The following is a 129,179-nucleotide window of genomic DNA, read 5'->3' on the forward strand; positions in this document are numbered from 1 at the left end:
GAGGCCAGGATCAGGAACCAGCAGAGAAGTCAGACGAAGCCAGGATCAGAACCAGAAGCAGCAGCAGTCTTAGAAGCATGTGCACACAGGAGGACCAAGCAAGGAACTGAAGTCACAGACCTCCTATATATGTGAGCCTGGTATACAGCTCCTCCCAGTGGGAAGGAGGAGCCGCAGGGTGGGAGGCTACAAGAGACCTAGAAACCAAGATGGCCGCCAGCACATGTCAAACGAAGGAGAGAGGTAAGACCATGACACGTGGTCCCTAGACAGAAATTACGCACACCCACCTCGTGCCAGGAGGGCCACGAGGCGAAGGCCCCCGTAAAACGGCGTCTGCCCCCTAAGTACCCCCTCCCAGCATGCACAGCGGGGAACCACTCCCACTGGGCTGCTGCCGAGAGGGGCCACCCAACACACTATGGTTCGCTTGTGTTCCAACATGGGCCTGAAGTGGTAACGCCACCTACAGGCAACAAGGGAAAACTTCTACTGAGCACAGCCATAGCCAGAACAGAGGCTAATTTAAATAGAATTAACAGAATCTGAGCCCAACTATTGGCTCAGACACCCCTAAATTTACAATAGCGCCCGACTCGTTGGGAGACCAGCGCTACATCTGCAACGTACTATCAACACCCGAAGAAGAAACAAACAAACAAAAGACAGGGCACTGCAAGAAGAGGCACAGGCGAGGGGGGATAAGACGGAGATCGGCGATATACACAGAGAAGAAAGAAATAAGCAGCAAATCATCAACCATCACCTCAGTAGTTAATTTAACGGATGAGGTTTTAACTGATTCTGAATTATCTCTGTTGTCACGGGGTCTATCTTTTTCACCCCTTTCATTTCGATATTTTTAATACCATTTTGGACACCAAGAGGTTTGTCAGGAATCTCTTGCTGCGTAAACATTTTCTACAGGTGTAGCGCCTGGGTACTTTATAGTACCGGTGCTAGTTAAATTTAGAGGGAGATCAGAGTGTAGTTAAACTCTGATCCAAATTGTTATGTGCAAAAGCAGGGTCTCTGTCTCAGCTTGGCTGTGCTGTAGGCTATTTTGTTGCACTGGGGAGGGTTTAACCTCGCTGTGCATGCTGGGGAGGGGTATTTATGGGGCAGACGCCATTGGTTCTGGGTCTTCTTCTTCGAGTGTGGCACCCACCTTTAGGGTGACCACATCACAGCGCCCCAGCGTTATGGCCTACCTGGCCGGGGCGTGCGTGCCACGCAGTGTTCCTGGTTCCGGGACCATGTTGGCCCGGAGCATCTGAACAGCGACGGGGACCCAGTGAGCGACTGGGTTCCCACCTTTGAAGATCCCAAGCTGTATTTGCTGTTCGGTGGAGAGTCTGTCTTAGGAGCGCCATTGAGAGACTGGAGGTCCAAAAGGGCTTTGACAAACCACCGGGGATCAAGGTAGCCGGACACTGAAGGATTGATCACCTGTCAGTGTTTTTTTTCCATGCTGAAAAACGACCGTGTGTACGCGGCATCATATCTCAAAGCAAGAGAAAGAGGCTTTACAGCAGTTAAAAGACAACAAAGGGTTAGTGATAAAGGAAGCAGACAAGGGAGGAGCAGTAGTGGTGATGACTAGGGAACAATATAGATCTAACATCCCCCAGGATCAGTGCCAGTTTCTGCAATAACAATCCCCAGCATTGTTGTCAGTAGAAACAATAATAACCCCCCACATCGGTGCAGATTTCTAGAATAAAACTTCAGCATCTGTACCAATGTACATCAAAATGACCCTTAGCACTGGTGTCAGTTTCAGTACTAAAAACTCCCAGCATTTGGTGTCATTTTCTGCAATAATTGCCCCCAGCATAGAAGGGAGGATATCAGGTTAGACACTTCCTAATGGCTCAGGCTCTAGGATAAGTAATGGATAATGGCCAACAGGCCCTCTTACCAGACCTGGTGAAACCGCAACAGTGATCCCTCTGGCTGGACGTTCACTCACTCTGGGTTGATTGAACCCAGCCACCGACTGTGGATTGAGCACCCGGGAGCTCTGCTTTCCATGTGTTGTATGGGTAGTAGCACTGACTTTTTTGTTAATATAACGCACTCCTGATCCCTGCATTCAGAGCGTAAACCGCACTCCTGACCCCTGCATTCTGAGTGCAAAGCACTCCTGAACCTGCATTCTGAGCATAAAACACACTTCTGATCCCTGTATTCTGAGCATAAAACACACTTCTGATCCCTGCATTCAGAGCATAAAACACACTTCTGATCCCTGCATTCTGAGCATAAAACACACTTCTGATCCCTGTATTCTGAGCGCAACGCACTTCTGATCCCTGCATTCTGAGCTTAAACCGCACTCCTGTTCCCTGCATTCTAAATGCAAAGCATTCCTGATCCCTGCATTCTGAGCATAAAACACACTTCTGATCCCTGCATTCTGAGCACAACGCACTCCTGTTCCCTGCATTCTGACCGTAAACCGCACTCCTGTTCCCTGCATTCTGAGTGCAAAGCACTCATGATCCCTGCATTCTGAGCATAAAATGCACTCCTGATCCCAGCATTCTGAGCGTAAAACGCACTCCTGATCCCAGCATTCTGAGCATAAAACACACTTCTGATCCCTGTATTCTGAGCGCAACGCACTCCTGATCCCAGCATTCTGAGCGTAAATCGCACTCCTGTTCCCTGCATTCGGAGTGCAAAGCATTCCTGATCCCTGCATTCTGAGCATAAAACATACTTCTGATGCCTGCATTCTGAGCGTAAAACGCACTCCTGATCCCAGCATTCTGAGCGTAAAACGCACTCCTGATCCCAGCATTCTGAGATTATTGCACTCTTAAGCCTGCATTCTGAAAGTAATACTCTCCTTTAGCCTGCATTCTGAGCGCAACGCAGTCATGATCACTGCATTCTGAGCGTAATGCACTGGTGAACACTGCATTCTCTGAATAATACACGCACAAAAATTGCACTCTTGTCATTACTTATTTTAATTTTATCTCTCAGTAAAAATATTTTATAAAAAAAAAAAAAGAAGTCAGGCTTACTGTCTTTTTTGGTGGGGGGCTGATCTTTGACTTCATTAGTGTTGTTCAAGTAGATCTCCATCTCTCGAAGGTTGCCTACCCCTGCTATAGGTAACAGTCAGTAGTCCAAGGGAGGGGGCAAGCACGACACTCCACACCTGGGAGTTATGCACCGTACACACCATCACTTTATGTGATGAAAAAAAAAAAACATTTTCTGTGAAGTAAAAAATTACGTTTTTGAAACTTCAATTTTCAAAGACGAAGATGCCTACACACCATCGTTTTTCTCACAATGTTCTAGCAAAGCGAGGTTACGTTCCACCACGTTTTTCCATTGAAGCTCGCTTCATAAGTAGCTTCTGGGCATGCGCGGGTGTAAAAACGTCTTTTTAAACAACGTTTTTTGCTACACACGGTCAATTTCTGTGAAGTAAAAAACGATGTTTTGAAAAACGACACATAAACTTGAAGCATGCTTCAATTTTTTTGGTCGTATTTTAGAAGACATAAAACAACGTTTTCCCCCACACACGGTCAATTAAAGTGACGTTTTTAAAAACGTCATTTTTTTTCATCACATAAAGAGATGGTGTGTACGGGGCATAAGCCTTGCTTTACTCGCCCAAAATTTGCGTTCAAAGTGAGTTTTTTTTACGCTAAAAAACGCAAAACGCTGGAAAACGCTCTAAACGCTCAAAAACGCAGGCGCCAGCGTTTTTTTATCCATTGAAACAAAAAAAAGAAAAGCTACACTGAAAAACGCGGATTAAAGCTATTGCAAAAACGCTAAAAAAAAACTTTGAAAGGCTCCCTGCAAAGCTACTGGCGTTTTTTTACTAGCTTTTATCAGCTTCAGTGTGCATGAAGCCTAAAAAGTGAGAAATCTACCCCTCCCCCACATAACACATCCTGGTAATATACAATGACCTGTGGATCACCTCATATTATGATAAACATAACATAACATAACATATGATAAACATGTCCAAGCTAGATATGTAAATAACCTGTCACTCAAAGCAAGGAGAGAGGAATGGACTTTGTATTTTATCTGGAAGTCTGTTAATTTCCACTGAACGATAAAAGAGGATTGCTCAGAGCTGGATTAACTCTGTGTGGCAAGACTGGGCACAGATGATAGGAAATCTTATCCTCTACATCGTGACTTCAAAAAAATAAATATATTTTTTTTGGGTTTACATCCACTTTAAGAGGTGGCTACAGCCACACAAACAAACCGCTCACGCACAATGTATGGACCAGAGAACCTGTGTAAGTGAGCCCTTAATTTTTTTAATCATCTTTTACAATTTTTTAAAACTTTATTTTTTATTTTTTTAATAATTAAAAATAATTATATATATATATATATATATATAGATAGAGATATATATATATATATATATATAACATTGCTGTTGATAGGCTTGAGTGAAATATCAGGCAGTGCTATCAGTGGGAGCCCGAGCACACAGGGGGACAAACAGCAGGAAAGATAGACATGGGCAGAACAGGGAGGGGGATTGCTGTGTCGGGGGGTTGCAATTCCAGAACGATGCCCCGTGTCTCTTCATGCAGCAGCTGAAAGCCAGCGGGAGGGAGAGGGGGAGAAACCAGCTTTCAGCTCCTGCAGTGAGACACATAGGGCATCGTTCTTGTAATTCCCCCCTGCCCCACCGCATCAATCACCCTCCCTGTCATGCCCCGGTCCCGCTTGTGTGCCCAGGCCCCATACAGGAGGACCAGTGGTACCCCCTTATTGGCAGCCCTGCTTGGTAATTATTGTAACAGGGACAAAAAGTGAGGGAAAATCCCACAATTGTGGTGGTTGTAAAAGCAAAAGGATGACACCTGTTCCTATGATATCACTGTAAGATCGGAATGTCACTCACTTTGGGGAGATTTCCTGCTGCAGAAGTAAATAGAATATTCCCAGCAGGGCATACATGGCAATAATTTATATAAAAATGAAACTTTATTTAAAAAAAACGTTAAAACTTTATCTCTTCCCTACTATATTACAATCTACTACAACATATTTGTATCCTCATTTCATCTTCTTTTCATATATATTTAAATACTAATAAATATGTATCAATACTATTATTTAAATCATGTATTATAATATATAAATATATAAAAAAAAAGGAAATAAAATCTTACCTTAAAATGAACCCGTTGCCCCAAACACACACACACAAATGTCATAGCCCAAACAAATAATTTGCTTGGCGATTTTACAAAGTTAATAAAATGTAATCATTTGTCAGTCCAATGTACGCGACTTCCTCCTACCTTGTGCTGTCAGATTGGATGAAGTTCTCTGTCTGGAGGCAGAACTTCAAAGTTTATTTATTTTATTAACAGCTTCATGGGGGAGTTTCACGGATTAAAATTCTAACTCCCTGTAATAAAAATATTTGTACAGAGCGCTCCCATCTTCCTATGAAGAGCGCAGATTATTTTTAGTATGCAGTGTTTTTTCTGTGATAAGCGTTAGGAATTTTTTTTTTTATTTTGCAGACTTGTTACTTATGATATGAAAAAGAAGGGCTAATTCAAAATGGAGACATAGGGCCAGATTCACATAGAATTGCCCTGGCGCAGCGTATCAGAGATACGCTACGCCGCCGTATCTTACCTGGCTGTAAGTCGAATCCAGGAAGATTTTGCGCCGTAAGTTACGGCGCCGTAGTGTATCTCTCCTGTGTATGATCGCTCCACTCCTGCACAGGTGAAAAGGGATCACAGACTGACATGATGAGTTCACGTTGTCTGTTATATATGTGTGCATGTCCAGGTGCCCCAAATGAAAGTGATTGCTGCTGGCTGTTGTAACCGCCCCGATGCTCTTTTCTTATTTTCTTATTTTATTACCCTCACTCTGGCATCCTTCACACTCTCACTTGCCCTCACTTGCTCTCACACACCTGCTTTCACACACACCAACACATCACAACTCACCTTAACCACTTAACCCCCGGACCATGTTGCTGGTCAAAGACCAGAGCACTTTTTGCGATTCGGGACTGCGCCGCTTTAACTGACAATTGCGCGGTCGTGCGACGTGGCTCCCAAACAAAATTGGCTTTTTTTCCCACAAATAGAGCTTTCTTTTGGTGGTATTTTATCACCTCTGCGGTTTTTATTTTTTGCGCTATAAACAAAAATAGAGCGACAATTTTGAAAAAAAATAATATTTTTTACTTTTTGCTGTAATAAATATCCCCCAAAAATATATAAAAAAAACATTTTTTTCCCTCAGTTTAGGCCGATACGTATTCTTCTACCTATTTTTCATAAAAAAAAACGCAATAAGCGTTTATTGATTGGTTTGCGCAAAAGTTATAGCGTTTACAAAATAGGGGGTATTTTTATGGCATTTTTATTAATATATTTTTTTTACTAGTAATGGCGGCGATCAGCGATTTTTTTTCAGTACTGCGACATTATGGCGGACACTTCGGACACTTTTGACACATTTTTGGGACCATTGGCATTTTTATAGCGATCAGTGCTATAAAAATGCATATAGCGTATAGCTAGGGGCTCTCGCCCCGAAAGAGCCGACCTGGCGTCGTATAATGACGGTGGCTGGTCGGCTAGTAGTTAATGATTTTACCAACCAATTTTAATTTTTTAATCTTAGATTCTTTCCTACCTATGCATACAAATTATTGCCTAGCATTACTCACTCCTATATATGTTAACCCTTTGCCCGCTTGATATCCCCCTGTTTATCAGTGACAGATCAGGGATTCAGTGCATGCCCAGTGCCCCAAATGATTTAAATGATAATATCTAACACTTGATTTGACAATTTATCAATACATATTTACACTTTTTAATAGGTGCTTTCTATGGCTGTCGCTCTGATGGGTCTCCCTCCCCCCGTCCGGCCCGGACCCCATTGGACCCTCCCCTTGTGCTTGTGGGCCCCTGCAGGCCGTCTGGTTTGGCGCCTTGGCGGCACCGTTTGGGGGTCTCCTTGTGAAAATGTCCATCCAGGGGTCCTGTGGATTTAAGTCAACTCTGGTCTAGACACAATTAAGTTTACACGCTGTGAGTGGGTAACCATATACTAATATATTCATTTTCTGTTACGGTAGCACCTCAACTTCCTCCGAAGAAGACCCCAATATGGGTTGAAACGCGTCAGGATTTACGTGACTTGCATGTTAACCATTCATGTTAATTGATGTCATGTATTTTGGTGCATACTCTTTGTGTAAACGTTTTTTAGTGTATACTATACCAGAGCTTATTTTTACAATTAATTAAACTTTTTTACTTTTTACATATGTGCATTTCATTTAACCCTTTACCTGTTTTCTGCCTAAAAACCCCATTGGGGAGCCTTTCCATTTACTTTAACCACTTAAGGACCACCGCATGTATATGTACGTCCACAATATGGCACGTACAGGCACATGGGCGTATAGGTACGTCCTCGCCTATTAGCGGGTGGGGGGTCCGATCGGGACCCCCCCCGCTACATGCGGTGGTCGGGTCCGCTCGGGGAGCGATCCGGGACCACGGCGCGGCTATTTGTTTATAGCCGCTCCGTCGCGATCGCTCCCCGGAGCTGAAGAACGAGGAGAGCCGTGTGTAAACACGGCTTCCCCGTCCTTCACTATGGCGGCGCATCGATCGCATCATTCCCTTTATAGGGAAGACACGATCGATGACGTCATTCCTACAGCCACACCCCCAAACAGTTGTAAACACATACTAGGTGCACCCTAACTCCTACAGCGCCACCTGTGGTTAACTCCCAAACTGCAACTGTCATTTTCACAATAAAGAATGCAATTTAAATGCATTTTTTGCTGTGAAAATGACAATGGTCCCAAAAATGTGTCAAAATTGTCCGAAGTGTCCGCCATAATGTCGCAGTCACGAAAAAAATTGCTGATCGCCGCCATTAGTAGTAAAAAAAAAATAAAAAAATAAAATGCAATAAAACTATCCCCTATTTTGTAAACACTATAAATTTTGCGCAAACCAATCGATAAACGCTTATTGCGATTTTTTTTACTAAAAATAGGTAGAAGAATACGTATCGGCCTAAACTGAGGAAAAAAAATGTTTTTATATATGTTTTTGGGGGATATTTATTACAGCAAAAAGTAAAAAATATTGCTTTTTTTTCAAAATTGTCGCTCTATTTTTGTTTATAGCGCAAAAACTAAAAACCGCAGATGTGATCAAATACCACCAAAAGAAAGCTCTATTTGTGGGGAAAAAAGGACGCCAATTTTGTTTGGGAGCCACGTCGCACGACCGCGCAATTGTCTGTTAAAGCGACGCAGTCCCGAACTGTAAAAACACCTTGGGTCTTTAGGCTGCATATTGGTCCGGGGCTTAAGTGGATAATATTTAGGGGTGAGCAGCACTTTCCCTACCCCCTTCGTGTCCTTTTTCATTTTCATAGGATATTGTGTTAACCTGTAGATAAATAAAAGAACCATAGGCGTGCGCACATAGGGTGTAAGGTGTGCCTGGGCACACCCTAATCACCCTGTACTATGCAGATTCCCCCTGCTGTCTGGCTGCAGAGAAAGGGACTGGGGAATCTCTGTCCTCAGTCCCTTACGCTGTCTCAAAAGTTAGAAATCAGGGGTCTGTTTAGACCACTGATATTTCACCAAAGCCCCCAAACAGGGCTCCTAAAAAAATAAAAAATAATAATAATAATAAAAATAAAATTGTAACAAAAAATAATAATAATACAAATAAAGATAAACTACTGACACTGATCTCTGCCCTGCTGACAAAGCCCTACTGACTTGCCCACTGCCATATATGGTATATTACACACGCATGTGTGCTTTAGCTTTGGTGTGCACACCCTAATGCAATAGGCTGCGCACACCTATGAAAAGAACCAAAACTTTGCTTAAGTGAAAGTATAGAATTATTAATAAAGATGACAGAGACTAGGACAGGGACTAAAGGGATTCCCTTCCCTGGAAAAAAAAAAAAAAAACACAACAAACATGTTATACTTACCTCCACTGTGCAGCTCGTTTTGCACAGAGTGGCCCCCAAACCTGGTCTTCTGGGGTCCCTCGGTGGCTGTCTCGGCTCCCCCCTGCAAGGACTCAACACCTTCATGCGAGCGAGCTCGCATGGTGTGGAGTTATTGTGGGCGTGCTCCCCATGATACAACGACGGCCATAGCCGCCGACCGTATCACTCGGCCCCGCCCCCCGGCGTGCAGCATCATTGGATGTGATTGACAGCAGCGCCAGCCAATGGCTGCGCTGCTTTCAATCCATCCAATGTAGCCAATCAATGGCCAGGCTGAACGGCGAAGAGGATGTCGGGGCGAGCGCGGGAAATTCAAAGGGTCAGGTAAGTATAACGGGGCTGGGGGGGCTAGGGGGGCCAGTATTGACGGATGTTTTTTCACCTTAATGCATAGAATGCATTAAGGTGAAAAAACTTTTACCTTTACAACCCCATTAAACAGTAATATAATTGTGATGCTACCCCATAGGAGCCAATTCCCCCATCTAGTTGCTGTCCTGTCCCAGCTATTCACAGCGCTGGTCTCTGCCCATATGGCAGCGGCGGCAGCACATTGGAACCCAGTGCTAGTAACTTTATGGGGCTGATGTACAGGAGGGCCAGCACAATTTGTTGTTAGAAATGGGCTGGGCATATTCAAAATTCCACATGCCAGAGCCTGCCAGGCAGCCCACACTGCACAGCGCTAATCACAGGCAGTGAGACATTTCCCGGTCCGCAGCTGCACAGATCAGGAAATGCCTCACTGGCTGCGATTAGCACTGTGGAGTGTCGGCTTCCTGGCGGGAATCGGGCATGTGGGATTTCAAACACACCCGAGCCCATCTCTATTGGTTGTAGACAGTTGAGCTCCCTGCAGGTTGCTTAGCAGCAGTGGACCTTTCTCTGACATGCTGATCGGGATGCAATCCAGGTGATGCTCCCAGTCAAATCCTAGTGTTAAATATCAGAGATTTTATTGATCAAAGCCCACACTTTACAGGCATAGAGCCCACATGGCTGCTGAACATACAGTTGATTATATATATGTGGTTGTACTCTTGATGCTAATAAATACTGTGTTTATTAGATCTGACTGGGAGCATCACCTGGATCACATCCCGATCAGCATGTCAACAGAGAAGGATATACAGCATTACTGCTGCTAGGTGACCACCCCTGTTCTTTCTGACACCCCTGCTCTCCACATCCTTCTCCAGCCACCATCCCAGTGCTCTCCACTCCCTCCCAGTGCTCTCCACCCCTGTTCTTTCTGCCCCCCTGCTCTCCAGCTCTCCACATCCTTCTCCAGCCACCATCCCGGTGCTCTCCACTCCCCCCCAGTGCTCTCCACCCCTGTTATTTCTCCCCCCAGTGCTCTCCAGCTCTCCCAATCACTCTCCAGCCCCCACCCCTGTGTTCTCCACCCCCCACAGTGCTCTCCACACCTGTTCTTTCTGGCCCCCGGTGCTCTCAAGCTCCACCCATCGCTCTCCTGCCCCCCCAGTGCTCTCCGCCCCATGCTCTCCACCCCTGTTTTTTTTTTTGCTTCCCCCAGTGCTCTCCTCACCCACCACACTCTCCAGCCCCCCCCAGTTCTCTCCACACCTGTTCTTTCTGCCCCCCTGCTCTCCAACTCTCCCCATCCTTCTACAGCCACCATCCCAGTGCTCTCCACTCCACCCCAGTGCTCTCCACCCCTGTTCTTTCCCTTCTCAGTGCTCTCCAGCTCTCCCAATTACTCTCCAGCCCCCACCCCTGTGATCTCCACTCCCCCCAGTGCTCTCTGGCCCCCCACAGTGCTCTCCAGCACTGTTCTCCCCACCCCTGTTCTTTCTGCCGCCCCCGGTGCTCTCAAGCTCCACCTATCGCTCTCCAGCCTCCCAGTGCTTTCTGCCCCCATGCTCTCCACCCCTGTTTTTTTTTGCTCCCCCTCCGGTGCTCTCAAGCTCCCCCCAGCACACTCTGCTCCCCACCCCTGTACTCTCCACTCCCTCCTGCACATTGCCCACAGCCATGTACTCTCCAACCCTATCAGTACTCTCCACACCCCCTACATTTTGCCCACAGCCATGTGCTCTCCAACCCCCGCCTGTGCTCTCCGCCCCCCCATAGTGCTCTCCAGCCCCCGTGCTCTCCACCCCTGTTCTTTCTGCCCCCCTGCTCTCCAGCTCTCCCCATCATTCTCCAGCAACCATCCCAGTGCTCTCCACTCCCCCGAGTGTTCTCCACTCCCCCCCCCCCCCCAGTACTCTCCAACCCCGTTTTTTGTCTCCCCCAGTGATCTCCAGCTCTCCCTATCACTCTCCAGATCCTTTCCCTGTGCTTTCCACTCCTCCCAGTGCTCTCTGCCCCCACAGTGCTCTTCAGCCCCCCGTGCTACCCACCCCGGTTCTTTCTGGCCCCCTGGTGCTCTCAAGCTCCACCCATCACTCTCCAGCCCTCCCCCCAGTGCTCTCCCCCTCCGTGCTCCGTGTGACCAGTGGTGGCCAGTGTTGCCAACCTACCAGATTGAAATTTACTGGCACGACACCCGAAATTTACTGGCGCCGCCACGTTTTTACTGGCATTTCACAAAAGTTACTAATCTACATTTTTAGGTGCTATTATCTCATGTAGGAGAAATGTAGACATTGAAAAAATGGAAAAACAAATAAATGGAAAACAAATAGTGAAAAAATATAAGTAAAAGTAGTTCCTAATGGATATAGTCCAACCGTGTGGTCAGTAAATTAAGGTGACCAGATTTTTTAAATTAAATCCTAGTAATGGCGGCAATCAGTGACTCATAGCTGGACTGCGATATTGCGATGGACAAATCGGACAATAATGCCTCGTACTCACGGTCGGACTTTTGACCGTGCAAAAATCTGCCGTGAGTCCGTCGGAAAGAAAGTGAACAGGTTCTCTATCTTAGGTCCGTCGGACTTCCGACAAAAAAAGTCTAATGGAGGCTACACACGGCCAGATTTTCTGAGGAAAAAAAGCCTTCCTGAAGTTTTTTCTCGGAAAGTCAGACCTTGTGTACGAGACATAAGTGACACTTTGTGGGAACCACTGACACTAATACAGCGATTAGTGCTAAAAATATGCACTGTCACTGTACTAATGACACTGGCTGGAAAGGGGATAACATCTAGGGAAATCGAGGGGTTAAATGTGTGCCTAACAAAGATGTTCTTACTGTGGGGGAGGTGCTTCACTAAGTGCATACTAATAGCTAGATTCATAAAGAGTTAGGCAGGCGTATCAGTAGATACGCCGACCTAACACGGAATCTGCGCCGACCTAAGTTTAAGTGTATTCTCAAACTGAGATACACTTAAACCTATCTAAGATACGACGGCTTGCGCCGTCCTATCTTAGGGTGCAATATTTAGGCTGGCCGCTAGGTGGCGCTCCCATTGCGTTTGGCGTAGAATATGTAAATCACTAGATACGCCTATTCACGAAAGTACGTCCGCCCGTCGCAGTAAAGATACGCCGTTTCCGTAAGAGATAGGCCGCCTAAAGATAAACATGCCCCCTAGGTGGCGTAGCCAATGTTAAGTATGGCCGTCGTTCCCGCGTCGAAATTATTTTTTTTTACGTCGTTTGCGTAAGTCATCCGTGAATAGGGCTGGACGTAATTTACGTCCACGTCTAAACCAATACGTCCTTGCGGCGTACTTTGCCGCAATGCACACTGGGATATGTACACGGACGGGGCATGCGCCGTTCGTAAAAAACGGCAATCACGTCGGGTCACAGTTAATCTGCATAAAACACGCCCCCCACATCCTCATTTGAATTTGGCGCGCTTACGCCGGCCTATTCACACTACGCCGCCGTAACTTAGCAGGCAAGTACTTTGTGAATACAGTACTTTACGTTACGCTACGCCGCCGCAAAGATGCGGCGGGATACTTGAATCTAGCTAAAAGTGCACACTAAGGGAAGGCATAGGTAATTGAGGCCACGGCTTTGCGGCCTTCTGCAGACCTATGCTTCCTTCTGTGATCTGGCACCATCTTGTGGTGGCCGTTGGTATGACAAGACAACCAGCAATGCTAATGGAGCTTCCCCTGTTTGTTTTCACTGCCATCTCCTTCCCTCTAATTAGAACCCCCAAACATTATATATATTTTTTATACTAATACCCTAGAGAATAAAATGGTGGTCGTTGCAATACTTTCTGTCACACCGTATTTGCGCAGCGGTCTTGCAAGCACACTTTTTTGAGAAAAAAAAAAAAATTCTTTAATTAAAAAACGAGACAACAGTAAAGTTAGCCCAATTTTTTTTATATTGTGAAAGATAATGTTACGCCGAGTAAATTGATACCCAACATGTCACGCTTCAAAATTACGTCCGCTCGTGGAATGGCGACAAACTTTTACCCTTTAAAATCTCCATAGGCAACGTTTAAAAAATTCTACAGGTTGCATGTTTTGAGTTACAGAGGAGGTCTAGGGCTAGAATTATTGCTTTCGCTCTACCATTCTCAGCGATACCTCACATGTGTGGTTTGAACACCGCTTTCATATGCGGGCGCTACTCACGTATGCGTTCGCTTCTGCACGCGAGCTGGCTCCTAGATTCCAAGCAAATTTGTCAAGCCCTGCAGTAAGGACACAAGTGCAACATATATCCTGGGATGTGGTAGCTAGGATCTGAAGCCAAGTGGCCAAACGCAAGGCTTTCCAGAAAGAGTTGACCATCGAATACAGATAGGTCAAGAACAGAAAACCCCTCATAGTGTAATCCATACAAACGTTATTTAGTAAAAAAAAAAACTTACACTCACATGTCCTTTGTTAAAAAATTCCTGGAGGATGCACTTGTCACTACTGTGTCCTGCTTCTCCCCCTCCCAGCCCCGCCGCTACCATCTCAGCTGCTGATTTTTCTGGGTCCCACTGCATTAGGTGGCCACTGATGATGTAACTCCTGGGCCTGTTGACAGGAGTTACATTGTCCCCAACACCTGACCCAGTCCCATCATCTTACAACAACAGCACATGAGCCGTACAGTGGATTCAGAAAAAAAATAAATGCTAAGGGAAAGATAAGATATGGAGAAAATGTTTTCCAGCGTTGACTCATGGAGTAACTATTAGGAATGTACTGCACACTTGTCAGACAGAGACCAATGATAGGGAAAACTATTTAACCACTTAAGCCCCGAAACCATTTGGCTGGCCAAAGACCAGAGGACTTTTTGCGATTCGGCACTGCGTCACTTTAACTGACAATTGCGCAGTCGTGGACGTGGCTCCCAAACAAAATTGACGTCTCCCCCCCCCCCCCCACAAATAGAGCTTTCTTTTGGTGGTATTTGATCACCTCTGCGTTTTTTATCTTTTGCGCTATAAACAGAAATAGAGCGACAATTTTGAAAAAAATTCTATATTTTTTACTTTTTGCTGTAATAAATATTCCTCAAAAATCTATAAAAAACGACATTTTTCCACAGTTTAGGCCGATATGTATTCTTCTACATAAGCAATTAGCGTATATTCATTGGTTTTGCGCAAAAGTAGCCTCTACAAAATAGGGGAAGTTTTATGGCATTTTTATTATGATTTTTTTTCTACTTGTTATGGTGATGATCTGCGATCTTTATCGCGACTGCAACATTATGGCGGACACTTTTGGCGCTATTTTGGGACCATTTACATTTATACAGCGATCGGTGCTATAAATAGGCACTGATTACTGTATAAATGTGACTGGCAGTGAAAGGGTTAACCACTAGGGGGCTAGGAAGGGGTTAAGTGTGTCCTAGGGAGTGATTCTAACTGTTAAGGGGCTAGGCTACGAGTGACATGTCACTGATCGCTGAGAGGGAGCAGACGATCAGTGACAGTGTCACTAGGCAGAACGGGGAGATGCTTGTTTACATTTGCCTCTCCCCGTTCTGCAGCTCTGTGACCCGATTGCGGGACACCGGCAGACATCGAGTCTGTGGTTCCTGCGGGCATGGTCACGGTAGCTCGCGGCAGGGGCGCACGTGTGATGACGGGGCAAGTGCCACTGGGGGTGCGCGCGCTGCGGGAATTTTAAAGTGACGTAAATATGCGTTACTCTTCCCAGCCGTGCCATTCTGCTGACGTATGTGTGCAGGAGCGTCGTTAACCGGTTAAGTTGGCCATACATGGAGTTAACTGCAACTGGTTCCTAGTGAACCAGCCAAAATTCAATCAGTGGGTGTCCACGTTAGCGCCTCTACCACGACATCACTCGATTGAAAAACCAAAGAATCAGACTTAAGGGTCCTTAAATTCTCCTGCTCAGACTATATACTATATACAGTGCTAATATACAACATACAGTATATACTATACTGTTAGCATTGTATTTATCAATACTGTACAGAGAACACTGAGACACTTAGGTCAGTCTTTGGACCAGAGGAGCTTACACTCTAATTTTAGTTTTGGATGGCATTTTTATTTTTTTTATAGAATATTTTATTGCTGTCTGTGTCCCCACTGGGGAGATTCCTCCTTTTGTCCTTGTGACCATTATCAATGAGACAAACAAGTGAGGGAAAAATCCAAACATTTGGAGCCTTCATCAGAGCAAAAGCTGAGGGAAATACCGCCAATGAAAACACCACTTCTTATGACGGCATTCTCCGATGGTAAATCAGCAAATTTTGTAGGGCTGTGGAAATTAAAGATTAATTCCTCTATTAATTGTTAATTTTTAAAATTCTTTTGATTGGTACTAGTGGTGCAACGGATTGTAAATGATCCGTGATCCGAACGGGTCACAATGTGCAGATCGGCACACCACGTGAGCTCTGCTGCTGTCTCGGCCATAGGAAAGGCCGTGGCTTCGACCTAGCTCCCGGAGTTGCGGCCATCTTGGTCCACCCGGCGGCGGCCTAGGTGAGCCTAGAGCCGCACGCTGACGTCATCACCCGGCCTCAACCGCTCGTGTTAGACCGGCTTCTTTGGTAAGACTAAGCAAGCACTAATCTTCCTATACAGTGGGGGAGATGTCTGTGGATTACAGTGGGGAGTTGTCTGTGGATATTACAGTGGGGGAGATGTCTGTGGATATTACAGTGGGGGAAATGTCTGTGGATATTACAGTGGGGGAAATGTCTGTGGATATTACAGTGGGGGAAATGTCTGTGGATATTACAGTGGGGGAAATGTCTGTGGATATTACAGTGGGGGAGATGTCTGTGGATATTACAGTGGGGAGATGTCTGTGGATATTACAGTGTGGAGATGTCTGTGGATATTACAGTGGGGAGATGTTTTTGGATATTACAGTGGGGAGATGTCTTTGGATATTACAGTGGGGGAGATGTATGTGGATATTACAGTGTGGGAGATGTCTGTGGATTACAGTGGGGGAGGTGTCTGTGGATATTACAGTGGGGGGAGATGTCTGTGGATATTACAGTGGGGGGAGATGTCTGTGGATATTACAGTGGGGGAGATGTCTGTGGATATTACAGTGGGGGAGATGTCTGTGGATATTACAGTGGGGGAGGTATCTGTGGATATTACAGTGGGGGAGGTATCTGTGGATATTACAGTGGGGGAGGTATCTGTGGATATTACAGTGGGGGATATGTATGTGGATATTACAGTGGGGGAGATGTCTTTGGATATTACAGTGGGGGAGATGTATGTGGATATTACAGTGGGGGATATGTATGTGGATATTACAGTGGGGAGATGTCTGTGGATATTACAGTGGGTGAGATGTCTGTGGATGTTACAGTGGGGGAGATGTCTGTGGATGTTACAGTGGGGGAGATGTCTGTGGATATTACAGTGAGGGAGAAGTCTGTGGATATTACAGTGGGGGAGATGTCTGTGGATATTACAGTGGGGGAGATGTCTGTGGATATTACAGTGGGGGAGATGTCTGTGGATATTACAGTGGGGGAGATGTCTGTGGATATTACAGTGGGGGAGATGTCTGTGGATATTACAGTGGGGGAAGATGTCTATGGATATTACAGTGGGGGGAGATGTCTGTGGATATTACAGTGGGGGTGATGTCTGTGGATATTACAATGGGGGAGATGTCTGTGGATATTACAGTGGGGGAAGATGTCTATGGATATTACAGTGGGGGGAGATGTCTGTGGATATTACAGTGGGGGTGATGTCTGTGGATATTACAATGGGGGAGATGTCTGTGGATATTACAATGGGGAGTTGTCTGTGGATATTACAGTGGGGGAGATGTCTGTGGATATTACAGTGGGGGAAATGTCTGTGGATATTACAGTGGGGGAAATGTCTGTGGATATTACAGTGGGGGAGATGTCTGTGGATATTACAGTGGGGGAGTTGTCTGTGGATATTACAGTGGGGAGATGTCTGTGGATATTACAGTGTGGAGATGTCTGTGGATATTACAGTGGGGAGATGTCTTTGGATATTACAGTGGGGGAGATGTATGTGGATATTACAGTGGGAAGATGTCTGTGGATATTACAGTGTGGGAGATGTCTGTGGATTACAGTGGGGGAGGTGTCTGTGGATATTACAGTGGGGGGAGATGTCTGTGGATATTACAGTGGGGGGAGATGTCTGTGGATATTACAGTGGGGGAGATGTCTGTGGATATTACAGTGGGGGAGATGTCTGTGGATATTACAGTGGGGGAGGTATCTGTGGATATTACAGTGGGGGAGGTATCTGTGGATATTACAGTGGGGGAGGTATCTGTGGATATTACAGTGGGGGATATGTATGTGGATATTACAGTGGGGGAGATGTCTTTGGATATTACAGTGGGGGAGATGTATGTGGATATTACAGTGGGGGATATGTATGTGGATATTACAGTGGAGAGATGTCTGTGGATATTACAGTGGGTGAGATGTCTGTGGATGTTACAGTGGGTGAGATGTCTGTGGATGTTACAGTGGGGGAGATGTCTGTGGATGTTACAGTGGGGGAGATGTCTGTGGATATTACAGTGAGGGAGAAGTCTGTGGATATTACAGTGGGGGAGATGTCTGTGGATATTACAATGGGGGAGATGTCTGTGGATATTACAGTGGGGGAGATGTCTGTGGATATTACAGTGGGGGAGATGTCTGTGGATATTACAGTGGGGGAGATGTCTGTGGATATTACAGTGGGGGAAGATGTCTATGGATATTACAGTGGGGGGAGATGTCTGTGGATATTACAGTGGGGGTGAAAATGTATGCATTATAATTAATCAAAATTAGTCGATTTAACCACTTGCTTACTGGGCACATAAACCCCCTTCGTTCCCAGGCGAAATCTCAGCGTCCGGCACTGCGTCGCTTTAACTGACAATTGCGCGGTCGTGCGACGTGGCTCCCAAACAAAATTGGCGTCCTTTTTTCCCCACAAATAGAGCTTTCTTTTGGTGGTATTTGATCACCTCTGCGGTTTTTATTTTTTGCGCTATAAACAAAAAAAGAGCAACAATTTAAAAAAAATATATATTTTTTTTACTTGTTGCTATAATAAATATCCCAATTTTTTTTAAAAAAACTATTTTTTTTCTCAGTTAAGGCCGATACGTATTTTTCAACGTATTTTTGTAAAAAAAAAAAAAAAAAATCGCAATAAGCGACTGGTTTGCGCAAAAGTTATAGCGCCTACAAAATGGGGAACAGAATTATGATTTTTTTTTTTTACTAGTAATGGCGGCGATCTGCGATTTTTATTGGGACTGGGATATTGCGGCGGACGTATCGGACACTTTTGACACAAATTTGGCGCCATTCACATTTATACAGCGATCAGTGCTATAAAAATGCACGAATTACTGTATAAATGTGACTGGCAGTGAAGGGGTTAACACTAGGGGGTGAGGAAGGGGTTAACTGTGTAGCCTGGGTGTGTTATAACTGTGTGGGGGGAGGGGGGTGACTGGGGGAGGGGACCGATGCTGTGTCTCTATGTACAAGGGACACAGATCGGTCTCCTCTCCTCTGACAGCACGTGGAGCTCTGTGTTTACACACAGAGCTCCACGTCCCTGCTGTCACCTGCCGTGTCACCGACGATCGCGTGTACCCGGCGGACATCGCGGCCGCCAGGTACACGCATCGGGTCTTCGGCGATGCGTCGGGACAGTTTTTACCCGCCGCGCGCCACCCAGTGGCGCGCGCGGGTAATGCACATAAAAGGCCGTTTTTAAACGGCAACTTGGCACTTGAGAGCCGCGCTGCGGACGTATTTCGTCTATAGCGTGGATCTCAAGTGGTTAAAGAAAATCGATTAATTGAATGCAACATTTTTAATCAGTAACAGCCCTATAATTTTGTAGAGATCTCTTTTCATTTTCTGTTGCGTATATAGAGCATCAAGTGGAGGTGAAGCTCCCCAGAGGGACACAGATTGCAAAAAACAACTTAATAGGGCTTTTTTATTTTTACTCAAAAATCATTTAAAAAAAGCTTTGGTTTTCCACACACTTCGAACCTTCCTCACTTTATCAAGTTTTTAGATATATTCTAATGCTGCATACAGACGGTCATTTTTTGTGATGGAAAAAAAATGAAGTTTGAAGTGATGAAAAAAAACGACATTTTTGAAACTTCATTTTCAAAAACGATGTAGCATACACACCATCGTTTTGAAAAATGATGAACAAAGTGACGGCACTCTAAAGGGGAAGTTCTATTCGCCTTGAGGCTGCTTTTAGCTGGTTACTTGTTAGTAAAAGACGTTTCGTGCTTTTTTGTCTGTTACAGCGTGATGAATGTGCTTACTCCATTACGAATGGTAGTTTTACCTCCCGTCTCAAAACTTGCTTCTGGGCATGTGCGGGTTTAAAACGTCATTTTTGCCCACACACGATCATTTTTTATGACACAAAAAATGACATTTTCAAAAATGACATAAAAAATTCGAGCATGTTCAAATTTTTTTTTTGTCATTTTTCAGAAGACATAAAATGACATTTTGCCCACACACGATCATTTTAAATGACATTTTTAAAAATGTCATTTTATTTCATCACAAAAAATGACCGTCTGTACGCGGCATAAGCCACAGGTGGCAAACACAAGGCCCGCGGGCAGAATCCAACCCAGAGGGGACCTGTGGCAGAGGTATCTTTCGAGGCTCATTGAGAGGGGTCTGTGGCAGAGACTTCATCCTACAATTGTCCGAGTGATACTCCCGCTGCCTGGTCAGTGAGAGAGGCCTGTCCGGGTACACTAAACCCACTCAGGCAGGCGTGGTGCAGAGAAGTGTTACGTTTGGGAGCAGGACTGTTTCCTATCATGCCTATGCCTATGTATGACATTTGGTGTTTACAAGTTAAAATCCATATTTTTGGCTAGAAAAAGAATAAAATGGCGATTGTTGCAATATTTTATGTCATACGGTATTTGTGCGGCGGTGTTTTAAACACAACTTTTTGGGAAAAATTTACTTTCATGAATTTTAAAAAAATGAAAAAGTTAAATTAGCCCAATTTTTTTGCATAATGTGAAAGATGATGTTATGCCGAGTAAATAGATACCAAGCATGACACGCTTTATAATTGCACGCACTCGTGGAATGGCGACAAACTACGGTAACTAAAAATCTCCATAGGCGACGCTTTAAACTTTTTTTACGGTTACCAGGTTAGAGTTACAGAGTAGGCCTAGTGCTATAATTATTGCTCTCGCTCTTACGATCGTGGCGATACCTCACATGTGTTATTTGAACACCGTTTTCATATGCGGCCGCGACTTCCGTATGTGCTTTCTTTGCTGCGCAAGCTCGCGGGGAGGGGGGCGCTTTAAAAAATTTTTTTTTTGTTTTCTTATTTATTTTTTCTAATATTAAATTTTTTTTTTTTTTTTTTTTACATTTTGATCACTTTTATTGCTGTCACAAGGAATGTAAACATCCCTTGTGACAGCAATAGGTGGTGACAGGTACTCTTTATGGAGGGATCGGGGGTCTAATAAAAGACCCCCGAGCCCTCCTTTGCACTTCAAAGTATTCAGATCGCCGAAAACGGCGATTCTGAATACTGTGTACTTTTTTAAATCCGGCGCCATTGGCATCTGAGAAACCTGGAAGTGACGTCATGACGCCGCTTCCGTGGTTTCAATGCGGACACTGAATCAAAGCCGTTTACGGCTTTGTTTCAGAGCTCGCCGAAACGCTGGAGGCGCCGGATCGTGAATCGGGTCTCCCGGTAGGACGGGAGGCCCAGGTGAGAGCGGAGAGAGGCGGCGGGAGGGGGAGATGTCCCCTCCCGCTCCTCCGGCATAACAACCGAGCGGCTTTTAGCCGCATCGGTTGTTATGTTTGGAAATCCGATCGCCCGCTCTAAACAACGGTACCGGGATGATGCCTGCGGCTGCAGGCATCATCCCGGTATAACCCCTGAAAGCCGAGGACGCATATATGCGATCCGTCGGCGTGAAAGGGTTAAGCCTGAATCTGCTGTTCTCCCTTCTTCTTCAGCTTTACTTTCCTCACCACAAGTTTACTGTTTTTACCCGGCTGGGTAATAAAGAGCACAGCAAAGAGCACCTGTCTGGACATTCCTTAACTTCTACTTCATGCAATACGCATCATTCACCCCTAGGAATTTCGGAGGAGCCACGAGGTAACACGCCGCCCAAAAATCCAGCAGCTCCACTGGGGGTAATGCTACATTTATAAATAATTATATAGATATATCGACATATAGAGATATTATATATATATATATATATACAGTGAGGAAAATAAGTATTTGAACACCCTGCTATTTTGCAAGTTCTCCCACTTGGAAATCATGGAGGGGTCTGAAATTGTCATCGTAGGTGCATGTCCACTGTGAGAGACATAATCAAAATGTTTTTTTCCAGAAATCACAATTTATGATTTTTTAACTATTTATTTGTATGATACAGCTGCAAATAAGTATTTGAACACCTGTCTATCAGCTAGAATTCTGACCCTCAAAGACCTGTTATGGCCCGTACACACGATCCGAATATCGTATGACGGATCGTACGACTTTTTTCGCTTAATAGTCGCAAGTAAAATAAAATAGGTTATTAAAGTCCCGAAAATTCTCGTACGACCGAAAAAAATAATCGGAAGTGATGTCATGTGTTGTAATGAATTTGTATTGTATTGTCGGACGACAACTGTACTGACTAAACGAAAATCGTACGATCTTACATCGTACGAGGAAAATTTTCGTGCATGTCCGATCGAAAAATATCGGATGAACGGTCGTGATCGGCTCTCGAAAGTAGTGTACACACGATCCGAAAATCGTACGATTCTTCATCGGACGATCGTTTTCGTCCGATATTCGGATCGTGTGTACGGGCCATAAGTCTGCCTTTAAAATGTCCACCTCCACTCCATTTATTATCCTAAATTAGATGCACCTGTTTGAGGTCATTAGCTGCATAAAGACACCTGTCCACCCCATACAATCAGTAAGAATCAAACTACTAACATGGCCAAGACCAAAGAGCTGTCCAAAGACACTAGAGACAAAATTGTACACCTCCACAAGGCTGGAAAGGGCTACTGGGAAATTGCCAAGCAGCTTGGTGAAAAAAGGTCCACTGTTGGAGCAATCATTAGAAAATGGAAGAAGCTAAACATGACTGTCAATCTCCCTCGGACTGGGGCTCCATGCAAAATCTCACCTCGTGGGGTCTCAATGATCCTAAGAAAGGTGAGAAATCAGCCCAGGACTACACGGGAGGAGCTGGTCAATGACCTGAAAAGAGCTGGGACCACGGTTTCCAAGGTTACTGTTGGTAATACACTAAGACGTCATGGTTTGAAATCATGCATGGCACGGAAGGTTCCCCTGCTTAAACCAGCACATGTCAAGGCCCGTCTTAAGTTTGCCAATGACCATTTGGATGATCCAGAGGAGTCATGGGAGAAAGTCATGTGGTCAGATGAGACCAAAATAGAACTTTTTGGTCATAATTCCACTAACCGTGTTTGGAGGAAGAAGAATGATGAGTACCATCCCAAGAACACCATCCCTACTGTGAAGCATGGGTGTGGTAGCATCATGCTTTGGGGGTGTTTTTCTGCACATGGGACAGGGTGACTGCACTGTATTAAGGAGAGGATGACCGGGGCCATGTATTGCGAGATTTTGGGCAACAACCTCCTTCCCTCAGTTAGAGCTTTGAAGATGGGTCGAGGCTGGGTCTTCCAACATGACAATGACCCGAAGCACACAGCCAGGATAACCAAGGAGTGGCTCTGTAAGAAGCATATCAAGGGGGCGTGGCCAGGCAGCTGATGTAACCGGACGCACTTTCAGCTCGCTCCGCCGAATCTCCTGACATCCATCCTTACCATCACCCGTCCTGCCTGGTTTTAGAGCCCGATCGCTGCAGAACAGAGCCCTGATCACCCCGGTGCCCTCCGTTCCTAGATCCGAGGAGGATGTCGGCGAATAGGAAGCAAACTACGGCCCGGACCGCAGACAGCATGGCGATCCAAGATGGCGCGCAGGCCCCCCGCACAGCCAGAGAAAAGCACAGGGATGGAGCGGAGAGGCTCTTCTCCAGAGTACTGGCTACAGATCCCGGCGCTTACCCAGAGAGGCAGAACGAGATGTCCGGGGGTACATCCGATGCGGACGATACTGTCCCCCTGGAGGATGGCGGAGGCCCGGAATTCACATGGAGTGACGTGAGTACACCTAATGGTAACCCCACTAGGCCGCAGTCTCTCCCCAGTCCTGCTTCTGATAGTGAGCCCTCACTCAGAGACATTTTTGCAGCTATTAACACATGCAATACATCCCTAACTGCCCTGACTGCTGACATCAAAGGGGTTAAGGCTGAGATAACATTTCTGAGGCAAGATGCACAAAAATTGAGGGAAAGAACCTCTGCTGTAGAAGGCAGGATAAGCTCCATAGAGGATGACATGGCCCCCATGCAAAGGGATCTCTCATACAACAACCATCTCCTTACTCAGCATTCATCCCGTTTAGAGGAATTAGAGAACAGAATGAGAAGGAATAACGTGAGGCTGGTGGGTCTGCCTGAAAGAGCTGAAGGAAAGAACCCTGTCGAGTTTATTGAAAATTGGCTGGTGACTGCTTTTGGCAAAGAGGCTTTCACTCCATTATTCTCAGTTGAGAGAGCACATAGAGTGCCTTCCCGGCCTCTGCCACCGGGGGCCCCTCCAAGACCCTTTCTGTTCAAACTGCTCCATTATAAAGATAGGGATGCTATACTACGCAATGCCAGGCTCAAACCTGAAGCCATGAAGATAGATAATGCAAAAATCTCCTGTTTCCCTGACTTCTCTGCTGAGTTACAAAAGCAACGTGCAAAGTTTATAGACATTAAACGCCGTCTCAGGGCTCTGGACATAAAGTATGCTATGCTATATCCCTCCAAACTAAGGGTAGAAGCGCTGGGCTCCGTTCACTTCTTTGACCTTCCGTCTTCAGCCGCACAATGGCTGGACAGAGAGGAACGCTCACTCCGTGATGGTCGTATCCAACGCCGCGCTCAACAGGATGGGTAATACACCGATTCAATTGCCACTGATAACTACCTGTTTGCTCCTATTCCAAGGCGGAGAAGCTGCTGATGCTTAATCCACACTCCACTAATTGGGCTATTCGTTTTAGCTGTTGAGAAGTTTGAACGCTTTGGTGCACTTCCACTGTTGCCCCCATGTGGATCTGGCTTAGGCCCCACCTCGCCTACGGGCACATAAGTTTGGCCATGTTGGCCTATGGTTATATGACTTTGTTCTCCCTTCTACTATCTTTTCACCTACTGGACACCCTTGCTGTGGGACCATCTCTACCCGTCATGTTCCGATCACGCCCTGAATTTGTCCTCTCTCTTGTGACTACCTCAAGTACCTATTATATGATGTCCTCTGCCTTATTCCTGCTACCACTGTCGCACGTATCGCATGCACTGTCCGGGTCCATGTTCTCCTTGCCGGTCTGCACTACTGCCCTGCTACTCAGCACTGTAGTACTATCATTCCCATACATGTTTTACCTGTTCCTATACTACAATGGCTGCACTGACTAGATTTATGTCCTGGAATGTAAGGGGATTAAACAACCCGGTTAAACGCCTGGCCGTGCTTCGCACGATCAGGCGGATAGCTGCTGATATTATTTGTCTGCAGGAGACTCACCTCCCCCCGACCTCCACGCCCCAATTTGCGGTAAGGCAATTTAGCCACCAATTTCATTCCACCTTCTCAGTGTACTCGAGGGGGGTGAGTATCCTGGTCAAGCAGGGCACGCAGTTTACTGCCCTGAAAACGCAAATTGATCCGGATGGAAGGTATATTTTTATCTTATGTTGTATACACGGTACTAAATGCATTTTGGCTGGAATGTATATTCCCCCTCCCTTTTCATCTAGCATATTGAAGATATTGACTGACTTCATGGCCCGCTTTACGGGTATACCTGTATTAGTGATCGGGGATTTTAATAATTGTCTAGATACTGCTAGGGATAGGATGTCTGCACAGGGAGGGGTAGGGGGGCAGGGAGGGAGTGGGCCTACTCCGTTTGCCCGTTTACTGGCGGAAATGGGTCTCACAGATGTTTGGAGGGTCTATAATCCAGAGGCCAAAGTTTACTCCTGCCAGTCTGCCTCTATTGGATGTCTATCCAGAATTGACCTAGGTTTGGGGAATGATCTGCTTTTACCAATGTTGGAGTCTTCCCAATATCACCCCAGACAGGTCTCGGACCATTCCCCACTTTCGATAGACATCAGGTGTGGGGCCCGCAGGGGTAACACCCTCTGGAAGCTCAACCCCTTTTGGCTATCACTTATCCCAGATCCTGACCCTATCCCGGAACTCCTCACAAATTTTCTTGAACGAAACTTGAACACTGCAGCATTGGACGTGGTATGGGACACGACCAAAGCATTCCTAAGAGGCCAATTTATTAGGGAAATCTCCAAGGTTAAAACGTCTACAAAGCAATGGGAAATGTCAGTGTTGGAGGAGGTGCGATCCTCTGAAGCCAAGTATATTGCAGACCCCACAGACGATAATAGAAGATCGTGGTTAGCGACTCAAACCTTACTTAAAGACCTGTCCATGCAGTTAGCTGAAAATAAACGTTTTTTCCTACAACAGAGTCACTTTGAAGAGGGTGAAAACACAGGCCATATGTTAGCATTACTTGCTAGATCACAACAGTCATCATCTTACATTGCGTCGATCACGAATCACGCGGGGATCCCTTGCCACTCAACTAAAGAAGTTATAGAGGCCTTTAAACTTTTTTTTCAGGATGTCTATTCCTCCAAAGTTAACCCCACTCGGGACGAAATCCATTCGTTCCTGGACAAATACCCCATTCCGTCTTTGTCTGCCTCGGATGTTACTCTACTTAATGCCCCTCTGACTGAGGAGGAATTACTAGAAGCACTGGCACACTCGAAAAACGGCCGAGCTCCAGGGGCGGACGGGTTACCATCTGAGGTATACAAAAGATATGCTACCCAACTCCTCCCTGCCCTACTCAAGGTCTATAACCATGCACTTGACACAGGTTTCCTCCCCCCATCCATGAATGAAGCCCTTGTGGTGGTTCTGCTGAAGCCCGGTAAGGAACCCTTGTCACCGGACTCCTATAGGCCAATTTCGCTTCTGACATGCGATGTCAAGCTGTTGGCCAGGGCTCTGGCTAGCAGGTTGGCGAAATGTATACAAAAGGTGATTCACAGGGATCAGTCTGGGTTTATTCCAACGAGGTCTACCTCACAGAATCTGCGCAGACTCTTCCTGAACTTACAAATCCCCCCAGACAATGTGGGTAACAGGGCGGTTCTATCGTTGGACGCCGCCAAGGCGTTCGACAGCGTAGAATGGCCCTATCTTTGGGAAGTCCTGACTCGGTTTGGGGTGGGCCCCACATTTTTGAAGTGGGTTCAGCTCCTGTATAGCTCCCCGACGGCGAGAATGCGCGTCAATGGGGAAGTATCAGAACCCTTTCATCTCGCTAGGGGCACTCGGCAGGGGTGCCCTTTGTCGCCCCTGCTGTTTGCCCTGGCTCTCGAACCATTGGCCATACATATCAGGCACATGCAGGACATAGCGGGGTTTCAGAGAGGGCCTAGGAAAGATGTGGTTTCCCTTTACGCTGATGACACTCTGATATACCTGGGAGACACAGGCAGCTCTTTATAAAATGTCATGAACCTAATTGCTGGCTTCGGTCAGCTCTCGGGTTTCACTATAAATTGGAACAAATCTGTTCTTATGCCCTTAGATCCCCTGCCGGGTCCATTGCCTGAGTGCGCAAGGGACATTGCTGTGGTGGATGAATTTCGATATTTGGGCATACAAGTCACGCCATTCCCGCTTAACTACCTAGACAAAAATCTGTCCCCATTGCTACAGAAACTCCGCCTAAAATGTTCAGCCTGGAGGAAGTTACCACTATCCGTGACTGGTAGGGTCAACCTCATTAAGATGGTATGGGCGCCTCAGCTCCTATACATCTTTCACAATTCTCCAATTTGGATCACTCATAGATGGTTTACTCGGATAGACTCTCAGTTTAGGGAATTAATTTGGGGGGGTAAATCACCTCGTATTAGCCTACACTCACTGCAGCTCACAAAAGACCAGGGGGGTTTAGCAGTCCCACACTCTAGATTCTATTTTATAGCCTCGCAACTCCAACATCTTGGTAACTGGGGAGTGGTAGATAGCTCTGACCCGATTAGGTCATTGATGGTCCCAGTGGATTCGGCTCTCCCGGCTCTGGTGTATCTGGAGGCTGGTCTTACCCAGTTCCCTGATACTCTTCCCACAATAGGCCTATTGAACAAACTATGGAAATATGTGAGAAGTATTTTTAAACTTAAATCAATCTGCCAGTTCACTCCAATCTGGAGAAATAAATACCTGGGGGAACTCTTTATTCTGAAGGGCTTCGGCTCATGGGAGATGCTTGGGATACATTACGTCACCCAGTTGTTCTCTGGTACTGTCTTTAAAACTTTTGCTGCCATGAAAGAGGACTTTGGCTTACATAACACTCAATTCTATCAATATCTACAGTTGAGACACGCAGTACAGTGCGAGAGTAGACTCTCCCCGTTAGTTGTGACAGCACACCCGTTGATGAGAGATGTGCTCTCCACGGAGGATAGAAATGGCATGATTTCACGGGTCTATGCAAGGCTACTTCAACATACACATGATGCCAGTAAACTTCCTTGTAGACGTGGGTGGGAGCGTGACTTGGGACCTATAGATGGGGAAACCTGGGAGTTGTGTCTGACATCTGCCCCCTTAGTCTCAGTCTCTGCTTCCCAGAGACTGTCACACTTATATCTACTACACAGGGTGTACAGGACCCCGGCTAGGCTACACAAGTGGGGCTTTAGAGACACCCCCTTGTGCCCAAAATGCACTGCACAAAATGGAGATCTGCTGCACATGATGTGGAAGTGCCCCAAACTGTTTCGGTATTGGAAATTTGTTCTGGATACTATAGCTCAGGTGTTTCAGATACCAGTTCTTACTGACCCAATGGTCTGCCTCCTTGGTGCCTTGGAACTACCTGACCTGTCACCAAATGGCCATACTGCAGTGCTACGACTGCTTTATCTTGCCCGCAAGGAGATTGCTAAACTATGGATCACCCCTAGGGTACCAACGGGTGCACAATGGATGAAACAGGTTAACAGTATTTTAATACGTGAGAAACTAACATATCAACACCGGGGTGCCTTAAAAAAGTTTTACTCTATGTGGCAGCCATGGCTGGATGTACCGGGACTGGGTCCCTTGCAGTTGGTGAGAGACAGATTGCTACAGGGATAGAGTAGCTTGCTCTAGTGAATGGGAATGTGATGGTGCTGCGGGTGGGGAGAGAGAGAGGAACATGCTACATCATTTATTGGAGAACCTAAAAAGGCACGGGGAATATGATAGAGGTCCACAGCTTTTTCTTTCTTTCTTTCTTTTTCTTTCTTTTTCTCTCTTTTTCTTTTCTTCTTCTTCTCTTTTCTTTTCCTCCTTCTCTTTTATTTACCCTCCTCCCTTTCCTTCCAACTTTAGTTTGTTTCACTTTCTTTTACCTCCTGAGATTGCAGTCGGATGCATCTGCACACAGTCAGATTACGCTTCCCAGGGTGATGCTACATATGACATGCAGTACTGTAAAGTATAACATTTTCTCATGACTGTACTGTTTATGGATATGTTGGAAATAGGATTATATCCTGATTCTTCCCTGTACACTGCAAATAATGTTGATCTGTCTGTGTACAATTATATGATTGTATTCCTATTTGTATACAATAAACTTGCTTTTTGATTCAAAAAAAAAAAAAAGAAGCATATCAAGGTTCTGGCGTGGCCTAGCCAGTCTCCAGACCTAAACCCAATAGAGAATCTTTGGAGGGAGCTCAAACTCCGTGTTTCTCAGCGACAGCCCAGAAACCTGACTGATCTAGAGAAGATCTGTGTGGAGGAGTGGGCCAAAATCCCTCCTCCAGTGTGTGCAAACCTGGTGAAAAACTACAAGAAACGTTTGACCTCTGTAATTGCAAACAAAGGCTACTGTACCAAATATTAACATTGATTTTCTCAGGTGTTCAAATACTTATTTGCAGCTGTATCATACAAATAAATAGTTAAAAAAAATCATACATTGTGATTTCTGGATTTTTTTTTTGATTATGTCTCTCACAGTGGACATGCACCTACGATAACAATTTCAGACCCCTCCATGATTTCCAAGTGGGAGAACTTGCAAAATAGCAGGGTGTTCAAATACTTATTTTCATCACTGTATATGTGTATGACAGATAGATAGATATCTCCAAAATAATGTATTGCTCTTTGGAATGTAACAGTCTAAAATTTTCCAGGGCAATATATCAAGCTTGAATCTCTTACCGTGTGCTGTCAGATATGGACGAAGTTCTCTGTCTTGAGGCAGAACTTGTACAATGCTAATAACTTTGAAGCGTACTCATTTAGAAAAGAAAAAAAGTTTAGGGAGGGGTTTCAGAAACCACACTACTGCTGTATGCTAAACTGACTGTCCAAGTTATAACTTGTCTTGCGACTCGCTCTGCAGCGCCCTGAATATATTCAACGTTTTTTCATGATAACAAGAGTTTGGATGTCTTAGTGCCAATTTACACTGGGGGGAGGGGGGGGGCTTCAAAGTCACCCCACTCTGAAGATGCCCCACGCAGCGCGACCTCAGCGCGACCTCAGCGTAGCTTGCAAACGACTTCTTTTAATAGAAGTCAATGCAAGCAGCTCCGAAGTCGCCCCCCAAGTAGTACAGGAACCTTTTCCTAAGTCGGAGAGACTTGAGTCGCTCCCATTAGAACTGTTCCACTGCACCGCATGGAGCGCGACTTGCCAGGCAACCAAAGTCGCCTGACAGGTCGCCCCAGTGTGAACCGGCACTTATCGTTTTTTAGCAAACAAATTTAATTTTTTTTTTCAAAGAATAAGAATCCAAAAAAATAAATGCAAAGAGCCTGTGAAGGCAACACGAGTAGGTAACGATGCCTTCACAAGTTATGGTGGATGAATTCATTAACATTGAGGCCGGGTTCACACTGTCGCACCATGTGGCGCACAGCAGGGGTCTGGTGCGTGCTGGTTCACCGGTTCAGGTCCGATTTCAGCCCGAATTTTGGGCTGAACCTGAAACCTAACCTAAAACACACCAAAAAAGGCACACATTTTTCCGGCACACCGCACCGGACCCGCTGCGGAGATATGTGAACCGGCTCCATAGAGAGCCAGTCACATTCTCCTGCTATGTGAATTGAATGCGGGGAAACGCGCATTCAATTCCCATAGGTGTGAACCTAGCCTGAGCGAAATAGTGAGCAGTACTCAGCTAACCGATGAATTCAAACGTTTTAACAGAAACTTTTTAGTACTGGGCGTGATCATTTTTCAATTACACTAACATATAATTTTTCAGAAATAGCTTTCGGGGATATCCCCTTCTTCAAGGTCCGAGAAGTACTAAATTCACAAAGGTTTCAGCAGAATTATTATTACCAAAAGTATTGGGACGCCTGCCTTTCCACCACATGAACTAGAAGCTTGGCTGATGCACTTGTTGAGATATATATATATATATATATATATATATATATATATATTACAGTATATATACACACACACACTATATTACCAAAAGTATTGGGACGCCTGCCTTTCCATGCACCTGTTGATATACATATATATTTTTTAATAGGTGTAATCGGTCCAGACGCCGTAAGCAGTGGCGGAACTTTCAGGGTCGCTGCAGTCGCCGTTGCGACTGGGCCCTGCCGTTCTGCTGCTGTGGGGGGGCCCCCAAGACCCGGCATCTCCCCCTGCATCTCCAACTTTCAGTTTGGGATGCAGTGCGGGGAGTGGGAGGCAGCTATCAGCAGCTGTATGGTGCTCGCGGCATCTCCCTGGGGCTTGTATTTCTCCTTCAGCATGTATACAGTGGAGGGGGAGGGGCCTCTGACCCGGGCAGCTACAAGTTTCACACTTCAGTCTTAATTGCTCGGGTCAAAGGGCCCCTCCCCCCTCCACTGTACAGACTGAGGAAGAGAATTCCAAGCCCCAGGGAGATCCCCCTGGCAATGGATATCATAGAGCTGCAGATCGCTGCCTCCCACCTCCCCCTGTGCTGGGGGTTGGAGGTGCACAGCCAGCCAGGTACAGGGGAACCTCTGGGGGGGGGGGGGGGGTTTAAGTCTGGAAACCCTGATGTATGGGGGGCCCTCTGATGTATGGGGGGGTGGGCTTTCTGTGAACCCTGATGTATGTGGGGGTACTCTGGGAAACCTGATGTATGGGGCGGGGGGCTCTCTGAGAACCCTGATGTATGGGAGGCTCTCTGAGGACGCTGGTGTATGGGGGGGGGGGCTCAGTCTGGGGATTCTGATGTATGGGGGGGCTCTCTGTGAACCCTGATGTATGGGGGGGTGCTCTCTGTGAACCCTGATGTATGGGAGGCTCTCTGGGGACTATGATGTATGGGGGGGCTCTCGGTGAACCCTGATGTATGGAGGATGCTCTCTGTGAACCCTGATTATGGGAGTCTCTCTGGGGACTCTGATGTATGGGGGGGGGGGCTCTCTGTGAACCCTGATGTATGGGAGGCTCTCTGGGGACCCTGATGTATGGGGGGGCTCTCTGTGAACCCTGATGTATGGGGGGCTCTCTGGGGACTCTGATGTATGGGGGGCTCTCTGTGAACTCTGATGCATGGGGGGGCTCTCTGGGGACCCTGATGTATGGGAGGCTCTCTGAGGACGCTGGTGTATGAGGGGGTACTCTGGGAAACCTGATGTATGGGGCGGGGGGCTCTCTGAGAACCCTGATGTATGGGAGGCTCTCTAAGGACGCTGGTGTATGGGGGGGGGCTCACTCTGGGGATTCTGATGTATGGGGGGGCTCTCTGTGAACCCTGATGTATGGGGGGGGGGTGCTCTCTGTGAACCCTGATGTATGGGAGGCTCTCTGGGGACTATGATGTATGGGGGGGCTCTCGGTGAACCCTGATGTATGGAGGATGCTCTCTGTGAACCCTGATTATGGGAGTCTCTCTGGGGACTCTGATGTATGGGGGGGGGCTCTCTGTGAACCCTGATGTATGGGAGGCTCTCTGGGGACCCTGATGTATGGGGGGGCTCTCTGTGAACCCTGATGTATGGGGGGCTCTCTGGGGACTCTGATGTATGGGGGGCTCTCTGTGAACTCTGATGCATGGGGGGGCTCTCTGGGGACCCTGATGTATGGGAGGCTCTCTGAGGACGCTGGTGTATGAGGGGGGGGGCTCACTCTGGGGATTCTGATGTATGGGGGGGCTCTCTGTGAACCCTGATGTATGGGGGGGTGCTCTCTGTGAACCCTGATGTATGCGAGGCTCTCTGGGGACTATGATGTATGGGGGGCTCTCGGTGAACCCTGATGTATGGAGGATGCTCTCTGTGAACCCTGATTATGGGAGTCTCTCTGGGGACTCTGATGTATGGGGGGGGGGGCTCTCTGTGAACCCTGATGTATGGGGAGTGCTCTCTGTGAACCCTGATGTATGCAACGCTCTCTGGGGACCCTGATGTATGGGGGGCTCTCTGGGGACCCTGATGTATGGGGGGCTCTCTGGGGACCCTGATGTATGGGGGGCTCTCTGGGGACCCTGATGTATGGGGGGCTCTCTGGGGACTCTGATGTATGGGGGGCTCTCTGGGGACCCTGATTATGGGGGGCTCTCTGGGGACTCTGATGTGTGGGGGGTGCTCTCTGTGAACCCTGATGTATGGGAGGCTCTCTGGGGACCCTGATGTATGGGGGGCTCTCTGTGAACCCTGATGTATGGGGGTGCTCTCTGGGGACTCTGATGCATGGGGGGGGCTCTCTGTGAACCCTTATGTATGGCGGGGGGGCTCTCTGTGAACCCTGATGTATGGGGGGGCTCTCTGGGGACCCTGATGTATGGGGGGCTCTCTGGGGACCCTGATGTATGGGGGGCTCTCTGGGGACCCTGATGTATGGGGGGCTCTCTGGGGACCCTGATGTATGGGGGGCTCTCTGGGGACCCTGATGTAAGGGGGGCTCTCTGGGGACCCTGATGTAAGTGGAGGAGGCTCTTTGGGGACCCTGATGTATGGGGGCTCTCTGGGGACCCTGATGTAAGGGGGGCTCTCTGGGGACCCTGATGTAAGTGGAGGAGGCTCTTTGGGGACCCTGATGTATGGGGGGGAGACTCTGGGGACCCTGATGTATGTATGGGGGGGGCCTCTCTGGGGACCCTGATGTAAGGGAGGGCTCTCTGGGGACCCTGATGTAAGGGAGGGCTCTCTGGGGACCCTGGTGTAAGTGGGGGAGGCTCTTTGGGCACCCTTATGTAAGGAATTGACTCTTTGGGGACTCTGATGTAAGGTGGGGCTCTCTGGGGACCCTGATGTATGGGGGGCTTTCTGGGGACCCTGATGTAAGGGGGGCTTTCTGGGGACCCTGATGTAAGGGGGGCTCTCTGGGGACCCTGATGTAAGTGGAGGAGGCACTTTGGGGACCCTGATGTATGGGGGGGGGGGAGACTCTGGGGACCCTGATGTAAGGGGGGCTCTCTGGGGACCCTGATGTAAGTGGAGGAGGCACTTTGGGGACCCTGATGTATGGGGGGGGAGACTCTGGGGACCCTGATGTATGGGGGGAGCCTCTCTGGGGACCCTGATGTAAGGGAGGGCTCTCTGGGGACCCTGATGTAAGTGGGGGAGGCTCTTTGGGCACCCTTATGTAAGAAATTTGGCTCTTTGGGGACTCTGATGCAAGGTGGGGCTCTCTGGGGACCCTGATGCAAGGAGGATCTGCACTCAGTTATGTAACGATATATACACACACACATGTATATTGTATACATGTGTATACCCACCCAAGCGTATGACTTTCTTTACTTGCTTGCTACACGGCTATGGGCTCTAGCCCGAGATCTTTTGTTGACCTAGCAATGCCCTTGGGGGGGGGGGGGGGGGGCCCTTCATTGTTTCTTGCACCGGGGCCCTGAAGATTCTAGTTACGCCTCTGGCCGTAAGTTATTTCTTCTGGGGCTTCCAGAAAGGAGCTTGCTGTGAAGATAACCTGTGTGCTACACACCATGAAGAGGTGAGAGAGCTGCGAAGGGAAAGGGGGGAGGGGTAGAGAGAGAGAGTCTGTGGATGGGATGTGCCGAGGCAAGATAATCTGTGGATGGGTTGTGCAGAGGCGAGATAATCTTTGGAAGGCTGTGCAGAGGCGAGATAGTCTTGGGAGCATGAAATTGTCCAAAATGTCTTGGTATTCTGGTGCCTTAAAGCAGTGGTTCACCCTAAAAACAATTTCCTAACATTACATTGAGCTCACTCTCGACATTGACAGTATGCCGATTTTATTTAATTTTTTTTGCTGTACATACCTCGTATAGCTATTTTCTTACCCGGTGTCCGGGTAGTGAATCCCGCGGGAGTCGTTAGTTCCTATGCAGCAGTTAGTGATTGACGTGATGACAAAAACTACCCCCCCCCCCGGTCACATAAGGAGCGTCACAAGTTGCCGAAAGAAGCCGAACGTCGGTGCGCAGGCGCCGTATAGCGCCGGCGTTCGGCTTCTTTCGGCAACTCGTGACGCTCCTTATGCGATGGGTGGAGGGGGGAAGTTTTTGTCATCACGTCAATCACTAACTGCTGCGTAGGAACGCCCACTCCCGCGGGATTCACTACCCGGAAGCTGGGTAAGAAAATAGCTATTACGAGGTATGTACACAAAAAAAAAAAATCGGCATACTGTCAATGTCGAGAGTGAGCTCAATGTAATGTTAGAAAATTGTTTTTAGGGTGAACCCCCGCTTTAAGAGTTCCCTTTACTGGAACTAAGGGGCCAAGCCCAACCCCTGAAAAACAACCCCACACTATAATCCCCCCTCCACCAAATGATTTGGACCGACCTACATTCAAACGTGAGCAGAGTGTATTCCTTGCGATTTTAAAGCATTTTTTTCTAGGAGTTTTGGAGCAAATATTAAGCTTTAGGACTAAGCAAGGGGAGGAGAGCAATTCTATAGAGAGAAGTACTTCTTCAGACATGAAAACACTCGTTACAAAAAATGCACATCTACAGGTGCCCTTTTTAAAATCTCCGGGACCAAAAACACCTGGAAAAAGTTAATGTACTTTCTTGAGAATGGGGCCACTAAGTGTACAAGTCTGAACAAGCAAAATCACAAAGAATGAAATTGTGCATGTTGAACTCACGGGGACTGCTATAGGTGAAAAACAAAATATCAATCTGTTGCGCTGCTATGATAAAATCTTGCATATAAAATGTGGAAAAATATTAAATAATACCACACTAATACAAACTAGTGAAACCACTGTGATAAATATATACACAAAATAGTAATGATACACATAAATGGGAATCACTCCCAGAGTAGTGACTGGCAATCCTGTTCGGCAGTGAAACTGAATTCCCAGTGCTGCACATAATTAAAGTCCAGTGATGTGAAACACACAACAACTGCTGCAATCAAACAAAACTCTTCCACTTGAGTGCCGATTTTATACTCCACACAATGTGATCCTATCCATGGGAGTGAATTCCTCAAAGCGATATTATTCTTCATCACAAAAAAACTTAAAAGTATGTGAAATCTTATTGATTATTGAATCTCCAATCACAGTGCTGCAAATCCATACTCTTCTCCAGTGCACCGCCATGCAGTGAATATAGGGTGGACTCGTACCTGTTTCATAGACCTGTACACAAGGCCTAGGAACGCTTTCATTCCCAACTTCATGGTGGTCAGGTGTCAGGGAGCCAGCTCTGCCATTCTCCGAATGCCGCACATGCGCAGTAGAGGCGCGCTCTGGCGCGTACCCGTGCGGGAAAGGCGCGCGCACGCACGCGTGGTCTGGCGGCGCGCGCACGGGCGCGCACCCCCCTGGAACCGATCAGAGGCCTGACCGGCCTATTTAAACCAGCTACTGTCTCATGACGGGTTGCTGGTTTGTCTTCAGCTTGTGCTTGGACTCTCTGCCACCGTACCTGAATCACCGACCCGGACTTCCGCACGACTCTGCTCTCCCTCCGAACCTGACCTTGGCTTTTGTTCCTGGATACGCTGTCTTCTCCAACCCCTGACCTCTGGCTCGTCTTTGGACTCGTTGCTCTCTCCTGCCCTTAAACCTTGGCTTGCACCCCGGACCTGCTTCCTGTCTCACCCCCAGTATCTTGCTCAGTACTACCAAAGCCGCCTGCTATGCACCTGCTTAGTGTTACCAAAGCTACCTGCTCTACAACCTGCTCTGTGCTACCAAGGCTGCCTGCTCTACCATCCATCACCAGCAGGGGCCCCCGGCGCAGCCTTCAGCCCAGCACCTACTACACGTCCAGTACCATGCTGGTGCCGGTGCCTCCTGGTGCCTTCCTCCCCTGTCTCAACTCCAGGGGACAGAGTGTGCCGGGTCGCAACGGTGAGCCGCCCTCAACATCTCGGCCATGGTGAGTACGCAGTCTGACATCAGGTGTATAAGCCAGGGATGATCAAAGGTTTCTGTGGACAGAACTCAACACCACTGATGACCCCTGATGAAGTCAAGGGACGATGCGCGTGGGGAGGAGCCAGGTAATGTCACGGACTGGAACGAGGAGTAGCGGCAAGTGCAGTTCTGACACACGCTGGATGTTTTTATCTGGATGCATTGTAACAAGATATTACCCTGTGAGTGTTATTTTAAAGTGTGAATAAAGTGACTGACATTTCGAACATGCGTTCGACTCGAACATTGCCTGTTCGCCCGATTGCCAAATAGCGAACAATTTGGGGTGTTTGCGGCAAATTCGAAAAGCCGTGGAACACCCTTTAAAAGTCTATGTGAGAAATCAAAAGTGCTAATTTTAAAGGTTATTGTCATAAAAAGTGTTTGGGGACCTGGGTTCTGCCCCAGGGGACATGTATCAATGCAAAAAAAAAGTTTTAAAAACTGACGTTTTTTTGTGGACAGTTTTTAATAATGCTTAAAGTGAACCAATAAAAGTAAAATATTCCTTTAAATTTCGAACCTTGGGGGTGTCTATAGTATGCCTGTAAAGTAGCGCATGTTTCTCGTGCTTACAAAAGTCCCTGCACAAAATGACATTTCTAAAGGGAAAAAAAGTCATTCAAAACTACTCGCGGCTATAATGAATTGCCGGGTCCCAGCAATACAGATAAAAGTCATTGAAAAAAACAGCATGGGTTCTCCCCTTAGTCCATTACCAGGCCCTTTTTTTAAAAAGTGTGCGTTCCCCCCCAAAAATCCATACCAGACCCTTATGTGAGCAACCTGGCAGGCTGCAGGAAAAGAGGGGGGGGGACGAGAGACCCCCCTCCTGAACTGTACCAGGCCACATGCCCTCAACATGGGGAGGATGTCCCCATGTTGATGGGGACACTTGCAGAGTGCTAGAGCGGGTGGGAACTTCTATGTTCAGTGTCACAGGAGGGCCACTGGAAAGTCCCTATTGAGGGATCCACAAGCGCCGTGTGTTAGCCACAGCTGGAGCCTCGATAAGCCTCATGGAGACATTGGCTGTTTGTGGTGTTAAACTCTGTCCACAAAAACCCTTTAGAATATTACAGCCTACGCTAGTGAGGAGCAGAGGGAGAGAAGACAGCTGAGGTTTATCTTAAAGCGAATGTCCTTTGAGCATCCCTGGAGGGCTTATACACCTGGCCACCCTGAAGTTGGGGATAAAAGCATTCCTAGACCTATTGTACAGGTCTATGAAACAAGTACTCACAGACTGCTTGTAGGCAGGTGCCTACATGGAGGATTGTTGTAGCTAGAGAACATGGGCTCTCCTGGCATGGGAAGGGTTAAGCTTCGGGTCCACCAGTTGCCCAGGCTTTTTGGGTTCTACCCTCCACTTTGTCAGACAATAAATTAGGGGGAAGGCTGGCTTGGGGATGAGCAGGACCACATAAAAAGAGAAGAAGGTCCAGTCTAGAGGAAGATGTAACCTGGAGCCATTCTTTTTTTTTTTTTTTTTATTTCAATAGTTTTTTATTGATATTTTTCAATCAAACAAAATAATGCATTACAATAGCATATAGTACACAATGCATCGTAACAGTAGGAGACAAAGTAATACTCATTATCTAACATACAGATATGTGTTGGCTAAGCAATATAATACTACCAATCATCATAAGAAAAATTGTAGAGTATTTTTTGTAGAATATTTTCTCAATAGTATCAAGTCAATAAGAGATCAAATCACAATATCAAAGGAAAAAGAAAGAAATACATTAGCAAACAAATAAAATAAAGGAACTAGCTTTCCCGAACACCCCATATGGGAATCATAGTGTTCGAGAGCTATCTCCTCTCATATTTCCTATCTGAATAGTAAACAACGTGTCGGAGGAAATAAGGTAAACAGAATTATGTCCTGTTTTTGAACCAGACGTTCCAGAGGTCCCATTGGATTGAGTATTTATGAAGAGAGCCCAAGGATGACGCTAAAATCCTTTCATAGGAATTATGTAAATCCAAGAGGTCAATAGCGTCATCAGGGGAAGGCATATCGGGATCTTTCCACTTTCTTGTAATCGACAATCTAGCTGCCAAGAGTAGATGGGTTATCGTTCTACGAAGATTAAATGAAATCCTGTCTATTCCTAATGATAAAATAGCCAATGCTGGATCAGGAGCCACTCGTGTTTGAGTCAGGTCAGATATTATATTGAAGATTCCTGCCCAATAGACTGTGAGCTTTGGACAACTCCATAATATATGGAATATGTCTCCTCTGACTGAAGTTGGGCAACGTCTCCAGCAAGCTGCAGGGGTTTGGAGGTCAAATTTAGACACTATTACCGGAGTAAGGTACCAACGCAAAGTGATTTTGATAGATAACTCCCACAAGGAGGTGCAAGGAGTGGCAGATTGATTGGCCTTACAGGCCAAGCGCCATTGGTCCTTCGTGAAAGAGCATTTAAGATCTTTTTCCCAAAGAAGATGGGAGGCAGATTTATTAAAAACTCGTTTTTGTTGCATTAATTGATAAAATAAAGAAATGCCCTTATTTTGTCGTATTGGCAAAGAAAAATAGGTCCAAGCTGAAGCATTAACTTGTTTGGAAATATTGCCAAGTTTATATAGACAATGCATTAATTGAGTATATTGAAACTTGTTGGTGTGAGGGAGGTCATATTCCGATTGGATAGAAGAAAAGGTCTTGATGTATCCATTCGAATAAAAGTCGTCTAGATACCTAATACCTTTCTGGTTCCAAAAGGAAATCGGCATCCTGTTAGTAACAAAGTATAATGTTTGGATGGGAATTCTTACTTCGACTCCGGGCCCTGCTAGACCAGTGGAGCTTATAAATTTTTGCCAAGTTCGTATGGATGCAAGCATCGTAGGAGGTAAGTGTATTGGGGTCTTAACACCCAATAGAGAACCAAACAACCAGAGGTTGGTAGAACCATACGTTAAGTAACTAGCCTCTATCAGCCCCCATTGAGTAGTAGGAGTATGATAGAACCACTCCTTCAGTTGGGACAAGATAGAGGAATGATAATAGTCCTGGAAATCAATATATCCAGTTCCACCGCTCATTCTATGTTTAATTAACCTATCATGAGTACACCTGGATTTCTTCCCATTCCAGACAAATTTAGACAAGAGAGATTGCATGGACTTAAAAAACATAACAGGAACAGGAATGGGCAAAGTCCTGAAAAAATATAAAACTTGTGGAAGATGTACCATTTTGAAGGCTGATAATCTACCCCACCAAGAAAATTCGAATTTTCTCAAAATCTGAAGGTCAGTTTGTAGTTTACTTCTAAGGGCAAGGTAGTTGTGTTCATATAATTTTTCGGTGGTCCTTGTGAGATGAACACCCAAATATGGGATGGTGGAATCCGCCCAAACATAGGGGAATTGATGTTGCAACACATTTTTATTAACAGCATCAACTCCAATGTCTAAGATGAGTGACTTCAAGGCATTAGCCTTGTAAAATGAAACCTCGCCAAACCAGGATAGAAGCTTTTGGATTTCGGGTAAGGAGGAGAATGGATTAGTTATCATTAAGATGACATCATCCGCAAACAAGCTTATTTTATGTACTTGATTGCCAATATTAATTCCTGAAATTTTAGAATTAGTTCTAACATGTTCTGCCAGGGGTTCAATCAGCATGTTGAAAATTAGGGGAGAAAGTGCACACCCCTGTCGAGTTCCGTTGGAAATATCAAAAGGTTTAGATAAAAGACCTGAGGTAAAGACTCTGGCTGTAGGAGTAGTATACAGAGCCAGTATTGCTTCAAGGATAGGCCCAGCAAATCCAAATTTCCGAAGAGTCAAGTTCAAGTAGTCCCAATTAACCCTGTCGAACGCCTTCTCTGCATCCAGAGAAAGAAGCAGAGAAGGCGTTCCCATCAGTCCCACATTGTGAATCACATTCACCATTCTCCTAGTAGCACCTGAAGCCTGGCGGCCTCTCATAAAACCCGCTTGGTCAGTGTGGATTAGGTCTGGGAGAATTTGATTCAATCTGCTGGCTATCAACTTGGCATATATTTTCAAATCAACGTTAAGTAAGGAGATTGGCCTAAAATTAGAAGGAGAGTTGGGTTCTTTACCAGGTTTGGGTAGAGTAACTATAATGGCCGACAACATTTCTCTTGGAAAAGCGGAGGTAGAAATCGAGTGGTTGTACAGTGTTTTTAAGTGAGGGGAAACTAAATCCTTAAATAACTTGAAATATTCCCCAGTATACCCATCAGGGCCCGGAGACTTAGAGGAAGGCAGACAATCAATGGTTTTACTGATTTCATTTATAGTGATAGGGGCATTCAATTGCTCAAGATGTTCAGCAGATAATTTAGGTAAAGTGATTTGATCGAGGAAAGACCCAATCTCCTCACTAGTTGGTTGATGGGTGCTAGCATCCAATTTGAGATTATACAAATTATCATAATAAATGCCAAAGGCATCGGCAATGGATTGTGGATTGATGAGCTTTTCACCAGAAGTCGGGTGATAAAGGTAGGGGATTTTAGTTTTAAGTCTAAGACCTCTGATGCGAGTAGCGATTAGCTTCCCTGACTTATTATTAGCAGTGTAGGAGGTTGCTTTAAGTTTCCTCAAATTAAGTTCATAGGATTCAAGTAGTAAGGACCGTAATTCGTGTCTCAGCTCAAATAGTTGGGACCGAAGGTGAGGCGACGGAGTAGATTTATTTCTGAAATCAACCTCCTCTATCTTTTTGGATAATTCATCGAGTTTCTTAGTTCTTAATTTCTTAACTCGCGATCCAAGTTGAATGAAGAAACCTCGCATATAACATTTGTGGGCATTCCACAGTACCGCCGGGTCGGACACCGAATCTACGTTGTTGGAGAAAAATTCCGTCAATTTTTGTTTAAGAAATTCCTCGTGAGTAGGGTTTTGGAGTAGATAATTATTAACACGCCACAGGTACGAGTGCTGTTTAGAATTCTTATTAGCTATTTTAATACTGATTGGTGCGTGGTCCGACCAGGTGATAGAGTGGATGCGAGAGTCAATAACATTCTGTAGTAGCCATTTGTCAGAAATGAACATGTCAATTCTGGAATAAGTGTTGTGACGCGAGGAGAGAAACGTATAGTCCCTCTCCTCCGCATGACAACACCTCCATATGTCAAAAAGATCATTCTCTCTAAAAAAGGTGGATAGAGGGGAAGAAATCCTCTTGGGACCGGAAGAAACATCCATAGTGACATCTGGAACAATATTAAAATCCCCACATAACAGCAGATGACCTTCCTGTACTTTTCGAACCTTCTCAAGCACAGATCTATGAAACTTCAATTGACCGTGGTTCGGGGCATACAAGTTTGCAATAGTATACAAAACATTGTCTAATTTACAAACTAATATAACAAACCTTCCATTCGGATCAGTAGTGCAGGATATTAACTGAAAAGAAATAGTGTCACGGATGGCAATCCAGACACCCCTTTGTTTTCTAGAAAAGTCAGCCTTAAAAACATAGGGAAAGGATCTATTGTTACATTGGGGGGTCGCCCCTTGAGCAAAGTGCGTTTCCTGCACGCAAAGTACATCGCATTTGTGGGAGATAGCAGTTCTCCAAAGCGAAGAACGTTTTGCTGGGTGGTTCAGTCCCTTCACATTAAGTGAAAGAAAATTGATAGACATTGTGAATAGCGTGTAGAAGCTGCTGGAATGTGCCGATGAAGTTCAAATTTTGGGAGTAGTGTGCAGAAAATAACTACCTAGTACACTATATACTAGAATGATAAGGGGAAAAGAAAAATAAAAACACAAAAACACAGGGCAAAACAAAACAAACAAACAAAAAGAAAAGGCACACAAATATAATAAAAAATAGGTATCAGTGAGTTGCTCAATCAGAACAGGACCAAGGAAGTAGGATATTCAAGGCAAGATATGCTTAAACAGAAATATATCCTACAAACTTGGATAGAGCAATACCAGAACAAAAGTGTCAAATGCAACTAATGTCGGGTGTTATTAGTAAACCGACACTATAACAGGGTAATGTTCAAACAGCAAAGGATGTAAAGACTGGCATCCAGGGAACATTGTTGCAGTGAAAAATAACATCAACAAATACTTCTTCAATGTATTACTTTGCAGCAGGGATGTGATGAGCTGTGTTGCTTCCTTTACCAAGATGTATACCGTCCATAGCCCGTCTTTCCTCATCAGATAGTTCAGGGAGAATGCCCCACGAGTGCAGCAAGCGAAGTCCATCCAGAGGCTTGGATATGATGATGGTTTTCCCGTTAGATGTTATCAGCAATGTAGCAGGATGTCTCCACTTATATGGGATCTTATGGTTGTTTAAAGCTTTTGTGACAGTTTTCAGCTGCCTTCTCATATTGAGAGTATATTTTGACAAATCAGCGTACATATGAACCTCCTTATAAGGAGCAGGGAGTTCAGGTTGGGATCGAGCTCTGGTCAGCAATTTCTCTTTAGTAGGGAAAAAATGTATTTTCATGAGAACATCTCGTGGGACGGATGCGTCCAGGTGTTTTGGTTTAGGAATGCGGTGTATACGGTCAATCATTCTTTCTATTGGGGATATGTCCGGTAACAAGGCCATTATCATGTCTCCTGCATACTTTTGTAGATCTGCCTGAGCAATAGATTCAGGGACTCCCCTCAGTTTAATGTTTTCCCTCCTAGAGCGATCTTCCAAATCCGTGATTTTAGCACGCATCCAATCTGCATCATCCATTTGATCTCTATATGCATTAACCAAATTGTTCACAGTTTTTGATTGTTTCTCAATCTTATTTTCTACATGGAGGACCCTCTCTCCCAAACCTTTCATTTCAGTAGAAAAGTTATTGAGCATAGCAGATATATTCACCATAAGTGACGATTGAAGGGATAAAAGCATATCCTTCATGGTAGTATCAAGGACCGGTTGGCCTGAGGTAGGATAACAGGCTATTGATGATGCCACTTTAAGGCCTACCTGGTCCTGGCTTGATGATGTCGCAGGAATTACAGGGGATTGCTCTGAATGGTCATATTTCATCCGCGTTTTAGCCAGGCTTTTAGAGGATGGACTATGAGGGGGAGACACCTCCGGGTTAAATACATGAGAGTCTGGATCCCAGTTGTCCTGTATCTCATCAGGGAGATCAGTATAATAGGAGGATGGCATTACCTCAGATCCGTGGGGGCCATTTTGAAACTGATCCTCTGCTGCAGCTGACATATCAGACATGTCAGTCAGCTTTCTAAAGCGAGTTTCTTTAATCCGCTTGCGTGACTGCATCGAGTGTGGTCTCCCCTCACAGAATATCAGTCTCAGGCGATTCACAGAGCGATATTTTGATGGATTGGCCGAGAAATCCCCAGATGCCAGTCAGAGCTGTTAGCTCAGGCATCCATCACGATGCATGCAAGCCACGCCCCTCACCTGGAGCCATTCTTGACAACCACCCGATCAGCGTTATTCAGAACAGTTCAAAAATGATCGTAAAGACTCAGAAATATGCTATTCCCGAGTCTTTCTGAGGTTTGCTGAGGTCAGCCGAGCTGTCCTTGGGCCTTTTCGTTTGTTCCCGAGGCTTTCCGGCGTCACACCACCTCTGGCCGCATGCGGTATTGCATGACAAATTATTTTCATTTCCATTGACTTCAATGGGGAAACTCGCTTAGATATGCGAGTACTTTGGATTACGAGCATTCTCCTGGAACGGATTATACTCGTAATCATAGGTTCCACTGTATATGGCATATCTAGAATCGGGGCGGAAATGCACACACAGAGTTTAGGAGCAATGTTGCCAACCTTGCAAAGTGAAATTTACTGACAGGATGCCAAAAATTTACTGACAGCACCATTTTTTTACTGACACAAATGACGAAATGTATTGACAATTTTTTAAAGCGGGAGTTCACCGAAATGTTTTTTTTAACATTAGATTGAGGCTAATTTTACTAAGCAGAATCGGGTGTTTTTTTTTAAATCAATGCAGTACTTACCGTTTTAGAGATCGATGTTCTCCGTGGCTTCCGGGTATGAGATACGTTACGCCGCCGCAGATCTAGGTGAATCTGGCCCAATGTGTTTAAGGCATAATAAAAGTAAAAAAATAAACATATTTCTCCATTTACATGAAGGTCAGGTTATTATGACCCCGCAGTTTTGTCACCTGTGTCCAACTGGAGAGATTTCAGGTCCAATGCCAAATAGCCACCAACACAGAAAGTGAGAGAAAATCTCAGGTAGCCACCAAGATCAATAAAATAAAGATTCCCTTAATTTCTGTTCTCGATTTCATTATAATGGTAAACTGGGCAAATAGAGGGCGAATCTCCCCATCTGGGGCACAGAGGCATCAATAAGCAAGTGATATTGCAGTTACCAAACAGATATATAATTAAAAAAAATATTAAAAACCTTGCAGCAGTGTTCAGTGGGACAGGTGTCCCTATGTGCATCTCACCACCTGTTCCACTAATGCCCTGTACACACGAATGGAATTTCCGGTGGAATAAAATGCGATTGAATGTTCCGTCGGAATTCCGTTCAAGCTGTCTTGCATACACACTGTCAGACCAAATTCCGACCGTCCAAAACGCAGTGACGTAAAACACTACGACGAGCCGAGAAAAATGCGTCGACTTGATTCTGAGCATGCATGTTTTTTTCTCCATCAGAGTTCCACACAGACGATCGGAATTTTCGAAAAATCAAACATGTTCTATTTCTAAACTCCGATGGAAAAAAGTCAGATGGGGCCCACGCATCAGAACATCCAGTGAAAAAATTCCGTCTGACCTTTTTCTTCGGAAATTCCGATCGTGTGTACAAGGCATAAGAGTGGTCGTAACCAATATTTTCATAAATCAAACTGTAATGTTAAAAAGAAAAAAAATAATGTTTTTCTGCGTTATGCAGTAGGCTACAAAGATGAAATGTGTGTGCTGTAGATAAACACCAACCGTTAGATGAGCTGGCTGTCTAATTTGATGGCGGTGGTGGTGTCTGTAGAGCCATACAGCTGGTTTCTCAAAACACTGTAGTTCTTTCTAGTGAAAAGACAAAACCATTAATCAGATTTCTGTGACCTCAGTCCCCAGACTTCCAGTCCCCACCCCACCCAAGTTTCCTTCAGCACATAAACAAAGTAGACATTCACAAAACATTAAATTATCTCAAAATAGAAAAAGGCACCAACCCTGTGTGAATACATGTAACAGCTGCCCCGTTAAGCGGGAATCACACTAATAAATAAAAATAAAGTATAAAGTATAAAGTAGGCACTAAATACATCCTAAAATAGGCACGTGCTACGTAATAAAGATTACATCCACTGTAAAGCCTCGTACACACGATCGGATTTCAAACAAACTTTTCCTTGGATTTTTGTCCGAAGGGAGTCGGCCGGGCACACCCTCGGACTTTTCTGCAAACTTTCCTAAAACTTTCCCAACATCACGTGGTTTTTCTGCTCTTTACCGCCACCCTTTGGTCAACTTCTGCTATTGTTGGGTGATGTTAACATTGGTTCTGGGCCTGCGTATTTGCACTTTGTACAAAAGTCCAATGGCTTGCTGTACACACGATAGGACTTTGCACCATTGGACTTTTGTTGCCGAAAAGTTTGTCCGTTTGCAGAGCGAACTTTTGTCCGATGAAAACCGAAAAAGTTTGTCCGATGGAGCGTACACACGGTCGGATTTTTTGGAAAACTTGCTCATTTTGAAGTTTGTTGGGAAAAAGTCTGACCGTGTGTATGGGCCTTATAGTCACTATTGTGCAATAACAAAAACAAAAAAAAGCAAAACAAAATGCACAAAAAAATTGCACGCAAAAAAAAAAAAAAGAAAAATGCTGTGAAAAAAACTTTTTCGTTAAATGCCAGTGTGCTATCAGTGATAACCTAATACATAGACATTCAAAATGAAAATAGTGGGATAATTCCTACGAAGATGCTGTGAAATTTTTTTCAATTATTAATACCAGTGATAAGTGCATATATATATATATATATATATATATATATATATATATATATATATATATATATATATATATATATATATATATATATATATATATAATATATATATATTTTTTTATTATTATTATTAAAGGGCCCAGAGGTCCCCAGGGCCCCATGTGGCAAGCCCCCTTTTTTTTTTTTTTATAAATGTTTATTTATTTTTTTGTTTATATATTTATTTTTATTAAAGGGCCCAGAGGTCCCCAGGGCCCTGGATGGCACCCCCCCCCCTTTTTTTTTATAAATGTTTATTTTTTTTATATATATTTTTTATTAAAGGGCCCAGAGGTTTATTTTTTTTATTTTTATTAAAGGGCCCAGAGGTCCCGGATGGCAACCCCCTTTTTTTGTGATTTCTTATATATATATATATATATTATATATATATATATTTATATTTAAACCTACATTTATATATATATATATATATATATATATATATATATATATATTTTTTTTTATTATTATTATTAAAGGGCCCATAGGTCCCCAGGGCCCTTTTTTAAAAAGGGGGGTTGCCCTTTTTAAAAAATATATATATAAAGTTTTTATATATTTTTTTTATTTCTTTTTTTCTTTTAATTAAAGGGCCCAGAGGTCCCCAGGGCCCCGGATGGCTACCCCCCTTTTTTATATATATTTTTCTTAATTTCTTCTTTTTTTTTTTTAAAGGGCCCCCCTGCTTCTTAATTCGCAGAAGCCCCCCCCCCCCCCCGGTTCTCTGCTCCAGGGGGTCCATACCTGAAGCTGCAGTACAGCATCATTTCATAATGTGTCATGTCATTTGTATGAGCCATACATGCTGCGCTTTGCTGGTAAATGGCAGGAGAGGAGAAGGAAATGTGCCTGTGCGCAGCAGGTGAAGTTGGAGCAATGTGGACTGGGTGGGGGTAAGTTGCTGGGAAAAGACATGCTACCAGGAATTAACCCTTTCATGACTAAGCCTATTTCTGACATTTGGTGTTTACAAGTTAAAATCCATATTTTTTGCTAGAAAATTACTTAGAACCCACAAACATTATATATATATTTTTTAGCAGAGAATCTAGAGATTCTAGAGAATAAAATGGCGATTGTTGCAATATTTTATGTCACACGGTATTTGTGCAGCGGTGTTTTAAACGCAACTTTTTGGGAAAAATACACTTTCATGAATTAAAAAAAATTGAAAATATAAAGTTAGCCCAATTTTTTTTGTATAATGTGAAAGATGATGTTACACCGAGTAAATAGATACATAACATGTCATGCTTTATAATTGCACGCACTCGTGGAATGGCAACAAACTACGGTACCTAAAAATCTTCATAGGCACCTCTTTAAATTTTTTTTATGGTTACCAGGTTAGAGTTACAGAGGAGGTCTACAGCTAGAATTATTGCTCTCGCTCTGACAATCGCGACAATACCTCACATGTGTGGTTTGAACACCATTTACATATGCAGGCGCAATTTCCGTATGCATTTTCTTTGCTGCGCAAGATCGCGGGGACGAGGACGCTTTAAAAAAAAAAATTCTTATTTATTTTATTTATTTGTATAATATAAAATTGTGTTTTTAAACAGGCCCAGTAGCTGTTTTCTGACTCTGGGATTCAACATCGCATACGACCACCATTTAAAAAGGGGGAGTTCAGCGGCCCACACAGTTCGTTGTCTGCTAAAAAAAATTTGTTTTTACTGAACCATAATTATTTTTTGTACTATATATCATGTTTTTATGATGTCCTATTATTAAAATATTTTAAATTATAATTTGCTATTAGTGTATTGTCATTTAAGCACCGTTACAATCCCACTTCCTCCTCGTATCAATATCTGAGTTAATCATATTGGCGACACAGATTCTCCATAGGTGTGATAGTTGTAAGGTCACCTTTACATGATAGGGTCTGCATATAATGGTATATTTGAGTGTATCTAAAGAGCTCTGAGTCCGGTAAGTGGTATTTTTCTATCAACGTTCTTTTGGATAGCATTCCCTTTTTATTGCAGAGGTCTTCGATCCGCAACAACCCCTTGTTGGACCCCCATTCGAAAGCAGGGAGTGAGGCCCGGTGTGAAATTCCCATTTCGTAAGACAGGGGCTAATGGATTGTGGGGCAATTTTTGGGTCCTAGCCAGTCTATCTCAAATATCTAAGGATAAGGAGAGGGACGGGCACAAAATGTTCATCCTTTCCTTCTTCGGCACCCACATAATATGCAAGATTGGTTTGGGGTAACAGGAACAAGATTCCATCGCCATCCACAATGTCTGAGGTTGTTGGGAGTGCAATTTGGTGAGTTGGGTCAATTGGGCCGCATAAAAATATTTTTGCAGGTCAGAAAGCCCTAGACCTCCCTTCTGTTTTGGTGTGAACAGTGTGCGCCTCTTCATCAATAAGTATTCCATCAAACATTTTCAAAGACTCCACGTTTCCCCTCCATATAGAAAAACTATCATCAATAAAGAGCCACTAGGTGGCGCAATGTGTTTTAAATAATTCAATCAGAAAAATCTATCTTTGTTCAAAATCATTCATAAAACTTTTTTTTTTGCGATTTTTTAGTTATTTTTTGAAATATTTTTAGCAATTTTCCTACAACATAGATTAATATTTGAATTTATTTTGTTAATTTTTTTAGATGATTAAGATGACAAGTAGAAATAAATTAGATCCAAATGTTTCTATCAGTAGTGGATTTAACCTGTGGAGGTATAATTTAGAGTAATAATGGTATTGTGGGACTCATCTGTGAGGTCACACCCTGTGGTGTTGGTATATAAGTTTGCTGTTTTTAGTAGATTGTTGCACAGAGCCTGATGAAAGAGCATGGTATGCTCGTAACTGTACAGTAGCCTTGCATTACTACACATTTTCTGTTATTTGAAGAAACAACCAGTAAATTAATCGCATTGAAGTTTGTGTCCCCCTCATCTTTTTTTAATATATATATATATATATACACATATATATAAAATATAGTAACACTGCCATCTAGTGGAGAGAGTGCTAATCTCTCCATTTAGATGCATTTGTGCTATTATGATTGTAACAATACAATACAAAAATATCTAATATATTATACAGTATGCTCTACAATATCATTTAAATTGTATAAAATATATATGATAAAATACATGTGTGTGTGTTTGTGTGTATATATATATATATACATATACATATACACAGTATCTCACAAAAGTGAGTACACTCCTCACATTTTTGTAAATATTTTATTCTATCTTTTCACGTGACAACACTGAAGAAATGATACTTTGCTACAATGTAAAGTAGGGAGTGTACAGCTTGTATAAGACCCGGTTCACACTGGGGCAACTCGTCAGGCGACGCAGCCGCCTGACAAGTCGCGTCCCATTCTAGTGAATAGAACCGTTCTAATAGGAGCGACGCAAGGGGGCGACTCGGGGCGACCTGCATTCACTTCTATACAGAAGTCATTTTTCAAGTCGCCATAGATGTCGTCTTCATGTCGCCTGGCCGAGTCGCCCCCAAAGTCGTGCCGCCCCTGTGTGAACCGGCTCTAACAGTGTACATTTGCTGTCCTCTCAAAATAACTCAACACACAACCATTAACCACTTGCCAAGCGCCTCACGACAATATACGTCGGCAGAATGACACGGGCAGCCAGAGTAACGTATGTATACGTTACCCCCCCCCCATGCCCGAGGCGGTCGGCTTCATTCCAGGAGCGGTCCATCTTGAAGGGGAAGGCCAATGATTCATGGCATGCCCCTCATGATCACTCCTGACGAATGAGATGCTTCCTCTGCCTGTGAAAGTGTAAACACAGGCAGAGAAAGTGATGTCAGCTCACCATGTGCTTTATTTTCGTTCTTTTCATGTGACAACACTGAAGAAATGACACTTTGCTACAATGTAAAGTAGTGAGTGTACAGCTTGTATAACCGTGTAAATTTGCTATCCCCTCAAAACAACTCAACAAACAACCATTAATGTCTAAACCACTGGCAACAAAAGTGAGTCCAACTTGAGCCCATTTAGCCACCCCCCTTGTGACTCGTTAGTGTTACAAAGTCTCGGGTGTGAATGGGGAGCAGGTGTGTTAAATTTTGATGTTATCGCTCTCCCTTTCTCATACTGGTCACTGAAAGTTCAACGTGGCACCTCATGGCAAAGAACTCTTTAAAGTGGAGGTTCACCCAAAAAGTACATTTTTAACATTAGATTCATGCTCATTTTGTCAAGGAGAATCGGGTCGTTTTTTTAAAATCGAAGCTGTACTTACCTTTTTAGAGAGCGATCTTCTCCGCCGCTTCCGGGTATGGTCTTCGGGACTGGGCGTTCCTATTTGATTGACAGTCTTCCGACAGGCTTCTGACGGTCACATACATCGCGTCACGATTTTCCGAAAGTAGCTGATAGATGCGAAAAAAAAATACCCGATTCCCCTTGACAAAATGAGCATGGATCTAAGGTTAAAAAATTTTTTTCGGGTAAACTCCCGCTTTAAGGATCTGAAAAAAATAAATAAAAATTCTACATAAAGATGGCCTAGGCAATAAGAAGATTGCCAAGACCCTGAAACTGAGCTGCAGCACGGTGGCCAAGACCATACAGTGGATTAACAGGACAGGTTCCACTCAGAGTGCTGCCAGCATTGCTGCAGAGGTTAAAGGGGTGGGGGGGGGGGGGTCAGCTTGTCAGTGCTCAGACCATACGCAGAAAACTGCATCAAATTGGTCTGCAAGGATGTCATCCTAGAAGGAAGCCTCTTCTAAAGATCACGTACAAGAAAGCCTGCAAACAATTTGCAGAGGACAAGCAGACTAAGGACATGGATTACTGGAACCTGTGGTCTGATGAGACCAAGATAAACTCATTTGGTTCAGATGGTGTCAAGCGTGTGTGGCGACAACCAGGTGAAGAGTACAAAGACAGGTGTGTCTTGTCTACAGTCAAGCATGGTGGTGAGAGAGTTGTGGTCTGGGGCGGCATGAATGCTGCCGGCACTGGGGAGCTACAGTTCATTGAGGGAACCATGAATGCCAACATGTACTGTGACATACTGAAGCAGAGCATGATACTCTTCCTTCAGAGACTGGGCTACAGGCATGGGCGTCCGCTCCATAGGGCAAGGGGGGGCAATTGACCCCCCCTGGAAAATCGAGAAGGTGTTGAAGAGTTTTGCGGCCACGGGCTGTCTGAGCAGTCCTGGGTTGGATGTCCCACAGGCACAGCGAGCAGAGTGAAGCTGCCTCCCCTTCAGTGTTTATGTGTACACAGGGGGAGGGAACCTGCTGTGCCTGTGCTGCGCTGATGGCTGATCTGAGGTACTGAATGGGATGGGGGAGGGGGGTTTGTGCTGAAGGGGGGGGGTCTGTACTGAAGGGCGGTATGTGCTGAAGGGGGGGTCTGTGCTTAAAAGGGGTCCATCTGTGCTGAATAGAGGGGTCTGTGCAGAATGGGGGGGTCTGTGCTTAAAGGGGTCCATCTGTGCTGAATGGAGTGGTCTGTGCGGAATGGTGGGCTCTGTGCTGAAGGGGGGTCCATCTGTGCTGAATGGAGGGGTCTGTGCTGAAGGGGGGTCCATCTGTGCTGAATGGAGGGGTCTGTGCTGAATGGAGGGGTCTGTGCTGAAGGGGGGTCCATCTGTGCTGAATGGAGGGGGTCTGTGCAGAATAGGGGGTCTGTGCTGAAGGGGGGGTCTGTGCTGAAGAGGGGGTCCATCTGTGCTGAAGGGGGGTGTGTTCATTCTCTAGGCTATATTTATATGGGAATGGAGTGAAGCTGAATTATCTCAAAAGCTATTTCACACTGCCAGCTGGCCGCGTTATCGGTAAAGTGGCTCTTTACCATCGTTTTAGCTGCGACTGTGTATTGCGCCCCTCCCTGAAAAAATTTCAGCGGGCGCGCCCATGGCTACAGGGCAGTATTCCAACATGATAACGACCCCAAACACACCTCCAAGATGACCACTGCCTTGCTAAAGAAGCTGAGGGTAAAGGTGATGGACTGGCCAAGCATGTCTCCAGACCTAAACCCTATTGAGCATCTGTGGGACATCCTCAAACAGAAGGTGGAGGAGCACAAGGTCTTTAACATTCACCAGCTCCGTGATGTCGAGGACTCCAGTGGCAACCTGTGAAGCTCTGGTGAACTCCATGCCCAAGAGGGTTTGGGCAGTGCTTGAAAACAATGGTGGCCACACAAAATATTGACACTTTGGACCCAATTTGGACATTTTCACTTAGGGGTGTACTCACTTTTGTTGTCAATGATTTAGACATTAATGGTTGTGTGTTGAGTTATTTTGAGGGGACAGAAAAGTACACTGTTATACAAGCTGTACACTCACCACTTAACATTGTAGCAAAGTGTCATTTCTTCAGTGTTGTCACATGAAAAGATATAATAAAACATTTACAAAGATGGGAGGGGTGTACTCAATTTTGTGAGATACCGTATGTATATATAAATAAGTGGGACGCAGATGATCGTTAAAGACACTATATGAACCAAATGTTATATTAATTTAATAGATCAAAAACATTGCATAAATGATAACAAAAAAATACCTAAAATCATATTATGAAATAGATGGTGTATAGATGTATATTTTCATAACTTTAAAACATTTTCAAATTTTATCATAGTCATGATTGTGGATAAATATATTTTATAAAGAAAGATGACTAATCAATATGTAAAATAAATTATAATTGTAAATGTAAATTAATAGTGTAAATGGATCAATTGGAAAAAAAAGGGATATAAAATTAGAAAAATTGATGTGAATATATATATATATATATATATATATATATATATATATATATATATGCATATAACTACATATAGCCACATGTGAATACACACGTATGTACATACGTACATACATACAAACTAGACAGAGTAATAATGCTGGAGGGACAGACCAACCTTATTGGGGTCAAGTGACTATTGTCTAAGTCATCAATTTAATTATTACTTAAGATGAAAAATAAAAAGAGAGATTATATTTATTGTATAATTTGTAACGATATAAAATAATTCAGCTGTGTAACTGAGGACAGGGCTATGAATTCTGCTAACAGGGGAACAGGTAGAATAATGAAAGAATAGGAGCAGTCTATATGTCATAGTTACATAGTAGGTGAGGTTGAAAAAAGACACAAGTCCATCAAGTCCAACCTATGTGTGTGATTAGATGTCAGTGTTGCATTGTATATCCCTGTATGTTGCGGTCGTTCAGATGCTTATCTAATAGTTTTTTTAAACTATTGATGCCCCCTGCTGAAACCACCGCCTGTGGAAGGAAATTCCAAATTTTTGGTAAAGAACCCTCTATGCAGTTTAGGGTTAAACCTCTTTTCTTCTAATTTTGGTGAGTGGCCACGTGTCTTATTAACCACTTCCCTACCGAGTCATAGTAAAATGACGTTGGCGGGAACCTTTCGTCCTTCAGAGTGGACGTCATATGACATCCTTGCATTCCAGGCCGCTAGGGGGCGCGCGCGCCCCCGCCGCATTGCACGGGACCCTGTGCGCGTGCCCAGTGGCTGCGATGTCCGCCAGGCACTCGCGATTGCCCGCAATCACGGCAGGACCATGGATCTGTGTGTGTAAACACAGATCCACATCCTGTCAGCGGTGAGGAGACTGATGTGTGTTTCCAGTACAGAGGAACACACTTCGATCTCCTCCCCTTGTGAGTCCCCCTCCCCCTAACAGTTAGAACACACTTTAGGGAACATATTTAACCCCTTCAGCGCTCCCCTAGTGTTAACCCCTTTCCTGCCAGTCACATTTACACAGTAATCAGTGCAGTTTTATAGCACTAATCACTGTGTAAATGTGAATAGTCCCAAAAATGTGTCAAAAGTGTCCGATATGTCCACCGCAATGTCACAGTCACAATAAAAATCGCAGATCGCCACCATTACTAGTAAAACAAATAAAAAATTACACAGTTGTATTCCCTATTTTGTAGACACTAGAACTTTTGCGCAAACCGATCAAATACGCTTATTGCGATTTTTTTTTTAACAAAAATATGTAGAAGAATACGTATCGGTCTAAACTGAGGATTTTTTTTTTTTAAATATGATATTTATTGAATTAATGTTATTAAATTAAAAGATATTGGGCCAGATTCATCAATAGATACGCCAGCGGATCTCCTGATACGCCAGCGGATCTCCTGATCCGCCGTCGTATCTTTGAGACCCGACGGTCGGATCTGTGAGATCCCACGTTCGGAGCTATGCGACTGATTCATAAGAATCAGTTCCGCATAGATCTCCCTTAGATCCGACTGGTGTAAGTGACTTACACCAGTCGAATCTTAGGCTGTAATCTCCCGCCGGCCGCTAGGTGTCGTCACTTTTTTTTACACGTTGCATATGCAAATGAGGAGAACCGCCGATTCACGTCTGTACGCCCGCCCGTCGCTCTTCTTCAACGTCGTTTGCGTTCGGCTTTTTCCGGCGGATAGCTACACCTGCTAATATGAGGGGTAGCTAATGTTAAGTATGGCCGACGTTCCCGCGCCGATTTTTTAATTTTTTACGTCGTTTGCGTAAGTCGATCGGGAACCCCGATGGCCGCAATTGACGTACCCGCCGCTAACAATGACGTCCTAGCGACGTCATTTGGAGCATGCGCACTGGGCTTTTTCGCCGGCGGCGCATGCGCAGTTAAATCGGCGCGGGAACGCGCCTGATTTAAATTGTACACTCCCCCTAGCCACGGAATTTGCATTCCGCCACGGGGAGTTACGATCCAACGGTGCAATTTGTGAGGTAAGTGCTTTATGAATCATGCACTAGCCTTGCTAAATTGCACCGGCGGATCGTAAACCAGGTAGATCTAGCGGATCTAAAGATCCACTGAGCTACATGAATCCGGCCCATTGTGTTTTTTTCAAAATTGTCGATCTTCTTTTGTTTATAGCGCAAAAAAATACAAACCACAGAGGTGATCAAATACCACCAAAAGAAAGCTCTATTTGTGGGAAAAAAAGGGCGTCATTTTTGTTTGGGAGCCACGTCGCACGACCGCACAATTGTCATTCAAAGTGCGACAGCCCTGAAAACTAAAAATTGGTCTGGGCAGGAAGGGGTGAAAATGCCCTTAAACTCCCTTCCACAAAAAAGGTTTGTCCCTATTGTGGGGTCACCAGTACGGTATTTGTAAATTGAAATCATACAGTATCTCCTCTCAAGCATCTCTTCTCCAGAGAGAATAAGTTCAGTGCTCGCAACCTTTATTCATAACTAATATCCTCCAGTCCCTTTATTAGCTTTGTTGCCCTTCTTTATACTCTCCCTATTTCCAGTACATACTTCCTGAGCCCTGGTGCCCAGAACTGGACAGAATACTCCAGGTGCGGCCGGACCAAAGTCTTGTAGAGCGGAACAATTATTGTTAGATCTCTGGAATTAATCCCCTTTTTAATGCATGCCCCCTAGATCACCCCCTAGTGAGTAGATTGCATTCATATTTTCGCCACCCAAATGCATTATTTAATTTTTCTACATTAAACCTCATTTGCCATGTAGTTGCCCACTCCATTCATTTGTTCAGATCTTCTTGCAAGGTTTCTACATCCCGTGGAGAAGATATTGCCCTGATTAGCTTAATGTCATCTGCAAATACAGAGATTGAACTGTTTACCCCATCCTCCAGGTCATTTATGAACAAATTAAACAGGATTGGTCCAAGCACAGAACCCTGAAGCCACCCCACTTCCCACCACTGACCATTCTGAGTTTTCCCCCTTTATCACCACCCGCTGAACTCGCCCTTGTAGCCAGTTTTAAATCCATGTACTCACCCTTTGGTCCATGCCAACGGACCAAATGCTTTTGCGAAATCTAGATACACCACATCTACAGGCCTTCCTTTTTTTTTTTTTTTTCACTTCAGACTTAACCATTTACCGGAGGAAGGTAGCGAGACTTTCCCGCCATTCATTTGCCCAACAAGTCTCCTTCTGGTTTCGCATCATATGTGGGAGTTTTTTTTTTTCCTCCTTTTTTTTTCTCCTTTCCCCTTTCTTTCCCCTTTTTTTTCTTTTTCCTTTTTTTTTTTAAACACTTTAACACTTTAGTACCTTCATACCCTTCCACCTCCCCTTCCCTCCCCACCCCCTGTACCTCCAGTTACCTTTCTGTATCTTATATTCAATCTTATTTTCTATCTTGTTGTTTTCTTAAATTGTTTCCCGCCCTGAAAATCTAAATTATCTTACAAAATCATACCCTAAGCCCTATGCACCCATTAACTCCGCAAATACCATGGAATGTTTGAACTCTGACCACTTCGACCATGTCATTTCATATTCCTCTAAGCCATCTATGTCACTTAGCCTTAAGTATTCTAAATTTTGAATGGAGTTTATTTTGTTGCACCATTCTTTAATGGGGGGACTTTCCTTGTCTTGCCAGTGACTGGCTATCAGACTTTTAGCAGCTGTTAAAAGATGGGGTAAAAGACTTTTTTGATATTGTTTCATAGGTAATCTGATCCTTTGGTGCAAACATCCCCATGGATCATCTGGAATCTCTATATCTGTTACTTTGGTGATTGTCTAATCCTTCTCCAGAACCACTTAATTTTTGGACATTGCCACCATATATGCGCCAAATCTCCGATCTGTCTACATCCTCGCCAGCACAATTCTGAGGCTTCTTTCTTATATTTATGAGCCTTGTCTGGGGTGATATACCATCGCGTCAGGCATTTGTAATTTAGTTCGATTATTTTACTATTAGCTGACGAGGTATGCACTCTTCTCCATATTTGTTTTAATTCAAGGAGACTCAAAGAGGATCCCAATTCTTCCTCCCATTTTTTGATATATGGTGGAATGTCCAAATGACCCACTTCTATTAGACATTTATACATTTTTGAAATAACTCCTTTCCCTGAATCCCCCTGACTAATTCTCTCCAGGGGGCGTAGGTTTTCCCCAGATCTATGTGGCTGTGGTAGAGACCCAAAAAAATGTTTTAACTGGCCATACCGCCATTCGTTTATCTATATTACCTCCCCTCTGTCCTTTAATTCCTCATAGGTACCTAATTTGTCTTGCGTCATGACATCCTTCAGCTGAGCATTTTTTTTCTTAATCCATTTCCCAGAAATTTTCTCTAACCCTGGTGCAAAATATTTTGAGTCATTTAATGGCATAAATGGTGAATTAAAATCCCATTTTTCCCTCTTGTGAACTCTGTCCCAAGTTTTGATAGCGTGCCGTGTAATGCTATGTGATTGTTTATCTAACTCCCTATATTTATCTGGGATCCATATAATACTCCCTAAACGAGCCTTGCTCATATGGTATTCCATGCTTACCCACCTTTTTTGCTTAGTGTCCCTAATCCAGTCTATCACTCTTGTGAGAATTACTGCTTCATAATAACTTCTAATATCTGGTGCTCCCCATCCCCCTTGTGTCTTATTTTTTTTTAAAGTTGCCCAACTGATACGCGCTTTTTTACCCTGCCATACAAATTTTAATAAAATCGTTTGTAGGGTCTTAAAGTACTTCTGAGGTAGAGCGGTCGGTAACATCTGTATCTTATACATGATTTTGGGCAGGATTACCATCTTAAAGATATTCATTCTCCCCCCCCAGGATATCTGACCTGCAGAGAGTCTACTAAGTTCTGTTTTAATATCATCCAGTAAAGGTACGAAATTTTCTTTATAGATCCTGTCTCTTGACATAGCTATTTTTACCCCTAGATATTTTATTTCCCTTTTCCCCCACACAAATGGAAACTCCTTTTGATAGGTATTTTGGTCGTTCTTAGCTATATTGATAGAAAGAGTTTCAGATTTAGTTGGATTCATTTTAAAATTAGAAAGCTCTCCATATTGTTTCATTTGTTTTAATAAATTTGATAACGTTGTTCTTGGGCATGTTAGGTAGAACAGGATGTCATCCGCGTATGCCGCGAGTTTGTGTTCCTCCCTTCCTACTTCTATGCCCTTTATATCAGAGTTCTTCCTTATTCTCCTCAGAAGTGGTTCTAATGCTAGGACAAACAAAAGGGGGGATAGGGGACAACCCTGTCTTGTGCCGTTGTAAAGTTCAAACGCCCCTGAGAGAGTCCCGTTAATTTTTACCCTGGCAACGGGTTTATTATACAGTACTTTGATCCAGTTTAACATTTTTGGCCCTATTCCTATTCTCTCTAGTGTCTTGTATATGAAGCCCCAGGCCACTCTATCAAACGCTTTTTCCGCGTCTACTGATAAGAGTAGGCCTGGGGCTCCACCGTCACTAGTCACTAATCTGAATGGCTAACAACGTTCTTATCCCATTATCTCTCCCCTCCCGTCCTGGTACGAAACCCACCTGGTCGGGGTGGATCAGGTCCTTCATTATACCCTTCATTCTCTCTGCTAAGATTTTGGAGAAGATCTTGGTGTCACAATTCAATAAAGAAATTGGTCTATAATTCGCGCATAATGTGCTATCCTTCCCCTCTTTCAAAATTAAGGTGATAGTAGCTTCAATAGCTTCTTTACTCATGTCCCACTTCTCACCTAAGCCATTAAAATACGAGCACATTTTTGGGGCCAGAATATCGATAAACTTTTTATAATATAGCACCGTTAAGCCATCCGGTCCTGGGCTCTTACCGTTTGGCGCGTTTTTGATTATTTCTCTGATTTCCCTTTCTGAGATCGGAGCTTCAAGCTTATTGAGATTGTCTTCAGATATTTCCTCCCACTCTATTTCCTTTAAAAATTCATATGTTTTTTTCCCTTTTAAACTTTGCTCATCCTTAGTTTCCTGTTTGAATAAAGTTTTTCGTAGTATTCCTTGAAACTCTCCACTATTTCACTAGATTTGTGCACTACTTCCCCCCGACTTGTTTGTATTTTCTCAATAAAGTTAAGATTTTTTTTCTTTTTTAATAATTTTGCAAGATGTTTCCCTGGTTTATTATCCCATAGGTACCTCTCTTTCTTTACTTGATTAAATGTACTTCTAGTTTCTTGTTCTATTTCCTCTCTTAACTCTTCTCTCTTAAAATTTAATTTTAGCAAAGTTTCTTTATTTCTATCTTGTTTGAGTTGCTGTTCTAATTTATAAATTTCTTTTGTGAGAGTTAATCTGTTCTCATTGTTTTTTCTTTTTTTCCCGCCCCGATCTTAATTAATACTCCGCGCACAAATGCCTTATGGGTATCCCAGACTGTAGCCTCTGAGACATCCTCTGTCAAATTTATTTAAAAAAATTCCTCCAGTTCCCTTCTTACAGGCCTTCCTTTATCTAGATGGTGCATGCTGTAATATAATGTAAAACACTTGTCCATATAAGTCCTTTGAGCTGTTGCTCAACAATGCCTATAAGCATTATTTAGAGCATAATACACCTTCCATTACACAAAAATAAAAATTTGACCAATCTGCCCGCCTTATTACAAAGTTTCATACATATTCAAAGAGAATGGAAATAATTTTTAAAAAACACTGGCCCCTACTACTTGAGGACCTCCACCTCAAATCCATTCTACCTGACATCCCCAGAATTACAGAATTACAGAAGAGCGGCTCTATGATCCCCTTGAAAGGCATGTTTCAATGCAAGAAACCTCTATGCAAAACGTGTGCCTTTATAAAGCACGGTAAAAAGCAATTTACCACAAAAGAAAAAGCATACACCCTAGGGGAATTTTTTAACTGTGGTTCAGATTTTGTGGTTTATGGTCTTACTTGTCCTTGTCACCTCCTATATGTGGGACGTACTATATGACCCCTTCGGCAAAGATTCAGCGAACATAGAAGAAAAATAGAGGTAGGCAGGAACAAGCATAGTGTCCCCCACCATTTTTTTGAATACCATCAGAAGTCCACTGATGGCCTGGAAGTCTGGGTTATCAAACAGATCCCTGATACTTTTTCAGAAGCAGAGAGATTACAAAAATTGTGTGAAAGAGAAACGTATTGGATTTATTCATTGGATACTCTCAATCCTGGAGGTATCAACGAGGATCTTGAAATATCCACCATATTGTAAATTTTTCTAATTATGTTTCTTCCGACCGCTACTCATTCCCACTCTCTCTCAAAAAATACTCCCCTCCCTTCTCTCCCCCCCGCCAGGTGCTGCTCCATGTGTCTGTTTGACACCTGCTCATATTCATTTGGGTTGGGTAATTTTTTGATACAGTAAGTATATTTCCAACACATATCATATCCTTATTTTTCATAATAAAATATCCTTTTCGTTTGTCCTTTCATTTTCCCCTCCCCCTACCATGACTCAGTCTTTCCCCCACCTTCCCCTTTCCACTAACCTCCCTAATAACTCTTCCCTTTCTCTTTACCCCCTCCTTTTTTCAACCCTTTTCACCCCCCACTTTTTTTCTCCCCCTCCCCTCTTTTCTCTTCTTTCTTCCCTTTTCTTCTTTTTTTCCCCCTTTCCATCCTCATACATTGATAGATGTCCTTAAGTATGTGCACACATAATTGTTCTCCCCAGTTTCTCTAAGGATAGCTGTGATCTACAGGCCCCCTGGTCCAGTATCATCCTTTCTTGATGCCTTCTCTGCCTGGCTACCCTACCTTCTCTCTTCTGAAATACCCACAATCATTATTGGGGACTTCAACATCCCTACATCCCTCTTGCCTACTTACTATGGGCCCTGGCTTTTGAAAGAGAAGATCATTCTCTAATTATGGACGGCCACATGATGAATGCTAAGAGCGAGGCCAGGATTGATTCTCTGAATAAGGACAATAAAGCTTCCCTTCTGGTGTTGGTGGAAATGTATATTCTTGCACAGGCTAATGATCAGAGGGAATATGATGGCCCTCCTGCAGACTGAGTTGGAGAAACTTCTTTTGGGACAGAAATATTTATCAATAATATCCCCCAAGAAATGTATGAAGATAAATTAATTCCACTGTATCACACTGCTGGAACGTTGTTTGTCTTCTGATAACTTGTCTAGTGAACAGATTACACAAGTTTGTATCTCTCCCACTGTGTGCCTCCTAGGTGTGCATTCCCATTGGTAATTGAGTCACCTATTGTTTCTGTCGGTCTGCTAATTTCTTGGAGATGTGAATAATATTGTGACCACTTTACCTTGTTATAGAACCATTGTGGGATGTTATGTGTTTATGCTTATGTAATGTGTATCCAGGGTTGTGGGCATCGTACTATCTAGTGGCTAGTTGTTAATTAGTTCATGTTAATTCGACCACTGTCAGCTATTAGTTGCTAGAGGTGGATTAGCAATCCGGTTTATGTTGGCTGTTTCTTAGCAATGTTAAATATATTCCTGTATATAGTTTCCTTTGCATGTGATAATGTAATTAGGCTTGTCTGATCTGGCAATAATGTAATTAGGCTCACCTTATCTGGTGTGCTATATATTCTGTGTGGTTTTACAATAAAGTTGGTTCCAATACCAGAAACTAATGTGTCTAGATTCGTTGGTGCAATATAGGTGCAATATTCAGCTATAATACCTGGTTCCTGGGTCCAGACTGGAACAAGCTATATTTTGACAGAGGCACCCAAGCTGGGTACTGGACAGTTCCATCACAATATATCAAGCGCTCCTTAACACCAAATAGCACTTATTACAAAAAAATTTAGTATTATCAAATCACACAGTAGTGTATATATCTTGCAATAAACAGATCTGAATCGCGAAAGACAGTCCCATAAACAATCCAGGTTTAATAAATGTCAATAAACTTTAAAGATAGTCCCATACACAGTCCAATTTTTAATAAGTGTCCATAAACAACCACCAAGATTAATGTGCCATAAAGCACAATATATATTAAAAAAAAATCCTCCCACACTGTCTGAAATCTTCCACCATTCAACACCATCTCATCACAGATTTGTTTTTAGGGGTGTATAATAATAATCAATGTGTCCGTATGCAATTACAGTGTCCCCTACATCAGGGCTATTTGCTCCTGAAACAACACACAGTATTTAAACCCCATCTTCTATAATGAGATCAGATCAATCAGAACACAGGCATTAGTTCATATACTGGACTTTTTGCTTGTTCGGTAGGAGCCAAATGTCATTAAGAGTACCCTTTTTTTGGGGGGGGGGGGGGGTTTGAGGGGAACCCATGCATTTTTTCATCACAAAGGAGGAGAGGAAAGTCCTCCCCTCAATGAAAGAGTATACATCCTACATGAAAATGGGTGTAGAGTACACTCCTCACATTTTTGTAAATATTTTATTATATCTTTTCATGTGTAAGAAATTACACTTTGCTACAATGTAAAGTAGTGAGCGTACAGCTTGTATAACAGTGTAAATTTGCTGTCCCCTCAAAGTAACTCAACACACAGCCATTAGGCCAAGGTTCACACTATTGCAAATTAGACTCAGGATCCCCGCAATTTTTCCCCCACTCTATCCAAAACTACCAAAAAATGCTTTGGATTTCATAAACTTTAAAGTGTAAGTTCGCCTTCACAGAAAATGTATAAGGTGACCTTATAGTGCACCACCTCCCCATCCTGCCCAGCCCTGCTTTACCAGATTGCCATGATCCAAGGCTGGCAGACCCCAAAAAGTTGCTTCACGTGTCCTTCACCCCTGTGGCTTCAAGTGGTAGTAAACTGCCAGCTTTTTAATAGAAAAAAAACCTGCAAGGAAAAGTTATAATGTGCTAGTATGCATCACATACTAGCACATTATGTGAAACTTAGCTTAAAACAAAGCCCTCCAGCGGCGACCTGCACAGATCTCCAAAGGAACGGAACGGGTATGCTGTTCCTTCGGAGTGCATGCACTGGTGATGTCACCGGTGACTTCACAAATAAATATCTCCTAAACGGTGCACGTTTAGGAGATAGTTACTGTAGCTATAGGTAAGTCTTATTATAGGCTTACCTATAAATAAAAATCAGCCATGGGAGTTTAGTCTTTGCATTAGTGTTAAAGGGGTTCTAAAGGCAGACGTTTTATGCATTAAGATAAAAAACCTTTTGTGTACAGTTAATACTTACCTGAGCCCATCTTGATCCAGCGATGTTGCACAAGAGCCTTGGCTGTCCAGGACTCTCCCTCCTGATTGGCTGTGACACAGCAGTGGGTGCCATTGGCTCGGGCTGCTGTCAATCAAAGTCAGTGAGCCAATGAGGAGAGAGAAAGAGGGTGGGGCCGAGCCATGGCTCCGTGTCTGAATGGACACACAAAGCAGCGGCTTGGCTCGTGCCCCCATGAGCAGGAGGGAGGGGAGGGGCCAGGAGCACCAGCAAGGGACCTAATAAGAGGAGGATCTGGGCTGCTCTGTGCAAAACCATTGCACAGAGTAGGTAAGTATAACATGTTTGTTATTTTTAAACAAGAAACAAAAAAACAAGACTTTAATATCATTTTAAGTGTAGTTTTGAGCCAAAGATAGGCTTATGCAAAGGTTTTATGTTCACTTACCTACAGCATTAAAGCCCTAAACCAAAGACTATCATAGGAGAAATTCATTTTTTATTTTTTATTTCTCAGTTTCATTTTTAGTATTTACATTTCAAGTTTTGTTGAATAGTAACCAGCGCCCTTCTCCATCTCTTTCTGCTATTTTTATTACCTCAGTCAACAATACTAACAATACTATAAACTAAATATAAAGACAGTCCATAGGTTGACCTCTGATGAAGTCACGTGTCGTGACGTAATGCATAAGGTTAGACGTGACCGGAAGTGACGTGACACCCTGACCGTCCACCGGAAGTGCCGCTGTTTGGCGTTTTATTCGTTTTTTCAATGTAAGCACATTTTTACCTTTATTACATTTTAAGTGCTTGCATACTTCACCATGAGAGCTTTTTATTTCTACATTTGCTCTTGATACACCTTGTGGCTATCCTGTGGAGTCGACTTCGCTGCGCCTGGAACGATACTGGTATTGGATACAGAGAACGCCCCTCGACTCTATCTCAGCACTGGGAAGATTCCGTGCAACACGAGTTACCCACTGTTTGGATCCTGTTCCAGTTTTGGGAGGATTTCGTTGATACGCATGACCTAGTGTCTGGAGGTAAGCGCTCTGTGAGCCCAGGCTAAGCAAAGAGTTATCAAGATTGTCCACATTGATGCCCGAAGTGCAGAAGTTTTGTTTATCACTGGCACACCAGATTGATTTATCCAAATTTTGATTTATATATTTGGACTTTTATTTTTGGATTTATTATCAGTTTTGGGTTATTTCACCCATTTTGAATTCACTGCATATCTTTATTGATTGTTATCAGTCCCCTATGGACTGTCTTTATATTCACTTTTAGTTTTGCGCTCATAATTTTTTATTCAGACCTTTATTTGTTGTTAGCACATTTTAGATTTGAGCAGCATTTTGTTTTTCACTGGTCACTTTTAATTTTCACTGTTGGCTAGCGCTTTAGTCACCCACTTGTTTATAATACTATAAACTAGCAGATATATGTTAAAAACATATATATTTGGTCCTGGACGACATTTTCTGGAGGATGAACGTTATTTGTATTGTACGCTGTGGTCATGTCCCAAGCATCAATCACACCAACATGAAGATCCCTGAAAATGTCCTTCACTATAAGATACTGAATATATCCATGGAAGTCGCTGAATCTCTCGGCATCTAAGCTTGTCTCTCTGGTGTTCTCTGTTTTAATAATAACCTTGACGTCAGGACTCCGTAAGAAGAGACGTTCCAATGCCTTGCGCACATTAATTACTCTTCTGATGAAGAGATGGATGGGGAAAGGTCTGAAGTTTTGTCCCAGACAGATAACGATGACATAGTGTGGACCTCCATGCAGCTGGTCTATTTGCTCACTTACGTAGTGGTCGTCTTTTACAAAGTAAGATTGATTCACTGCAACAACTGGATGGCTGTGCTTTTTCCACTGTAGCCTGATGTTCCTCTGCAGATCGACTGATAACGCCATTGACTCCAATCCTGTTCGGTGCAGATCAAAATGTTTCAGTCCTGGTTTAAAAAACAAAAACAAAAAATGCCATGGATTAAACTGTGACTGAACTGGACCGTATCCAAAACAGTGAATATTGAAGCACAGGTTGATTATTTTTTGTCAGGTTTACTCATTAAAGCATATAAATATAAATAATAGAGCCGGCAACTCCAAACATTCTTGTTGCTTCTTTGATACATAAAAAAGTGAGAAAAACATACAGGGGCTCACGCGTTTCGTCTTACAAGCCTTGATCACAGCACTTTACTCATTAACCAGTTCCCGACCCCCGCATGTACATATACGTCCACAATATGGCACGTACAGGCACATGGGCGTACACGTACGTCCTTGCCTATTGCGGAGGTCGGGTCCGCTCGGGGAGCGATCCGGGACCACGGCGCGGCTATTTGTTTATAGCCGCTCCGTCGCGATCGCTCCCCGGAGCTGAAGATCGGGGAGAGCCGTATGTAAACACGGCTTCCCCGTCCTTCACTATGGCGGCGCATCGATCGCGTCATTCCCTTTATAGGGAAGACACGATCGATGACGTCATTCCTACAGCCACACCCCCCTACAGTTGTAAACACATACTAGGTGCACCCTAACTCCTACAGCGCCCCCTGTGGTTAACTCCCAAACTGCAACTGTCATTTTCACAATAAAGAATGCAATTTAAATGCATTTTTTGCTGTGAAAATGACAATGGTCCCAAAAATGTGTCAAAATTGTCCGAAGTGTCCGCCATAATGTCGCAGTCACGAAAAAAATTGCTGATCGCCGCCATTAGTAGTAAAAAAAAAATTAATAAAAATGCATTAAAACTATCCCCTATTTTGTAAACACTATAAATTTTGCGCAAACCAATCGATAAACGCTTATTGCGATTTTTTTTACTAAAAATAGGTAGAAGAATACGTATCGGCCTAAACTGAGGAAAAAAAATGTTTTTATATATGTTTTTGGGGGATATTTATTACAGCAAAAAGTAAAAAATATTGCATTTTTTTCAAAATTGTCGCTCTATTTTTGTTTATAGCGCAAAAACTAAAAACCGCAGATGTGATCAAATACCACCAAAAGAAAGCTCTATTTGTGGGGGGAAGAAGGACGCCAATTTTGTTTGGGAGCCACGTCGCACGACCGCGCAATTGTCAGTTAAAGCGACGCAGTGCCGAATCGCAAAACCTGGCCTGGTCTATTAGCTGCATTTTGGTCCGGGGCTTAAGTGGTTAAAGGAGTTTCATGGATTTTCACCTTAATGCATTTTATGGTTAAGAGGAAAAACCTTCCGGTCTTGTAGCTGCTCCCCAGAGCCCTCCTTTTTCTTACCTGAACCAGCCGCTGTTTCAGGTCCTCTTTGGACAAATTAATAGCAGCAGAAGCCATTGGCTCCTGCTGCTGTCAATCAAATATAGTGATGCGGGAGGCTGGGGGTGGGGGCAAGTTCTGCTGTCTGTGTCAATGGACGCAGCAGCAGAACTCGGGAGCGTGCCCGCATGCAAAGTGGCTCTCTGTGGGGGCGCTCGATGAAGAGGAGGGGCAAGGAGCACCGCTGAGGGACCCCAGAAAAAAAAAGGATCGGGACGATCTGTGCAAAAACATGTTTGTTATTTAAAACAAAGCAAAAAAATAAAAAAAACTTTACAAACCCTTTAGGAGGGTACACAAAGCAATGGTGATATAAGAAAACTCAGCTACAGTAAGCAGAAGATTTTTAGTTAGTGAAGTCAGGTCAATCAAAGATCAATTTTGACTACTCTGCTTTTTAAAGTGACATTTTTTATAAGTGTATATTTTGAGTAGCTTTATGAAATAACATTTTATTATTACCTTTAAATGTTTTTTCTAAATAAAGATACCATTGATGTACAGTAGAGTCACCTATGAGATATACAATTTTGTTTTTAAAACAGGTGTACATTTGTTCATGGAGTGTGAAATTGGCGAGGCGACAGAACGCAGGTCTCCATTTATTCTGTAACACAAATCCGCTGGGAAATGGAGGCACCATCCCAATCTTGCATTGTTCTAGAGACGTAGGAGGCAGTTCTGTGACAATGAAAAAGTAATAGTAAACAGTAACAGTAATAAATATTAGTGACCTGTCTTACCTTTAAAACATTTTTTTTTTAAAGGTATAGGCCCATATTCTGAGTAAATTTCCGCCAGCTACGCTTAAGGCACTTACACTCCGCTGTCCCAACTTACAGGAGCAGGTGTTGTATTCCCCAACCACTTGCTCCATAAGTTGGGACAGCGGAGTGTAAGTGTCCCGGCGTAGCCTGGCGGATCTCCAAGGGGGCGGCTTCTATTCAAATGAAGCGCGCCCCCGATGCGAAAGAACTGGGCATGCGCCGGGCTTCAAAAAGCCCAGTGCGCATGCTCCAGTTCTCGGCGGAAAACGTCAATGACGCCGACGTGTGCGTCATTGATGTAAAGTCGTATTCAAGAACGACTTACGTAAACGACGCACCCGACGAAAAAACACGACGGGGACCCGACGCCATCCGTAACATGGCCTACGCGAGACTTGCGGAAACTTACCCCTCATATAGCAGGAGTAAGTTTCCGCTTACGCAAACGACGTTAGCGACGGTTACGCGACGCGAACTCGTTCGGGAATCGGCGTAGAAGGATCATTTGCATACGCAAATGACTCCTTCACTTAAATGCCATCTAGCGGCGGCCGGCGTCATTGCATTTAAGATCCGCCAGTGTAAGTGACTTACAGATGGCGGATCTTAAGTGTATCTATGCAAAAATGATTCTAAGAATCAGGAGCATAGATACACGGGACAAAAAAGGGAGTTACGATGGAGTATCCTGAGTTACTCCATCGTAACTTCACTGAGAATATGGGCCTTAGTGTACAAATAAAAAACAAAAGTATAATAAATAAGAAATTATATATTTTTGAAGCGCCCTGTCCCTCAGAGCTCATGCACAGAAGTGAACACATATGTAAGTTGTGCCCACAAATGTAAACGGGGTTCAAACCACACATGTGAGGTTTTGCTACAATCAAGCGACAGCAATAATTCTAGCACTAGACCACCTCCTGTAATTTTATACAGGTAACCTGTAAAAATGTTTAAAACGTTGCCTAATGGAGATTTTTCAGTACCATAGTTTGTCGCCATTCCAAGAGAATGTGCAATTTTGAAGCATGACATGTTAGGTATCTATTTACTCAGCATGACATCATCTTTCACATTATACAAAAAATTGGGCTAACTTTACTGTTTTTTTTATTCATAAAAGTGTATTTTTTCCCCAAAAAATATGTTTGAAACACTGCTGCGCAAAAACAATGTAAAATAAAATATTGAAATATATATAATGTTTGGGGTTCTAATTCATTTTCTAGCAAAAAATACTTATTTAATCTTGTAATCAATTGTCAGAAAAAGGCTTGGTCCAGAAGTGTTTTTTAACCTCCCTGGCGGTATGATTCTTTCAGAAAAAAGGTGCTGAAAGCGGTACCATTATTTGCAAGGAAATTTGGTGTTTTATACTGTAGGTCTGTAATTTTTAGAAATAACTCACTTAAATCTGACCAAACCAGAGTCTAATAGGCATCCCGGGTATGACATTTTTTTAAAAACAAAATGATAAATTATAATATAAGTAAATAATTATAAATAATTATAACAAATAATAATATAATTATAATAAAAATTATTCAATAATGTAATCAAATCAAAATCACTGAAATTTGCTCAGTTGCAGAATTGTTGCTGTCATTTTTTTTTTTTTTATGACGAATTTCCCCACAAATCGCTATCGCACAATTCTGCAAGTGATTATAATTTATTATCGCTGGTTTTTAGCTGCTCTAAAACTATTTTTGACGTAAAGGGACACTTTTGGTTGCTATGGACAATCTACAGTTTTCAGGCAGAAAGAACAGTTTTTATTATATAAAAGAACATGTAGGGCACTGGGCAGACCACTAGGGACAAGGGGGGTGTGTATTTTTTACATACAGTACTGTAATCTATAAGATTACAGTATACTGTATGTAACGTGTTTGTTTAAGTTTTTGAATTTGGCGCCGTTCTCCGCTCCCGTGCGTCGTAACGTCGCAGGGAACGGAGATCGGCGGCACAGGAGGACGCTGTGTGAATCGAGCGAGGTCCCGCTCGCTCACACAGCGCGGTGGCATCGCTGGATCCAGGGACAAGGTAAGTAAACACTACCTGTGGATCCAGCGAGGCGAGCCCGAGTCTGACTTGGGGTTACCGCTCGCAGCATGAAAATCTAACCCCGAGTCAGACTCGGGAATACCGCCAGGCAGGTTAAAGCGGGGGTTCACCCTAAAAACCATTGTGCTCTTTTTGTTTCTGAGTTTTTTGGATGGACAAATCAGCATCTCTCTGTCTCCATCTTATGGTCAAAAGGAGAAATTGCATTACAAAATGCCTGCTACAAAAGAATTACAGATGTTTATGTTTCCCTTTGAACACCTCCAAAATGGCCTCTCCCTGTTGAACCATAACTTTAAAAATGTTCTTTTCCTTTAGTACATGTCCTCTAGTTCCGTTCACAGCCCCATGCCCCAAGGTTCTGATCATAGGCGTGAGCACAGGGTGTGCCAGATGTGCCTGGGCACACCCTAATCAGCCCATGTGCATTAGCATCATCCAGGGATGGCACCAGGTGGGAGGTAGGGGGTTCCAGTGGTCAGTGTAAATACCCCCATTATATTAAAGGCTAAGTTCAACCGTAGGAACACGTTACACCCGTATTTAGGGTATAATGTAATATAATCCCAATCTACTGTCTCCCACCTCCAGAGCCTCCTCCCTGTGACAGCAGGTGGCGTTCATGTGTTTTTGAGCTTTGAGGTGCACAACCTAATGAAATAGGCCTCACACACCTATGGTTCCGATTTCAAATTCAATGCCATTCTCCAAACATCCGCTTAACCAAATGCAGCTCATTCCTAGTCCTTTGGAACCAAATGCAATTAATAAAAAGGTAATTTCAAATTATATGTAAAAAACTGAGGGATTACTTGCCTGTACAAGAATACACATCAATGGATTCAAAGTTTTTGTGGATTTCAATAGCAATATTTTCCCTGGAAAAAAAGATTATTATTGTACTTTATTGGAATTCACCACAATTCAGAGGAATGTATTTTTCCTTTGTGTAATATACAAGATAGTAGTATTACTTTTTTCTACATAAGAACATTTTGTTGAACCAGCACATGTAATTTTTTTTTTAAATTTAAAGTGGAGGTTCGCCCTCAAAAAAATTTCTGACATCACACGGAGTCGCGCCATCCTACCGACAGAATGCCGGTGTTTTTTTTTTTTTTCTCAGCACATACCTCTTAATCCCGAACGTCGGTGCGGCTCTATACGGTGCCTGCGCACCGACGTTCGGGTTCTGTCGGCAACCTGTGACATGCAGTATGCGCCGTTCGGAAGCCTGTCAATCACAGGCAGTTACATAGTTACATAGTTAGTCAGGTTGAAAAAAGACACAAGTCCATCCAGTTCAACCACAAAAAACAAAATAAAAAAACACAGTAAAATCCTATACACCCAACTTCATACCCACAGTTGATCCAGAGGAAGGCAAAAAACCCCAGCGGAGCATGATCCAATTTGCTACAGCAGGGGAAAAAATTCCTTCCTGATCCCCCGAGAGGCAATCGGATTTACCCTGGATCAACTTTACCTACAAATCTTAGTACTCAGTTATATTCTGTACATTTAGGAAAGAATCCAGACCTTTCTTAAAGCAATCTACTGATCTGGCCAGAACCACCTCTGGAGGGAGTCTGTTCCACATTTTCACAGCTCTTACTGTGAAAAAACCTTTCCGTATTTGGAGGTGAAATCTCTTTTCCTCTAGACGTAAAGAGTGCCCCCTTGTCCTCAGTGATGACCGTAAAGTGAATAACTCAACACCAAGTTCACTGTATGGACCTCTTATATATTTGTACATGTTGATCATATCCCCCCTTATTCTCCTCTTCTCAAGAGTGAATAAATCTAGTTCCTCTAATCTTTCCTCATAGCTGAGCTCCTCCATGCCTCTTATCAGTTTGGTTGCTCTTCTCTGCACTTTCTCCAGTTCTCCTATATCCTTTTTGAGAACTGGTGCCCAAAACTGAACTGCATATTCCAGATGAGGTCTTACTAATGATTTGTACAGGGGCAAAATTATATCTCTGTCTCTGGAGTCCATACCTCTCTTAATACAAGAAAGGACTTTGCTCGCTTTGGAAACCGCAGCTTGGCATTGCATGCCATTATTGAGCTTATGATCAACTAAAACCCCCAGATCTTTCTCCACTACAGACCCCCCCAGTTGTACTCCCCCTAGTATGTATGATGCATGCATATTCTTAGCCCCCAAGTGCATAACTTTACATTTATCTACATTAAACCTCATCTGCCACTTAGTCGCCCAATCAGACAGAGCATTGAGGTCGGCTTGTAAGTTGGAGACATCCTGTAAGGACGTTATTCCACTGCATAGCTTGGTGTCATCTGCAAAGACAGAAATGTTACTTTTGATCTCAGACCCAATATCATTTATAAATATATTGAAAAGTAAGGGTCCCAGCACTGAACCTTGGGGTACACCACTGATAACATTGGACCATTCAGAGTAAGAATCATTAACCACGACTCTCTGAATTCTGGCTTTCAGCCAGTTTTCTATCCATTTACAAACTGATATATCCAATCCTGTAGACCTTACCTTACACATGAGCTGTGTGTGCGGAACTGTATCGAACGCTTTTGTAAAATCCAAATATATCACGTCCACAGCCACGCCTCTGTCCAGGGTTTTACTTACCTCTTCATAAAAGGAAATCAGGTTTGTCTGACAACTTCTGTCTTTCATGAATCCATGTTGTCTGCTGCTTAAATAGTTTTTTTCCTGCAAGAACTCATCCATGTGGTCTTTTATTAAACGTTCCAGTATCTTCCCAACTATAGAAGTTAAACTAACAGGTCTATAGTTACTTGGTAAAGACTTTGTTCCCTTTTTAAATATGGGCACCACATTGGCCCTGCGCCAATCCAGTGGTACTATTCCTGTCTTTAATGAGTCCCTAAATATTAGATACAGTGGCTTTGAAATGACAGAGCTCAACTCACCTAGGATCCGTGGGTGGATGCCATCAGGTCCAGGTGCTTTATCCACCTTTATTCTGTCTAAATATTTCTGGACCATATCACTTTTGAGCCATTGTGGATTTGGGGCTGTGTCACTCCCACCCCCATTTTGGACATGAGCTCCCCCATGCTCCATTGTATACACAGAGCTGAAGAAAACATTTAATAAATTTGCCTTCTCTTTGTCCCCAGTCACCCACTCTAGATTATTTTGTAAGGGGCCTACATGCTCAGACTTCACCTTTTTACTATTAATATATTTAAAGAATTTTTTGGGGTTTGTCCTACTATCTTTTGCAATCTGTCGTTCGTTTTGAATTTTTGCATCCTTGATTTCCTTTTTGCATATCCTGTTATATTCTTTGTAACATTTAAACAACACTAGTGTTCCTTCATTTTTATATTTTTTAAAAGCTACTTTCTTATTGTTTATAGCTTTTTTAACTTTGACCGTGAGCCACATAGGTTTTATTTTTAGCCTTTTAAACTTATTGCCCATGGGAACATACTTTGCAGTGAGGTTCCACACAGTCTTTTTGAAGAATTACCATTTCTGTTCTGTGTTCATATGTGCCAATAGTCCCTCCCAGTCCAAGTCCTGGAGAGCAGCCCTCATCCTTGGAAAATTTGCTCTCTTAAAATTTAGTGTTTTAATATTGTATGTATTTCTTGCTTATAGTTAACATTAAATGAAATCATGTTATGATCACTGCTACCCAGGTGTTCCTTTATCTGAACATTAGTAATAAGCTCTGCATGGTTTGAAATTATCAGGTCCAACAGGGCATCATTCCTAGTTGGGGCCTCAATAAACTGCACCATAAAATTGTCCTGCAATAGGTTTTTAAATTTTTGTCCTTTAACTGTCCCAGAAGTGCCATTAATCCAGTCAATTTCTGGGTAGTTAAAATCCCCCATTATTATCACCGTCCCAGACCTTGCAGCCCTTTCCATCTGTGCAAGGAGCTGAGTCTCCACCTCCTCATTAACATTGGGTGGTTTATAACAAACTCCAATGATTAATTTTGAACTACGCACATCTGTATGCAGTTCCACCCATAATGCTTCAGCCTCATCACACGCTCCATCAACCAGGTTCTCTTTCACGCTTGCTTTGAGGTCACTTCTCACATAGAGACAGACCCCTCCACCTTTCCTTTTTACCCTGTCTTTCCGAAAGAGAGCATAGCCAGGAATATTAATAGCCCAGTCATGTGAGGATTGAAGCCAAGTTTCAGCAATACCGATTACATCATAGCTCTCCTCATGCATCAGAGCTTCCAGCTCACCTGTTTTGCTTGGCAGACTTCTGGCATTGGTGAACAAACACTTAAATGTATTGTTACATTTTTCTCTGGTGTTTTTCATATAATTTATAGTAGTACAAATGGCACTATTATTTCCAATGGCTGTTTGCAACATGGGAACTTTCTTGTCACCTGCCATAACCCTCCCCCCATCTATCCCCATTCCACTCTCCATTAATGTCTGACCACTAACTGACCTGTCTGCTCGATGTAATTCTAATTCACCCTCCCCCCTCAATCCTAGTTTAAATACTCCTCCAGCATTCCCATAAACCTCTCCCCCAGCACAGCAGACCCCCTTCCATTCAAGTGCAAACCGTCTTTAGCATATAGGCTGCACCCCAATGAAAAGTCAGCCCAGTGCTCTAGAAACCCAAATCCCTCCTTCCTACACCAGGTCTTTAGCCATGCATTCAGCTCTCTAATCTCCCCCTGCCTTTCCTGTGTTGCGCATGGCACAGGCAATATTTCAGAGAATATCACCTTGGAGGTCCTTCCCTTCATCTTGCAGCCTAGTTCTTTAAATTGATTCTTAAGGAGCCTCCACCTTCCATGTATACTGTCATTGGTTCCAACGTGGACCAAGACAGCTGGGTCATGCCCAGCCCCTCCCAGTAATTTATCCACCCGGTCCACCACATGCCGAACCCTGGCACCAGGGAGACAGCAAACCATTCGGTTGAAGCGATCCTGGCGACAAATTATTCTATCAGTCCTTCTGATTATAGAATCCCCTATTACCACCAACTGTCTAGGCCTACCTGCACTCCCCTCCCCACCTCTACTAGATGGGTTGCTCTCCCGGCTGTTAGGGGTAGCAGTAACATCTAGGGCTGCCACCTCTGTGTTTGCCACCTCCACATCATCACCCAACTTGGCAAATTTGTTTTGATGCACAAATACAGGACTGGCCTTCCCTTTCTTCACGCCCCTTCCACTCCCTCTAACTGCATTAACCCATCTCCCTATCTGATAATCCTGACTTTCCCCTCCACCCTCCACATCAACCTTACTGACCACTTGCTCAGTGAGCAGAGGACCCCTTTCAAGGTTGTCATTTCTACCCAGTGTTGCAACTTGCTCCTCCAGATCTCTAATACGAGCTTCCAGAAGGGCAACCTGCTCACATCTGTCACAGCGGTATCCATCTTGGAGCTGTTGCACCAATTTTGCATACATGTGACACACTGTGCACTGAGCAAAACCTTCAACCCTGCTAGCACTCATTTCCCAGTTACAATATAATTACTTGTATGAAGATTAAGATAATACTTACAGTTTTAGAAGACTCCTGTCTTAACTCTTGTTTTAAACTCCTGGTTTTTAACTCTCCACTTGTAATCAAAAATTCCACTTCTGATCAGAAATTCCACACCAGATCTTAGCAAGGAGCCAGCTCTTATGGAGTTTTTACAGACACTTATATACTCACCTGTTAACAATTAAACACTCCCCTGTTAACAATTAAACACTCCCCTAAATTAGCAGGGGAACGCCCACTCCCGCGGGATTGCCGTGAGGTGAAAATCGGAATTAAGAGGTATGTGCTGAGAAAAAAAAAACACTGGCATTCTGTCGGTAGGATGGCGCGACTCCGTGTGATGTCAGATTTTTTTTTTAAAGGGTGAACCTCCACTTTAAGTACCCAGGATGTCTAGGACAAGAGCTGGTGACAACCTGCCCTTCCCGATTCATTTGCCTACCACTTTAATGCCTGGTACACAGGGCCTTTTTTCTCAGAAAATACATGCAGGAACTTGACCACAACTTCCCAAACGACCCCACACCCTCCAAACCGCACCAAATAGTGGGTGTGGTCAAATTTTAATAACAGTGGGAAGATCTTAATGCACTCCTGGTATTTAGTGCCCCTTTAGGTACCAAATGCAGAGTTGGGGGGGGGGGGTTTACACATAGGCCCAGATTCTCGTAGAGCGGCATAAATGTAAGCGGGCGTAGCGTACCGTAGTTACGCTACGCCGCCGCAACTTAGAGAGGCAAGTGCTGTATTCACAAAGCACTTGCGTCCAAAGTTACATCAGCGTAGCGGAAATGTGCTGGCGTAATCGCGCCTAAATCAAATGAGAAACAGGGGGTTGTGTTTTATGTTAACTATTCATGACGCTTTTTCCGCGGCGATGGCGCGGCCACGTCACCGCGGATGTTTTCCGCTGGGATTTTGATCTGATGGTGTGTACAAGCCATCAGATCAAAATCCGGAGGAGAAATGTCCGATGGAATTGGTCCAGCGGACCGTTTCCATCGGATATCCTCTCGTGTGTACAGGGCCTAAGAGGTAGTCAGGAAATTAGATGTGTAATTTATGCTCCAGAACGCCTGAAGGTGCTCCCAGCATGTTGGGCCTCTGTATGTGGCCACGCTGTGTAAAAGTCTCACACATGTGGTATCGTCATACTCGGGAGTAATAGCAGAATGTGTTTTGGGGTGTAATTTGTGGTATGCATATGCTGTGTGTGAGAAATAACCTGCTAATATGAACATTTTGTGGAAAAAAAAAATACTTTATTTTGCAAAGAATTGTGGGAAAAATTACAACTTTCACCATGCCTCTTTCTAAATACCTTGGAATGTCTACTTTCCAAAAAGGGGTCATTTGGGGGGTATTTGTACTGTCCTGGCATGTTAGGGTCTCAAGAAAGAGAGATATGGCCAGATTCAGGTAGGAGATACGACGGCGTATCTCCAGATACGCCGTCGTATCTCTGAGTGTGTGGCATCGTATCTATGCGCCTGATTCATAGAATCAGTTACGCATAGATTTGACTAAGATCCGACCAGCGTAAGTCTCTTACGCCGTCGTATCTAAGTTGCAATTTTACGCTGGCCGCTACGTGGCGCTTCCGTATATTTACGCGTCGAATATGCAAATTAGGTAGATACGCCGATTCAGAAACGTACGTTTGCCCGGCGCATTTTTTTACGTCGTTTACGTTAGGCTTTTTCCGGCGTATAGTTACCCCTGCTATAGGAGGCGCAGCCAATGTTAAGTATGGAAGTTGGGACCGCGTTGAATTTTTCACGTTTTAATTTTTTTGCGTAAGTCGTCCATGAATGGGGCTGGGCGTAAGTTACGTTCACGGCAAAATCAATGAGTCTTTGCGGCGTCATTTGGAGCATGAGCACTGGGATACTTTCACGGACGGCGCATGCGCCGTTCGGAAAAAGCGGCATTTACGTTGGGGCACAATACATTTACATAAAACACGCCCACATCTTCCACATTTGAATTCGGCCTATTTACAGTACGCCACCGTAACTTTCGGAGCAAGTGCTTTGTGAATACTGCACTTGCCTGTCAAAGTTACAGAGGCGTAGCGTAAATAGGATACGCTACGCCCGCACACAAATACGCGCTCCCTACCAGAATCTGGCCCATAGACTGTCAGTACTTCAGGTATGATCAATTTTCAGAGATTGGCACCATAGCTTGTGGACTCTATAACTTTCACAAAGACCAAATAATATACACCGATTTGGGCTATTTTTACCGAAGAAATGTAGCAGTATAAATTTTGGCCAAAATGTATGAAGAAAAATGACTAATTTGCATAATTTTATAACAGAAACTAAGAAAAATGCTTTTTGTTTTACATAATTCTCATAGCCGGATTCAGAGAGACTTACGACGGCGTATCAGTAGATACGCCGTCGTAAGTCCGAATGCGTGCCGTCGTATCTTTGCGCGCATTCTTAAAATGAGATACGCCTCACTGTTGCTAAGATACGACCGACGTAAGTCTCCTACGCCGTCGTATCTTATGTGCATATTTACGCTGGCCGGCGCCGCTAGGGGCGTGTACGTGGATTTACGCATCGAATATGTAAATGAGCAAGATACGCCGATTCACGAACGTACGTACGCCCGTCGCAGTAAGCTACGCCGTTTACGTAAGACATACGCCGGCGTCCGTATTTTACGTTGTTTGCGTAAGCGTACGTGAATGGGGCTGGGCGTAGGTTACGTTCACGTCAAAAGCATTGAGCCGACGTCGTTACGTAGGGAGTATTTGCGACGTGATTCTGAGCATGCGCCGTACGAACGCCCCTCATTTACATGGGGTCACGGTTAATTTAAATGTAGCCCGCCCACTACATGCCTACTTTGAATTTGGCGGGGTTACGCTGGGCCATTTGCGCTACGCCGACGTAACTTACGGAGCAAGTGCTTTGTGAATACTGTACTTGCCTCACTATGTTACGTCGGCGTAGTGCAAATGGGATGCGCTACGTCGGCCAAAAGATACGCCATTGTATCTGAATCTGGCTATCAGTCTTTTTTTCTTTTATAGTGCAAACAATAAAAAAAACAGCAGTGACTAAATACCACTAAGAAAGAACAACAATTTCATATGGGTACAGTGTTGCATGACTGAGTAATTGTCATTCAAAATGTGAGAGCACCGAAAGCTGAAAATTGGTCTGGTTAGGAAGGGGGCTTAAGTGCCCAGTGATCAAGTGGTTAAGAGAGTGCTCCTAATCTCAGCTTGTTACCTGTATAGAAGAAACCTGGGAGCCAGGAATTTTGCTGATTGATAGGAAATCAAATACTTATTTTACTCATTAACATGTAAATCAATTTATAACTTTTTTGAAATGCGTTTTTCTGGATATTTTTGTTGTTATTCTGTCTCTCACTGTTAAAACAAACCTATCATTAAAATTCTAGACCGATCATTTCTTTGTCAGTGAGCAAACATACACAATCATCAGGGGATCAAATACTTTTCCCCCACTGTATGTATGCATATGGTTTGTTAATTTTACGGCATAGAATAGATAAAGGTCAAACACTTTAAAAGTTATATTAAAACTGATCTCCAGGCAGATATAAATGCACAAATTGATTCAGCACTGGAACCTATTAATACAACATTAAATGCATTTTTTATGTGAGCAGTATAATAACCTATTTTTTTACTTTATATTAGTGTTTTTCAATACCCTGTACAGCAGGGCTCAGACTGGGAGAGAGAGAAGCAGAACAAGGAGCCAAACGGCTGCAATGCAAGGAGCAAGCTAATAGGAGGGGAGAGCAGAGTAACACAGAGATGAACTCATCAGTGTGCTGCTACTACTTTCACTAACTGGGAGCAGTGGCATAGCGTGGGTTGTCAGCACCCGGGGCAAGGCAAGTAATTTGTGCCCCCCCAACCTGCCGACTTTTAGCACTTCTGAGTGCCTTCAAGTACAATAGTACTGAGCAACCTTATTCCAACACTGACCTATCTGATACCCATACTGACCACTATACTTTATTGTCCACTACACTACACTGACCACCATACTATACTGTCCACTACACTGACCACTATACTGTCCACTACACTACACTGACCACTATAACGTCCACTACACTACACTGACCACTATACTATACCGTCCACTACACTACACTGACCACTATACTATACTGTCCACTTCACTACACTGACCACTATACTATTTTTCCACTACACTAACCACTATACTGACCACTACACTACACTACACTGACCACTATACTATACTGTCCACTACACTACACTGACCACTATACTATACTGTCCACTTCACTACACTGACCACTATACTATTTTTCCACTACACTAACCACTATACTGACCACTACACTGACCACTATACTATTTTTCCACTACACTAACCACTATACTGACCACTACACTGACCACTATACTATATTGTCCACTACACTGACCACTACACTATTTTTCCACTACACTAACCACTATACTGACCACTACACTGACCACTATACTATATTGTCCACTACACTGACCACTACACTAAGAACTACACTGAGAACTACACTGAGAACTACACTACACTGACCACTATACTGTCCACTACAATGACCACTATACTGACCACTACACTACACTGATCACTATACTATACTGTCCACTACACTACACTGACCACTATACTATTTTTCACTACACTGACCACTATACTTTACTGTCCACTACACTGACCACTATACTATTTTTCCACTACACTAACCACTATACTGACCACTACACTACACTACACTGAGAACTACACTGAGAACTACAGTACACTGACCACTATACTATATTGTCCACTAAACTGACCACTACACTACACTGAGAACTACACTACACTACACTGACCACTATACTATACTGTCCACTACACTGAAAACTATACCGACCACTATACTATACTGTCCACTACACTGACCACTACACTACACTGACCACTATACTATACCATCCACTACACTGACCACTAAACTATACTGTCCACTACACTGATCACTATACTATTTTTCCACTACAATAACCACTATACTGACCACTACACTACACTTAGAACTACACTACACTACACTAACCACTATACTATACTGTCCACTACACTGACCACTATACTGACCACTACACTGACCACTATACTGTCCACTACACTACACTGACCACTATACTATTTTTCCACTACACTGACCACTATACTATACTGTCCACTACACTGAAAACTATACTGACCACTATACTATACTGTCCACTACACTACACTATTTTTCCACTACACTGACCACAATACTACACTGTCCACTACACTACACTGACCACTATACTGTCCTGCCTACAGTAATGCCGCATACACACCATCACTTTATGTGATGAAAAAAAACGACACTTTCTGTGAAGTAAAAAATTACGTTTTTGAAACTTCAATTTTCAAAGACGAAGTTGCCTACACACCATCGTTTTTCTCACAATGTTCTAGCAAAGCGAGGTTACGTTCCACCACGTTTTACCATTGAAGCTTGCTTCATAAGTAGCTTCTGGGCATGCGCGGGTGAAAAAACGTCTTAGAAAACGACGTTTTTTTGCTACACACGGTCAATTTCTGTGAAGTAAAAAGTGCACTTTTGAAAAACGACACATAAAATTGAAGCATGCTTCAATTTTTTTTGGTCGTTTTTTAGAAGACATAAAACGACGTTTTCCCCCACACACAGTCAATTAAAGTGACGTTTTTAAAAACTTCATTTTTTTTCATCACATAAAGTGATGGTGTGTACGCGGCATTACTCTCTGCTAGTCTCTCTCTCTCTCCCTGCCTCTCTGTTTGCCTCTGTCTCTCTTTGCCTCTCTCTCTCTATGCCTCTGTCTCTCTCTCTCTCTTTGCCTGTCTCCCTCTCTCTCTATGCCTCTGTCTCTTTCTTTCTCTTTGCCTCTGTCTCCCTCTCTCTCTTTGCCTCTGTCACTCTCTCTCTTGGCCTTTGTCTCTCTCTTTGCCTCTCTCTCTCTCTCTCTTTGCCGCTGTCTCTCTCTCTCTCTCTCTTTGCCTCTGTCTCTCTTTCTTTGCCTCTGTCTCTCTCTTTTTGCCTCTCTCTCTTTTTGCCTCTGTCTTTCTCTTTGCCTCTGTCTCTCTTTGCCTCTCTCTCTCTATGCCTCTGTCTCTCTCTCTCTCTTTGCCTGTCTCCCTCTCTCTCTATGCCTCTGTCTCTTTCTTTCTCTTTGCCTCTGTCTCCCTCTCTCTCTTTGCCTCTGTCACTCTCTCTCTTGGCCTTTGTCTCTCTCTTTGCCTCTCTCTCTCTCTCTCTTTGCCGCTGTCTCTCTCTCTCTCTCTCTTTGCCTCTGTCTCTCTTTCTTTGCCTCTGTCTCTCTCTTTTTGCCTCTCTCTCTTTTTGCCTCTGTCTTTCTCTTAGCCTCTGTCTCTCTCTTAGCCTCTGTCTCTCTCTTTGCCTCTGTCTCTCTCCCTCTTTGTCTCTGTCTCTCTCCCTCTTTGTCTCTGTCTCTCTCCCTCTTTGTCTCTGTCTCTCTCCCTCTTTGTCTCTGTCTCTCTCCCTCTTTGCCTCGTCTCTCTCTCTCTTTGCCTCTGTGTCTCTCTCTTTGCCTCTGCCCCCCTCTCTCTTTGCCTCTGTCTCTCTCTCTCTCTTTGCCTCTGCCTCTCTCTCTATTTGCCTCTCTCTCTCTTTGCCTCTGTCTCTCTCACTCTCTGCCTCTGTTTCTCTCTCTGCCTCTCTCCCCAGTCCGTGTTCCTCCTCACCTGCTTGTCCTGCATCATGACATCGGTCCGGAGGATAGGAGGAGGCAACCGGCATGTTTGTTCAGTGTCCGGTGCACTGTGATTGGGCGTATGGAGGTCATCTTCAGAGGCGGGAGTTCCGGATCACGGACAGGCCAGCCCCACACCGCACATGACCCCCATGGCCCAATCACAGGGCGCTGGACATTGAAAGATGGCGGCCGGAGCTTTGGGCTTTTGGAGGACGCAGCCAGTAGTGACACACACTGGCTTGAAATTGCACCCCCATAAATATCCTGCCGGGGCCACGGCACCCCCCACGCTATGCCACTGCCTGGGAGGGGACATGTACACGAGAGAGAAATTGTAATAGAGATAGATCAGGTCTCCTTCCTCGCCAGCCAGGACAGTGTTGTGTGGTAGAGCTGTGTAATTCTCAGGACTGGATAGTCAGAAATACAAATCATTTGGCAGGTAAAATAGCTCCATTATGTATTACATCTGTGAATTTAGCTGTTTGCTTGATGTTCAGCTTTAAAATCCCTGGACAAGGTGAAAAATATATGTAACCCTGTGTAAAATTTATATTGTATTGTGCAATTTTTATGTGTTTTTCTTGGTGGAAATTTAAGCAGTTTCTATCGGATATGTACTGACCTGTCCAAAAGAGATTTCTCAGGTGTGCTTAGAAAGGAGAGATCACTGTTGAAATCCTGGAGGTATGTTAATGACTCACAATGGAAAGATTCTGGTTTAGCGCAGTAAAATATCTCATTATATTCTTCCTTTCTATATTCACATATTTCCTTCTTTGTATTCGGTTGGAATCCACATTCAGACTTCACTTGATGAGTTCCATTTGTAAAAGTCCCCATGAAGTAAATGAGGCCATAGTCCCGATTCCTCGCTCTCCACAATGCTGAGACAGCCTCACTTGGATGGTAGAGGACCAACGAGAAGAAAACCTTTCCTTCCCAAAATAAAGTGAAATGGGCATGATAGGTTCCATTGTTAAAATCTTCAATTCTCCCAGAAGCCGCAGCTTTAAGATCTGGAGAAAAGATCCTAGCTCTTATGAAGTCTCCTCCATATGTTTTCCTGTTACCCAAATGGTCAAACATCTCAATTTGGACAATTATTGTCTCTCCAACACAATACTTTTTTCTTGGGTTCAGTATGGTGGCTCTGCTCTTCTTAGCACTGGTTGTGTGGTCCTTGTGGGTGAACGTGATGGAAGGAATCAAGACAGCAATGTTTTTGAAAATGAGAGAAGCTTGAATTTCATCCTCTAATGAGTAGCCGGGAATTGATACAATTTTTTTCTTATAATGTACAGTGGGATTGCTGAAATATGGGACTACATCGGAGCTCTGGAATAAAAAAAAAAAAAAAAAGGTATAAATACTAATTTAAAGTTCACCAAGTTTTGAGGACATCATATGCTGCAATGAAGTAGGCAGGGGATATTTAACAATTGGGAACTTAAACTCTTGACACGGACAGCATATATTAGGCCCTTTGTAAACAACTTACTGTGCTGAGAGCGCACTCCCTGCACTCTCCCAGCATGGTACCCTGTGGGGATCGGTAAGCTCCCAATGCATATTGCGATCGGGAGCTTTCCGATCATATGACCGCTGTGACAGCCAATCACAGTGGTCAGATAACCAGAATACAAAAGGAAAATCCTTCCGGGGAGGATAAAAAGAGAATATGTCCCCCCCGGATAAAGACGCCAATACCCATTTACCGGCACATAACCAGAATGCCCGTCTCTCGGCTTTTGGATCTTTTAAAGGCCCAGGAGGCAGTCGGCACCAAGGGGTTAACACATTTTTTCATTTCTGTTGTAAAATTTGAGAAAACCTCACTATATGTAAATAATTTCTTGCCTTTTAGATGTTTCTCAGGACAAGGTGCCATGGCTGACTGCAAGGCTTTGTGAACATTGGGCTGGATTGAGGTAGAATTGCCCATTTTTTACGGAGGCACAGGGCAACGTTTTTGCCCTGCGCCCCCGCAGATTTGCTGCGCTGCCCTTGATTCACGGAGCAGTAGCTCCGTAAACTGCGTGGGCGCGCCGGCAAAATGCCCGGCGCAAGCGCGCACAATTTAAATGATCCCGTAGGGGGCGGGAATCATTTAAATTAGGCGTGTTCCCGCGCCGATCGTAGAGCGCATGCTCCGTCGGGAAACTTTCCCGACGTGCATTGCGGCAAATGACGTCGCAAGGACGTCATTTGCTTCAAAGTGAACGTGAATGGCGTCCAGCGCCATTCACGATTCACTTACGCAAACTACGTAAATTTCAAATTTCGCGACTCGGGAACGACGGGTATACGTAACATGGGCTGCCCCTGCTAATAGCAGGGGCAGCCTTACGCAAAAACCGCCGTACGGAAACGACGTAAATTGCGTACGCAGGGCTCGCGCAACGCTGTGAATCGGCGTTAGTATGCAATTTGCATACTATACGCTGAGCACAACGGGAACGCCACCTAGCGGCCATCGCAAGAATGCAGCCTTAGATATGCGGGCATAAGAGCCTTAGGCTGCAGTCGGCGTAACGAGGTTCCTGAATCAGGAGCATTCGTTACGCCGGGGCAAGTAAGCAATTGCGCTGTGTAACCTATGGTTACACAGGCGCAATTGCTTCTTGAATCCAGCCCATTGTTACAGCGAGCCTGTCCCAAGTCTGTCCTTAGTAACAAACAATGCAAGAAGCCCAGCCCCTAAAACTTTAACCCTTTGTCAAATAGTTACAATTGATAATGAACAGTATAGGCATGGTTAATTATGGCAAACGCAGCTGCTCAGCCTGCTTAAAAACAAAGCAAACTACCTAGTGTTTATTTAGGTTCCAGAATAGATCATCTAAAAAACGTAAGTTTAATTTTTTAATACATTCATTATTTTATGAAAATTACAGTACAAAAATTGTAGGCATACATAGCGTCAGAAAGTACTCTTTGCATTCAGTCAGACATACAACATGTTAACATGAAATATCTAAATGTAGCAGCCAGTGCTCAATAAACTTGTGTCGATATTGTATCTCCTTGCCACTGTAGCTTTAGGTCACAGTTCCGGTTTTTGGGACTGTTACTTCTCATACACATTTTGTGTTGTTTTTTTCCTATCAGGGAAGGAAGAGGGCATGTCAGCTAGCTGATATGTTGGCCCTAGTGGTGCCTTCTTACCCATTATTGAAAGGGAGGATAGGACAAAAGAAAAAAAAGGAAGTGAAATAGGGAATAAAGGAGAAAAAAGGGGCACCCCCCTTTCCTTCATCAGGCTGTGTCTTCTGCCCTGAGCTAAAGGACACTCAACTTTGCATTTTGTAGGGGCCGGAAAGTGTAAATTTTGTTTTTACATTATGCTATAAAAATTGGGACATGTAACAGATAGAGATGGGCCTGAACACAGGTGAGGAATTGTACCAAGAATGCCCTTTACTATCTTCGGATGCTGCGACGGGTAAAACATCTGCTCTCCCAAACACATAGAAATACACTAGTACAGGCCTTAGTCATCTCACGCCTTGACTTTTGCAATGTGGTATACCTTGGACTCCCTATTAAATGGCTCTCCAAGCTGCAGCTGGTGCAGAACCAGGCAGCTAGGTTGATTACGGGGACCTCAAGATGGGACCATATATCACCCGTTCTCAGACTACTTCATTGGCTCCCATGTGCAAGGAGGATCGAATTCAAGGCTTTGTGTGTTATGTTCAGGGCCTTCAAACAATATGGCCCCTTGTTCATTAATAACTTGGCCATACACTACCATCCTCCCAGGGCACTGAGATCGGCCGATCAGGACTTTGCTGCCATCCCTCCAGTAAGGTTGATTTCGTTTGGTGGCCGATCCTTCAGAGCCAGAGCCGCCTCGCTTTGGAACCATATCCCGTTGCCTTTGAGGAAGTCTACTGTACTTATTACCTTCAGAAAGGCTCTGAAAACTTTCCTCTTTGGGGCAAGTTGATTATGACCACGCCTAATTAAACTGACCTGGCCCCTCCTCCCCTTGTTCTATGTCCCCCTCACTCCAAACCCCCTTGCTACCGTTTGTTTTTTTATTGTTGATATTTTACATGGTTTCTCTTTTCTTTTATGTACACGAGCTATCAGTTCGTCTATGAAGTCTTTTTTTCTTTTCTTTTCTTGGATTGCTTTTTGGTCCAGAATAGACCAGCGGACCTCCTTCCAGCGCTTAGACACACCCTTCAGGGTGTATGTGGCGCTGTAAAGAAATATTAAAATCAATCAATCAATCAGAAAAGGGGCATTGAGGGAAATAGTGCCAGAGGGGGCGGGAGCATTGCTGCAAGGTCTGTTTTGACCTTGTAAACCCTAGCAAACCTTTCCTAAAAATGAGAAGCTGAAAAGCTTGCTGGGAATCATAAATGAGATAGAAGTTCATAAATGTTATAGAGGTTGGTATAAATAGTATAAAGTATAAATAGTTAAATCTCAATGTTTGCTGACAAACATGACTAAGCAGGGTCATGACTTCACAGCAGAATATAAAAACTTTATAAGAAGACCTCAATAAAATAATAGGTTGGGTTACTTTAAATGAAGTTTAAATGCACTTTAGGGCTAAAACTATGAATGCAAGTTACTTGCTTGGGAAATATCTCTGGGGCAATTCAGTATGGAAAAAATCTAGGGGTCCTAGTAGATCACAGGCTCAGCAATAGCACGCAATGGCAAGCTGCAGCAAGCAAGGCCAGCAGACTATTAGTGTGCATTAAAAATGGTATATACTCAAGAGATAAAACTAAAATTCTACCACTTTGCAAAACTCTAGTTCTGCCACATCCAGGGATGTACTGGCCATTGGGAATACAGGGAGTTTCCCGGTGGGCCGATGGCTCAGTGGGCCGGCTTTAGTGACAGCGGACCGCCGCCCCCCTCCGCTCCTCTGTCTCTCCCTTCCTGCAGCGCTCACCTCCTCTCCCTCCCCGCAGTGCTCACCTGGGGGGAACAAAGAAGCAGGGGGAGGACCAGAGGAGCAGGGGGGACGACAGAGGAGCATGGGGGAGGGGACAGACAGCTGACTCAACAGCTATGGCCTGGGAGTTTCTCACTTCTGCCTAATCTTGTCCAATAAGGGGGGGGGGCACCGAACTGATTCTTTGCCCTGGGTGAAATAATGTCTAGCTTCCCCACTGGTAATGCCTATAAGAGTACCAGTACCAGCTCTGGTGTTTCCACAAGCCTATAATAAGGCATACCTGTAGGTACAATGAATATCTCCTAAACCTGTTTTAGGAATCAATCACTCTGCAGGCAGCCAGTGACGTCACCGGTGTATGAGCTCCGAAGGGAGGGCATATCCGTGCCATCCCTTCAGAGCTCAGTGCCGCTGTTCATGACGTCATAGCAGTGCAGCCAATCAGACGGCCAGAGGGCGCAAACCTTGAAGGAATATAGGGTAAAGATGGAAGTGCCTTCAGCGGTGACAGCGTGCCACTGGAGGGATTCGTTCTAAGGTAAGTATTTCATAATGTGCTAGTATGCAATGCATACTAGCATATTATGCCATTGTCTTACAGGGTAAAAAAAATGCGGTTTACTACCGCTTTAGGAGGAAACATGATCGCAATATACAAATTTCTCAATGATGTTTCCAGCATAGAGAGGAAACTTTTTAGTCTCAGATGGCTTAAGAGGACATGTGGCCACTCAGTTGGACAAGAAGTAGTTTAACCATTAACTGTGTAAGAGGTTGTATACTGTCAGAGTGGTATGGATGTGGAACTCCCTTCCACAGTTTGTGGTGTCAGTGGAGAGTGTGAATAATTTCAAAACACTTTTAGATGGACATTTTAACACCATTTGAACACCATACACAGGGATATGGAAAAATGGTTGTGACATCAACACACACAGGTTGAAATGGATGTACTGATGTCTTTATTTAACCTTACCAACATTGGCCCAGATTCACAAAAGAGATACGACGGAGTATCTCAGATACGCTGTCGTATCTCTCAGAGTATCTATGCGACTGATTCATAGAATCAGTTACGCATAGATATCCCTTAGATCCGACAGGTGTAATTGTTTTACACTGTCGGATCTTAGGATGCAATACCGCGGCCGCCGCTGGGGGGAGTTTGCGTCGTAAACCAGCGTCGGGTATGCAAATTAGGAGTTACGGTGATCCTCAACGGTTTTTCGCCCTCGCTACATTGCTGCTAGTCTAGTTTCCTGTCGCAAAGTTAGTCGTCGTTTTTGGTGCCCTAACTTTACACAGCACACGTATTGCTGTATAAAGTATGGCCGTCGTTCCCGCGTCGAAATTTGAAAAATGTTCCTTCTTGCGTAAGACGTCCGGGAATACGGAAGTATGCTACGCACGTCGCCGTTCGAAAAAATGACGTCACTTCGCGCAAAGCACGGCGGGATTTTCGAAACGGAGCATGCGCAGTAGGTCTGGTGCGGGAGCGTGCCTAATTTAAATGGCACACGCCCCTTTGAATTACGCAGGCTTACGCCGGAGGCCGCCGGCGTAGGTTTTCATTGCAAGTGCTTTGTGAATCAGGCACTTGCGATGAAAACTTGCGGCGGTGTAACGTATCTACAATACGTTACGCCGCCGCACTTGTACGTGAATCTGGCCCTATGTAACTATATATGAATCCAGCAAGTTGTGGAAAGAGATAACCAGAAGACAACCCATGTATAATCACATAACAATACTGGATTGTTCAAAATATAACTATTGTTTGTTACAATGTAATGTATTGTAATTTAAATTCCAATGTTGATGGTACAAAATTAAAGGGTATGCTGTGACCATAGGACTCCTTTAAGAAGGAACTAAGTAATGACAGTCCCCATTTTTCTTTGAGCACAGGTTTATTTAAAGTAGAACTGTAGCCTCCCATTAAAAAAATGTGCTGTAGTATTTTAGTCCCACAAATAATTATTAAGCCTGCCGGTGAAGTCCACCTAATGTAGCTTCCTGTAATGGTGTGGAAACTATACTATATTGCGTTTACATAGTTGGTGAGGTTGAAAAAAGTCCATCAAGTCCAACCAGTGTATGTGCTTTATGTTTATATTACATTGTATATCCCTGTATGTTGTGGTCGTTAAGGTGCCTATCTTATTGTTTTTTTTTATTTTATCGATGCTCCCTGTTGACACCACTGCTTGTGGAAGAGAATTCCACATCCTTACCGCTCTAACAGTAAAGAACCCTCTACGCAGTTTAAGGTTAATCTGCTTATCTTTTAATTTTAGTGAATGGCCGCAAGTATTTTTAAATTCCCTTGCGCGGTACAGTTTTATCCCTATTGTGGGGTCACCAGTACGGTATTTATACATTGAAATCATATCCCCTCTCAAGCGTCTCTTCTCCAGAGAGAATAAGGCCCCTTTCACACTGGGGCGGGAGGCGCCGTTAAAAATAGCCGTGTTATACTGTTGGAATTGCTGCGGGATTTGGCCACTAGCAGTTTTAACCACCGCTAGCGGACAATAAAGGGTTAATACCGCCCGCAATGTGCCTCTGCAGAGGCGCATTGCGGGCAGTATTACCGCAGTTTTCCATTGTTTTAAATGGGAAGGAGCCGCTCCTCTCACCGCTCCAAAGATGCTGCTTGCAGGAGATTTTTTTCTCTCCTGCCAGCGCATCGCCTCGGTGTGAAAGCCCTTACATTGAGAAGGCTGGGCAGGAGTTTTTCAGGCGGTATTTAGGCGCTATTTTTAGCGCTGTACCGCCTGAAAAACTCCTCAGTGTGAAAGGGGCCTAAGTGCAGTGCTCACAGTCTTTCCCAGTAGCTGAGATTCTCCAGTCCCTTTTATTAGTTTTGTTGTAAAGGGAAGGAGATCGCGCTAAAATTATACAGTGACAATAAATGGTGAAAAAGTTCAAATCAATATAGATAGTCCCGCCACACAGGCAAATTCATAAAACAATCTCCCAGGTGCACCAACGAATCCACAAGAAGAGTGCTTGAAAGGAAAGATCCTCCACCAAGGTTACAAAGGGCCTCTTACCGGATGGAATTGATCTCCATATTATAAGAGATCTCACACAGCATGATAAGAGGTACTGGGATGATATCACATAGGCAGCCACAATACTGGAATCCTTATCAGAATATGTCCTCATTTAGCCAGGAGCTCCCATTAGAACATCCACAGGTATGCAAAAAACAGAAAGGCTCACATAGTGTAAAATCCTTTTTTTAATAGTAGGAAGTAAATGAAATCGCACTTACATGAAATGTGTTAAAAACGAGCACATAAAAGCCGGCCAGCTTTGGAAACACAGCCCGTATCCGGGTAGAAGGTACGCGGTGACGTCAGCACGCCGCCTCCCAACGGCGTGCTGACGTACCTTCTACCCGGATACGGGCTGTGTTTCCAAAGCTGGCCGGCTTTTATGTGCTCGTTTTTAACACATTTCATGTAAGTGCGATTTCATTTACTTCCTACTATTAAAAAAAAGGATTTTACACTGTGAGCCTTTCTGTTTTTTGCATACCTGTGGATGTTCTAATGGGAGCTCCTGGCTAAATGAGGACATATTCTGATAAGGATTCCAGTATTGTGGCTGCCTATGTGATATCATCCCAGTACCTCTTATCATGCTGTGTGAGATCTCTTATAATATGGAGATCAATTCCATCCAGTAAGAGGCCCTTTGTAACCTTGGTGGAGGATCTTTCCTTTCAAGCACTCTTCTTGTGGATTCGTTGGTGCACCTGGGAGATTGTTTTATGAATTTGCCTGTGTGGCGGGACTATCTATATTGATTTGAACTTTTTCACCATTTATTGTCACTGTATAATTTTAGCGCGATCTCCTTCCCTTTACATTTGTCTTTGTGTAGTATAACACTTTTTGATCGCAGCTTTACACATTTTTGTAAAATAAGCGCAATATTTTTTTTGTATTATTAGTTTTGTTACCCTTCTCTGGACTCGCTCCAGTTCCAGCACATCCTTCCTGAGGACTGGTGCCCAGAACTGGATGGCATACTCCAGGTGCTGGCGGACCAAAGTCTTGTAGAGTGGGAGAATTATCATTTTATCTCTGGAGTTAATCCTCTTTTTAATGCATGCCAATATTCTATTTGCGTTGCTTGTAGTATTTTAGTCCCACAAATACTTATTAAGCCTGCCAGTGAAATCCACCTAATGCAGCTTCCTGTAATGGTGTGGCAACTATACTATACTGCTCCTGAGTTTAGAGAAGCGTTGTCAATCTGAGTGAATAGTACATACCTTTGTGTAGTGATGCATTGTTAAGCTTAACAGGAAGACGGTAAACACTACGACAGCCAGAGCAAACATTTTTTTCCTTGTAGCAGTCATTGCAGTTTCATAAACTAAAAAACATTAGATTACTTCCGTTATTCTGGGCATATTGTTACATTAAAATAGAAATATTATAATCCAACTGATTTCTTATTTCCAAAAACTACCGCATTTATCAGCGTATAAAGCGCACTTTTTCCCCCTTAAAATAAGGGGAAAATTGTGGGTGCGCGATATACGCCGATACCCGCTTCCCGCGCTCAGTTTGAATGCCTGCGCCGACATATACTGAGCGCAGTACACTCGGGTACATTCGGCCAGGCTCGGCTCCCCTCGCGGTCACACTCTGTGACGTTTATGCATAAGAAGCCGAGCGTGCCGAGTGTACTTCGCTCGGTATATGTCAGCGGAGGCGTTCAAACTGAGCGCGGGAAGCGGGGATTCGACACAGAGACAGCGCGGGAGAAGCCGGGAGGACACCACTGAGGCCGCAGACGGACGCCGGACCGGACAAGGCCGCCGATAGACGCCGGGCAAGACACCAAAACTAAGTAGTAAAATATTTTTTTTTTTTACAGGATTTACATTAGGGGTGCGCGCTATACGCCGGAGCGCGCAATACCCCGATAAATACGGTATATTCTGATGTAAACTAGGCTGGCCATACTTTATACAATTTTCTTTACACAATTTTCCTTTAGATTTAACAAAAGCATATAATATGAGGTCAAATCTAAGCACTTTCAATTTGTATGCAATCAGGCAGGCCCTTGTACTACATAGAAAAAAACATGAGAGGGCACCAATTCAACCTGATAGAAAGTGTTTATAGTATTAAGGCAGTTGCCCCTTTAAGTGCCAGATTAACATTAAATGAGTTGTAAATGTTTTTTTTTTTTTTTTTTTTAAATAACCAACATGTTATACAGTACTTACCTCCACTGTGCAGTTCGTTTTGCACACAGTGGCCCCGATCCTGGTCTTCTGGGGTCCCTCAGCGGCTGTCGCGGCTCCTCCCTGCAACAACTACACACAGACATGCTCGCATGGTGTGTAGCTGTTGCGGGCGCGCTCCCGTGATACGGCCCACCCCCCCGCGCGCCGCGTCATTGGATGTGATTGACAGCAGCACCAGCCAATGGCTGTGCTGCTTCTAATCCATCCACTGCAGCCAGTCAACGGCCGGGCTACGACTTGACAAGGGGCGGCACTTTACCCACTCAGTTGGAGTGGCGACGAGTTACAAATTGGTACTATACAGAGCAGTACTGACTGTTCCATTTAATATCCAGGCCTGATACAGCAAGGTTCTTCCTCTCTCTCTAATTCATCAACTTTATCCTTCCCAATTTATGTTGATGTTGGCTATGTTGGCCTGGAAAATAAAGCATTGGAAAAACCCTTTATTCACTGTCTGGACCTTCGCTCACTGTTTGTCTTTGCCACTGCACCCCTGGGCCATATCAAGGTAACTTAATATGCCGATCCCAAAAACAAGCCAGCGGCTCCTTCGGGGGTAGCGCTACAAATAAATCATCCATGCATTAAAAGGCTAAATAAATTGTGAATATATATTATGAGTCCATAAAATTTATATTGGGCCTGGGACTTGGGTGCTGGAGGGACCCTCTACAACACATTGAGGAATCTTTTCTGGAGACACAGGAGCAAGGAGAAGACAGCAGGAGCAGGTCGGCACGTCCAGGAGTTCTCCTGGGAAGTCAGTCGGGAGGGCTGGTGAGTGTTCAGTCTGGGAAGACTGTGGAGAGAGTGTCAGCCTGGAGAGGACTGCGGAGAAGTAGTCTGGAGGGCTAGTGAAAGGGGCAGCTGCAGCCAGGCAGGTCGGCAGTACCTGAATAGGTGGTGCTGAGATCAGTAGCCACAGGAGTGATTATGCAGGATACTGCAATTTTGCTGCACACTTAAAGGGACCTTGAGTTCCTGCTTTGTTAGATGCACAAATGCACAAATAAAATTGCCACAGAAGAGGACCGTGTTGAAATAATCATGGACAAAACCTGCAAAAGAACAAAATGAAAAGGCGTTGGCCAAGAATAGAATTCAGTGATGAAATTCATCTAATCTTTGCTTTATTCGTTTATTATGTTTGTTACATTGCCAGCATTTCTCACGTGGGTGTTATATTGGGTGTTTTGTTTTAACAGTGTTGGTTTAATGAGATTGGTGTGCATCTATTTTATATAGGTAATGTATGCACTTTATTTATGGGGTACAGTGAAAATATTTTATGAGTTTTCCGGGAGCGATAAATGTTATTGCATATGAAATCCTGGAATAATAGCGTTATCAATAGTGTTGAGCAGAATACGCCATATTCGATTTCACGATATATCTCGAATATATAGTCGAATATTCGAGATATATTCGCTAAATTCGAATATTCGTGATATTTTATCGAAATGAAATGATTGCGATTTTTCGCTATTGCGAATGCGAAAATAATTGCGAAATTTCGATAACTGCGGTAGGAGCACTCTGATTGGCTCAGAATATTCGTGATATTTTACAATTCAAAATAATTGCGAATATTCGGCAAATGCGGAAGGAGCACTCTGATTGGCTCAGAATATTCTTGATATTTTACAATACAAAATAATTGCGAATATTCTGCAAATGCGGAAGGAGCACTCTGATTGGCTCAGAATATTCTTGATATTTTACAATACAAAATAATTGCGAATATTCGGCAAATGCGGAAGGAGCACTCTGATTGGCTCAGAATATTCGTGATATTTTACAATACAAAATAATTGCGAATATTCGGCAAATGCGGAAGGAGCACTCTGATTGGCTCAGAATATTCTTGATATTTTACAATAGAAAATAAAAAGTGTTTTGCATTGGTGGTGATTCTTTACTCTATCCATCTGTCACAGCCGTTTGTCAATCAAACACCTTGAAGATTGAACACGTTCATGCTGCATGCTTTGGACTTTTTTTCACTTCACATATCAAAGACATTTTTATGAAAGATTATTTTTCTATTATTGGGACTATATTTCTTTATATATTTGTTTCACTGTGTATTTCACAAGTTATTTGCGCTTACTTATTTTATAATTTGTTTGAGAGTAGATTTTCGCGCCAATAAAATGTGTGTGGAACATATAATTATTAAATAAAATAAAAAATTATATAAATAAATATATAAAAATATATATTGGAAAGCTGCTCCCCTAAAAATATAAGAGGACAATACCTCATTAAATTTAGTGAATGTGTAGTAGGTAGGGGGCGCTAGTGGTAAATTTAATTAAAGGTATGAGCAATTACAAAATACATGTGATATAAATTATAAATATACAACAACTAATTAATCAGAGCTAAATAACAAAGATCCAGTTGAATCAATAGTGAAGGAATTAGATTCACAAGGGAACCTCTACTTAAAAGAGTGGTGTGCTCCCAAAACCTTGAAATAAGAAAAGAATTCTTAAGTGATAATAATAATGTCCATAAATGGATCTTTGTTATTTAGCTCTGATTAATTAGTTGTTGTATATTTATAATTTATATCACATGTATTTTGTAATTGCTCATACCTTTAATTAAATTTACCACTAGCGCCCCCTACCTACTACACATTCACTTATTTTATAATTTGCCCATATTCTACGCCAACCGCAATGGAAGCGCCACCTAGCGGCCAGCGTAAATATTGCACCCTAAGATACGACGTGCAGGCCGTCATATCTTAGGCATGTTTAAGTGTATCTCAGTTTGAGAATACATTTAAACATACGACGGGCTTAGATTCGGAGTTACTGTACATCGGCGTATCTACTGATACGCCGGTGTAACTCTTTGTGAATCTGGCCCTAAGATTTGTTTTAGCCTTAGGCGTAAAGGGGTTAAGACCTGCTGGGATTCTCTTTTGAATTCGAAATATCCAAAAGAAGTCTAAATGTGTCACCCCCCCCCCCCCCATCTAAGAGCTCTCACCCTTTCTGTTCCTGTATCTGTAGGGCAGTGGGGTCACCTCCATGCACATAACTAAAATGTCTTGCGACATTTGTACCATGTTTCCTTTCAATATTTACATGTGATCAAAGAGGTCTCAGTCTCAGTCCGCAGTCTCCGAATTGTCCTACTGACATATTGAATGGCGTATATCTTGCAGGTAATGAAGTTGATCACATTCCTTGTTTTGCAATTAGATCTAATTTTAAATTCTCGGTTATTAGCAGTGGATTTAAATCTTTCACCTCTGCTAATATAAGGGCAACAAGGACAGTTGTCAACACCACATTTAAAATTACCAGCAAAATCCAACCATGTTCTTTTCTGTGATCTACTATCATGACCCTTCTAACAGAACAAACGTGTAAAAAGACACTGTGGCTACATCCAATTTAGTAAGACTCAGATAGGGGGTATTGAATATAAAAAGCCCCTATCGTGGTCATATCGTACCGCCACCCCGGGGATTAGAAAGTTATCAATCACAGGGATGTGTTCCTCTGAATTATGGTCAGCATATAGAAACAGAGGGGGGAAGAATTTTCCAAAATAATTCTTCAAAAAGGAACTACCGGTATTATGAAACTAAAAACCTTTTAGAAATTTCCACATGATGCTAACAATTAATAAATATGTAGATACACCCACCTCGACCACATTTATCTAAAATTAGACAATTGGCTTTACAGGTGGCCAGTGGCCACCACAAACATACATGCCTCTCAAGGATCATGCAGGGATAGTTCTCTTGACACCGTCCTAGTGCAAAAATAATTGAATAGAGATAATGGACACTCCACTGAGTATGTCAACCTAGGTAATTGCCAGTATAGAGAATTCTTGCATTTTGCTCCCTTCGGGTGGACTGGAGATTACTAATGCCAACCTTACACACGGAATAACGTTTTCTGTTGAGACAGTCCATACAAGTTGGACACAGAGTCACTGTGAAACAATCCCTCCTAAGGAACTGATGGATATTGAGATGGCAGATGAGTATGCGTGCAGATGAAAAAAAACTCCTCAGCCAAGATGGGGATAGATACAGCTCACCATTTCGCCGCTTGTCCAGCGTCAGTCTCATCCAAGTCCTTAATACAGGGCCGACATGCCGCCCGTGTGTGGACTCGGTCTAGGCCACTAGGGACGAGGGGATGTCTTCATCCAGCATTCAGGGCATCGGGTATGCAGGCATTTCCGTCTCATATGGTAATGCACGGAGGTGTATACGAGAATCTGGTATGTAGTTTGCAGCGTCTCCCGGAAGTCCCCTGGAAGGGGCGGGGGGTTCCGGAGAGGGTTGTCTGGTGGGTGGATAGTCCTTGCCCTCACAGCGAGGAGAGTAATGGCGTCATGCTAATTTCTTTCACTCGTGACCCGAGTTTCTTCAAAGATTCTCGTATACACCTCTGTGCATTACGGAATGAGATTGCAACACCTGCATACCTGATGCCCTGAATGCCAGATGAAGACATCCCCCCATCCCTAGTGGCCTAGACCAAGCCCACACACGGGTGGCATGTTGGCGCTGTTTTAAGGACTTGGATGAGACTGACGCTGGACAAGCGGCAAAATGGTGAGCTGTTATCTATCCCCATCTTGGCTGGGGATTTTTTTTATCTGCACGCATACTCACCTGCCATCTCAATATCCATAAGTTTCATAGTGATTCTGTGTTCAACTTATATGGACTGTCTCAACAGAAAACTTTATTCCGTGTGTAAGGTTTGCATTAGTAATCTCCAGTCCAGCCGAAGGGAGCCAAATGCATGAATTCGCTATACTGGCAATTACCTAGGTTGACATACTCAGTGGAGTGTCTATTATCTTTATTCAATTATTTCTGCACTAGGACTGTATCAAGAGAACTATCCCTGCATGATCATTGAGTCTGTTTGTGGTGGCCGTAAAGACAATTGTTTAATTTTAGATAAATGTGGTGGAGGTGGGTGTACCTACATATTTATTAATTGTTAGTATCATGTGTAAATTTCTAAAAGGTTTTTAGTTTCATAATACCGGTAGTTCCTTTTTGAAGAATTATTTTGGGAAATTCTTCCCCCTCTGTTTCTATATGTCATGACCCTTCAACTGGCTTTTGTCGGACTGGTTGCCATAAAGATGGGCCGAATGTCAGCCGGTTTTTATTGAACTAGCCAATGTTGCCCGACATTTGGCCCATGTGTACTAGGCTTAACCCTAACCTGAACCTTTAAGAGACACTGTCACCTTGTAAGGATCCACCCAGTTGCCTGCTTGACAACTGGTCCTGCTTTTCAGCCCATAGCTGAAAAACAGAGGCCTCCTTCTTCTTACCCTGGCATTCCAGTGAGTTCTGGAGAAGCAGAGTTTACAGTGGTGACTGACAATACCCGCAAGCAGTCTTGAGTGCTCAGCGATCATTTGATCGCTCAGAGGTGGCATGGGACAGCTGCAGTGTGACACTGATGCTGCAGCATAGAAGTGAGTATGTAGTTTTTTCAACTGAGCCCAAATTTTTCCTTTAACAGATATAAGACAAAAACAAGTTGATCTGATTTTTAACAACATGCTCCGATGGATGGAGATCTCTAGAGTCCAATGCTGTGGTCATGTCCCAAGCATCTATCATCCCAACATTAAGTCCACTAAAGATGTCCTTTAATAAGAGGTACTGAATATAACCATGGAAATTACTGAATCGCTCAACATCTTGCTCAAAATCCCTGGTATTCTCAGACTTTATGATAACCTTTGTATCCGGACTTCGTAAAAATAAGTTCTCTATGGCACTTCGTATGCTGAGAAGTCTTTTGATGAAAAGGGGGAAGGGAAAGGGCCGGAAGTGCTGTCCTACACCTATCACAACAATTGTGTTGGAGCCACCAGCAAGTCGGTCAAGTTCACTGCCGATGTAGGAGTGATCTCTGACACTGTAGAAGTTTGGAGCTACAAACGGATGTCCATGTTTCTTCCATTGAATGTAGATGTTGTTTTGTAAGTCATATGCCATATGGGTCTTGTGCCAACCAGGTCTGGGAGTGTCAAAAAATGTCAGATCTGAAAGAGATGAAAGGGCAATTTTTTTGTTTTTTACAGACTTTGTCAAAAATCCACCAAAATTATATAGTTATTGAATTATCATTAAGTAGAAGACTCCAGGCTTCCAAACTTTTTTTTTGTTTCGTAAAAAGTACACAGAATTAAACATCAACAAGAACAGTAATAATTTAAAGTTGAAAAAACTATTATTCAATATAAAATATCAACTCATGATTAGCTATTTCAGCCATTTTGTAAATGGCACATTGCACTTTAAAACTGGTAATGTTTGGCACAGGGTTTTAGTGGCAATAAAAAATACTCCATCCCCATCTCTAATCTTCCCCTTATGACCAGACATGGTCCTTAAAGTGTCGCTAAACCCACATCATAACAAAACCATCAGTAAATGGTGTATTACATGGTATTCATGCTCAGTCACTATGGGATTAGCTTTCTGTATTCTGCAAAAAAAACAAACCTGGTTGCTCGTGCTGCTCTCAATCTCTCCCTTCTGTCCATGTCCCCAAAACTAGGAATTTTGCAGCTGTGGTGGCAACTCTACACATGCTCAGTTTTTTGTGAGTTTCTATGCTGAGCATTTTCTCCCTATCACATCCGAGCAACCCATGTGACTATAGAGTCACATATGTGGGTGTATACATAGTAGTAAATGACCGCCCACTCCCTCCCACCTCCACCATGCCCACTAACCAGCTAAACACAATGTAGGGGGGTCTGAAATGTAGAGGGGGTCTGAAATGTAGGGGGGGGGTCTGAAATGTAGAGGGGGTTCTGTACTGTAGGGAGGGGGTCTGTACTGGGGAGGGAGGTCTGTGTAACATGCAGGGGGTCCAGAACTGTTAGGGGGGGGGTGTCTGTGTAACAAACTGTGGGCTATGTAATCTAAAGGGGCCCAGAGGTGCAGGGTGCTGTGTAATGTAAAGGGGTCCAGAGGTGCAGGGTGCTGTGTAATGTAAAGGGGTCCAGAGGTGCGGTGCTAAGTAATGTAAAGGGTCCAGAGGTGCAGGGTGCTGTGTAATGTAAAAGGGTCCAGAGGTGCGGTGCTATGTAATGTAAAGGGTCCAGAGGTGCAGGGTGCTGTGTAATGTAAAGGGGTCCAGAGGTGCGGGGCTGTGTAATGTAAAGGGGTCCAGAGGTGCAGGGTGCTGTGTAATGTAAAGGGGTCCAGAGGTGCAAGGTGCTGTGTAATGTAAAGGGATCCAGAGGTGCAGGGTGCTGTTTAATGTAAAGGGGTCCAGAGGTGCAAGATGCTGTGTAACGTAAATGGATCCAGAGGTGCAGGGTGCTATGTAAGGTAAAGGGGTCCAGAGGTGCAAGGTGCTGTGTAATGTAAAGGGGTCCAGAGGTGCAAGGTGCTGTGTAATGTAAAGGGATCCAGAGGTGTAGGGTGCTGTTTAATGTAAAGGGGCCCAGTGGTGTAGGGTGCAGTGTAATGTAAAGGGGTCCAGAGGTGCAAGGTGCTGTGTAATGTAAAGGGGTCCAGAGGTGCAGGGTGCTGTGTATGTAAAGGGGTCCCGAGGTGCAGGGTGCTGTGTAATGTAAAGGGGTCCAGAGGTGCAGGGTGCTGTGTAATGTAAAGGGGTCCAGAGGTGCAGGGTGCTGTGTAATATAAAGGGGTCCAGAGGTGCAGGGTGCTATGTAATGTAAAGGGGCGCAGGGTGCTGTGTAATGTAAAGGGCCAGAGTGCTCGAACCTCACATCTCATCATTAACCGCCGCCAAGCGCAGCCGCTAGAAATTTATATAAAAAAATATTTAATGACATAAAAAAAAAAAAACGAAAAACGGTTGTGTGTACGCGGCATTAGAAGCTCATTATTTAAGTCATATGTTCCATGGAGTTATACTTTCGAATTCTCCAACACAACAAGGATACTTACTCTTTAGGACATCTGAGAAGAATTCGATCCATTGGCGCATTGTTGAATCGCCCATCAAATATATCATTTTGCCAGCCAAACATTTATTTATGTTTAACAAGGGCTCAAAGGTAGAAAGATTGCAATGCGTTGGGAACCATTGGTTGTTTAGGAAATAACCGCTAGGGAAGGGAAGAGAGGTCCCAATTTGGCATTTTGAAGTCACAGCCATAGGAGTTTCTGAAAAAGAATTGGTAACAGAATTTTTTAGGTTCAAAAAGTTATTTTTGTCTTTTTTTTAGTACACATTAATATCACTATGAATTTTAAAAGGGAATCTATAACAAAACATAATAGTAGAACCACATTTTTGTTGTTGTTTTGAATAGAGTAGAGCAGAGGTCTCCAAACTTTTCTGTATGAAGATCACATAGTATATTTTACAAATATTCGCTGGTCAAAGAAAAAAAAAAAAAACAGTTTAATAAATAAATGACCCCCTCTTTAAATCTGGTCCCCCCTTGCATTAGGGTCTCCCATTAGATCAGGGTCTCCATCAGAGTCCCCATTACAAAGAGTGATCTCTTACATCAGGGTTCTCATCAGAGCCCCTCAGATGGATTCAGAGACTATAGGAAACCTCTACTGACCTGAATCCTCAATCTGTGCACATTGGGGATATGTCATTGGCCCTACCGCAAGATAAAATCTTGCAGCAGGTCGGATGTGGCCCGTGGGCTGTGGTTAGAGACCCTTGGAGTTGGAAAATGTTGAAACATCTGACAGATTCTTATTGCTCTCTGTTTCTTCATTGGTGAGAGTCAGTGGTAGCTGTGGCATCAATTGTCACCACTGTGCCATGCCATCAAACGCAGCCACTGTGCCATCAATTGTCACCACTGTGCCATGCCATCAAACACAGCCACTGTGCCATCAATTATCACCACTGTGCCATGCTATCAAATGCAGTCACTATGCCATCAATTCGCACCACTGTACCATGCCATCAAATGCAGTCACTGTGCCATGCCATCAAACGCAGCCACTATGCCATCAATTATCACCACTGTGCCATGCCATCAAATGCAGTCACTATGCCATCAATTCGCACCACTGTGCCATGCCATCAAACGCAGCCGCTGTGACATGCCATCAAACGCAGTCGCTGTGCCATGCCATCAAACACAGTCACTGTGCCATGCCATCAAACGCAGTCGCTGTGCCATGCCAAACGCAGTCACTGTGCCATGCCATCAAACGCAGTCACTGTACCATGCCATCAAATGCAGCCACTGTGCCATCAATTGTCACCACTATGCCATGCCATCAAACGCAGCCACTGTGCCCCTCAATTGTTGCCACTGTGCCAATTGTCACCACTATGCCCCTCAATTGTCACCACTGTGCCAATTGTCACCACTGTGCCCTTAAATTGTCGCCACTGTGCCCATTGTCACTACTGTGCCTATTGATGCCACTCTGCCCATTGCCACTACTGTGCCCATTGTTGCCACTGTGCATGTCACTGTGCCCTTTAATTTTTGCCACTGTGCCCATTGTCACTACTGTGCCCATTGATGCCACTGTGCCCTTTGTCGCCTCTGTGCCCATCGTCGCCGCTGTGCCCTGTAAAATGCACTTACCTTAATCCTTCGACGTCCCTCGATGTCTTCTTCTCCCACCTTGGTGACGCTTCAGCCAATCAGGTTACCGATAACCAGAATCGGCGAACCTGATTGGCTGAGACGGCCGTCAGTCTTATCCAAGGAACGCACCCCGTACGTTCCCTGGATAAGACATCCGGGAGGACGAGGGCTGTACATAAAAAGCCTATCAGAGCCGCTAGCTCTGATAGGCACTTCCGCACAGCCAACCAGCTGCCGTTATTCAGGTGGTCGGCGCTCAATGTCCGGCCACCTTGAATAAGACCAGCGGTAGCTAGGCTGGCAATAATAACATACATTCATGCAATGCATGAATGTATGCTATTTTCAGTGGCGGTGCGGAGCCAGAGGGGGCGGCGCTCCAGCGCCCTCTATGGATGGACCGCCGCTGGTGAGAGTTCCCCTTACTCATACCTCCCAAATTCTGAACTTCAGAATGAGGGACAGTTGAGGGAGTAAGTGCGTAACAGCAAAATGTGGGTGTGGCCAGAGTCTTAATGTTGGGTGGGGCTTAACCACTTGCCGACCAGCTCACGCCGATATACGTCGGCAGAATGGAATGGCTGGGCAGATCGATGTGTATATATAGTCATTTTTAAGACGCAGCATTGTGGGCGCGCGCCTGCTGCAAACTTCCGTGAGTGTGATCGTGGGTCCCGCGGACTCGATGTCTGCGGGGATACCCGCAATCGTCTCACGGAGAGGAAGGACGGGGGAATTCTGATGTAAACAAGCATTTCCCCATTCTTCCTGGTGACAGGACACTGATCACAGCTCCCTGTAATCAGGAGCAATAATCAGTGTTTTGACACACGTAGCCCAGCCCCCTCTACAGCTAGAACACATCCCTAGGACACACTTAACCCCTTCAGTGCCCCCTCCTGGTTAACCCCTTCACTGCCAGTCACATTTACACACTAATAAGTGCATATTTATAGCACTGATCGCTGTGTAAATGGTCCCAAAATAGCGGCAAAAGTCTCTGATGTGTCCACCAAAATGTCGCAGCCACAATAAAAATCGCGGATCGCTGCCATTACTAGTAAAAAATAATATTAATAAAAATGCCATAAAACTATCCCCTATTTTGTAGACGCCATAACCTTTGCGCAAACCAATCAATAAACGCTTATTGCAATTTTTTTACCAAAAATATGTAGAAGAATATGTATCAGCCTAAACTGAGGAAAAAAATATGTTTTTTTATATATTTTTGGGGGATATTTATTATAGCAAAAAGTAAAAAAATATAGCTTTTTTTTTTAAATTGACGCTTTATTTTTGTTTCTAGCGCAAAAAAACTAATAAAAATAACAAAAACGCAGAGGTGATCAAATACCACCAAAAGAAAGCTCTCTTTGTGGGGAAAAAAGGATGTCCTATCTTACTAATGCCCCCCCAGCTCTCTCACCAATTCCACCCTCCTCTCTTACTAATGCCCCCCACCCCAGCTGGGACCCAGGGCACCCACCAGAAAATATGGGCCATGCCCCCTCTGGGTGCCTGGCGCAAACACACAGAAGCAGGTGGAGCGTTTCTGTGTGAGAAAGAGTTCCGCTTACCTTTCACAAGCTGCTGAGAGTCGGCATCGTGGCTGCTGGCAGAGAGGATCGGGGGGCCACTGGCACATGGGATTGAACCGCTGGCAGAAAGAATTGGAGCTGCCGAGAGTTGGGATAGGTGCCACTGAGAGGCAGGATCGGGAGTCGAAGATGGGGGCAGAGCCAAGAGGTCTGCAAATGATGTCATCAGTTGCTAGGACGCCGGTGGTCCTAACAACTGGTGACTGCATTGAGGAGGGGGGAGCAGAGATTGCAGCCAGATCTTCTCCCAGGAATCCTCAATTGGTGCTGTGTTTGAGAACACACATTGATTCCATTAAGGATACCACTACTGAGTAGAACCCAGGGCTGGAACCGGGACAGTTATGAGGTCTGCCTTACTTTATGCCCCAAATACACAACAAGAAGTGATTGGACATCTCCCCAAACTGAGGGGATTCAACCTCTGACATTTATAAGCTCTCACCTATTCCTCTTCTGGTGGCAACTGTGTAATTTTTTATTTTTTTTACCCACTTTCCATCCTGGGACAATGGCCACAAGGACAAATAGCGAAGGTGAATCTCTTTGCAGGGATTGGGAACATGGCCAGCCGTAAATGCCTTTTTATCATACGTAGGTGGAGTGGTTAGTTAGATGCTTATGGGTTATTGGTTGTATTGTGTGTGACACATTGGGGCATACCACAAGTGGTACAGAACAACCAATTGCCTTTTGGCCCTTTAAAGGCAGGTGACCCAGACATAATTGCTAAGGTTACTAAGTTTGATTTACTAAAGAAGTAAAGGCTGTCACCATGAATAGTCACTGAGCTTAGTAATTAACCATTTGCCTACTAGGCACCTTTACCCCCGTCCTACCCTGGCCATTTTTCAGCTATCAGTTCTGTGACACTTTGAATAACAATTGCGCGCACTGCAACACTGTACCCATATGACATTTATATTTTTTTCACACAAATAGAGCTTTATTTTGGTGGTATTTATTTTTTTGCTAAACAAACTAAAACAGACCACAAATAAAACAAATAAAAAAACAGGTAATTGTTCTCCTTTACTGATGTGCACCGATGAGGCTGCACTGATAGGTGGCACTGATTGGCACTGATGAGTTGGCTCTGAGAATGGGCACTGATAGGCAGCACTGATGGGGAGCACTGATAGGTAACACTGATGAGGAGGCACTGATGGGCACTGATTGGCAGCACTGGTGGGCAATGTTGGAACTGCACTGATACTCAGAACACAGCTCCCTAACACAAGCCGGTTATTGGCTCTCTCCTCTCTCCTCATGCTGTGAGGAGAGAAAAGCCAATAACCGTCTTGTGCTTTCATCCAGTGATCAGCTTTCATTGGCTGTCAGCTGGTCACATGCTAACTGGCAGCTGTGATTGGCCCTGTACCCCAATCTGTGATCAGCTGAGTCCAAAGGACTCGTGATCACAGAACGCACCGCCCGTACGCCGCAAGGGGGCATTGGAAGTCCACAATGTATCCATCTTTCGGCTATAGCGCGGGCAGCAATTGGTTAAACTGAAGCTAAGTTGACTCCAATCAACCAATTATAAACTAACAAAATACATTTTCTACTACTTCCCTTGCACATGATTGGGTATTCAGAGTGAACACAGGCTCACCTTAGGTAATAAGGTGAGCCTGTGTTCACTCTGAATACCCAATCATGTGCAAGGGAAGTAATAGAAAATGTATTAAAGGTACACATAAATAAATAAAAACAATATGAAAATATAGACTTACTTGCGCATTTTAAAACATTGATACTTCCAACTCTTTTGGGAATTTCTTTGCCAGTGTTTGACCTTTAAAAATAATGAAAAAAATAAGAAATACATTTATTATTTCCAAGGTGCTGATATGCTTTCATTGTATGCATACAGTATCTCACAAAAGTGAGTACACCCCTCACATTTAGTGTTGCTCACGAATATTCATATTGCGAATATTCGGCTCGAATATGGCATATTCGAGTATTCGCGAATATCTCAAATTTCGCGGCCAATATTCGCTATTCCGAATATTCGCATTTTTTCAATTTTATTTTTAAAACAGATCACATCCTAGTGATCTCCATCGACGTCTAAAAGCATTGCTGGTATGATTAGAGACACTGGGCCGAGTAGCTGAAGCAAACATTTTATATTGCCAAATATTCGCAATGCGAATATTCGGCAATAGGAATATTGCGCGATTATTTTCTCCGTCCTTCTTTTGCATCGGAGCCAATCAGAGTTCTCCTACCACAGTTGTCGAAATTCCGCAATCAATTTCGCATTTGCGAAATTTCGATAAAATATCACGAATATTCGATTTCAGAATGAGCCAATCAGAGTTCTCCTACCGCACGTGTCAAAATTTCGCAATTATTTTCGCATTCGCAATAGCAAAATTTCGTAAAAATTTCATTTGGATAAAACATCACGAATATTCGATTTTAGCGAATATTTCTCTAATATTCGGCTATATATTCGTGATATATCGCGAAATCGAATATGGCGTATTCCGCTCAACACTACTCACATTTTTGTAAATATTTTATTCTATCTTTTCATGTGACAACACTGAAGAAATGACACTTTGCTACAATGTAAAGTAGTGAGTGTACAGCTTGTAGAACAGTGTAAATTTGCTGTCCCCTCAAAATAACTCAACACCAGCCATTAATGTCTAACCCACTGGCAACAACCCCTAAGTGAAAATGTCCAAATTGGGCCCAGTTAGCCATTTGCCCTCCCCGTTGTCGTGTGACCCGTTAGTGTTACAAGGTCTCAGCTGTGAATTGGGAGCAGGTTGTGTTAAATTTGGTGTTATCGCTTTCACTCTCTCATAGTGGTCACTTTAAGTTTAACATGGCACCGCATGGCAAAGAACTTTCTGAGGATCTGAAAAAAAGAATTGTTGCTCTAAATAAAAATAGCCTATAAAAAGTTTGCCAAGACCCTGAAGCTGCAGCACGGTGGCCAAGAGCGTCTAACCGTTTAATAGGACAGGTTTCACTCAGAACAGGCCTCGCCATGGTCGACCAAAGAAGTTAAGTGCACATGCTCAGCGTCATATCCAGAGGTTGTCTTTGGGAAATGGACATATAAGTGCTGTCAGCATTGCTGCAGAGGTTGAAGGCATGGGGGGTCAGCCTGTCGGTGCTCAGACCATACGCAGCATCAAATTAGTCTGCATGACTGTTATCCCAAAGGAAGCCTCTTCTAAAGATGATGCACAAGAAAGCCCGCAAACAGTTTGCTGAAGACAAGCAGACTAAGGACATGGATTACTGGAACCATGTCCTGTGGTCTGATGAGACCAAGATAAACGTATTTGGTTCCGATGGTGTCAAGCGTGTGTGGTGGCAACCAGGTGAGGAGTACAAAGACAAGTGTGTCTTGCCTACAGTCAAGCATGGTGGTGGGAGAGTTGTGGTCTGGGGCTGCATGAGTGCTGCCGGCACTGGGGAGCTACAGTTCATTGAGGGAACCATGAATGCCAACATATACTGTGACATACTGAAGCAGAGCATGATCTCCTCCCTTCGGAGACTGGGCCTCAGGGCAGAATTCCAACATAACGACCCCAAACACACCTCCAAGATGACCACTACCTTGCTAAAGAAGCTGAGAGTAAAGGTGATGGACAAGCCAAGCATGTCTCCAGACCTAAACCCTATTGAGCATCTGTGGGGCATCCTCAAAAACAATGTAGAGGAGCGCAAGGTCTCTAACATCCGCCAGCTACCTGATGTCGCCATGGAGGAGGGGAAGAGGACTCCAGTGGCAACCTGTGAAGCTCTGGTGAACTCCACGCCCAAGAGGGTTAAGGCAGTGCTGGAAAATAATGGTGGCCACACAAAATATTGACACTTTGGGCCCAATTTTTATATTTTCACTTAGGGGTGTACTCACTTTTGTTGTCAGCGGTTTAGACATTAATGGCTGTGTGTTGAGTTATTTTGAGGGGACAGAAATGTACATTGTTATACAAGCTGCAGTGGCGCAACCAGAGTTATGGGCGCCCGGGGCGAAAAAAAAATTTCGCCCCCCCCCTTATATAAACATCCACGTTTATATGTGCATAAACGTGGGGGACTTAAATATTTTGGAGCTTTTTTTTAAAACACCTACACTGACACTGACCTGACACCTACACTGACACTGACCTGACACCTACACTGACACTGACCTGACACCTACACTGACCTGACACCTACACTGACACTGACCTGACACCTACACTGACCCCTACACTGACCCCTACACTGACCCCTACACTGACCCCTACACTGACCCCTGCACTGACCCCTACACTGACCCCTACACTGACACTGACCCCTACACTGACACTGACCCCTGCACTGACACTGACCCACCTAACTCCTACAGTAGAAGTCCATCCTCTGAGTCCTCCTTACCTGTGTCTGCTCTTCTCCAGAGACTCCTCCAGGACGGACAGGACCCCAGCACTGGATATGCAGAACTGCTTCCGACGGAGTTCCGACTCTCTTCCCCGCCGGCCGCCAGCACTATCCACCCGCAGCCCGCTCCATGCTGCAACTCCCCTCCACACAGTGGCAGCGCCGTACCGCAGAGCACTAGAGCGGAGGGGAAGACGGCGCCGGCGGCTTTCCGTGCCTGACGTCTCCCGCCGGCCGCCGCCATTTTCAGACTTTCCCGGCGCTCTGCGATTGGACGTATGGCGGTCATGTGCGGAGGCGGGACTTCCAGCCCCACTCCTCACATGACCCCCATATGCCCAATCACAGGGCGCTGGACATTACACATTACACGCTGGCCGCTCGGAACATCCGGTGACACGGGAAATTAAAATTAGGAGGAGGCACGGAAAGTCGCCCCCCTAAATGGTTCGCCCGGTGCAACAGCACCCCCTGCCCCCCCCCCTTCCTACGCCAGTGACAAGCTGTACACTCACTACTTTACATTGTAGCAAAGTCTAATTTCTTCAGTGTTGTCACATGAAACGATATAATAAAATATTTACAAAACTGTGAGGGGTGTCAGAACCAGCAGGCACCAAGCAGGAGAGGGGAGATTGCAGGCATTCTAGCCTGACGTTGAGGTACCGCTGATACATTTGCCATTAGCTACCCTATGCTGGAGACAATGGGCGGCGACGGGGGGTGAGAAGTGGATCCCAACACAGTGCATATCTTCACTGAATTTGAAGTATAATCACTAATATTGCCACTACCGGTGCTGTATCATTGGTGATACATTACACTGCTATTTACACTGATAAAGAAATGGATTATAATTAGTTTTATGATAATTGGGGGGGACAGGAAGGTAGTTGGTGCAAGAGGGGGGTTGGAGGTGAAGGGGTAGTCTGTCATCTGACCTTATCCAGGCTTCCACTGGAACAGGACCGTACAGGATTTGACAGCTCCCTGACTGCCACTGCCATTTATAAACACAGAAGCCAGCAGAAGAAGTCTTCCACTACTCACTTCCTGCGGCCCAGACTGATGACCTGCAGATTGTGGCCAAGAAATTAAGTAGTAAAATTCTTCTTCTGCTGGCGTCTCTGTTTACATTTGAAAGCAAGATTGAGTGACCCGTCATATCCTGTGCAGGACCCGTGCTGATGGGGGTCTGACCAGTGTGACTAGAACAGCAAATCTTCCACCTGACACATCTCATCTCCCTGGGGTTCTGACTGCCCACATATGCTGATGGAGATCTGGATGGGGTTAGCCTGAACAAAAGTAAGCCAGTTTAAAGGTGATTTATAACTACCTTCTGCTGTCTCACTCTGATATACAATTCCTTTGCCACAATGCCTTATTTTGTATGCCGTGCTGCACATTACCTATTCTGCACCCCTTCATTCCATATGTGATGGTGTCATTTCCTATACTACACCCCTCATTTCGTATGTCATGCAGTATATTCCCTATGCCACAAAGCCTAATGCCGCGTACACACGACCGTTTTTTCGGGTTCTAAAAAATGATGTTTTTAACCACTTCAATACAGGGCTTTAAAACCTACCTCCATACCGGGCCTATTCTGGCACTTCTCTCCTACATGTACAAATCATCATTCTTTTGCTAGAAAATTACTCAGAAGCCCCAAACATTATGGCGGTCATTGCAACTTTTTATCTTGCACGGTATTTGCGCAATCATTTTTCAAACGCCTTTTTTTGTAAAAAAAATGGTTTCATGAATTAAAAAATAACAAAACAGTAAAGTTAGCCAAATTTTTTTGTAAAATATGAAAGATGATGTTACGCCGAGTAAATAGATACCTAACATGTCATGCTTTAAAATTGCACACACTCATGGAATGGCTGCAAACTTCGTTACTTAAAAATCTCCATAGGCGACGCTTTAAAAGTTTTACAGGTTACCAGTTTAGAGTTACAGAGGAGGTCTAGTGCTAGAATTGTTGCACACGCTCTAACGCACGCATGTGTGGTTTGAACGACGTTTACATACGTGGGCGAGACTTACGTGTGCGTTCGCTTCTGAGCGCGAGCTACCGGTGACAGGGGCTTTTAATTATTTATTTTTTATTTTAAATTTTTAATTTTTTTACGTATTTATTTATTTTTTACACTTTAAAAAAAAAAAACATTTTCGATCGCTTTTATTCCTATTACAAGGAATGTAAACATCCCTTGTAATGGGAATAGTGTGTGACAGGTCCTCTTTAAGGAGAGATGCGGGGTCAATAAGACCCCACATTTCTCCTCCAGGCTGGAAAGAATGAGATTGTGAAAAAAAATTCACAGATCTCATTCTTACTAGCCGCAATTGCGGTTTGTTTACTTATGGGTACCCGTGCGTGACGTCATCACATTGCGCCCGGGCCTCCGACGGTCATAGAGATGACTGCTGACCATCTCTCCGGGCCTCCGATGGCACAGGAGAGCCCGGAGAAGCACCGGATGGTGGCGGGAGGGGGGGATGTCCCCTCAACGCCGCCTATAAGAACAATCAAGCGGCGGAACCGCCGCTATGATTGTTATGGTGCTGTCAGGGCACAGACCTTTCATGGTCACATTCCCCAGTTGGTTCTGGGTAGAATCGAACCTGGGACCTCTCCATTTTCAGGTCCGGCTCTTTGTCTCTGAGCCACTGCTCAGTTCTAGTCTGTGTGCTGTCCGTTGGAGCCTGGTTCTGAACCTGTACTTCTGTGGACCAATCAGTGGCCAGTGCGGCCTATTTAAGCCAGCCCCTTCCCCTTTGCTAATTGCTGGTTCGTTGTCAGCTTTACCCTGTGAGAGAACCTTGAAACCTGAATACCCTGACCTGTTTGACCCGGATTGGACCTTGACTATTCTCTGCCGTCTCCTACACTTGACCCCTGCCTGCTTATCGGATTTGCTGTTGTCTCCTGCCCCTTGACCTTGGCTTGCTCTCACGGACTTCCTCTGATCTCTCCAACTCCTGACCCACGGCTTGTGACCCGGATTTGCCTTTGTTTCCTGTTGGTCCCTTCTGGACTTACCTGCCTGTTCCTGCCTGATCAACGACTGTCTCCAGTCCTCTGCACCTGCCCTGTTTTCGTCAGCTGCACCAAGTCTGCCTACCAGTTCCCGGCACCGGTGCCTCCTTGTGCCGTCCCTCCTCTGTTCTAACTCCAGGGAGTGGTCTGCACAGGGTCGCAAAGATGAGCCGCCCTCAGCATCTCGGCCTCGGTGAGTACTTACCTTAATGGTCCTGACAGGTGCGCAGGATCGCTGCCGGAACAAAATGATATCTGAATGATGCCTCTAGGTGCAGGCATCATTAAGATATCACCGCACAAACTACAGGACATCATATGACGTCCACCCGGGATAACAGATACCCTTTTTGGACGTCATATGACGGCGTGCGGTTTTGAAGTGGTTAAGGGTCTAGAAAAAATTACATTTTTTTCAAGCCGATCATTAAAACGGCTTTGCCTACACATGATCGTGAAAAAAAAAATGCTCTAGCAAAGCGCGGTGATGTACAACACGTACGAAGGCACTATAAAGGGGAAGTTCCATTTGGATGGCGCCACCCTTTGGGCTGCTTTAGCTGATTTTGTGTTAGTAAAAGACGATTTGCGGTTTTCTGTCTGTTACTGCGTGATGAATGTGCTTACTCCATTACGAACGCTAGTTTTACCAGAACGAGCGCTCCCGTCTCATAACTTGCTTCTGAGCATGCGCGTTTTTTTTACGTCGTTAAAGCCCACACACGACAATTTTTTTACAACCTTAAAAACGACAACGTTAAAAACGTAGTGAAAAAATAGAGCATGTCCGAAAATTTTTAGATCGTGAAAAATTCGTGAAAAATTCTCTGGAGCCCACACAATAGTTTTTAATGACATAACCCCCCACCCCGAAAAACGGTTGTGTGTACGCGGCATTATTCAGTATGCAATGCTGCACATTCCATATTCCCTAGGGCCTTAATCCATATGCCATGCTCTACATTCCCTATTCTGTACCCCATAATTATATATAGGGAGTCATCCCTCTCAGAATACAAAGCCTCAGCAGGAGAGTTCCCAGCATCAACATTGCTTGTATTGATGCAGGGATCTCTCAGTTTTTTTGATAAACCAGCTGGTTAAAGCGGAATTCAGATTTTTTTTTTAAAAGTCAGCCGCTACAAATGCTGCAGCATACTTAAAGCGGTTGTAAACCCGCATATACCTTTTTTTACACCTGCAAGGCAAAAGCCATAATGAGCTAGTATGCACCGCATATTAGCTCATTATGAAATACTTACCTCGGAACGAGGTAGGGAACTTACCTGGTCCACGCCGAGCCAAGCGTGTCTTCCGGTTATCGCCGCTCCAGCACTGTGATTGGCTGGAGCAGCGATGACGTCACTCCCGCGCATGCGCGTGGGAGATTTCCTTTCCGCCATGGGTCGGCGGGGCCGGCCCTTCAGCTGAGGATCCCCCCGGCGCATGCGCCGCTGCAATCAGCGGCGCATTGCGAGGGGAATGTGTCCTAAACTGTGCAGGTTTAGGAGATATTCTTTATACCAACAGGTAAGCCTTATTATAGGCTTACCTGTAGGCAAAAGTAAAAAAAGTGGGTTTACAACCACTTTAGCAATTGGACACTTACACTGGCAGGGAGTGATCAAGGGTGTGTCTGGGAGGTGCTTACTAACTGTGTAGGGGACGGATACACTGGAGAAACAGAGAGATCCGTGTTTCAGCTTAGCTGAAACACGGATCTCTCTTTTGCTGCCTGACAGGTCAGCGGTCTGCCTTGTTTACAAGGAGACATCTGTGAATGAAACCACACAGATGTCTATCAAGTAGCAGCTGAAATCGCACTGACCTTGCTACTTTGAAATCGCACTAATTCAAGTGAAGTCGCGCGATTTCAAAGTAGCATCAATGTGAACCAGGGCTCAGTTTTGTTTGATTGCAGTTTTGAGTTTTATTTATTTATATGACATTTTTTGGTGTGGGAACACGACAACATCTGCAGCAATCAATTATATTATTTACTGAATTTTGTTCACAATATGCATGGTAGTGCGGGAGACTTTAGTATAGAATTTATTTGGGGTTGTTCTTTGGTGGTAGGTTATGACAGTAACAAGAAATATACAGCTAAATTTAAAAAAAAAATAATGCTTTGGACAAGTTTTCCTTTGGTAATAAAAAAAAAACAGGAGACAGCCATTACCATTTACCACCAAATGAAAGCCCAGTTTTTCCTGAAAAATAAAATAAAAAACAAAGGTATAATCCACCTGAATGCACAAAGTAGTTGTGATGATGTGTAAAGTTTTACTAACACATGTCAAAGTTGCAAAATTGTGCTCAGGCATTAACATTTGTTTTACCCTTAGACGTGGAGGGGTTAAAGTTATGCTATGTGAATTGGAACATGTAACAAATATAAATGAGGCGCTGTCCCAATTTTTGCATAAATCCTGGAGCAGGACTAAGTGGGGAAATAATCACCTTGTAAGAATATTTAAATACTTTAAATAAAAAACAAATCAAACAATTTGCCTGAACCGGATTCTGAAGCAGATCCTTTAATTTGCTCTTAAAGGGGTTGTAAAAGTACAATTTTGCGTTGCAAAGGCTCCATTTTATCAAGGCTTGGCAAACGCTGAACAATAAAACGTATGCTGGACTGATTTAAAGGGGTTGTAAAGGTACAATTTTTTTTCCCTAAATAGCTTCCTTTACCTTAGTGGAGTCCTCCTTCACTTACCTCATCCTTCCATTTTGCTTTTAAATGTCCTTATTTCTTCTGAGAAATCCTCACTTCCTGTTCTTCTGTCTGTAACTCCACACAGTAATGGGAGGCTTTCTCCCTGGTGTGGAGTGGTGTGCTCGCCCCCTCCCTTGGACTACAGGAGAGTCAGGATGCCCACTTACACACAGCTCCTTTCTCTATCTGCAATGTAGAGAGCGTCCTGACTTTCCAGTAGTCCAAGGGATGGGGCGAGCACGACACTCCACACCAGGGAGAAAGCCACGCATTACTGTGTGGAGTTACAGACAGAAGAACAGGAAGTGAGGATTTCTCAGAAGAAATAAGGACATTTAAAAGCAAAATGGAAGGATGAGGTAAGTGAAGGAGGACTGCACTAAGGTAAAGGAAGCTATTTAGGAAAAAAAATTAAGTTTTCAACCCCTTTAAATCAGCCCAGCATAAGTTTTATTGTTCAGCATTTGCCAAGTCTTGATAAAATGGAGCCTTTGCAACGCCATAACATGTTGACTTTAACTAAATGTTAATAAAACACAGTTTTTGTATTTTTTTTACAAAGTGTTTGGCACTCTCCTCCAGCCAAACCAGTTTGTACTCAAGGTACGTGCTAACTAATGACCTTTACTTCCTGAACCGCAACAAAATAAATCTTCACCTGTACAAGTACAGTAACACCTTGGATTGCAAACATAATTCGTTCCAGAAACATGCTTGTAATCCAAAGCACTTGTATATCAAAGCATGTTTCACCTTAAGAAATAATGGAAGCTCAAGTGATTCGTTCCACAACCATTTATTCATAGGTCCTTCAGTTTATAGTCCATATAAAAAGATTATAGCAATAGGTTGTGTAACCATAAAATGTGATTTGGCCGGGCAAAAGCCAGATCGTGTGTACACGGCATAAGTGTAGCAATATGTTGCTAAATGTTGTACCTTCATTAAATGTAACCATATTGCTACACTTATGCCTAGTACACACGAGAGGATTTATCCGCGGAAACGGTCCGGAGGTCCGTTTCCACGGATAAATCCTCTGGCGGATTTTGATCTCATGGTTGCGCCGTCTCGTGTTGCGCCGTCGCCGCGATAATGACGCGGCGACGTGCGCGACTCTGTGATATAAGGACTTCCACGCATGCGTCGAATCATTACGACACATGCGAGGGATGGATTCGGACGGATTGATCCGGTGAGTCTGTACAGACCAGCAGATCAATCCGTTGGACTGGATTCCAGCGGATAGATTTCTTAGCATGTTAAGGAAATCCATCCCCGGGGGAAAAAATCAGCGGAAAAAATATCCGCTGGATCGTACACACCAGGGGATCTATCCGCTGAAACCGGTCCGCGGATCAATTCCAGCGGATCGATCCTCTTGTGTGTACGGGGCCTTAGAGGCTCCTCTCTTCTCTTTTATACTGAGTTGTGACATGGCACTACTTGTATATCAAGACCTCACTTGTATATCAAGTTAAAATGTATTAAAAAATGTAGCTTGTCTTGCAAAACGCTCTCAAACCAAGTTACTCTTAAACCAAGGTTTTACTGTATCAAGAATGAATAGCAGGAATGATCAGGAATGATCCAGCACCTTATATTCTAGGGTTTTAGGTGTGTCTGTGTACCCGGTGTATTCACCCAATCTGTTTTATCTAGTGACTATTATCCCTTAGACAGAATATAAAATTAAAACTTTTAGGGTTGTCAAAAAAACAGAAGGGTAATCTTCCAATGGGGACACTGGTTCGGGTGGACACTGGTTTGGGTGGACACTGGTTTGGGTGGACACTGGTTCGGGTGGACACTGGTTCGGGTAGACACTGTATGTAGGACCATGTATTACTGTACACAATTGTGTTCAAAAGTTTACATACCCTGGCAGAATTTATGATTTTTTGGCCATTTTTCAGAGAATATGAATAACACAAAAACATTTCTTTCACTCATGGTTAGTGTTTGGCTGAAGCCATTTATTATCAATCCACTGGCCCGGATTCAGTAAGATTTGCGCATAAATTACGGAGGCACAGGGCAACGATGTTGCCCTGCGCCCCCGCAAATTTGCGCCGCTGCCCTCGATTCACGGAGCAGTAGCTCCGTAAATTGCGAGGGCGCGCCGGCAAAATTGCCCGGCGTAAGCGCGCGCAATTTAAATGATCCCGCAGGGGGCGGGAATCATTTAAATTATCATTATCATTTAAATCATTTAAATTCCCGCGCCGATCGTAAAGCGCATGCGCCGTCGGGAAACTTTCCCGACGTGCATTGTGGCAAATGACGTCGCAAGGACGTCATTTGCTTCAAAGTGAACGTGAATGGCGTCCAGCGCCATTCACGAATCACTTACGCAAACAACGTGAAATTCAAATTTCACGACGCGGGAACGGCGGGTATACTTTAGCATTGGCTGCCCCTACTATTAGAAGGGGCAGCCTTACGCTAAAGACGCCGTACGGAAACTCCGTAACTTGCGTACGCAGGGCCCGCGCAACATTGTGAATCAGTGTTAGTATGCAATTTGCATACTATACACTGAGCACAATGGGAGCACCCCCTAGCGGTCATCGCAAGAATGCAGCCTAAAATCTGCGTGGCATAAGAGCCTTATGCCACGCAGATTTTAGGCTGCAGTCGGCGTTACGATGTTCCTGAATCAGGAGCATTCGTAACGCCGGAGCAAGTCAGCAATTGCGCTGCGTAACTATGGTTACGCAGGCGCAATTGCTCTCTGAATCCGGGCCACTGTGTTTACTCTTTTTAAATCATAATCACAACTAGACATGTGCAATTTGTTTAGTTCCAAATTTGTTTTTTTTTTAACAAATTTAGACAAATTCATTCAATCAGAAATATCAAAATTTCGGAAATTAAAAATTTTGGAAATTCGGAAATTAGAAATGTGAAAATTTTAAAATTCTAAATCCGAAAATTCGGAAATTTGAAATCTGAAAATCTGGAAATTCAACATTTGAACATTTGAAAATTCAATATGGGAAGATTCGGAAATTCGAAAATTTGGAAAATGGAAATTCAAAAATCCGAAATTTCAGAAAATCGGAGATTTAGAAATCATAAAAAAAAGGATGAAAATCCAAAAATTCAAGAGAACGAAAATCTGAACAAAAATCAGAAAATTCAACTATTACATTATAGGTATTGGAGATTCCTTTCAAATTTGGCTGTTTGAACGTAACGAATACGAATGTATCCGAAGTTATGAATTATCCCTGAATGCCATATCTAAACGAATGGAAAGTACCAAATTAATAATAAACAACAATAATAATAATAATAATAATAATATAAAAACATATTATTATTATTTAGTTTTGTTCCATTTGATTAGATGCAGCATTATTTATTTTCGGATAATTCGTAACTTCAGATAAATTTGTATTCGTTGCGTTCACTAACAGACAAATTGAAAGAACATTCCAATATCTATGATTAAATAGTTAGTTATTATTAGTTAAATATTATTTAGAATTTGGGGATTTTTGTTTTTTCTAATTTTTGGATCTTTGAATTTCCGAATTTATTGAATTTCCGAATTCCGAATTTCCAAATTTCCAAATTTTTGAATTTCCTGAAAAAAAAATAAAAAAGAATGAAAACAGCACAGAGATAAGCCTCAAACCTTCTGGCACAAAGTCATTTGATGAAAATGTAGCTTTTTGGCCACAACCATAAACTCTACATTTGTAGAGGAGTCGACAAAGGCCTATGATGAAAGGTACACCATTCCTACTGTGAAACACGGAGGTGGATCGCTGATATTTTGGTCAAAAGTGATGGCAAGATGAATGCAGTATTTATCAAAAAATTGCATTCATCAGCCAGGAAGCTGCACATAGGACGTACTTGGACATTTCAACATGACAATGATCCAAAACACAAGACCAAGTGGACCTGTCATTGGCTACAACAGAATTAAGTGAAAGTTCTGGAGTGGCCATCTAAGGCCTTGTACACACGACCGGACAGTCCGCTGAAAACGGTCCGTCGGACCGTTTTCATCGTACATGTCCGGTCGGTGATTTCTGTCTGATGGTTGTACACACCATCAGACAGAAATTTGAGACAATCCGCGCGGACAGACAGCGCGGTGACGTGTCCGCGCCGTCACCGCAACGATTATGCGGCGACGTGCGCGACGCAGGAAGGTCAATGCTTCCACGCATGCGTCAAGGTCATTCGACGAATTCGAGGGATGGCGGCCGCTCGGACATGTACGGTAGGTCTGTATAGACGACCGAACATGTCCGAGGGACAGGATTCCAGCGGGCATGTTTTAAAACATGTTCAGAAATATTTGCCCGCTGGAAAAAGTCCCGGCGGGCAAATGTACGCTGGAATCCTGTCCGCTCGGGCCTACACACTACCGAACATGTCTGCTGAAACTGGTCCGCGGACCAGTTTCAGCAGACATGTTCGGTCGTGTGTAAGGGGCCTCAGTCTCCTGACCTCAATATCATTAAGCCACTCTGGGGAGATCTCAAACGTGCCGTTCATGCAAGACAGCCCAAGAATTTACAGGAACTGAAGGCTTTTTGCCAAGAGGAATGGGTAGCTTTACCATCTGAGAAGATAAAGAACCTCATTCACAAATACCACAAAAGACTTCAAGCTGTCATTGATGTTAAAGGGGGAAATACACGGTATTAAGAACTGGGGTATATAAACTTTTGATCAGGGTCATTTGGGTAGTTTCTGTTGTCACTATGATTTAAAAAAAGTAAACACAGTTTATTGATAATAAATGGCTTCAGCCAAATACTAACCATGAGTGAAAGAAAAGTTTTTGTGTTATCATTCATATTCTCTGAAAAATGGCCAAGAAATCATAAATTCTGCCAGGGTATGTAAACTTATGAGCACAACTGTGTACAGTAATACATGGTCCTACATACAGTGGGATCATGAATTTGACAGGAAGTCAGATCACAACACCAAAAAAATGAAATTTAAAGATTTGGAGTCTAAGAGCAAAATAAGTTACTTTTTTGCATTACGAATTCATACTCAAACATAATTTTCTTTTTTTAAACCATAGTTTAGTGTCTTGCATACTGCATCAGACATTTTGATCTGCTAATCATTTTAATATGCAATTTTGAATTAAAGTTAAAGCGGTAATTCACCCTCAGTGACACGATTTTACCATCGAGACAGGCATTGTAGCGCGAGCTACAGTATGCCTGTCACGATTTTTTTACCCCCGTACTCACTGTGTACTCGTACATTATAGATTTCGGCTCCCGCGGGGAATGGGCGTGCCTATGGAGAGGGAGGATGATTGACGGCCGGCCCTGGCACGTCACTCTCCCCGAAGACAGCCGGAGTAGGTCTCGGCTCTTCACGGCGCCTGCACACAGGCTATGCGCAGGCGCCGTGAAGAGCCAAGCCTATTTCGGCTATTTCCGGAGAAGCGTGACGCGCCAGAGCCGGCCGTCAATCATCCTCCATCTCCATAGGCACGCCCATTCCCAGAGGGGAGTCGGTATCTTCCATGTACGAGTACACGGTGAGTACGGGGATAAAAAAATCGGGACAGGCATACTGTAGCTCGCGCTACAATGCCTGATTTTATGGTAGAAGAAAAAATATTTTTTTTTTTGGGTTTATAGGGTGAACCCCCGCTTTAACCTTTGGCAAACTCATTTGCCTATTTAAATATTTTCATCAAGACGGTAATTTGTTTCAAAACAAGCCTTTACAGACTTCTGTAGCTGCAGTCTATGTGGAGAAATTCATCCTTATATTTCACATTAGATGTGCTGAAGTTATTCAAGTGGTTTTCTCAGTAGGTCAGCTTACCCCACACCCTTCTTGGAAGTGAGTCAGCAGCTTTCTAACGTGTAAAGTTAATGCAAAGCAGGTTCTTTGGCAGGGGGATTAGGAGGGAGCTGAGCGCATGAGAAATAAGTACAGTACTTAAAGTGGCTGTAAAGGTAAAAATGTTTTCCCCTAAATAGCTTCCTTTACCTTAGTGTAGTCCTCCTTCACTTACCTTATCCTTCGATTTTGCTTTTAAATGTCCCTATTTCTTCTGAGAAATTCTCACTTCATGTTCTTCTGCCTGTAACTCTACACAATAATGCGAGGCTTTCTCCCTGGTGTGGAGTGTTGTGCTATGCGACACATAGTAGCCCATTATGCTTTACCTTTGCAGAGAAATAAAGAGGAAGTAAAACCCATCAGGGTTTACTTCCTCTTTAAAAAGGCATTATTAATTGGTACATGTTTTTTTTTTTACCATATGATTGTTTTGAATTGTTTGAAAAGTTTTGCAACAGGTTTACCTAAAAAAAATTGAATCCTACTTTTAATGAATCCTATCAAAACATGGAAATACATTTAGCAACACCTTCTCTCAACAGGTTTGGAGCCTCATAAACTGAAATGCAACATATGCCAGTAATAAAAAGTAACCGTAGGGAGTACTTACAGGGATAATAGAGTCTTGTTTGCGTTGCTGAGGTACGTATAATGCCTGTTCCAACCTTTTAATGATATGAAAGCCTCACAGGGTATTGCTGGTAACTTGATACAGTTGAAAACGTCTCTATATTTTCTGTTTGTATATTCACATTCTTCTTGTTGGGAATTCAAGTAAAATCCACATTCTGTATTTACTTCCTGTTTTTTATGAATAAATAATCCGGTGAAGCCAATATAATTGTATCCCATGTTCCTCCCTTTCCACAGCAGAGCGACCCCTTCACTGGGATGCACTAGGAGAATAGATATTTGTACTTGTCCTTCCCAAAATAATGTAAAATAAATATTGTAAGTTCCATTATTGAAGTCCTCGATTCTTCCAGAAGCTCCAGCTCCAAGCTTTGGTGAAAAGATCCGGGCTTGTAAGAAGTCTCCTCCATAAGTCTTTCTTTTTCCCAAATGACTGAACATCTCAACCTGAACAATCAAGGTGTCTCCAACACAATAATTAGGTTTATAGTTCAATATGATTGATATGCTATTCAGTGCGCTGGTGGTTTCTTTAAAATGCATGGTGTCCTTTTGGGGGATTGTAGCGTTTATCATAGTCATTATCTTGGTTATTTGTTGGTCGATGTCTTTGCTCTTCATTGCTGTGACAATGTACGCAATATTTCCAGAGGCAGGTGCCAGATTATTTTTTACACTGAGAAAGTGAAAGTCCAAAAGCTGATGGGAAATGGTCAATATTTCTACTGTTACACTAAGCCTTATCCACAGACACAATTTAAGTGTGAGTTCTACAAAAAATAACCTACCTGTCTGAAGTTTAGGTGAACGATGTATCTAAACACCAGGATAACTGTACAACACAAAATGATCATAAAACCTTTTCTGAATGATTTGAACATTTTATTGGTCTCCTGAAACAGAAGTGAGGTGAAATCAATCATAAATGTGATCCACGATCTATAGTATAATTAAAGGAAGATCTAAAAACAATGGGCAACCCAAAGTAGTTTTCATGCCATTGTGCTCTTTTGTGCTTTATAGTTTTGCCTAATAAGCAAATAAGCATGGGCATACTGTGTATTTTTATTGTTAGGTTAATTCATAGCAATGGCGACCCCATTTTTTATTTTTATTTTTTGCCAGCCATCGCTGGAGTAACACAGTCTCTCCTGAGAGGGAGAGCGTCCCCAGTCAGCTCCTGTAGGGGATTCCTCTCCCCTCCCTCTGCTCGCTGACACTGCATAATGCGAGCGCTCACACAACCATAGCTGCCCGATCTGCTCCTTCCCCTGCATCCCCATTGGCACGGAGAAGAGCGAGTTGCAGGAAGGACTCCACGAGCACTGTGGGGGGGGGGGGGCCCAAGCCTTCATCTCAGTTACTGAAAAAACAGACTGATTTCTCCCGTCCTTAGGACAGGAGAACCAGCCTGTAAATTCTGAGTGTGGTGACTGCAAGCTGAGACGAGTGTCAGTCTATGACACTCTTTCACAGCCCATCGAGTCCAGTCACCCCCCCACTCTCCTCACATACGAGCAGGGAGGAATGCAGCTCCTCCTCCTCCTTCCAGTCCCACACACACTATCCCTGTGTGCTGTATCTGAAGAGAGGGGATGTGTGGGCGGGAAATATGAAAATCAGCAGCATTCCTGGCTGTGTGTGAATGATGCCTGAGATTCTAGCCTGGACCTGTGGGTAAGTGTGTGCACTGCAGACTGCAGTACACTGTATTATCTCCATCCCTTCTCTCCCCCATCTGTCTCCCTCCCCTCTCCTGTTCTTTCAAGACATTCACAATTTACTTTCACTTTCAGTTAGGCAGGTAATATATGGTGCAAATTTCTTTCCTGCATCCACAGATTGCAGGAAAGAAACTTGCATGATTCCCCCATCAACACAGACAGTGCTGAAAGGGGAATATCCCTCCTATCCAGCAATTGTATTCTCCCGACAAACAGTGATTATCACTAGTGGCTATACAGCAACCACTAGTGATAATCATAAGAGAATCTGCTCATTAATGGTTCAAATCTCAGCCAGGTCCTGCTGATCCAGCTGAGATTTAAACTGTCTATGGCTGGTCTTAGCTCTTAGGCAGCCCATACATTGATCACTTTTTTCATTCAACTATTAGGTTGAATGAAAAAAAAAAAAGAAATCATCCAATTCCCCCATCTACACATTATAGGTGGATAGGGGCATCCTCCCAGTGTGGACCAGTGCTGGAACAACCAGAGTTGATGTCTTGTCCCGGCTATTCACAGAGCTGGTCTCTGTCTCCATGGCAGCGGCGGCAGCACATTGGAACCCAATGCTGGTTACTTTATGAGGCTGATGTACAGGAGGGCCAGCACAATTTGTTGTTAGAGATGGTCTGGGCATGTTCAAAATTCCACATGCCAGAGCCTGCCAGGAAGCCCTAACTGCACAGCACTAATCACAGGCAGTGAGACATTTCCCGGTCTGCAGCTGCACAGATCAGGAAATGTCTCACTGGCTGTGATTAGCACTGTAGAGTGTCGGTTTCCTGGCGGGATCGAGCATGTGGGATTTAAAACACACCGGAGCCTATCTCTATTGGTTGTAGACAGTTGAGCTCCCAGCAGGTTGCTTAGCAGCAGCGGAGCCTTCTCTGACATGCTGATCGGGATGCAATCCAGGTGATGCTCCTAGTAAAATCCTAGAGTTAAATGTCAGTGATTTTATTGATCAAAGCCCACACTTAACAGGCATAGAGCCCACACTTTACAGGCATAGAGCCCACGTGGCTGCTGAACATACGGTTGATTATATATATGTGGTTGTACTCTTGATGCTAATAAATACTGTGTTTATTAGATTTGATGGGAGCATCACCTGGATCACATCCCGATCATCATGTCAACAGAGAAGGTTATACAGCATTACTGCTGCTAGGTGACCAGCTGGGGGCTCGGCTCTCTATAACCAATAGTGCCAGCCTTCCCCTGCATGCACCCATAATGTCACTAGCACTAAGTCCTAATAGACTGCTGCCACAGCCAAGGAGACAGATGCCAGATCAGTGCTGTCAATAGCAGCGACAGGACAGCTGGGGAACCCCACAGTGGCAGAACACCAGGGCCCAGTGGCAAGACAACCTTTGCAACCCTGATAGTTCTCCCACTGCTTTGGACCCTTATATTTTCTTGGTGAGCTGGTGACATATATCTCTTGTTTTCTGCCACCCTGGGGGGCCCCAGTATAGTAGGAAGGGAGCTCACTGCAGAACATGTGAAAGGGCCCATTGTGGGATCGTAGTAAAGGGCCCCAGGATATATATATATATATATATATATATATATAAGAAGGCCAGTATGGTGGCCTGAGTTTATGGGAGGAGCCCGGAGGGTATTTAAGCAGCCCACTCACACATGCTCTTTGTTGGTTCAGTGTGCAGTACTACACGTCACTGGGCCGACTCTTCCCAGCTCACCTCATGTCCGTGAGTTTGCGCATTCAATCGCATTCGACACCCTCCCGCCCTTCCCTTTTTCAGGGCACTTCTCAGCATATCCTTCTTCAATTAACTACCCATTACTTACCTTGGGTATGCCCCCTTTTCTTGGCATACTGACCAGACCACCAAGGCACACTTCAGGTCTATTTATGTTGTAAGTCTTGTCGCATGTTTATGTGATCCACATCTCTCTCGGTCAGAGGGTAACGACCATAAAAATATATATATATATATATATATATATATAAAATTGCATTTTATAGTTGGCCCCCCTACTTTTGTCCATGTCCCCCCATGTGCCCCCCCTAAATACGAAAGCTGGAGACGCCACTGATTCATAGCAAGCAAAAAAAGCTATTAGGTTGATGGTCACTGAGGATCCTACCTGAGGGTCCACACCAAGCTTTGCTAATCCAAATGTACATTCCAACCATCTTATAATTTCAGCCTTTAGAACTTATAAAACCGACCTTGATTTATTCCAAACCTTCCTCAAATCTGACCCTATGTACTCAAAGTTGTGCCATTGATCTTTGTCTTTAGCTGGTAGACCTTATGGTAGGAACACCATGTGATATTTAAAAGTTGTGCTATATTAGGCCTCGTACACACGATAGGTTAAACAGAGGATAACGGTCTGATGGACCGTTTTCATCGGTCAAAACCGATCGTGTGTGGGCCCCATAGGTTATTTATCCATAGGTTAAAAAAAAAGAAATCTTGTTTTAATTTTAACCGATGGATTCCTAACCGATGGGAAAAAAACGATCGTTAGTAGGCACAACCATCGGTTAAAAATCCACGCATGCTCAGAATTAAGTGGACGCATGCTTGGAAGCATTGAACTTCGTTTTTTTCAGCACGTCGTTGTATTTTACGTCACCGCGTTCTGACACAATTGGTTTTTTAACCGATGGTGTGTAGGCGCGACGGACCATCAGTCAGCTTCATCAGTTAACCTATGACAACGGTCCTTCAGTCCGTTCTCATTGGATGGACTGATAGTGTGTACGAGGCTTTACTGTAAAAGGGAGAGGGGAGGGGTAATCACTAAAATGACACACTATAGAGGCAAAACAAAGGAGGAGGCAAAGCCATAAATCTAAAGTCTCAAAGTTTCATTTATGAATTCATCATGATTTTATTGGTAAACAATACATTTGTGAAAATGCAGCCAACATATTTCAGGTTTTTCCCTCTTCTTCCGGGCTACAAAATGGAAGGGGAAAGATGAAACCACATATTTTTGTAAATATTTTATTCTATCTTTTCATGTGACAACACTGAAGAAATGACACTTTGCTACAATGTAAAGTAGTCAGTGTACAGCTTGTATAACAGTGTAAATTTGCTGTCCCCTAAAAATAATTTAACACACATTAATGTCAAAACCGCTGGCAACAAGAGTACACCCCTAAGGCCCCATGCACACGAGACGCAAATGCAAACTCATCTAAACACTCGTTTTCAAACGCAAAAAAATGGCGTTTAAAACGCCTGTTTTTGCCGCGAATTTCACAGCGTTTTACCGCGTTTGCGTTTATAAGCGTTTGGTTAAGAAACATCATAAGACCCTCCCTAAGCTCAAAAAACAGTATTATTTAATCATTTAAGACATTTTGTGAGACCTGAGCAACTGAGAGAGCAGCAGTGTACGTGTATTTGGTGTGTCACTTGCCACGTCACCTGCCTCAAGTTGTGAATTGTCCACTTGCCACGTCACCTGGCCACGCCACCTGCCACAAGTTGTGGATTGTCCACTGGCCACGTCACCTGGCCACGTCACCTGCCACGTCACCTGGCCACATCACCTGCCACATCACCGGCCACAAGTTGTGGATTGTCCACTGGCCATGTCACCTGCCATGTCAACTGGCCACGTCACCTGCCACGTCAACTGGCCACGTCACCTGCCACAAGTTGTGAATTGTCCACTTTCCACGTCACCTGATCACATCACCTGCCACAAGTTGTGGATTGTCCACTTGCCACGTCACCTGCCACAAGTTGTGGATTATCCACTTGCCAAATCACCTGCCACAAGATGCGGATTGTCCAATTGCCACGTCACCTGGCCACGTCACCTGCCACATCACCTGTTCACATCACCTGGCACGTCACCTGCCACAAGTTGTGGATTGTTCACTTGCCACATCACCTGGCACGTCACTTGCCACGTCACCATCCACAAGTTGTGGATTGTCCACTTGCCACATCACCTGCCACGTCACCTGGCCATGTCACCTGCCACACGTTGTGGATTGTCCACTTGCCACGTCACGAGGCCATGTCACCTGGCCACATCACCTGGCCATGTCACCTGCCACAAGTTGTGGATTGTCCACTTGCCACATGACCTGGCCACGTCACCTGCCACGTTACCTGGCCATGTCACCTGCCACAAGTTGTGGATTGTCCAATGGCCACGTGATCTGGCCACGTCATCTGTCACATCACCTGGTCACGTCACCTACCACAAGTTGTGGATTGTACACGAAAACTTTTGCGTCTGAACCCAAAATGTTGCTTCTGAAAAAACGAGCCTAAACCCAACTGCAAAAAAACGTGAATGTGTGACACATAGGATAACATTAAATGTGTTATAATATTAAAAAATGCCTAAATGCCTCTGAACTCGAGTTTACCAGCGTCTCGTGTGCATGGGGCCTAAGTGAAAATGTCTAAATTGCGCCCAATTAGCCTTTTTCCTTTCCAGGTTTCATGTGACTCATTAGTGTTACAAGGTCTCAGGTGTGAATGGGGAGCAGGTGTGGTAAATTTGGTATTATTGCTCTCACTCTGAGGATCTGAAAAAAATAATTGTTGCTCTATGGCCTAGGCTATAAGAAGATTGCCAAGACCCTGAAACTCACCTGCTGCATGGTGGCCAAGACCATACAGCGGTTTAACAGGCAGGGCCGATTCGCCCTATATGCTCACTATGCAAGCCGCTTAGGTCCCCGCAAAGTTTACAGCCCCTCACCTCGCTTCTCAACTTACTGGCTGCATGGGAGAAGAGGTAAGAAGTCAGCACCCCCTGCTTCTCACTTTAATGTAAGATGTCATTTCCGACAACAGAGCACCCATGTCTCCAGACCTAAACAGTATTAAGCATCTGTGGGGCATCCTCAAACGGTGGAGGAGCGCAAGGTCTCTAACACCCACCAGCTCCGTGATGTCCTCATGGAGGAGTGGAAGAGGACAGTCTGATGCTGCATCCATCGAGGTAAGTATGACTAGCAAAAAAAAGAAAAACTTCTCTTTTAATGTGTTGAGTTATTTTATATACAACCTGTACACTCACTATTTTACATTGTAGCAACGTGTAATTTCTTCAGTGTTGTCACATGAAAAGATATAATAAAATTATTACAAACATGTGAGGGGTGTACTCACTTTTGTGAGATACTGTAAAGGCTATCTGTTGTTAAGAGTTAGAATGATATAACAATAAATATGGAAAAAAACAAGGAAAAAAATAGAGATTCATTGAAATTTCGGCAGGCAAAACATATAAAGGCGATTTTGACATGATTTTATTGTGGTGTGTTTTTCATAGGTCATGTGACTTAAAAACCTCATAAGAAATGTAACACAGGTGCATTATTGATGCGTTCTTGCTGCATTTTCAAGAAAGAGATGCATATTTGGTGTGTTTTTTTTACTGACTAAAAATTCAGCAAGCAAGATTTTGACCACCACAATGGAAACACAATGGACTAGTGTGAAGATATACACAGAATTTAACCGCTTAAGGACCGCCCACGCCATACATACGTCGGCAGAATGGCACTGACAAGCATTATCACGCACCTGTATGTGGACCTTTAAATGCCTGCCGCGTGGTCGCGAGCGCGCCGGAGCCGGCGCACTTGCAACCCTGCCGCCTTCCCTGTTAGTGGGACCGCGGCTCCCGCGGACTTGATCGCCGCGGGGATCCCTGCTCTGCTCTCTGCTCTGCTCCCTGCTCTGCCTAGTGACCGTGTACTGGGAGCGGAGATCACTGTCATGTGACAGAGAGCCCATCCCCCCTACAGTTAGAAACACAATGCAGGGAACACTTAACCCCTACAGCGCCAACTAGTGGTTAATCCCTTCACTGCCAGTGTCATTTTCACAGTAACCAGTGCATTTTTATAGCACTGATCGCTGTGAAAATGACAACGGTCGGGAAAATGACACGACGCGATTGGCACTTCGCTGACAAGCCATTCACCTCTGCAGCTAGGGGTTCGGATCCCGGTCTCATCTACATGTGAATTGAGTTTGGTGGTCTCAGCCCGGCTCCCGGTGGGTGTGCTATGCGAGGTAAGCCTGCGCTTAGTACGCCCACCCCCCCTCCCACAAAAACCACCACACTTACACGCACTCGAAATTGCGTTAACATGCAAGCACTTTGACCACGCGGTCTCTAAAAAGAGAGGTGAAGGACTAACGGGGCTGGTTGAGCGGGCTAGATACTCTCACTCCCTTATAGGGAGTCCCTCTGCCCCGTTGGGCTTCAAAGCGGAGCAGGTAGAGAGGGCTGTGTGGGAGGACCCCCTCACACACCCACCATTGCCACCCGGGGCATAGAGAAAGGTGGCAAATTGCCTCTGGGGGAGGCCTGCCTACTCCCAACTCCTGCAGTCTGGCTCCTCTCTCCAGTACACGCACAAAATACACTTAAAAAAAAAAATGACAACGGTCCCAAAAATGGGTCAAAAGTGTCCGATGTGTCCGCCATAATGTCGCAGTCACGAAAAAAATCACTGATCGCCGTCATTACTAGTAAAAAAAATAAAATAATAAAAATGCCATAAAACTATCCCCTATTTTGTAAACATCTACTGATACTCCGGCGTATTTTCAAATTTGCTGCGTCGTATCTTAATTTGTGATTAAATAAACAATTGTTTAACAAACCTAGGGCAGGACCCAGGTCCCCATACACTTTTTATGGCAATAACACATTTTTTTTTTTTTTTTAGATCTCCTAACATGACCTCTATATCTTATTTTATGAATGTATAACCATCCTTTCTTAATAGGTCCTACCTCACTGATTTCTCTTCACAAATTATACAAATATAGACACACTGTCATAATATAAATGCTTGAAACCATGTACTGTATGTTACCAAAAATGAAATTAAGCAAGTGTTTTTTATACATAATCATTGTTATCAGTGGAGTCACTAGGGTTGGTATCACCTAGTGCAGTTAAACATGGTGTCA

At 43.9% G+C, this 129,179-nt stretch overlaps 2 protein-coding genes across 2 annotated transcripts; both read right to left on the reverse strand.

Moving 5' to 3' along the window:
• Window positions 1–65,361: 65,361 nt before the first annotated feature.
• LOC120918708 (NXPE family member 1-like) lies at window positions 65,362–94,023 on the reverse strand. The gene is made up of 6 exons (XM_040330413.1): window positions 93,569–94,023; window positions 91,684–91,787; window positions 83,094–83,806; window positions 70,987–71,048; window positions 67,796–68,014; window positions 65,362–65,979 (listed from the first exon to the last, which is right to left on the reverse strand). The coding sequence occupies exons 2-6, from the start codon at window positions 91,771–91,773 to the stop codon at window positions 65,441–65,443; spliced, it is 1,623 nt and encodes a 540-aa protein (XP_040186347.1). The 5' UTR covers window positions 91,774–91,787; window positions 93,569–94,023; the 3' UTR covers window positions 65,362–65,440.
• Window positions 94,024–98,172: 4,149 nt separating this feature from the next.
• On the reverse strand, window positions 98,173–121,607 carry LOC120918736 (NXPE family member 1-like). The gene is made up of 5 exons (XM_040330460.1): window positions 121,291–121,607; window positions 120,480–121,201; window positions 105,584–105,645; window positions 100,622–100,840; window positions 98,173–98,736 (listed from the first exon to the last, which is right to left on the reverse strand). Exons 1-5 carry the CDS (start codon window positions 121,423–121,425, stop codon window positions 98,201–98,203), a joined length of 1,674 nt encoding a protein of 557 aa, XP_040186394.1. The 5' UTR covers window positions 121,426–121,607; the 3' UTR covers window positions 98,173–98,200.
• Window positions 121,608–129,179: the final 7,572 nt, after the last annotated feature.

This window comes from Rana temporaria, chromosome 12 (genome assembly GCF_905171775.1).
Source record: "Rana temporaria chromosome 12, aRanTem1.1, whole genome shotgun sequence".
NCBI lineage: Eukaryota > Metazoa > Chordata > Amphibia > Anura > Ranidae > Rana > Rana temporaria.

Excerpts from the sequence above, each read along its gene's own strand:
- LOC120918708 (XM_040330413.1), bottom strand. The coding sequence starts at position 91,773 with ATGACTGCTACAAGGAAAAAAATGTTTGCTCTGGCTGTCGTAGTGTTT. Across the intron at positions 71,049-83,093 it reads GAGAAATCTCTTTTGGACAG|GGAAAATATTGCTATTGAAA; the intron begins GTCAGTACATAT and ends CTTTTTTTCCAG. Across the intron at positions 68,015-70,986 it reads TGATGTGTATTCTTGTACAG|AACTGCCTCCTACGTCTCTA; the intron begins GCAAGTAATCCC and ends TCATTGTCACAG.
- LOC120918736 (XM_040330460.1), bottom strand. The coding sequence starts at position 121,425 with ATGATTGATTTCACCTCACTTCTGTTTCAGGAGACCAATAAAATGTTC. Across the intron at positions 121,202-121,290 it reads TTCACCTAAACTTCAGACAG|CTTTTGGACTTTCACTTTCT; the intron begins GTAGGTTATTTT and ends ATTTCCCATCAG. Across the intron at positions 100,841-105,583 it reads CAATGTTTTAAAATGCGCAA|AAACTCCTATGGCTGTGACT; the intron begins GTAAGTCTATAT and ends ATTCTTTTTCAG.